Source organism: Sceloporus occidentalis, unplaced genomic scaffold (assembly GCF_023333645.1).
Source record: "Sceloporus occidentalis isolate IW3139 unplaced genomic scaffold, rSceOcc1.0.p SCAF_58, whole genome shotgun sequence".
Taxonomy (NCBI): domain Eukaryota; kingdom Metazoa; phylum Chordata; class Lepidosauria; order Squamata; family Phrynosomatidae; genus Sceloporus; species Sceloporus occidentalis.
Window position 1 is genome coordinate 1,673,424 of NW_028317038.1, and position 144,179 is coordinate 1,817,602.

Genomic DNA, 144,179 nt, shown 5'->3' on the forward strand with positions numbered 1-144,179 from the left:
TTGCTGAAAAGATATTTTGGTGTGACATATACCAGGACCTGTAAATTCATACCTGAAGTAAAATGTGTGTGAAAAAATGACAACCACAAAGTTTGACAAAGACTGTTGGTAGAATTAGTGCATGGAAAGAGTTAAAATACTAGCATTTGAAATACCATGGGGTATCTAGTTTTCAAAAATATATGGTATGATGGGGTAAATTGCATTGGCCAGCTCCAAAGATACTCAAAATGGCACATGGGGGAAGAATTACCAGAACGGTAACAGCAAAACGGTGCTTGTACCTATTGCCCCATAAAATGCAGAAAAAAGCAAAGAAACATAAAAACATTGGGTATTTCTAAACTCAGGACAATTAGTAAAATCTAGTTAGCAGGTTTTTTCATTAGCTTTTATAGATGAGTAAAAGATTTTTCAAGTAAAAGTCAGAAAAAGTCATTTTATCCTCAATCTTTAACCATATTTTATACTTTTTTTTATAGTAAATGATACAATCAAAATAATGACATCTAAAGAAAGTCCTTTTTGCCCTGAAAAAAAAAAATAAATTCTGTGGGTTCGGTAAACGGGAAAGAAGGTTACAGCTAAAAACGAGCACCGCAGAAATGTTAAAACGGCCATTGTCACGAAGGGTACAAGAAATAAAATCAGCCATTGTCAAGAAGGGGTTAATGTCATCAGCAAAACATTTTTTTGATTGAACACATAGCCACTGATGATGAAGGATGCTTCCACTGCATACTCTACTGCTTGCTCTCGGGCTCATAATGGTGAACCCACGTTTCATCATCAGTATCTTCTGCAGAAAAGAATCACCTTCTTCACAATAACGGGTCATGTGTCGGGAACAAACATCTATGCTTAGCTGCTTAGACACCCACCTGGCACACACTTTACTAAACTTAAGGCTCTCATGAATCAGGGCCTAGGCAAATTCAACACTCACATTCAGCTTTCCTGCAACCTCTTCAACGGAGCACACATGCGAAGATGAATTTGTGCTCCCGGCACACCTTCTGCCCACAAAAAGTGTATGACAGAATGCGGTTTCTTTGGTGCAATTCGCAGCCATCTTCACCCCAGTGTGAAAACTCTAATACTAAACTGCAAGGGCAGCTGGTTTACCAGACAGACCTAGTCACATGACACGCTAAGACACAACCAATTACTAATCCTCCCGCCTTCACAGTTTCCAACGAAATGGTTGATCAATGGGGATAATATTGTTGTTACACAATACAAACTTGATATCTTTGATTACGAATTATACAAATAGTATTCTGATATTAGGAAATTCTTAAATATTGGGATATCCTACAGGATTCAAACACATTTGGACTACTTTGCAAGATATGAAAGCACATTTCTTAATTCATATTTTGTATAACTATGAATGTTTTCCTGTATATGTAGCAAATCTGTAATACTTGACACCAGAGAGCGTGGAGCACGGGGGAGCAGTCTAGGGATGCATCGGTAAGTCAGGTGGGGCATATGGGGGGCAAAGTGGCACATCAGGGGGGCAAAGTGACATATCAGGGAGGCAGAGTGGCATATAGGGGGGTATGAGGCAGACCTGGGGGGCAGAATAGCAAGCTGTGGGGCAGGTTGGCAAATTAAAGGAATTAAAAACAACATGCATTTTTCTCAATCATAGTTTTTATTAAATATGAAAAAACAGCTCACATGTGAATTAATATTTGTTAGTAAAACTATTTCCTATAGGGTAGTCTTATATTCAGGCTTTTTTTTTCTAAATAAATAAATATTCAAATTTTGGGGGGGTCGTCTTATAATCAGGGTCATCCTTTAATCGAGCAAATACTGTAATTGTTTTATAAGGATGGATTTCAGACTCAAATACAATTAGGCTTGACTTCAGAAAATCTGAGCATTACATGCATACCAAGAAAGTTCCAGATTTCAACTAGAAGTTTTGGGAAAAAATTGTAGTAGTGTTTGGCCCTGTTAATTCATGTTGTGTTTTGCAGAATTTTTTAAATTGTACATGTAATTAACTATGGTGCAACAGAATTAAAGTCCAACGGAAATGTCACTTACTGTTTTTAGTGACTTTATTAACCAAGGAACCAAAGACAATATAATTGAATGTACAATGTTAAAAATCTATTGAATATTTCTTAGATATGGGAAGAGAGAAAAAAAGGAGGGTGTATGCAGCTTTATGGCAATGCACACATGCTAAATTACTTTTTAAAAAGTGTATAAAATGTGGACTCACTAGTTCTAAGTAGTGTTACTGCAGCATCTGTTAATGGGCTCATGTGGAGGCTGGTCTACCAAGAATATTGTGGTTATTGGAGTACTAATTGAGTAAACACCAAGTGCTCTCTAGAGAGTATAGCTGGGCTTATTTAATGGGTTAGGGAGGTGCTAGTGGTGTGTGTGTGTGTGTGTGTGTGTGTTGACATAAGCTGTTGCTTTGGATGCCTGGAAAGAGAAAACAGGTGTATACGCACATGTATACATACAAATTCATATACATGTACACACATGCATACATGTAAGAATATGGTATCTTAGTATGTTATTATATGGGTAAATAATATAAATAGTGATTTTTGAATAACTCACTTTAAAAAAGTATTTTCCTCCTTACTTTGTTAATGCTCTGTCCCCCTCCTTTCTCTCTTTTCCTTTTCTACTTGGGTGTAAAAGACTGAGGTGTTTGTTTTGTGTGTGTGTATATTGGTGCTTACTTAAATCGTGCCCTAAGTTTTACAAATGCCAACATGTATACCACATATATATATATAAAAAATATACAGAAATGGTTATGTTTCAATATTAGCACATCCATCTTTACATTTCTTAGATAGAAATACGAAGGGGGAGGGGGCTCTGTGGGTATGTTATATAACAGTTAAAGGGTTACTTAGACTAAAAAGTTATAGTGTTTGAAATCTAAGTTGAGGCTTTTTGGGGTTTGAAATTTCAGAACATCTCTGTTTTGCCCAAATTTTGGCAAGATTAGCACCTCTCCAGTTATTGGAGACTTTAAATGAAAGTCGCTTGGGGTCTTGATGTTTTAAGAAGTGTTGTGATATACTGTGCCTCTGTATTCCCTGTTCCCCAATTCTGATCTTTATTAGGTGACATTTTGCCTATATACTGTGAACCACAAGGGCAACTGAGAAGATAAAAACATTCTTACTTGTACAGGTCAAAATGTCTTTGATTGGATATTGTTTCCGTGTTTGTTTTCTTGGAGTGATGTTTTGTAGTTTCTTTGCAAGAGACACAAGAGTTGCATCTGTAGAAAAATCCTTTACTAAGTCCAAAGTAGTTTTGGGGCTTTATTTTGGGTTGTATATTGTGGAGTAAGGTTAGTTTGCTACCTATATTTGGAGCCACTCTAAAGATTAATTTTTCTGGCAGGATATCTCTTAAGGTGGCGTCCCACAATAACACGTCAATGTGTTTCTACAATGTTTCTGGTGCCTCAGAGTTTAGTATTGTAATCAAATAAGACTGGAATATTTGTATTAAGTGTAGATTTAGCTTTTTCTTTGTACTTCAAGAGCGACAAGCTATGGACTTGATCAATGGGGATAATATTGCTGTTACACAATACAAACTTGATATCTTTGATTACGAATTATACAAATAGTATTCTGATATTCTGATATAAGCTATGGACTTAGTGTAACATGGCAATGTTTTGTTCGAAATTAGACGTGTGATAACCTATTTTAAATATTGTGTTTGGCCGTTGAATACCTCTATGTCTGAAGTTTCTACAGATTCCACGAAACTGTTCCTTCGGCATTTCTTTTTAACCAAGTTGAGAAATGACAACTGTTGAGTGATATATATCCATTTACATCAACAGGTTTGAAATGGGTTTTTGTATTGATGGTGTCATTTTGGATATACATTTCTAGATCTAAAAATGTATTAGGTTGGTACTGTATTCTAATTTAAATGTAATACATGATCATTTGAATTGATGTAGGTGAGAAAACAGTCGAGATCAATGTTTGAACCACTCCATATTATAAGTATGTCATCTTTGTACTGGAAATAACATTATTGAACTATTGATGTTGACGCCAAATGTATTTGTTTTCCCACCAGGCCATAAGCTGGGGGGTAAATGTAATACCCATTGCTGTGCCTTTTGTTTGTATGAAGAAAAAAAAAATCGCTATTGAACCAAAAATAGTTATTGTGCTAGACAAAATATATACTGTCAATTATAAATTGTAACTATGTGGATTTCCGTTCACAATTACAGCTACAAAGCAGTATACCAACTGTAAAAATAATGTAACATTATAATATTTGCCAGATGTATATGGTATTTCAAAACTTAAGACACTTACAGTATATATTTTGGTCAACCCAACTACTTTACTAACAATTATCTTAGGAAGATCATAAACATTTTATAATAGACTAATACTATGTTTGACTACACTAAACATGGAATTAAAAGAAAGCTCTAAAAAAGGGACACTATTTTTTGTTTTTACACAATACGATGTGTCTGCTAATGAGCCAAACAGGATGGGAATTTATATGAACTTACTTACAGGTGCAAGAATCAACATTACAAATGTGTAGATGTTTTCAATTAAATACACATTTGCTTATTTTAATAATCTTTTATACTATGTGGAAAGTCTTAATTGAGTAACAGGGAGTTAGTAATGAATCTCTTGTAGCAAATTGGTTAATAAAGTCTCCTGTGTTTCTCCTATATTCCCTGCTTATCACCAGTATTCTGATAACTTGAGGCAAATCCCCGGTCACAATGTTATAATGCCAGTGAAATGTAACATGCCAGAAAAATACAGGCTCACACAACACATCATCTGTCAAAATCTGTTACGATAACATATATAGATGTCAACTAACTCACAAACTAACCAAATTTGCTATTAGTAGATTAGACCAGGGTCTAGACTTAACATTAAATAATAAACAGAAAACAAATGTAATGGGGTCCCATTTAAAAGCTCAAATCATAAAACATTACATTTTTATACTATGCGATGTTTCGTTCTGAGGATAACTGAGCCAGGACAATAAATTCTACAGTTCTACAAATCTATATATAAAAGGGGCGACAATGCAAAAAACTTGTGTGCTCATGTAAAGATTGTGAGTCAGCATAATGATGAAAAACATCCATTTTTTCTACCTACCTGCATTCTAGTCATGTGACCAGTTTCTTCTTCCTCTGGAAATCGCAACGATTCCATTTCATGACCTCTGGTAATCTTAATATAAAATATTTATCATTTATGGATATTCTGCTGATTTAATTCATGCCTTCTGATGTGATAACCTCCTGAGTACAGTGATACCCTACATGCATGGGTTTCTTGGGTTGTGTGCGGGGGTAATAAGGGGGGGGCTTTCCTCCCAATATCCATGGCTAGCCTCACATGCGAGGCTTCCATGGCTGCTGCAAAGCCGGCGATTGCAGGTATTTAAAAGTAAGAATGAAGATGTCCAGCAGTGTCAAACAAAGCATTGGCAGAAAACAGTGGTACACCATTCTTCTGTCCAGAGAGAGGTGGTCTTCATGGAAGACTTGCAGACAAAAAGCAATACTTCTGATGTGGCAAGGCAAAGAAACTTAACTATTCACGGAAACACAGGAAATAGGGTGCAGAAACATGTTTGGATGTAAAAGAAGGCAGTTTCTTTGCCGTTGAGCTGGAGAGCAGTACATGAATGAGTGTTTGCAGGAAACAAACTCCTTGTGAGTTTAGGGCTGATTTTCTGCAAATGGAGTTGGGGATTTGGTCAGAATAAATGCACTCCTTAATGCTGGGAAGTAGAGGCAAATTATTATCCATCATGCAATTGGCCACAAATGTATTCTGCAGTTGTTCAAAGAAGAACAAGGAGTCATGGAAGTGATGGCATGGCCCCCACAGAGACCTGATCTCAACATCACCGAGTCTTGGATTACATAAAGTGAGAGAAGCAAATGAGGCAGCCTAAATCTACAGAACTGTGGTTTCTATTCCAAGATGTCTAGAACTTACCTGCAGAGTTTCTTAAAAAAAACTGTGCAAGTGTACCTAGAAGAATTGATGTTGTTTTGAAGGCAAAGGGTGGTCATGCCAAACATTGTTTCAGTTTAGATTTCCTACTGTTAACTCAATTTGCATTTTGTTAATAAAAAAAATAAACAATTACCGTGTATTTTTGAAAGCAATATTTTCATTCATAAACATGTTGGGGGGTGATAAAATCTACATGTAAGCAGATCCCTGTATTGCCAGACAGCAATTTATGGATGGTTATAATGTGTTCATTATCAAACCAGTCTGTCATGGTAAGGATCATGGTGGTTGTAATCCAAGACAGATGAATGGGTACTTGTCAGCTACCTTTGATATAGAATAATGTTTTCAACAGAACAAAAAGACATGACTTTAGTAGCTTGTATGGATGATGTCTTGTATTATTCACTTTATATTTTAACAGACATTCTTTTAACTAAGAACATAAAATGTATTTTAGTTATCCCATAATTAAAAATAGTATCACAACATTATCATGTAATTTTTGCTTTTAAAAAAAACATTTACTTCTCAAACATTTACTATTCCAGGGGCAGTTAATTTTACCATAGCAAAGGTACTAAAGGTGTGAATCTTAGTTATAATAGAGCCCCCTAGATACTACCATACAGTAATTTAACATGCCAGTCATTTGTAACTACCACAACAAATATACATAAATCACTCGACTATCCATTTAACGTTGTATTATACAGTAATTCAATGTGTCAATCTTTGTTGTAAAATATCAATTTAGTCTGACAGTCTTAAATACAGTATGTCTAGTGGTGTTCATTATAGCATGGTCAATTATACACACACACACACACATACATTATATATATATATATATATATATATATATAATGTACACACACAGCAGTCCTTCCAATGCTATTACAACCTTAAAGCGATCAGGTATGTCACATTTGTTTATTTTAATAACACTGTTAAAATGGTTTGTAACTAATATAGCCTATTAGATGGATTTAATGCCTCATGATTGAATTGAAGGTGTTACCATAATAACAATACACGTGTGCAAACTGCACATGCAGAACTTCAATGGGATTTCTGGGGTGGAGGATAATCATCATGTAACCCTGACCCTTAATGAATTAATGCTTTAGTTTTTTGTTAGAACTTATGATACAATCCATGCTAGCAATGTAAAATCTGCATGATTAATTTAGAACTGATTTTGTTTTTAATTTTAAAATAACCTGGTATCTTCTTTCTTTCAGATATCTTTTTTATAATTAGCTAATTTCCCCACCATACAATGCAAACCTCTTATTATAACTGAATCAAGAGATACTTAAAATACCACTCAAGGCACCTGGAAATGTGTTATAAAACATTGGGTATAATGTGAATGCTTAACTTAGAACTAAATTTTTCAGCAAAGCTTTTCAGAGAGGTCGTGTTATTTTGTACTGGTATAATGTGCAATAACATCCAAACCTATACACATTGTGCCCTTGCCTTATGGTCAAAATTCCTTTTAATTATTTGAGTGCTGGGACATATTTTTACCACCTACGGCACCAGTTTAATTTTGTTAGATATCACAATAGCTCAGCTGGTAATGTTTTTTGTTCCTTTTTACAGATATATCACTATACCACACCACTAACATTCAAATTAGAACCATTCTCTCTTTCCAAGACACAGCAGTAGCTTCCACATTTAAAGTTAAATACAAGGCAACAGTCTTTAATAGGTCTTAAGGATACAAGGTCTTAACCATCATAAACACAGGTCTTAAATCTCAAACACGGCAAGACTTACATTGAGGAGGTTAGAGAATGATGCCCGTCTTCTATGCACACAGTACCACTATAGTACAGAGATAATTTTTATTTCATCATTTATAGCAATCGTTATATGGACCTTTCCAACACCACTGTGTACAGAGTACATAGCTGACAAACTGGGCCTAGAATGCCAACTATGTTAAGATGCACATAGCTGGCATTCAATGGGTTAAACAGCCTTAGTGTATTCACCTGAAAAACACATATAGTACAGACCGGTAACAAGGAAAGTTATAGCTGAATTGATTCAAATTCAAATCAATTTTCGATTTTTTTTATAGCCTATATAAAAAAAATAACATATGTTATGGTCATGACCTATGGTCTGATTCCAAGTTTTATTATAGAAGAGACATGTTTAATCAGGTATATTAATAGCTTAAAAGAAATACAGTACACTGAACAGTACAGCATATAGTATGGTATGCATAAGAGTTTCCTGTCTGTTAGGATGAACTGGTTCACCAATACTGTAAGGAATGAAAATGCATTTTTGTTACCTATATAGATGTACCAAGATTACCTTGTATTATAGCTTTGTTCTTCTATGGAGCCACATGAGATAAAAGGAATCTCTGTAGTAATATATCCTTCAGACTCAAATTTAAGTAGCGATAATTTCATGTCATTACCAACTGGCAGAAAGTGTGCTTTTTCTAGACCTGTGTTACTGGAAACCTTTACTTTATAGGTGGGACATTTTCATATACCTTTATAATTAGGTTGTTTATGTACTTATTTAAATTTTTACTGTGTAAAAATCAAGAAGTGGCCATCATTACATAGATCTAGAAAGAAAGACAGATCTATAGATCAGTTTTCTTTTCACCAACAAAAGTTTCATTGTTACACATGATAAATGATACAAAACATTCCTGCTCATGTTAAATTCAATTTTGCGTAAATCAATGCTGTTATTGATGCACCCTTGTTTAAGCTATGCTTCATTCCTATATAAGAATAAGCAGTATGACTAGTATGCCAGAATAGTCAAGTCCCATATATTTTATGTTAGTCGCCGTGCAGAGCATGTTGTATTTAAAATCTCTGAATGTTTTAAAATTGGAATGTGTGTACAACACTATCTAGTAATAAACACGCAAGCTCCTCACACTGTAAAAAGCGTATTCAAACTTTGAAGAAAAGGAATGAAGAATCCAATTTTACATTAGTTACATTAACTATATTTTTGTTCATCAGGTATACACACTGCACCTACACCAGCACTATTTGAACACTCCTGAAATTAGGACAATAGGTTTTTGGTATTAAACAATGAAGACAGCAGTAGCAGTTGGGGGAAAGTCTTTAGCAATTCATGTTATCTTGTGGATATATTGTAGATCATACAGTAGCTAGCATTAGTACATAAACTCAGAAAGAAAATGTAAATATACAAAATAAACCAAACTTTTTTTTTATATATATATACAAACCAGTGCTTATTAGTGTAACCAGCTTACACCCTGAAGAACCTTATCAACAGACACAAGCAAAACACATACAAATAAATAAACATACAAGGTGCAAAACTGCCATTCTAAGTCTGACTTCTGCAATAGTTTTACCTGCAAAGGAATGACACATGACCTGTATTTAGCACCTAAGGTGCAGATATTCTACTGCTGTATGTATACTACCCCTAGGTTACAGAAACATGTAGCATCCTCCGTGGAAAGGCTGAGATCACCTTCTCAGAAGTGCTGGAGACAGAAGATAAGCCACATGCACAATATTTCTTCTTGTTGGTAAATTGATGACTTGGCTTCATAAGTATACTATAAAAAAAAAAAACCTACAATGTGTTGCAAACTGTTCTCTTGGAAAAATTATCAAACTCGCTTATAAAAAACAAAAAACAAATAGTAATAACAGCGGCGTGAAGGTTGGCATATCCAAACTGACATTATTAGGCAGATAGGTGCTACTTAACCTTAAACAAAATGAACAGAACAACAATAAAATAACCTAGCACATACCTCTGTATACTGCACCAAAGTGCATTTAATTTGTTAGCTACATTCGGCAAGTAGAACAGTTGGGGTTGCCTTAGGGATTCTAATAAATGGCAGCTATCTATTATAGTTCAGTAGTTTATGTTAGTACAGAATAATAGGATATCAGCCATCCCTCTCTAGACTGTAGAAAGTGATAGGTGTGCAGTCATTTACCAATGAGGTTGGTTATCAGGTAAATATACATGTATACAAATTTAAATCCCAAAATTTAATATATTTATCTTTAACATTAAAGTGAAGGTCACTGTTAGGTGATGTTAAGTCATATCAGCTTTAATCCTCTGTGATTTCTTTATGCTTCGTTATCAATGGAATGGGCTGTGTTGTAGGCATGTTACACTTCAGCTATACCTTGTACACAAAATGGGAGCTGCAACACACTTAACAAGAAAGTGTTGTAAGCAATGCTCCCTGTAAAGACCAATAATATGCAACTTCAATGTTTAAGAAGCATGAACAACAATATATTGTAATCTAATGTGAATTGATATGCAGACACTATGCACCATCAGGTTTCAGTTCATGGACATATTACTGACCTCCAACACCATGCAAGATGGACACCATGCAACGCACCCCTATCTGCTCCTGGGTGCCAAACAAGACATCACAATTTCAAGATATTGCAAGGGTTCCTTGAAACTTGAATAGGTGAGCACAATCACTTGATTTCAGATTTCTACAATATCTGCAAAGTTATTAAATTAGGAATGTGCCCTTAGCTTCATTATAAAAGTTGAAATGGGACCCTTTAACTTAATGCACAAATAATGGCAGGGTAAAAATAGTCTTTTAGTATCGGGGTTCACTATACTTCTCTCCCTTTCAGATAGGGATAATGGCTAAAGAGGTGAAAGAGCTGCCTAAGTCTCACAAGTAACTTACAGGCGCTGACCTACTACCATCCTGTCATGCTGCTTTCTAGGTCCTCTCACACATTTGCAAACCAAAATATCTGGCCAAGAAAGGCAACGGTGTTTTCAGAAAGACATGATTATTTTACAATATATGTAGGGTTAAGATGTCTCTTTTCCTTGTACACCAGTGGCAGTTTTAATGGTGTTGATGGTCCTGTTGAACCATGTCTTCTTTGCTGCTTGGACCTCATTAAGGGCAAGACCCAAATGGTGCTCCAAATCCTGCAGAGGAGATTGATGTCAAATAGATTAAAGGGGCTATTGAATTTAACTTTTTTGTAAATAATTTCAGGATTGGAAACATAATTACCCAGTAATGTTGAATGCACACAATTTTCCCAGAAATAACTGTTTAAAACATGACTTCATAATTTTTTTAGGGACTCAATGTCACATGACACAAAAGAACATACTAAGGTTGTTGTCATAGAAACAGAAAATACTGATAGCTCCACTAAGGTTTATTTGCTCTGCATTCTAGAAAGTGTATTCACATGAAATCTTTAGCAGAGCATCTTCGCTCTCTCAGAACCAAACTGACAGTTATGGCTAAAGATATGTTGCTGCAAAGTTTGTCTCATCATGAAAGAAATAATTAAAACATTTCTTCTGTGGTGAAGACACTACTATTTGAACTTTGCACTAGAATTATTATAAAAAAACATTTTAATGCATACGTATTATATTAAAAATCAGCTTACCTGTATTTTACACTCGGCTTCTACTAGCTGCAATTTGGTCTGAGCCAACTCCAGCTCCATTTCTCTTAGCTGGTTCTTCAGGGACTCCTTCTCTTCATCTGTGTCCTCTTCAGTGGTGTTATCCTTAACTGCATTAACCAACTTCACTCTTCCCTCCATGTTAAAAAACTCTCTGCAGCGCTCGCACCCATCAACCTTTTGCTGTGTTAAAAAGCGGATAACAATAATAAATGATGTAACATATTATAACATATTAGTAATAGATCTAGATTGCTCTTTAATCTGGTATATTTTTTACTTACAAAGAATTGTATGAAAAAGTATTGATTCAACAATATAATGTCCAGAACATATCTGCAACTGTATTAGTTTACTGCAGACAGCTATAGTTTCCAAAAATAAAAATGACATTCACTTTTTATTTTTTAATACCATGTCACACATTTAATGTTTTTTTTAATCCTGTAGTTTGCATAGATTATTTAACCATCTCACTTTTGGATTGCTTACAAAATACTGTTCATATGGAAAAAGCAGTTTTGGACTAGATCTGACACAATAAGCGTTCCCCTGTTATATATATTAACTTTAGCTATTTTTATATTTGTTTTTCGCTATAAAGAGTTGTGCATAAAATACTCAACTTTTTTATGTTAACAGAAATAAAACTAAAACCACATAAGCCACGTTTCAAGATTATTAGCCCCCTTGGCATTCTTTTGTTATCCATGGAAGCAGAGTAATTCTGTCTATTTCAAAATAAAAATGTTAGACAATAAAGCATTTTTGCTCATATTCACCAAGGGTGCCAATATTACTAGAGTGCACTATAGATGAAAACTGTCATCTTCAGTGTCAATTCTAAAGACACAAAACATCTGAGCAGAGGTGTAATAAAAGATGAGCTGCACAGTTATTAGCCAAGAACCTTAACCTCCTCTTTACCAATGCAACCTCTGCTGTCACAATTTGAAGGTCATGTCATCTCTTATGAACTTACCCGAATTTTCTCAATTTCTGCTTTATTTGAAGTCTGTTGCTTTTCAAGCCGATCACTTAGCTGGGAGCAAATCTATGAAGTAACAGAAATATAGAATACTATACAAAGCCTGTTCCATTGGGTTCACAGCAATACACAAACATGACATTAGCCACAATGTTCACTTTTAAATTCAGAGCAAGATCGTTTTGAGACATGTCCATATTTACATAAATGCATCTTACTAGCGGTGTACAGCCTTTGTTACATAAGATTTGGATACATGAGGTCTTTTGATGTCAGACGTTCCTATCATGTTCTAACAAGATCCAACAATATTGAAGGATCTTTAGGTTTATTTAGGTGAAGTCTTCAGCCTTTGCAATTCCAACCATACACTTTGCTCAATAAACAAAAGTGAAATACAAGCGTATGCAAACAAAAGTGTTTTGTGCAGTTATACATAGAGTACACCCTTGTGTAGAGTATACCTTGAGTACAGTTCTGGAGACGACATCTGCAGAAGGATATTGGCATTTCGGAGAGAGCTCAGAAGAGGGCTATCAAAATGGTAAATAGCCTTTCATGATAATTTTTACCCCACAAATTAAGGTAGCTCTATGTGTATAGCTTGAAGAAAGAAGAGAGGGGAGAGCTTATGCATGCATTCCCCATCTAGCACCATACTTCAGGACTGAACCCTTTCCGGCCAATAGCACTACAATAGCTACAATAGCACTTAAGAAAGATTCTGGAGGGTGGGTCATACTGTTTAAAGGTGCTGTTTCACACTGACAATTTTTCTAAACTTTGCTAGATTCTTTTATTAGTATGTACTACTATGGTACACATCTAAATAAACATATTCTTTTTTTTTTTTTTGCTCGATTATAAGACAAGGTTCTTTTCAGAGCAAATGCTCTGAAAAATACCCCTAGTCTTATATTCAAGGTCATCCTATCATTAGACCTTAAATAGAGGTCTTAATATAAGACTAAGATCCAGATCCCCTGCAGCGCTGTTTTACTGTATTTTCTTGTTGAAAAAGCTTTGGCTGGGCCTCTTAATCTTGTCTGCCTGCACTGCTTTGGCTACCAATCACTGACATCACAGATTGGGTGTCAGTTTTAAGGGATCTCACTCCCTCACATGTATCACTCCCTCACATGTATCACTCCTATTACCCCCCCAAATAACAATTAACACACTTTACTCGCATTACAACCTCTCACTCATCATGACTCACTGCCCATCATTGTGTAGGGTCTGTAGAGGTTTCCTGTTTCAGGTGCATGAGCATGAAATGGCATCTGGGAGTATTTGTAGGCTGTCAAGACTTCTGTAACACATAGGGGGGCTATGGAAGAATGTCAGGACTCTATTTCTAGGCAACTGTAGTATTTCAATAAACTTTCCAGGTGACGGGGAGCATTAAGTAGGAAAACCAAATTGCAAGTTTAATTAAATTGCTCTCTGCATAATGCAGCTCTTATCTGTGGTTATGTAGGTGGAAAAGCACCTTTAGGACACCACTCTTATACCAAACCCTCGTCGCTTAGTAACATTATTATTGTTTAAATACAATTACAATACAATACAATTATAGTACAGGAGGTAATTTTGGCAATTGTTGCAATCTTAGCAATAACTAAAGTTATTACAAATAATTACTACCACTTAGAAAGTAGACATAAAATAAACCAGTCTGTCTCACCACTGTAACACTGTCCATGGAAGCATAATGTACTATACAATCTGAACATAACTATATAAAAGTTTTCTCATAACAATATACAGAACAATCCACAGGGATGCGACTTATGCCTATAAGTATAGTATTTGACCACAAGCTAGTCACTGCTTATTTAAACTGGAGCCTTAGGGATTCATCTTTGGGAGCGACAAGGGTTAAATTCTATACTCCCGAGGCTTTGGTTTCATCATCCTCCCATGGATTATAATGCACATTATGAACCAGTCAATAACTTGACCTTTAACCTGCTTAAAAATATTTGTCTTTTCCTTGTTAAGATTTTCTGGTTGAGTATGTTGACGACACATTTTCATTGATTGAGCAGAAAAAAATTACACAACTTTGATTGACTACAATGCAACACAATAAATAGTTGATTTGAACTTCTTCCTATTTCAAAAGATACATTTTTTTTTTTTTTAAAGCGATAAACCAATCACTGCATACTATGGATTGCTTTAGTCAACAGCTTATGTTAATAAATATTGATTTCTTATAATGCCTTCCTGTCAAATGTCTACTAAAATGTTGCACAATCGAAAAGCTGTTACAAAGGAGGGCTCTAAAGGTTTTCTATATGCAAATATGGAATTTAAATTATCAGAAATCGGGGTTTGTTCACTAAAATAGGAGTCTGCCTTGGAGTTTATGATACATTATGACATATTTCTACAAAAACAGAGGAGCATGTACTGTAGAGTGCATTGTTCAACAAATCCTGATTTTAAAAGAATGTCACTGATATAAATATAACAAACTCCACTTTAAGTTCTTATTTATATACTACTTGGCATTGTAAAACATACTTGTCATCTTTAGAAAACCACACTTCTGTCTTGCGAGGACTTACCGCATTTGCTCGATTTTAAGACGACCATGATTATAAGACGACTGCCCCAAAATATGAATATTAATTTAGGAAAAATAGAAAATTCTGAATATAAGACTACCCTATAGGTAAAAAGTTTTACTAGTAAATTTTAACTAATGTAAATATTTTTTCATATTTAATAAAAACTATGATTGAGAAAAATTCTTTTTTTTGTTTTTATTTCCTTTTATTTGCCAATTTCAGGCCCTCTGTTATACCTTATACCCCCTATATGCCACTCTGCCCCCCAGAAATGCCTTATACCCCCCATATGCCACCCAGCCCCCCCCCCCCCTGACTTACCAATGCATCTCTAGGCTTGTCCCCCGTGCTTCAGACTCCCTGGTGTTTAGTGGGGGCAGCCGGTGGACGTCTGCGCGATGCGTGTAGACAACCCCTGCTGCCAGTTAGTTCTGCAGGGGCTTCTGTGACTGAGCACCGGAAGGTCATGTCATGCCGGTGCTCAGTCATAGAAGCCCCGGCAGGGCATCGTTCAGACTTTTACCGGCTGCCAGGGAGGGAGATCCAGGTCCCCTGCAGCTCTGTGGAGGATCCCCCTCTCTGGCAGCCGGTGAACGTCTGCGCAATGTGCGCAGAGAACCTTTGCTGCTGCCGGCACTTCTATGATGAAGCACTGGAAGGTCATGTCCCGCCAACGCTCTGTCATAGAAGGCCCAGAGGAAGTGCCGGCAGCAGCGGAGGTTAGCAGAGAGGAGGATCCAGGTCCCCTGCAGCGCTGCGGGGGATCTGGATCTTAGTCTTATATTAAGACCTCTATTTAAGGTCTAATTATAGGATGACCTTGAATATAAGACTAGGGGTATTTTTCAGAGCATTTGCTCTGAAAAGAACCTTGTCTTATAATCGAGCAAATACAGTAATTATAAAATTAGCATACAGCTTTGTATTTAAAATAGGTAGTATTTTTTATAAAGAAGACGTATGAGCTGCAGAAATGTATAGTTTATAATGCAAATTAAAATATGTAAGTATCTTATAAGCAGTTTCACATTAAGAGTGCAAACATATACAGCATTTAGCCGGATGTAATGATTGACCTTTGGCCAATTATTCTGCCTGTGGGATGCACATCCCCCTATATTACTTAATGCAAAGCTATTACAAAGAAAAGGGTAGTCGTGTACAAATATTGAAACATGTTTTAACTCACACTAGACAGAAATACAAGAATTAGTGACAGCACAGGTTTAAGCACTTCCATAAAATAAGATCTAAGTAAATGTGTGTGTGTGTGTTACATCCATGCACTTACACACACAGAGGTACATATAAAGTTGTTAAATACATCCAATGTAATATTGTTAGTGAGGACAGACACAAGCTTTCTGTAGTTTTTGTACCTGTTTGTAGTCTCCAATGATAGAGCTGTTTTTCTTTATTTCTGACTCTGCTTTATCAAGCTCCCTGCGACACATTTCCTTCAGCTGCAGAAAAATGCAAATAAGCTGGGTGTCAGAAATGACACTTATACGCTGGGGTATAAGTGCATTAATACAAAGTGCAAATTAATTAATTCTATGATTAAGATAAATACTGTATTGTGTGACGTTAGTGCACTTGAATAGCATAGTATACATTATACACTGCTTGGATTCAACACATCTCTTCAATCATACACTCTACTGTGTTACTACAACCAACCTGAGCAGATTCTTCTTCCAATCGTCTCTTCTCCTCTTCTGCATCAATCAGTTTTTGTTTAGTCATCAGTAACTCCTTGTTCAAGGCATCTGCCTTTTCTTCAGCCTGCAAAACAGATCAGCATTCATCAATAATTAAACAAATTACAATCCAAAATAAATGAGGCATTCTTGAAATCAGTACAAGTTATATACTTTGGACTCTTACTGTAGTTGCAAGTAAAATTGAAAATGTGTCTTTTTTTTTTCTTCGTTTATATTTTTCTTGTTGAGACTTAATATTTTGTTAATGCTAAATTAATACACATACACTGTCTCCTGTGAGTGACTGAAACATTGATTTTTGTGAATAAACCACATTGGATTTTTTCCATCAAACCCTGAGTGTGCTTACGTTTTGGCCCATTTGTATACTAGCTGATAACAGCTACAAACAAGGTACAAATTGGCTTCTTTGGTCTGTGGACTGCAGAGGACAATGTAAAAAAATATAAAAAAAAACCAATAAATAATGTGTGGGTACACAAAATGAAAAACAGGAAAAGTGTAGTTGAACTACCACCTAGCATAAATGTCAAACACACTCCAGTCATAAGGCCAAGTGCAAAACCCACTTTGTCGTCAAGGGGTTACATGTCAAGAAATACGGTTCTATTCAGCACAGACCAATAGCCCTGATTGCTTTATTATTCTTTCTTGCACAACAGTTGATATTTGTTTTAGTTGCTATAGAAACTTAGTATTGTCACTTGTGAATAACTGTTTGGTATCATATCAGTGACAGTAGATCTTTATTTATTTGTAAGCCAAGATGATTTTCAAAGCTCCCTGTGATGTCATATTGATTTTTTAGGACAATGCGTCTGATGTTCAAAGCACTTCTTAACATAGGACTCGACAAACCCTGAGTGCCAGATCGTTATGGCAACTACAAACAACTTCCTGGCACCTCACGGCACCCGGTTCAGAGTGCTAGAGAAGTGCGTGTGTGTGTAAATGTATAGTGCCAGTCAGTATGTCTACTGTATTGTAGTGCCAGATTCAGTCCATATGTGTGCATGGTGTTAGGAGTGTGTGTTTTATATATGTATAGTGTTAGCCAGTGTGTGTGTGTATGTTGTTGGGTAGTGTGTATGTGTATAAGATTGTAGTGTTAGCATGTATGGTGTTGTGTATGTTACAGAATGGCAATAGCACGAGTATGTATGTCAACGTATAGCGTGTGTATTTGTGCATGGTGTTAGCATGTGTGTCCATGAATGTAGAAGATGTTAGTATGTATGTGTCTGTTACTGTATGCCGTTGTGTAAGAACAAGTCTAACAAACAAGCTTGAGTCTTTATGGTGTTAAATACCCCTTATTATGAAGGTGTTAAAGTGGTACAGCACTACTGAAGAAAGGTGTGTTTTATGTTTCCAGGGGGTAATATATGAAAATAAAAACATGATTGGGGAAAAAACAGTTGGCTAAATATTTTGGCTCCAGATCCAAACCAAATTTGTCTACATCTGTCTTAATTGTTATGCGTGCATAATGAGCAGGTCAAATAACATTTGCACCATTATGATATGTGCAAAATATGATAACAGTGAAAAAATCACTAATAATGTCTACATATATAAAAATACACACACACACACACACACAGAGGCCAGAGAAAAACAAAACAAAAAGATATTGCCTTACATTATCCAAATCCTTGCGCAAGGCAATCTTACTGGTAACGAGCTCATGAGCCAAGTCATCATTTTCTTGCTCAAGTCTCATGTTTGCTTCCTGAAGACGTCTGTTCTCTCGCTGTAAAACATAGACACAAAATGTGTGATAACTCCAAAAGGATATATGGTACACAGAGAATGGTCTTTACCCAGCAGATTCCAATTAGCAAAAAAAAAAACTAAAAAAACCAAACCAGTAGAATACATAATCCAATGAACTCTGTCTAACCAATTCTTACATTGTTGTTGATCACTAACCTGAGGTGGACAATCAGTTTTTCTGTCCTGTTATAGTTTTACTACATGTGGTAAATTTTAACTGCTGTAAGGATAACACCACAAAGACAAGATTTAGTTACATTAGAATAGTGTGAAGGAGGTTACACTAGTGACTGAATAAAATGAGCAACACGATGTAAACAGAAGAAGATACACATATAAGGTGCTAGTAGCAGAATTCCCATCAAGCACATGTGTACAAAGAGCGTATCTCTTAAGAATGGCTGCCGGTAACATGTGTTCTCCTGGATTTCACCTCAAATCTTTCCACAGGGTCTTCCTGCTGTGCCTGTTGCTCTCTCATCATGTGATATTCACGCTCAAATTTTTTTAGTTTCTTCTGGCTGATCTAAAACAAAGAAAGAAAAGGGAAGATGAGTTTGTCTCCACTGCTCATTTTATCAAATTGGACAAGACAAGAATGCCTCCTCTTTCCTCCTTTTGTACACATCGCCATCGATAATCATCATGATATTGTGGGAATAGAGGTGCATCAGAATGTTTCTTTGCAGATCACATCCTTCTTGCTATTAAAAATCTGTTAATGTCCCTCCAAAACTTGCACAAAGTGCTGAGTATAGGAAGATTCTCTATCCGGCCCCAAAATGATATACACATATATATCTATATCTATTTCAGAACTATTCCACTCAAAGGTCACATAGGAAAGAGATGTGGACAGATTTATTCATGTGGGGATAAGGCTCAGAATTGCTAAAAATATAATTTATCAGGCTACCCATAAGGGAGGATCAGGTTTCCCAAATGTGCTGTTATATTACTAAGGATCTAACTCAATTGTGCAGTATTAACTCGCAATTATCAAATAATCCATTTCCCATATCTGGTGGATGTGCAGCTATCTCATGACCTGATTGAGTTAAGTTGTTTCTCTTGCTTCTAGGATACTAGGCATCGATATTACACCAGCGTCAGTGACAATTGTCAGAAAACCGTGAAGGGTTGATCCCACTTCTATGGGAGAGGTGTTGGCAACGTTTAAACATATATAGGAATTGTAAAGTTATCAGATTCTGGATTCTGAAATTGAAGGGTGCTTTACTGGCTGAATTGAGAGATCACTTGACTATAGCCATTATAATACCAAAATATTATTCCTCTTGGTTCTACAACTGCCCTCAAAGATTTTAAGTACAGCAACAGGTAATGTTCTCCAGGATATGCCAATGTATATTTAGGATGGTGGGAACAATCATTTGTTTGTACATCACAGATGAGAGAATTTACTCAATACAGCCCCTTTAGGGGTATATATATTGATGATCATCTTAGTGTGTACTGGTTTGGAAGAAATATTCACCGGCTTTGTTAATGCTCTAAATTCCAATATCATTAGTCTGGAACTCAGTTATTGACCCCTTTGCGTTAGTCTTTTTGGACCTTAGGATCAGCAAAACTGATAGTGGCACTTTACAAACATCTTTATTTTGAAAAGAAACCACCACAAATAGTCTCCTACACATGGATCACTGGCATCCTAACTCACTGAAGAAGGGAATCCCTATCGGAACACAATCAATAGGCACTGGATTCTAATAGACAAAGTCTTGTTAAAGATACACAAAAAGTTTTTATGGATCAATCAGATGTTTGGGGACATATGACGAAGCCTGGCCCAAGTCAAAAGGATCATTGAAAAACATTACTCTAGGGCTGCAACAACTAATCGATAATAATCGATAATGAAGATCGCTGCCAACGAGTGGAATATCTGGGGTATAAGGCATATCAGGGGGCAGAGTGGCAGATCAGGGGGTATAAGGCATTTCAGGGGCACAGTGGCATATAGGGGGTTTATAAGGCATATCTTGGGGGCACGGTGGCATATCTGGGGTATGTGGCATATCAGACGCCACTATGGCATATAGGGGGGTATAAGGCATATCTGGGGTGGGCAGAGTGGCAAGCCTGGGCTCAGATGTGCATAACTGGGGGGCAGGTTAGGAAATAAAATCAAGAAATGCATTTTTCCTCAAAGTTTTTTTATTCTGCTGTTGGTTTTTAACACAGTTTGTTCATTAATTTTAAATGAACAAAAAAATTTACATTCTTTTTTTATCTGATTAATCTAAAAAATAATCGGCCAACTAATCGATTATGAAAACAATAGTTAGTTGCAGCCCGACATTATTCACTACAAACATCTGATCCTGAGTTCAGGACAACACTAAAGGAGAAACCTTGTTACATTACGGAGGGGACGTAACATCGAGGACAGGCTGGCCAACAAAGGGGATGTACCGGTGTGGCCAGTGTAAAACTTGCGCAATTGTAATCCCAGTGAAGACATTTATTTGCAATTAATCAAAAAAGGAGTTTATGATTATCTCCTTTATCAATTGTTCAACGGTAGGGGTAGTTTATTTTATCAACGGTCAATGTGGTAAGCAATATATAGGCAAGCCTATCAGACAATTAAAAAACAGAATTCTTGAAAATATTGGCACACACAAAAGAGAATTGACACATCAGTAGCAAGAAATATATGGGAGAAACATAACAATGATACTATCTATCCTTTCTAGGCATTGAAACTATTTTGACAGGTCCCAGGGGAGGTCGTTGGCACTCCAGAGAATCCTTCTGGATTTACACTTTAAAAACTTTAGCCCCTGTGGGTCTTCATTAAGAGTTTAATTATACTTCCTTTTTATCATGTTAAAATAGATATATATTTTATGTTTGTCCATTAAGAAATAAAGAAATGTATGTCTTCATTCTATATGTATCCTTCTGCTTTGGAAATTAATATATGTGTGGAGTTTTATTCCAATTATAACAACTCACGGAGAATCAATTCTTCAATTATTGGACATACATCAAATCAGGTTCTTGTTTTATCTGTTCATACATACTGACCTCTCCTATGAAGAAGACATCTGATCAATAAATAGTGTAAATAAATACATAATGGAGATGACATAGGATAAAAAAAAGTTAATAGTATTAGACGGTTGATCTAATTCTTTATCCCTAAATGCATATAAGCTTCTGCTGATATGTCCATTGATCCACGTAGATCAATGTAACAGTCCTTTAAGGCTCAACCAATTAAAGAGCAGCAATATACGCAAGCAGCTCAAGTCTGCCTCTGCTGATCAGGCAAAAACATCTGTGGCGGCAGATGCTGTTTGTCTCAGAAAATGTGCGTTGCCTTTTTTGTTTTGTGTTTTCCAGGATATATTTTTCAATATGGTTAGGAGTAGGAATTAGAATCCCTTAGATAGAGTAGGCTTATTACATACGGCCAACTATATTCAGACTCTGGGGGTTAGTAAGTAGGACTTGAGCTCTACTCAGCCTATCGCTATACTTAATTCACCTTTACACTATATTGCCCCAGATATTAAGTATTTCTCCCACCATGTAGTATTTTAAACTTTGAATTGATAAAGATTTAATATTTTAAATGTCCAGTTATATATTGTTCACGGATTTAGTCACCATTTGGAGGAATAGTGTTGGTGGCATTTGCATTATAGAGTTGTAAAGTTTGACTCATTCAATAAACTTTATACGCTCAATTCAATGAAGAAATGGCAATGTTGGCATTTAGCTCATTGATATAGATGTGGGTTAATGCTTGGGGACCGCTGTTTTACTTTAATGGAATTATGATACAATAATCCTTTAATTTGGCAATTCATTATGAGCATAACACTTGTTTATCTTGATGCTTGGACCAAATTATATATGTTAACCTGTGTAAGATACCATTGGTATGTGGATGTGGTACTGTCGTTATCTGGATGTTATCTTGTGTTAATTTACACTGATGTAACAAGAATCTAGCATTGGAAATATCTTCTTTTATCTTTCTTTTATTTGTCAATATTCGTCAAACAACTATTTTGTTTTACAAAGTTGAAATCACCAAGGTTTCCATAAACCATGGTATGATATGTGTAATAGCCTTTACATCAACAAGGGAATGGTATGTACTTCATAAGTTCAGTAGTAAGCACAGATATCATAGAAACATTTGTCCCATCTAGTCTGCCCATTTTTCCTTAGACCTTAATCAATCAATAGATTTATGCCTACCCCATGTATATTTTAATTCCCTCACTGTATAAGCCTCTACCACTTCTAATGGGATGCTTCTCCATTTAACTACTAGGAAGTAAAACATCCTTACATTACATCTAAACCTCCAATACTCAGTTAGACTATGATTCTAATATTTCTTCTATGAAATAATCTCTTTTTTCCTCAACACCACCACTTGGCATACGTGCTTAGTAGAGTTTTATACAGATATGTATAGCATGAAAATTTAAAGTGCAAGGATCTTCGCATTTAAAGGTTTGGTTTAAACCATGGGGAATCTGAATTAATAGATAAATGCTGTTTATCACATTGATATAGAGCCACAAGAAGAAGATAAAAATACTCTTGTTTGTCATTAAGATGTTTACACTCTTCCGGTGCATATTCCATATTTATACTCATTTAATACACTTTCCACTACACCACCACCGCATGTAATATTTTATTTCTAACTCTTGTCTCTTTTTTGTTTCTCCATCACCACCCCATAACCTTTATCAAAATGAAGCAATGCATGTATCATGTCTTCTGCAAAGCCAATAACAAAAAATGTGATGCCTCTGCAGCTCATGAACACTTTCCTACTTCATTTTGTAGGAAAAAAGTCATATCCAGAATCCCAATGTTGCCCTCAGAAAGTGTTTTTTTTCTATTAGTAGCTTACAATCAAACTCAAACAAACACACTAATCATGATTTGCTTTGGATATTTATATCCAACTGTAAATAGTCATTATTTATATTGTTATATTTATTTAATCAAATAATATAGCCTACACCCCATGTACACACAGAAGGCTAACACAGAATACTAGAGGCCCAACGATAACATTAGGGACTCGGCAATTTGGTTTAGCATTGATCAGCTATACGCATAAGGTTGAATGCCGGAGGGAAAGTGATAAAAAAATATATAATTTGCTCCAGCACGCAACATTTCTTTTAACTTTCTCCATTCCTAGTTACGTGCAAAGACATCAGAGTGAAGCATCCAGACGTTAGTGCTCATTTAAAGAATAGAGGGGTTTTGGGGGGGGTGAAATATACTTTGCTGAATTGTGAGCAGGTACAGGAGTTGTATTGGGACATGTGATGAACAAAACTAGACACACTGTATTTGAGAAAACAGGGCTCCCTTAGCTGTTGTATGTGCCATTAACAGACTGCACCAGAAATTAAATTGTGCTTCAGAAAGCTTGTACAAAGAAGTACAGGAGAACAGCAGCAGGGAGCGCGAGGAGAAATTGTGACTGCTCCCATCCATAACAGAATAAGACTGTCTCGGTTTAAAGGATACAATCCGAACATACATAGCGACTAACTTTCTAAAATATTGACAAAAGCAACCTCTATAAATTGCATTAGCTCATCATGACATTAAAACACCACTGATAAAATAAAGGGAGTTGTAATCTGCAGAATACTTACAAACGTGAATCAGCAAAGAGGAAGAGCTGCTGGAGGCAGCTTTCCAAAGTCATACTGAGTGAACAGACAGGATATCCTCGACTGGAAACAAAACCTACTGCATTATTAAGCACTTTCCAGAAGACCAAGGCTCACTAACAGACGTTTATAGAACAGGCCTCTCCAAAAACAAGAACTACACTCTGCGTGGAACTATGCTTTGTATGCAAAACTAGATTAATGAGAATTACTCAGTATGTGCAATGAAGAATGAGCTGTAAATAAGAGGGGTGCTGCTGAGAATTAACAAATGAAAAATACCATACAAACAGGGATTTACATAACATTCTAAATTAATATTCGGGTTCTAGTATGCATTATGCATTTATATTAACAGATTTCATTTACTTGGATTGTCTGGAAATCTATTCATAAACAGGACTATGCGTAAGACACGTGGTCACGCCTTTAGACTGGAAGAAAGGAGATTTAGTCTAAGGCAAAGGAAAGGTTTTTTTTAACAGTAAGAACAATAAGGATGTGGAATTCTCTGCCTGCAGAGGTAGTTTTATCGGAGTCTGTACAGACGTCTAAACAGCAACTAGATGAATACTTGCAAAACATTCAGGGATATAATTTTTAAATTATGGGGAAATAGCTTCTTGATCCAAGGCAAAATTAGAAAGAGCTACAAACCGGATTTGTTTTTGCCTTCTTTTGGATCTACAGCAAGTAACAGATGTGGGAAAGGCTAAACTTGATGGAGACCTTTTTTTCAGCCTATGTAACTATGTAAAAGCATTTGGTATAGAGCTATTATTCTCCAAAATGTCATGGATCCTACATTACACCATCAACAAGAGTAGACTCCGATTTTCAAAATCAGGACAGGAGATCTATACATTTTAAACGACTAATGTTTTTAAAGTGTAAGATGCTAATAATGTTGAATCTATTGAACCCTATTTGATTTAAGATGTCAGTACTTCCTCCTTCAATTTACCTTCAGGTTGCAGGCGAGCTCCATCAGTTTCTTCGCATTGTCCTCAGAGCGGTAGCGCTTTGGAAGTTGAACACGGAAGAACTTTAAAGCTCCCTCAAAGTCTGTCAGAAGCAAGTCATCCTTGGAGGTCTAGGGAGAGATTTTTGTTATTGGTTAAATGTATGGCACATTGGGTTTTTAGGATAGAAGTATGAAAAATCAATGGCAACATAAAAAGGCGACAGAGATGGATTTTTGTACCCTCCATGACAATGGAGCTTCTGCAGGGTTTGTGTTTAGCTTTAATTTTCTTCTCTCTCATTTATTGTACCCATACAAATTATAATTTTTTTTCAGGACAAGAAGGGCTTTCTTTATATAGCTTTTTTGCTCACATGATCTAATTTACTATAAAAAAGATACAATATTGAGAAAAATGTAATAAAAAAAGCACATTAGGATATTTGAAAAATATGCCCTGAGTTTAGAAATACCCAAAGTTATCAGGCAATAAGTTCAAGTGGCATATTGCTATTTCAAAACCATTTTTTTAATCAGGTCATTCTGCTCCTATGTCTTATTTAAGTTATATTTGAAGTTGGTTGGTTCAGTTTACCCTAATTAAACTATATATGTATGTTTGAAAACTAGACACCCCAGTTTTTTTAAACTCTTTCCATGCACTAATTCTACTACCAGCATTGATCAAACTTTATGGTACACACTGTACCTTACTCGTGAAAATCGCTCCTGTATTTGTCACTGTCAAACAACAGCCTTGAGAGGTGCCCATTTTCATTTGGAATTTTGACATCTTGTAATCCTGTCCCTATGTCCTATCTGGGACATCTTTGAAGCCAGCCAATTCAATTTACCCCATCAAACCATATATTTTGAAAATTAGAGACCCCAGGGTATTTCAAATGCTATCATTTTAATTTATTTCCATGCACTAATTCTACCACCAGCTTTTGTCAATGTTTGTAGTAGTATTTTGTGCGTGTTTTGCCCCACACACATTGTACTTCAGGTATGAAGTTACCACTAGATATTTTATAAAACTAGACATCTCCAAGGTATTTTAAATGCTAGTATTTTAACTCTTTCAATCCACTAATTCTACCACCAGCCTTTGTCAAAGTTTGTGGTAGCCGTTTTTTGTGTGTGTTTTTCTTTAACACACACACAACTTCAGGTATGAAGTTATAGCTCTTGGTTGTCAAACAACACTTCAATATGTGTTCAGCAACATCTCCAGAGTACAGTGGTACCTGCCATGCTTTGTTGGGTTGTTTGGGAGGTAAAAAGCCCTTTTTTTTTTTTTTACTTTTTTACATTTTTACATGAGGTAAATTTGTTTAATGGTTTAATATTTAATTAATGTATTACATGATAATCATATAATTACTTACTTTCAACAATCCAAGTGCAACATTGAAAATGACACTTATCCCCTACAGGGAAAAAAAATAGGTAAACACAAGAATAAATATATAGGGTGTCACTAGTAATAGTATGTTTCCATTATATAAAAAACAAAGCTAATTTCAAAGTCTATAAATGCAATAATCTTGGGAAGAATGGTTGTATCCTTTATATTACAAATAATAAAAATAAGAAAAAGGCATTCAATTTGTTCTTGACAACCACATACTCAAGGATCAGAACACTTCTAAGTGCATATCTGTCAGCAACTAAAACCCTGGGGATTATAATGCTCATATGCTACATCTTTAGTTATTTTCCTTTTCACTGCTAGTTGTGCACAGCACCCGCACAGTGGATTCTGTGTACATGGTTGCCAGTGAATGTTTGGGAAACTAGAAAAGAGCAGCAGACAAGCTGATAAGCCACAGCTTGTGAGACTGTCCTAATCATATAAGGACTGAGCAGCTATTTAAAAGCAGTGGTCAAACTGGGAGTTCTCAAAATATGTTGGATTTTTAAAGACAAACTAGCCAGCAGAGAGATGGCTCTATTGGCTACAGAGATGATTGTCAGAACTACAGAAAATAGCATTACTCATATCTCATTAACCTCCAGTTCTAACACATGGGGAAAAGAACATTCAGTTCATAAATTCTAACACCATTAGATTTATAAATGTACATAGTTATTTACCTGATGAAATAGGAAATCTAAGCAACACAATCATACATAATATACCACCAGAGGGCGGTAGAGGACTACAGAACAGTAAGAAATACCTTTCCATATTGCGAAAATAAATCATATGGCGGTGGTTTCCAACAAGTTCTATTCCAATAGGGAGATTTAAAAAAAAATGTACCGGTGTCTCTTGAAGACAGGGTTTGGGAACCACTGTCCGGTTTCATTGACTAAGGGCAGGAAAACTAAAAGAAGCCTGCTTAACATAATTGCGAAATTTCCCACGTGGCCTTTGTAAAGTAGCAGGAGTTATTTAAGAATATAATACTTCCTACTGTATATTTCTACATAAAATAAATATTTTCCGTAATATAAAGCGAGTCAAGAAGCTACACTTCTACGTCTAGCAACCAAAGGGTTAGGCCTTCTCAGTATAAAACATTACAGCTGAGATATGAAATTATGGGAAGCATGGAAATGCAGTTATAAACTCTGCAAGAGTACTAAATCCTCTGCTCTTCTATGACACATGACATGATTGATAAACTACTGTACTTCATTTACAAAGAGGACTGCCACCTATAAAATATTTAAAAAATATATATTTATAGTTTTAACAGTTCCTTTACAATTGTTCAGCCATTTCAGGGTATTTATTAAAATATTTCAACACACTGTAGCTTCTGTGTGGATCATTATATTAAGGCACAAATCTAAGTTGAGGTTTTATTAATTAATCAAGAAGATAGGAAATAAATAAGCCACCTTGTAGGCTGAAAGTATTTATTTCTTGAGAATAAAAACTAATTAATTAAAATAACCCCAAAAATGGGGCAATGCACAAAACAATTAAAACAATTAATAGAGAATTGATCTATAGCATTCAAGAGGACCTGAAGACACACGATGGGAATCACTGACTTCAACAAATGAGGTAGGTAAGGTTGATGCAAATATTATATGCAAGACCAATTTAAAAATAATAATATAGCGTAAATGCCCATTTGAGCAATGCAAAATCATCAGGGATAGCTGTTGACACTTAAGATCCATCACAGGAATCTCTAGATTGATCATTGAAACATATGTATCTGTTGGGGAATTTATTTATTAATTACAACCTCAACATATACTACAAATATTAGTGAACAAACACCCCCAGGCTGATTTGTACCTGTCACAATGCTGTGTAATTTACATTATGTGGATGCGCGTACCTCACATAGGAGCAAGTCAATTATGTGGAAGACCATGTAGAGAGGAAACTTGGCTGTAAAGAGGGTAAGAAACCACTGGGAGGCGTACATGTGTGCTTCCAAGCTGATCTCCAGGAAATGCGTGTACAGGTCAGGAATGTACTCCTGCCAGGAGAAAAACAATTACTATTATTATTACTGTGCATTTTAAAAAAATGACAACTATAGAGAAAAGCAAATGTGAATAACGAACAAAGAATAAAGCATCAGCAATGTCACTAGGGTATGGTGTCAACCAGTGTGGTAACTCATGGTGTCACTCCCATTTAGAGGGGCAATGGCGACACTCCCCTCTGACAGACCCCCCCCACCCCGAGCTTAAACCTCATATTCAGGAGGACACTAGCTCCACGCATATGGGAGAAAACAAAAAAAAAAGGTCACCAGAGGACAGCAGTGTCAACTCCACTCATGGCGTCTCCTGATGTGGTACACACATGCTGCAACCCCACCAGTGACACCATTTCTCAGTGACTTTAATATGCAGCTGTATTCCTCTGTGTTTGGTGGCAGTTTTGGCTGCCTGAAGCATGGAAAGAAGGTGCTCCTATATAATCAACAGCAAAGGCTTTTCACGCATGCACATGGGAATATAGTTGGAGCCACTGGAACTCTGGCATTAGCTGCCTGGCGTTGGCCGGCAGAGAATATTCACGCACGTACACTCCTGCGCAGGAGATGCGCTGCTTTTTGCATGCAGGAAAAACCCAATGATTTGAACGTCATACTCTGTTTTCATAAGGACTTAAGTGGATACAATGGCTGCAGCACATCTCTCGCACTGCCTTATATACACCTCACTAAAAAATAAAAATCTATAAAGGCGTAGAAACAAACTTACTGTAGATTTAGCGATTATTTCACATTTAATTTTGTGTGTTCATGAATGCGAGGATACTTGTATTTTAAATGGAGAAAAGGCATAACATCCGGAAATATGCACACACTCGTTTTATTATGATAATCGTTATTTACATAAGCAGAAAGTAAAATATTATGTTGCTGCTAAAAATATCCCAACAAACAGAAATGTCTGTGGGTGAATTTAAAGAGCTGATAAGCAGACACGGAAACACCAGGGCCCACAATGTGCCAGCAATGTCTGAAATAGACACTATTGAAAATGGTTTCTGACAAGTTTTTAAGTACTTTAGAAAGTGGAAGTTACGAGGACAATAAGCAATTCATAGCCAGAACCCCCACTGCAAGTCATTTGCATATAATTTAAAGGGAACCTGCCATCCACTGAGGTGTTCAACCTAAAGTACCATATGTGTATAGAAACAACGTTGGCCAATTTTAACAGAACAAATTCATATTGCCGACCAATACTAGTAAACTGCCCCATAGCAATATGTAAAATGTATAACAAACAGATGGGGAGCAGTGATTTGGTTATTCATCCTATTTACTGCAAGATACAACTTCATCTGTGTTATTCTGCAACAAACGAGGTGGTTATTCTGCAGGTCATGAAAATGTGCAATGATGTGAGTTGCGGATCCAACGAACAATGCCTGTCTCCTAGTGAATGTAGTGTAGAATGAATCACTATGTCAACTCACCCACTTTATAGGTACAATTATCTATAGTAAGATAAATGGCTACAGATATTTCCAATGTTCTCTGGTTTGAAGGTAAAGCCCATCTTTAGCAGAGAAACAGCCACTGTTAGTCTTAACATAGCCCATCCCTCATGCTAAGAATTTTAAAATCTCTTTGAGGAACAAAGCTGTTTATGGCTTTTCACACAAATTGTTTGACAACCTGAATCTGAATTGCAAATGACTCAATACGAATATCTTAATCAACCATCTTGAGCAGATAGCCACACTTGATCCTTGAGGGTATCATTTCCAGAAAATACTAGACATGCAAGTTATCAGGAGTTATTATACCTTTAACAAACAAAACAAACAAAAAATTAGAGGTTGTAGGCTAAGAACAGTTACCACATTTTTACCGGCTTCCAGTAAAATACCTACTTGGTAGTGAAAAGTCAGGGTTATTTTTTAAGCCTTATGAGTCAAGAAGCTTCAAACAATGTGCCATTACAATGTACATACTTCTAGCACTCAAATGGTTAGGCCCTTGGTAATAGCTGGGAAATCAAATTATAGGAAGCATGGGAATTCAATTTATAAACTCTGCATGAGTACTAAATACTCCGCTCTTCTATGATGCATGACATGATTGATGAACTACTGTGAGACATAAAAGATATCATCTCTTGAAAAAGTGCGGACAATACATTTGCCAAATGTGCAAGGCCATTCTCCTGATACCATGGGGTTTTTTTTTGTTTTTTTTGTTTCAAAACCTTAGCCTTTCCATTTTTTAAAGGGACATTATACCGGCCCTGACAGTCCCACTAAAGAAGAAGGCAAATTAAAGTACTACGTGAGTACTTCAATAAGCATTCCTTAGAATAATCAAACGCATTTAGCTTAGGTAGAAGCTACAGCTCTGGCACTGCAGTTTCCAATCTCCTCTGTAGCGTGACAATTCTCACCACTTACTGGCTGCTTGGAGAAGCTAATCAGCGGCAGGAAAGTCCTCCGACTGCAATCTTTGATGTTTGTAGCGCCAAAGATGGAGCTGCCGTGTATTACTTGCACGAAGATGCATTCTGCCTAACACATCTCCTGCACTGTCAATAGCGGGGGCAGCAAAGGGGCAAAGGCATATGGGAGGCCTCTGCAGAATGCCCCATATATTTGCAAGGGGGACACCATGGAAATACAAAGGGACCTCTGATATCGTATACATTAAATGTCATTAGAGTGCCCCTTTACATACTTGGCATTTAACTAAGATAGGTATATCAACAAAATATACCCAGGACAGCAAAATTAAGTGTGTGAGCTTGGATTAGCCAACACAACATGCCATTGGAACACAGGGGAGATGGGAGTGATACTGCTCGCCACTGCACGCCTATGAAGATACTCCACTAAAAGTCAGCTGTTTTTAAGCTACAATAGTCACTTACAACATTAACAACATTTACAATGTGTTTCTGATATATCATGTTATTTTAAAGCATTTTTTTTTCTTTTGCTTGTATTTTTATCTTAAATATTGAATTTTGTCTTTGTTTCTGGACTTCAGAGGCTACTTGAGGTATGCTGTTAATCTGACCATGAATGTCAGGTGGAGTGTGCATAACAACAGAGATTTTAACTTTATATTGCATGGGTTTTGCACGTAAACAAATACGTCTGTATGCTATGCATAGATAAACAGGTAGACAGACATATAAAAGCATTAACAGATATAGATATTAAGCATATTTGTGTGTTTACTGAACGCAAAATCGCTGAGATGATCTACCTTAGATTACTTTCTCCCATTTGATAGCAAGCAACATATGGTACCTCTAGATTTTCTTTATAATAGAGATTATTTACTCATCTAAGAAAATCCAGTCTGCTTAATCCCTAATTGACCCGTTACTACCTACACTGATTTTTGAACATATACAAAAAAAAAGACATACGCATATATTTCAACCACTTAAATTTATAAACATTTGTTGCTTTTAACTACATGTAAACTAAATGTACCGTCTCATCTGTATTTGCCAATGTGTGTTTTTCTTTTTTTTTCCAAATTAACTGCAGCATTTGTTTTTAAGAGCTGTTATATTTACAATATACAATACAATGTAGATCAATAAACAGATATTACCAACTGTGTACACTGCCCCGCACAGAAATTAATGTTGAGACTTGATTTACATGAAATTGAGTGGGTGACAGATGACAGAACATCACCGTATGGGATACAATAAAGCACAGCTCCTCAGGGGCCAGTCTTAGAGTGTGTTCTATTTGATATATTTATTAGTGACATTACTTGTGGAAGGGCAAGAGTACCAGGTTCTAGGTTACAAAGTCAAATTATCTAAGGGCACTAGAAAAATGGACTAAGGTTTGGGACCAACAGTCTAACATGGCTTTATGTAAAACACTGTATTTAAGACATAAAAGGTATACTATAGACTAATAAGCTAATAAACTATTACCTTTTTCCAACAACTACATTGAAAGAAAGGGAACTGGGAGGTATTGGAAAAAAAATTACATATACACACACACACACACACAAATACTGTCTTTATATAATACTAGTAAAATCCCACTTAGAATTCTGTATCCAATTCTGCAGAAAGACAAATAATTTTGAGGGACCACTTAAATGGTATGTGGTCTTACGAATAAAAAATACTGCTTCTAGAGTTCCATTTTTATGTTAATTTACCTTATCATTTAGTTGTTTTTTAGCTTATACTGTAGCCTGGTGTTTCTCCAGAACTTTATCCCTTGTGTGTTATAAAATTTGTTTGGCTGTATGTATGTTTTGTTTTTATAACTTATACAGTACAAAGTACAGTAGTCATGCAGACATTTTAATCAGAGTACAACAGGTATGAATACATGAAGAAAAGAGGTCCCTGCCCAATTAACCCAACAGTGAGGTTATGTGACATTTAAATTACATATAGGTGGACATCAAATGATTATGTGCATTCTGAGAACATTAAGTTGCACTAATGGTAATTTAAGGCTCCAATAAAAAGGATGAATGTTCATGCAATCAAGAGTTTCTATGTATATAGACTACCTATAGAAACTTTACTAGAATGAACACAAAATCCTTATTACATTCGTATCCATGTTTTAAATGAAAATAATGCTAAGGAATTGACAAACATGCACAGCCACTTAGGCAGGTCAGTATAATGTTAACATGGTGCTTTAAAAACTGACTTACCTGCATCAGGCGCTCTAATTGGTAAAACTTGCAGTGCAGATCCTCAAAATTTTGTTTAAAAAGCTCCCTGAGTCCATAGTCAAACATGATTTTAACAAGGACACTAAAAGCCTGTTCTTCAGGCATCTACAAGAGAAGAAACAAGTCAAGTAGTCTGTATATAAATGTCCATAATCCACACTACAAGATTCTCAAATCCTGGACAATCTTCAGGTCACTTTAGAATTATTGGTGGGTGTAATTATCAAAATAACAGTCTGTATCTGTCCATACATGTGTGTGCAAATACATATTTGCCACTGAGATGGTGGCAGATAAATGTAATAGCCCTCCAGCTGATGCAGTGGTTATGGCATAGACAGAGACAAGCCTATCCTGTGACAATACCAAAGGAACAAGTAAGGTTGGAGGCCTGCCAGCATGATGAAGTCTCCATCCTCAACACAAAAAATGTGAATTTCTGTGAACACTTGATTCAGTAATAAGAACTTACATGAAGAAGGAGAACAGCAGCGAGGAAGGACTGTCCTTGGCAATACCCAATCTCCTCATCATATACAGAGTAAGCCTGGGAGAATTAGAACACAAAATAAAATAATTTTTTCATATGTATCTTAAGAAAAGCATCAATGTAGTGTGTAAAGTCTCAGTTGCAGGAACATCAGCTACAGATAGCAAGAAGAAGATCATTAGGTATCAATAGAATAAGTAACTCAAATATATCCCTTTACATGTACATTAACCAAGATATTAGTGAGATGGCACATAAGGGTGCTTACTATATATTTCAGTTTAACATGAAACATCCTCCTAATCAATCATAATTTGAGAACTAATATCAATCGGATAGCATTACAAGAGATTGTTCAACAATACTTTCACAGTGTGTATTTTATAGCCATGTGGATTGAGTGATAAAAACCTTGCAGATTTTGTACAAGGAGTCCTGTCCATCTCCCCCAGTGTCTTTGAAGTAGTCGTGGGCTGGGAATGTCCGATTGATATCACGTGTTATAGCACTGTCTTGTGGAGATTCCTGGAAGAGAGGACAATAATAGTAAGTGTTAGTCTAACATGACCAATATCGCTTTCTGTGAGGATTCAAGTGGCCATGATGTGTGCCTGCTAACTTCTTTATAGTGCAATATCTACACCTTACCGTTAATGCATGTATGGGAGTGATTACATTGAACCAACCTGAATCTAATAGCAAAATCTTGAATTGTGACATTTAGAGGACCCCTCACACACATACCCTGAAGTAAGCCAGACCGAAATAGGGACGTTAATATGTACCATAAGCGTGTTCTAGCCAATCACAGGATTAGTGTTTTAAAGAGTTTGCAATGGTTTTTTTTTCATTATCAAATCAAATGGAGCTACTATTTTGTGTGTATTTGATTGTTTTGATAGTTCTTGCTTTTACTTGTTATATGTTTGCTCACTCTGCATGCAAAAAGACCTTGCAGCCCCTGGGCACAATAGAAGTTATAGACCTGTGTCAGACTAATAAAGACAACTATCTCTCTAAGATTTAATTTAATGTTTATATACCATCACAACTAACAAAGTCTGGAAATTATGTTAAAAGACAGGATTGTTGGGTCATTTGGGTTTCAAGCTCAAAAGCATGGGTTTAATTCAGGGAGATGTTTTTTTTTTGATTGGTTAACTAAAATAATCAAGGTGGTGCAGTAGACATTGCATATCTAGATTTCAGTAAGGCTTTTGACTCTGTCCCACATAGAAGACCTATAATTAAATTGCAAACTCTTTATTTACATCCCAATATTGTTGAATGGATTAGGCAGTGGCTGAGTGACAGACAATGTAGTCAATGGGGTATATTCAGAGCAAGGTTTTGTTACCAGTGGAGTAGCACAGGGATCTCTACTTGGATAGAAAGATATATTTTATCTATAGTCTTTTTGCTGATGACACAAAGATTTGCAACAGGGTTGATGTTTCTGGAGGAATAAGCCAAATGGCAAATCATTTAGGTAAACTGGAGAAATGGTCAGAGCTGTGGCAACTGGCATTTAATGTGGATAAATGCAAAGTAATGCATCTACGGCATAAAAACCCAAGTGTTGGCCTAACCTCAACGTGTAAGGAAATGTATTTAGGGGTAATTATTTTAGAGGTTTTAAAAGGTAGGTAGACAATGCAGTAGAGCAGCAGGAAATGCTAGCAGAATGCTTGGTTGCATAGGGAGAGGTATTAGCCGTATTATTTTAATAGGAACAGCAGTGTCCATTTTCCAATTTGTTTATTAATTGGGGGAAAATGACATTTTAGTGCACGACAGAAAAACATTTTACAGGGCTATATACCAGTATGCCTCACTGTTAAAAAAAAATAAAATAAAATGAATAAATAATAAGAAAAGGTATAATTGTCGTTTTAATGTGCCAAAAAATAACCATAACCATAAACAGAATCAGGAATTATTTAGAAGCTAAAGAGAATAAAGGACAATGTCAGCATCTGACATCTATAAATCAGAATCTATAGGTTAATCCAGAACAGATGTTGCAAGAAGATATGCGGAGAGTTTTTTTTTTGTTTTTTTTTTATCAAATACTTTGGATACTATTAATAGAACATATTGAAGTAAGCAGACCTACTACTGATGCTAATGAGACAAAGAAAAGAAAATCAGAGCGCTTTAAAACTAAAAATTGTGGATGGATTTATTTAATGGAAGACCATTGTAGTATTACCTTTAAACATAGTATGTTTCCTAAACTAGGTATATTGTTTGTGCCATGAGGTGCCATGAAGTAAGGCTACGAGGAAGCATTACTCACATGTAGTTATTTCAATTGGATTCAATCTTGAGGAAGCGATAACAGCAGAGGAATTATTCAAACAAAGACCCTGTTTTTATAAGCTTAGTCCATAGTGAGGGCTGTGCCACGGGCATCAGCAAGCCTTCTCCTATTTATATATCTTACTGTGAGAACTGGCTGCCCGGGTAATTTCTCAAGCTTGAAGGCTAGTGGGAAATGTAGGAAACCCCCTCAGAGCACACACCCTGTAAACACCAACTGAGAATGACAGGAAGAAAGAGAGAGCAATAAACAGAACTTAGAGGAGCCATGAGAAATCAGACCCTACTTTCCCATCGCAAATACGAGTTCAAGTTGAAAGAAATATGACATCAAACAACAGTCTAGAAATAAATATCCAAGGGTCTTATTTTTCAGCGTCACACAGTTGCTCTCTTTCTGTGCTGTCCCATGCATTTCTAAACTGTTATGCTATATGCCAATGCAAACTGCTTGCTTATACAGAGTGAAACTCATACTGCATATCTTACAGACACCCCTTAGTCAGTAGCACATTTGATTATTCTCTGAAAAATAAAAGGAAAGGCAGTTTTTAACAATTGCTTTGCTATGGAGGTGGAAGGGGAAGCTATTTTTTGTGTACTTGGACTACTACTGCGTATACAATGTTTATTTAAATGTAATCCTAAATAACTAAAAACAACACTTGCCTTAAAATATTATATCCTAAAGAGACATATCTGTGTCGCATGCTGCCCTGCCATCAAAAAAATGCATATTAATGTACCTTGCAGGTACTTCAGAATGCATTCTGTAATCATGCAAAGAAATGAATAAAAATAAAATGCGTACCTGTAGGAGAGGCTGCAGTGCATGCCCCATGCGTGGTCCCATTTCTGCACCGCTGTTTGGCTGCTAACAACAGCCAATCAGTGGCAGGAAAGCACTCCCACTCCCTTCGGAACCATCACTGGAGGGCAAGTGTACCACGTGAGCGCAGACAGCAGGAACTGTGTTTGATTAAACACATCGTGCAAGCCAAGGATCTGAGGGAGCGGGTAAAGAGCCAAACGCGATGATACCCAGTGCATTTGCAATAGAGACTAGAATATATATATAAGTTGTATTCCATCTTGAACCCAAACACAAGAGGAGTACATGCATTGGAGGAGACCCGAGTAACAGAGAGCCAACTATGTTTCCTAACGGTGGTCAGAAGGCTGCCACAACAAAATTAAACAGAGTTTCCAACGGAAAAAGGAAACAGTTTTCCTTAATCATCAGTGAAAACATATTAGAATGACTGTCCCTTTAAGTTTATATATCTAGATGGGATATTGGTGATAAACTATGGACTAAATCATAGTTGAGACCAAAATTCCACCTCATAGCATACCTCCTTTCTAGTAGGCATACTAGCGCTGCAAAGAAAATAATGTAATAAAAAAGAAACTAGTAGTAAAGAAATGAGAAAACATTTTGATATTTCTTTAGAAAATTTTTTTTTTTTTACAGGAACCCTTGAGAAATCGATGATACCATTTAAAAAATTTCACCCAGCAATCCAATAATAAGCTATTTGGCCTAAAGACATATTTAAATGAATTCCATGTGCTATAACTACATTCAGTAACTTCACAGACTGCAATAAAAAGATCTAAAACTAGGCTTCTAGTGGTGGGTAAGATCCAGTCTGGTAGACCCCTGGTAGAAGTGAAGAAGATGAAGTAAATCCAAACTTTGAGGGATTCTGAACTATTTCGCTACCTACAATACGGGATCACAAGGATGCCTGAACACACCCTTTATGAAAAGCTATACTTACAAAAAGAAAAAGCGAAAAACATCTGATTTTGTCACTATACACTCACATCACAGGCAAGCAAAAGATACAAGAACCGCCTTATAAGAAGAAGTGGGAGACTGAACTTCGGGATGATCTGACTGAAGAAGATTGGACTGAACGTTTCAGCCAATAAGATCTTAAACTGGTATGTTACCTCGGTTGGACTAAAGCTTCCTTTCACCACTGCACTGTGCTTTCATAGACTTGGTTAAACTGTGGGAATGAGATGTGATACACCGACTATGGACACAGGTGTATTAACTTTTATCTTCAATTTTAAACATGCTCCAAGCATACGGGTAGGTCGGCTTTCCCCAAATGTAAAACAGTCTGATCTCTCAAGAGCGAATCATCAACTAATACACAGAATTTGTGCAGCATCTTAGGCCATGGCTAGGCGCTGGAGAGGCCTGCCCCCACATTCAGTGAGGTCCCGGCAAACACCTGGCACACCTTTAATATGAAAAAAATCATGGCTATGATACAGGACTGATTTGAAAAGTTCCAGGTAATTCTGGGACCCCTGGTCTAGTGGTGTTTGCCCCACGCAAAGTGCCCATGATCCCTATTTTTCATATGTTTGCAATTTTACTGTTTTTACTGTTGGGTTTAAAGCAATTTTTTTCCGAAAATTGTTATAGTTGCAAAATCAGAACATAGTACATTGTAATTGAAATTTTAGACTGAGGCAAATTAGCCTTGGATTCTAACCATGTGATGTATGCATTCGCAGCTGGAAAAAAAACTGCAATAAAAAATCTTTAAAGAACAATGTTGATAGCGGTATATCTCCACTGAATAGCATGAAGGTTTTTTCCAGGCCTCCACAATAAGTAGTTCTGTACTATCTCATCATTAACCTTGTCTTGCTGCAGTGACCTTTATTTTGGAAATATTTCATTACAGCACATGCCAACTTTAGAAAATATCTTAAAAAAAGCTTTACGGCTTTAATATTGGTTCTAGATGTTGGTGTTTTAAAAGTGGGGGGGAAGTGGCCCCTCCAAAATTTTTTATTTAATGCCATTTTACAAAGTTAGCTTCTGTTTATTCGATAACCAAGAAAATGCTTGTTTTAGCATGTGATTCACTACCAAATAAGTATATAATAATCATATAATGTATGTATGTATTTTAAGAAGGACTAATTTAAATAAATAGTTACTACTAATATAATATATATATATATATATATATATATATATATATTAGTTTTTTTATTTTTTTTCAAACGAATAGGACAAGAACCCAAACAAAAAAAAAAAGTGTATTTGCGCATTTAAAAGCAACACATTTGCGTATCTGATCAGCGTAGGAATCAGACGTGAGCCCGAAAGCAGTACATATTTTGATTTATCATTAAAAAGCTCGATTCTAAAAATAAAAGTCCCCTGTGAAACTGGCTTCCTCTGAACTTTCTTCCCTTTTATGGACGATGTTGCCCCACAAGCACATTTCATAAGTGTACTTTGGCAATATTAAATCATGTATGAATAACAGATGAAAACAAACTGTGTGGTCAACATTTTCACTAAACTAAGGAATGTTAATTAGGTAGAAGAAGAAAGAATAAATAAAACCAGACTACTGTGGAGCTATCTCCTTCCCTCATTTACAGTCCAATATATTTCAAACACTGTCATTGATCATAATGGTGGGGTTTTTTTTATGACAAAAAATTTCGAAATATGGAACGTTTATGAACAATAGAGCATTAATACAATATTGCCTTACCTGTGTCAAGTTATTTTGTGTACCCTTAATACAGAAAGCTTGACAAAGATCAGGGATAGCACTGGGGCATAAAGACCTAGACTAGATTAAACAAAACAAGCCAATGTACAACTTTTTACATCATTTAAGTGTATTAATACAAATAACAACTAACTTGGTAGTAAATTACTTCTCACTGTGTCAATAGAAGAATATGAGTGCTTTCCCCCAAGGAAACATTCTGGTGGGGAAAAAAGGTGACAGTTAACTTAACCCTTACGAGACCACCTGTTTAGTCCTTACAGGACCCATGGAGTACCTAGTATGTTATTGGTTGCTGACTGCTCCATGACACAAGTGATCAGTCTACAGCAGATTGTCTGCATTTCCATGGGTGTGATTAGCCAATCATATGCACGCATACTCATCAGACGTGAAAGGTAATGCTAGGAAGCACTGACTTTGTCTCTGTTCTCTGCCTCTTTCCTTTTGATTGTGATTGTGAGCTGGAAAGAGACAGAGAACAGTAACAAACAGCGTTGCCTTGTGTTTTTTTTTGTAACTTGACCATATTTTTTTTGTTCGTTTATATTGTATAGTTAATGTGGATGGGTGGTAAGTTTATGCGGCATTTGTTAGATAGGGTTTAGTTAAGGATTAAAAAATGAACCCCTATAAAAAAAAATTAGAACATTTTAAAAAACAAAGTCATATAGCTATATGGGGTGGTTTCCAAATCAGGGCACTTCAACCAATATATTTTTGGTACTTTTCCCCCATGCTAGCTGTGTATAAATTTTTTTTTATTGATAAAAAATAACGGGACACATATTTGAACATGGTTTAAGCACTACTTTTGCAAAAGAAAAATACACCATATACAACTTGTGTGGGTACACTAAATGAGAAAGAGGGAAATAACAGCTGAACAAAGACACAGCAAAAACATAAAAACTGCTCTAATCGTTAGTGTTAAGTCTTTCTATGTATGATTTTGTAACCAAGCATGTGGGAAAGACAGGTTTAGCATCATAATGGGCATGATAATGACACTAACAACAGGACTTTAATGATTTTTTTTTTCAAAACAAATACCATTTTCATTTTGATACAAACATCTCAAAGCGCATAACAGAATCTCTAACTTAACGCCATTGACTCCTCTGGTGAGTGTATATAATAGTAACAATAAAATAGTAAAGCCTGCAACAGTTCTAAGTGGCTGTAAATATGGGAATATTCTCATGCTCTGAATTTAGTTTAACCACCACTTCTGTGTGCAGTTCTTAAATATCTATAAATAAAATCAAATAAATTATAGAAAATGCTTTCTGAATGCTAAAGCATTCAGAAATTTGTGTTAATAATCGACAAAAGTTCAAAGCCTTTTACGAACACTTAAAAGTGAATCTGGATTCTAAAAGGATGACATAATTCCTCTTTCATTCTGTTGACCTGTTTGAGACTGAAAATATATGACAAAGTTTAGCTCATCTAAGATAATAGACAACAGTGCCTGATTTGGTTTGAAGAGTCTGCAACGATACATAAGTGTTAGAGCTTGTGTCAGGCAAGCGTCAAACTGAAAAGGATGCTTTAGGTAATAACAAAACCATACTTAAAGCTTAAAGGCTATAAAGCCCATAATATTAGGAAACCCACATTATTAATATAATCTTACTACAACTAAAATATACATTGATGGAAGGTTTATTTTGTTCATTTTTAAAACAGGTTTTATATAGAACATTTTAAACATAACACACAAGCAAACAGCAGCCACACTGACCATGGAAACGGAACATAATTCAATGTATAAATCATGGTCTTTAATGCCATTATAACTGCATCTGAATGGAGGTGTGACCAACCTTTCACAGACAAGCAAGCGCTTTCCCCTATAGGCTCAAGCATAAATAAATAATAATATAATAGAAAGTCATAGCCGTATTCATCCTACTCAAAAAAGTGAGGAGGAAAGCACCTTAGAAAAACATTTACATGACTGCCTACAATGGCACCCTCCACATCTGCAGATAAAAAGATTGGAACACCAAATCTGTTAAAATCTTGACCCATTACATACACTTTTGTTCAATGTTACAATACGGTTTACAGTAATAGTGTATTTAGTACTCACAAAAATATATATATTTCCACCCTACCTTCCTTTAACTACTAATTTCACTCTTCCCTCCACATTGATAAAAGACAAAACTATTAATTATCATTAACAACTGTTTACATACACATTTGGATTTCTTTCACTGGGCCATTATCTTTAAAAAAAAATAAAAAAAAATCACACTAACTCATTATGTGTGCATTAAAGTACATCAAAAGGTGTTTAATTTTAAATCTACATGCGGCCATTTTTACATAACATTTTTATGGTACAAAAATCAATATTTACATAGGAGTAACCGGTTTTACTAAATCAAAAACATTTTGTACAGGACAAGAAGCAGCTTCCTGGAAAGCAAAGATAATGTTCCCTAAGAATTGAGTAAGACAAAGGACAAAACAAGTCAACAAATGACAATAGCGTTTGGTTTACACAGTAGTGCAACAAATCTTTTTTGGGGTTGGATTAATAGACCTTTAATGAGTGAATAATGGGTATAGTAGCACAGTCAGACTATATTTTGTGTACTCACCTTGTCTTTAAGACCAAAAAGGAGGTAGGTGCCCAAGTATCAAGCATTCCACATGGGGCCAAAAGTGTCCATCGAAAGCATTTCTTACCCCTCCCAAATAATGAAGACGCATAGCGGTAAAGTGCATGTTGATGCTTGACATAGGGGGAGAGGGTGAGTACCGGTGCTGGGATGGAGGAGTATGGGATTTAGGGAATTTTTGGAAGCAGACTTATTCCAGGGAGAAAACACACCGGAGAATTTGCATACAGTCATATTATGCTTCACTGAAGTTAACATCACTAGTAGTGATTTCTCCATGGTGTGTTTTTCAGAAATTAGCTTTATCCGCCAATAAAAAAAAAAGGATTCAGTATACAGCTCAGAAGAACATTTAGCTCAATGGACAAATAATAAATATCATAAACAACAAACACACACATATCATGGCTAATTATGTCCAACAGTGAAAAACACCCATAACTACTGCTATAAATGCATAGTAATGTCACACTGTCCAGCATCATTGAGATTCAGAATAGGTTTTGTTTGATATTCCTTATGTGAAATCCTTATTGAGTGTTTATAAATAATAATCCTGCACCCTCATGAGGTACTACATAAAGAAGAAAGCAAATTTGCAATGCATTGTTTGTAGGAAGAATGTATGGCCTAAAAAAAAAACAAACCACACATTACTGAATGCACCCAGAAAACTGCTATCCAATTCAGAGGGAAGGGTTATGTATAAATGGAAGACTTGCAGCAGAGATTAAAGGGCAAGCTCTACAAACAGTATAGCAGGAGATTCCCCAAGTTCTTTATGTTAATAACTGTGTCTTTAATTATACATAAGTTATTCAAAATAATTTTGTACATTCTACATTGCACGGCACGGTTTAAGTATTAGACCCAGCGTGTTTTGTTGATCTATTTTTTATCATTAGAAAGACTACGTCCAAAACTCAAACCCAAAGAACTGTATTTAGGTGGGCAAACCAAATAACATGAGAAATACAAAGAAAGATTCAGAATAATGAAAACTTTTTTTTATAGATCCTTACGAACTTTGTAACCATTTTAAGAGTATATTGATTGGTTTATGCACATTTGAGAATTATTTTTCTGAAGACATTGTATGCGTTAGTCTTACCCGTCTATGTCACCTAACTTACCATGTCTATAATCTTATTTGATAATAGTCAGTAAAATATCCTGACATGGTTGAATAAGAAACGCAGAGATAAACTGAAAAATACTCTTGTCTTTACGTTCTGCAATTTTTAAAATCTACAGAGTTATGTATTTTTGCAGATTATTGCAGCCTGTAGTGCATGCATAACTCTTGTGGTAGCCAAAGGTGCTTGTACTCCAAACGGGTTAATGTCTATGTCTACCTGCTGCATGACTAATTGCATTTTGTATTCAGCTGGCAATCAAAAGGTTACAGATACATGCTTCTCTTTATTTCGCTAATGAACGACTATAACAAAGACTTGACGCAAAACATCCATATACGACAAAATACTTCAGTGGTCAACAGCATAGTAAATATTAACAATGATATATTATTTTCTTCTTTTAGAAAAATACTGCATTCATTTCAGTTGGCACCAGTTCAGCACAGCTTATAAGAAAATAAAGTTGCACATCTTTAAAAAGAGACATACAGATTCTTTTTCTGATGGTTTCTAATGGGAGATTGACTTGTTTTAAAAGCACCATCAGCTTGCATCAAGTTACGTTGTGTGTCATCTTATGCTGATTTAAGTACACCGACAGACACTTCCAGCTTGAGAGGAAATCCAAATATTTGGTTCCAAATATTACGGGGAAAAATTAGAGAGACAGTACACTGCCCCACATCAGTAAAAAAAGCAATGACTCTCAGTAGCATGTTCTAGAGCAAAAAAAAAAACAACAATACAGAGTGGTAGAGAGTTGCAGACTACAAGAGACACCTAGAACGTAGTCACAAGACTTATTGTAGCAACATACTGGAACCATTATATGACTGAAGTTAATAATACTTGATTGCTTCGTAGTGTTTCCAGCACAAGTCTTACCCCTACTGCATTTGTTTTATTGGTTGTATAAACAGAAGAAAATGTTGTAAAATCCTAAGCCGGAAGAGAAGGACCAGCGCATTACTTTATAGTTATGGATTGCAGTCATGGGTGGGCCTCTTGCTTACGGTACCTGGAACTTCTCGACTATCTCCATGCCCAGAACATGAAGAACACACAGCCCCTGACAGGCGCTTTAGTCCCTTTTGAAAAACACTGTTTGACATGCTGTAGATGACACAGTTACAGAAGCTGTTGCTAATTGCTAACCAGGTAGTTATGAAAGAGGCAGTCTGATTTGCATAGACTTTGGAACTCTCGAGGAGGAAGTATATAATATAGGGTAGCCAAAGTATATAGAAAACACTGGTGATGCGGAAAAGCACAGTAGCATAGCGCTTCTCTGGGCTCGGTTGTCCCTCCGCAGGTTCACTTTCAGTGGTGCTAAATCGTACACGCCTCTCATTGATCTCCTTGTTGTGTTGCTGGCAGATCCGAAATATGTTGAAGTAGGTGAAGCAAACTGTTATGGCTGCAGGGGCATATAGCATGACCACAATAAAGGAAGTGAAGTAGGGATTAGTGTGCCAAAAATCTGCACAGAATTGAAACACATCTCCATGGTAACCAGGCTTCCCCCAGCCTGGAAGCAAAGAAGGTAGGAACACTGCACATGAATAAATCCAGAGAACCAAAATACAGAAGCGTAGCCGGCACGCAGTAACCAATGTGTTGTATGTCAGGGGCTTGGTGATGGCAATGTAGCGATCTATGCTAATACAGGCTAAAGATGTCATGGATACACTCTTTAGGACAGACACTACATATCCAAATAGTTTGCACACAATGGACTCCGGAATCATGGCAGGGTAATGCAGCAGAGAGAAGGAAGGTACCAAACAGCTAACCCCAACAAGAAGGTCAGCATAGGCCATTGTTTGAATGAAGTAGCTGGTAGTATGGTGGTTGAGCAGAGGAGCACAATGGAAGACAAATATTACAATAAGGTTCCCTGAGATAATCAGAACAGTCAGGAAGATGATAATACCTGCTTCCAAAATACAGACAGGGATGGTTTCATGAGATCCAAAGCCCAATAAGCAGAAAGGAGGGCTGGTGGTGTTAAACCCGTCAAAGGAAGAGTTCATCTTGAGATCTCCAGAGTTATAGGGATCATGCCTGAATCTCTGTTCTTCACCTGAAATGCTCAGATAATTTCTCAGTAAACATTCAGCTGTACTTTGTTTAATCTGAAGTTTCTCTTTAAACTCTGAAAATAGTAATATTGAGCCAGGTTCCTGCCATGTTAAAACAAGAAAGGGAAAAGCTCTGAAAAGGAGCTTAGGACAAAACTCAGCAGTCATCAGGAAGGCTTGTCTTTGTCCTCTATCCGATGCAATGCCACTCCATCACTATGCATCTCTAGACATCTGAGCAGAGGAGAGAATGTGACAGTATTTGTATAGCAGCCTGTCCAGAAGAACATCCTTGTAAGCACATCCACAGGCTAAGTATGGAGAACTGCATTTAAAGTTAGTTAGAATCCCTATGCTACAGACAGCACACACACACACACAATTTCTAATCTTCTAAAAAGGCTGTAATCTCCCAAATAGAGCTAACAGTAGTAAATTGTGTTTTTGATTTCAACGTCATTTGCATTCTCACTACCATCTAGCAACCTTATATCCTCTCATTGACAGCTAGCAGCCTGTACTTAACCAGTCGCTGCTGCCCTTCTCGAACCTCAAGCTTCTGCAAGTCCTCTTCTCTCTCAGCTACCGCAGCCATGCGCTCTCACAGCTACTGCAGCACTGTTCTAGGACACAGAATTGAGGACAACTGGTCCTGTAATTCACATGCTATCTAATAATGCCTCTTCACAAAATAACTGCAGCACAGAGCCATCTGTGACCCCAACTAAAATCCCTGCTTATATACTGAATCCCTTTAAATTCACACTGTGCTAATAATTTACAACACCTGCAAGCTGGCCGTCCAGTTAACCCTTTCCACATCATCTGTATTCTATAATATAAATTAATCTCAATCATGCTTAAATGATTTGAAGTATTATTTACCGAAATGCCTGCTTGATTCGCTGGATGTTGAGGATTCCTGCAGTAGGACTGCAGCTTACTTTGCTGCAGAATGGAGAAAATGCCTTTGTGACTGAGGTCCTCCGCACACCCTCCTCTCCGCCTCCCTCATGTGTTCTGCCAAGATCAGCCAGGATCCCAGACTGCACTACAGCACCCAGACAGGACTGTAGGCTTAGGAAGAGCACATTTGCAGCTTCCTCCTCATTTGCAACTTGAATATCACAATAAGAGATGGAGCAAAACCATATGACGGGTTGTGTACCGAGCACCATATACATTAAACGCACTTAAAGGTCGTTTACAGAGTACACAAATAAAAAGGCTGTCTTAACCAAAACTAAAAATGATTTATGCGCAATTTGACCAGTCATGGTGCGTAGAAGCTCCCAAACTTCACACACTCTACCCAAGAACAAGCTTAACAAACTGACACAGTTGGTTGTATGCATGTGAGCTTCTGTTACCAACTAAATACTGCAGTACATAAAATTAATTACACCATAACCAAATAAAAACATGTATGGCCTTTTTTTATTTTAGATAATCGCCTATTAACACCCGTTTGTTTTTTTTCAATCCGTGTTCCCCGCATAAAATAAAATAATTATTTTTGGGAAGGATTTAGGCAGAAATTGTGCTTCTAGTGTTGCATTTCTCTACAAATTTTAAAAGCAACATTGCAGGTGGAACAACACCTTTAAAAGTATGCTTCTCTTGATATAACATATCAAGACATAACATGTAACACAACATTGATTTAACTTCCTACAGTCTAGTCATGACTGAACGTGGTTTGAGTGTGGCAGCTCTACACGTGCATGCTTTCCACCAAAGCTCCTTTTTTGGGCAATGTACATAAATGAAAGCTTTGAAAAACAGATAAAGTCTCTGGGGCTTTTTAAGTTGAAATACTCAAAGTTGATGATTTCCATATCCAATGTTGCAGTAGATATTATCTGTAAATGACTACGCCATTTTGCTCTGCCACCCATATTGACGCACTGTTAGCGGTTGTATGTTTCATTAGTTTCTAACTTGCTTCAATGTTTAACCTCCATCACTGATAAAAAACCTCACCCTGCCGTCACAAATCATTAAAAGTTGAGGTGCTGGCATATGACATCAAATCCAAGCAGTAAGCAATGAGTTGTGCAGAGGGGGCTGCTGGTGACGTTTGCCCTGGGTTAAGCCGAGGGCAGGGCTGAAGCTAGATAGGGCACCGGATAAACCTGTATACACTGTGCCGTATTGCCCTTCCCGACTAATTTATTCCCAGCTTTTTTTTGTCAAGTATTTCTGAAGATGCCAGGTGCTACTCAACCTAAAGCCATTAATAAAGCGACTCTCCAATAGCCCATAGAGACCTACCAATTAAGACTGCATTTGAAGCACTATATTTTTTGTTTGCACTCCCTGTTAAGTGCTAAATATGTGCGGCACATAAAGCTGCCCTCTTTCGTAGGGCAGAGTGGAGTATGGGAGGGGGGAGGAGGCAGAGTGGAGTATGGGAGGGGGAGGAGGCAGAGTGGAGTATGGGAGGGGGAGGAGGCAGAGTGGTGTATGGGAGGGGAGAGGAGGCAGAGTGGTGTATGGGAGGGGGAAAGAGGCAGAGTGGTGTATGGGAGGGGGGAAAGAGGCAGAGTGGTGTATAGGAGGGGGAGGAGGCAGAGTGGTGTATGGGAGGGGGAGGAGGCAGAGTGGTATATGGGAGGGGGAGGAGGCAGAGTTATAGTGGTGTATGGGGGTATAATGAATTTCAGGGTAGCAGAGTGGTGTATGGGGGGTATAATGAATTTCAGAGTGGCATATCTGGGGGAGGCAGAGTGGTGAATCAAGGAGTATAATTAATTTCAGAGTGGTGCAGGGCATTTATGGGGGGCGGAGTGGCATATCAGGGTGCACAGTGGCATATAGGGAGGTATAAGGCATAAATGGGGGCTAATGGCATATTGGAAGTTATGAGGCATATCAGGGGGCACAGTGGCATATAGGGCAGGGGCGTCCAACATGCGGACCTCGAAGTGCGGCCCGCGTAAGATCGGCAGCCAGGGCAACCGATCTTACGCTGCCGCATCTCGAGCCCTGCTACAACAAGAGCCCTGCTACTTGTGACATCACATGACTCTGCTCCAGTCCTGCTTCCTCTGTGCATTACCAGAGAACGCAGAGGGAGGCCGCGCCCCCTGCTGAAGTCTGAGCGGCATCGACGAGTTGCAGTGCAGGTAAGGGGGTGGGGGAGGGTGTTTGAATCAGTATGCGTGATTGAGGGAATGAATGACTATATGAATGAAGGAATGAATGAGTGTGTGATAGCATGGATGTGTAAGTGCTGGAACCTAGGCATGATGGGACTGTGATTGCTGTTAGCAATCACACTCCTACCATGCCAAGTCAGCCAGTACATGCTGAAAGCTAGCTAGCTGCCTGTGACAGGGCCAGGCTAGCTGGCTCATGTGTCATATGAAGTTTAGCCGGGTCACGGAGCACTTTTGTGTCCGGTTCCATATACTGTGACCCGGTAATATATTATATTGTGTATTATTGTGTAACCGGCCCAGAGACTGATGTGGATTCAACCCCAGCCTTCAAAGAGACGATCCTATAATCTGGCTGGGGCTCTTAATCAGCCAACACAGCCCTGTCTGCCCAGACGGCACCCGCACTACAGGGGGGATAACACAGGTGGGGGAACCCATTGTATTCTGTAATCCCCTCACCTGATACATCTCCCGTATACTGATGGGATTTGTGATGGGATGTGGCTGATGGGATTGGGGGTTGGGTTCGGTACACATTGCATTGAGATTGTATATAAGTTCTGTGTGTTTGTAATAAAGAGAGTTCTTCTTGGTTTACTACGAATGGTGGTCTGGATGATCCGTGGATAGCTGAGTGCTATCCGTATGAGGGACTGACTGGTGATTCCTCAGCCCTCAAACAGGGGACCCAGCCTTGGGTACGGTGACCCTGTAACATTGGTGGCAGCGGTGGGAAGAATCCCACGACTTGGGTGAAATCCAAACCACCAACTGGGATTGCAGACGAGAGACACCGAGAGAGCTCCTGGAGGTTTGTAGCAAAGGAAAGGCTACTCTGATTGCGGACTGCAGAGAGATGGACCGGCACCAGGATGCCCCAGAGGAGAGCCTCGGACTGAGTGCTCTACAAAAGAACATTCTATGGCACCTATCCCTGTACCCAGGAGGGGCTACATCGGAGCAAGTGACGGCGGTGATTGAAATGTGTCACCAGGAACTGAGCCAGAGTGGGTCTGTATCTCCCAGACTAGGGGAACAGAACACCAAAATATCATACCAGGATATCCAATCCTTCCGAGAACCAGAGGATGAGACAGACCGGGTTACAGCCGAGGTGTGTGAGCTGGAACACCAGCAATGGCAGTTAGAGTCTGCGCCTGCAGACTGGAGGGATGATTTCTCCCATCCCCACTTTGAAACGTACTGGGCACAATACTGGACAATGTGGGATCTACGAGTTCCACTCCTGGGGGAGAACCCATTGCCGGAGTGGGAAGATGAATTGAGGGGTCTCATATATGCAGAGCTCGACCTCCAGAGCCGCTACCAGGGATTTTCCCAGCAGTTAGCAGGTGAAGACCACAGCGACCCTCTGATGCTGTATAGCCCCGTCGACCCAGGACTGATATATGATGCCTTCCAATTTGACTCGTCCTTCGGAAGCCCGTGCCAGTACCGCAGGGATACAATCTGGGACAACCGTGCAGAAGTCCTGGTTTATGCTATTCCCCCCCGAGCTGGAGGCTGTTATGGATTGCCTGGTCCAAGAGGAATGGCAGCTCGAGAGGGACTATAAAGAATTGCTGCGGAGAGTAGAGCTTCAGGAGTTACAAGGAGACTGGGAGCATGGTACTACAACTTGCGGGAGTGGGACCGAGGTCCTCTTCACCTACTCTGCGGCCCCTGCCCTGGCGAGAAGAACCGAGGTCCTCGCCAGCAAGAAGAAGTGGAGGAGGAAGCCAAAAGCTCCGACCCAAGTCCTCACCAACAACCCTGGCTGCTCTACCCCGGCAGAAGAGATGACTGTCCCCACCGCCCGAGTAAGTGGCTCAATCCCCCTCACCAAACCCCTAGCTATGCCCGTAGAAGCCAGTGCCCCAGACTGTCCCCCTGATTTCCTGAGTGTCCTGGAAGAAGCCCGGGTCACTGCCCCAGAGGTTCCCTATGAAGTCCCCGGTGACCCAGTAGAGGCACCGTTCCCTAACCTAGCGAGGACACCAGAGGGGCTGCCGAGTTCCCTGGGTCCTCTCAGTAGCCTGGCGCAGGTCCTGGTTCCTATCCCTGTGTTCTCCGAAGTGATCCCTGGTTTCCCAAGTGTCCTCCTAGAAGCCCAGGTCACTGTCCCAGAGTGTTCCTCTGACTCTCCCCGTGCCCAGGCAGAGGCACCTGTCCCAGAGAGGAAGATCGAGGGTCTGCTTAACCCTCCCGGTGGTCCAGTATTGGCACCTGTCCCTGCCCCGGAGTATTCCCCTGGGTCCCCTGAGTACCCCGCAGTGCTGCTTAGCTCGCCCAATAACCCTGTAAGGGCACCTGTTCCTGTCCCAGAGTGTCCCCTAGGTCACTCCAGTGTCCCGGTAGAGGCCTCGCTTACTACCTCTACGTGTTTCCCTGGTTCCCCAAGTGCCCCCGGCCCGATCAGCAGGGTTTTCCTTCCATGCAACCACCCTGGCCTGGCAGCTGCCCCAGACTCAGTTCCCAAGACTAGGGAGCAAGAGTCTCCACGTGCCCCTGTTACCCCGGTGAGGGGGATAGCCATGTGCCCCCAGCTGAGCTGGGACCGTCCTCCAATTCACAGAGGACTACTGACTATCCTTTTGGGCAACCAGGGCCCTGGCCCACCTTCAATGGATGATTCTGACAAAGAGGGCCATGAACTAAGGCCTGCACCTGTGAACTTTGTCCACTCGGACAGCCTGCAGCAGACCCGGGTGGATCTGCCTGGTCTGCCGGACCGTTGGTCAAGGGGGAGATCTGTGACAGGGCCAGGCTAGCTGGCTCATGTGTCATATGAAGTTTAGCCAGGTCACGGAGCACTTTTGTGTCCGGCTCCGTATACTGTGACCCGGTAATATATTATATTGTGTATTATTGTGTAACCGGCCCAGAGACTGATGTGGATTCAGCCCCAGCCTTCAAAGAGACGATCCTATAATCTGGCTGGGGCTCTTAATCAGCCAACACAGCCCTGTCTGCCCAGACGGCACCCGCACTACAGGGGGGATAACACAGGTGGGGGAACCCATTGTATTCTGTAATCCCCTCACCTGATACATCTCCTGTATACTGATGGGATTTGTGATGGGATGTGGCTGATGGGATTGGGGGTTGGGTTCGGTACACATTGCATTGAGATTGTATATAAATTCTGTGTGTTTGTAATAAAGAGAGTTCTTCTTGGTTTACTACGAATGGTGGTCTGGATGATCCGTGGATAGCTGAGTGCTATCCGTATGAGGGACTGACTGGTGATTCCTCAGCCCTCAAACAGGGGACCCAGCCTTGGGTACGGTGACCCTGTAACACTGCCCCCTTGTGTATTGATGCTGCCAGCAGTATGGGGTCTGCACATCACTTACAGCCACTTACAGTACCAGCATGTACTGGCTGACTTGGCATGATAAGAGTGTGATTTCTAACAGCAATCACAGCAAGCACAGTCCCATCATGCCTAGGTACCAGCATTTGCTGGTTGCCTGGGTATGATAGGAGTGTGATTGCTGTTAGCAATCACACTCCTATCATGCCAAGTCATATTGCTATTTTTTTTTGTCCAATTGTGTGTTACCTACTTTTATTAAAAATTTGAGTTTTTATTATTATTTTTAAAGGTGGGGGTAATTTTGAACCGTGAATGTTTTGGTCCAGAATTTTCATTTTGGTTCATCCCTAGAATAAATAGAACTATTTCATTTTTAATTATCCTGAATTCGTAGTCACAAAACTTTCTAGGCCCAGAAATCAGTGAGAGGAAAAAGTAAAGGTTTTGTGAAATTTACTTTATTTTAATCTGCATATTTTATTAAAGGCCATATTTTCTCACAGTGAAAAATGAGTGCGGCCCGCGCACGTATACAATTCTGATGAAGTGGCCCACTGCAGAAAAAACTTGGACACCCCTGATATAGGGGGTATAAGGCATATCGATATTAGGCATATCAAGGGGGCATAAGATATATCTGGGGGTAAAAGGTATATCAGGGGGCTCAGTTGCATATCACTGGCATATAAGGAGTATAAGGCATATCGGGGGCACAGTGGCATATCAGGGGGCACAGTGGAATCTCTGGCATATAGGAGGTATAAGGCATATATGGGGGGAGAGTGGCAAGCTGGGGGTCAGATGTGCATAACTGGGGACAGTTTGGTAAATAAATGAAAATATAAAAAGGCTTTTTTTCTCATAGTTTTTATTAAATATGAAAAATAGCATATGAATTAATATTTACTAATAACTTTGTATTAAAACCTAATTTGAGAAACACGGTGTTTGGGTTCTTGTAGCTTTTATTATTATGTCAGTAAAATAAGAAGGTGAATAGAGAGAGAGAGCGGCCATTACAATAAAGAGATGAAAGTGTAAATTGTACATTTTTTATTACATTATTTTAAATAAAAAAAATTGAATTTTTTTATCCGATTAATGGAAAAAATAATCGGCCAACTAATCGCTTATTAAAATAATCGTTAGTTGCAGCCCTAATCCCTAATACCACAAGATATGTTAAATACACCATGTGCACAACGCGTGAACTAGAACACACACTACTGCATTGGCAATGCTCAGAAATCGCAGATTATAATGTAAGAAGACCCAGCCAAGGATTCTGAGGAGGTCCTCATCTGAGACTCCAGGTCTGGCTCCAGACATTTATCAATCGTTGACAACATGAGCACAGCATCAATACAGAAGGACCAAAGGGAGGTTGAAATGTAAAATTAGAAAATACAGTGACGGGAAACACTCAATTAAAAGGAAACAATAGTGAAAAGCAAACTGGAGCCAGAAAAAAAATAAATTCTCTCGGTAATATTTTAACGTAACATCCAATATAAAAAAAATGTAAAAAAAAAAACAATAATTGTTCGCTGCAAGTCAAGCAATACCAACAAAGATATTGCATATTTCCTAAAAGGGATCGCTGCAACATCACCAATAAAACAGGAATGCAAGAGACTGATTAATGTGATGATAAAAGAAAAACACCTACCAACAACAGAGCAGAAACATCCCTTAACAAGTTTTCAAGTACGTCAGACTCACCAGTCTGTAACAACCTAGCTGAGAATTTGATCATTTTCCTCCTGCCTTAGTTTTTTGTCTTATTGAAGTATAAAATAAGACAGTTATTTTAACTGCCATTTTGCAATATTTGTTACCACCTACGTATTTTAAAACCATGTTCCTTCTTGAAAACAATTCATCCCAGTCAATCCATCCCGATTATCACATTCACAGAGTGGGTTGTTATTTATGGGGGGGTTTTCACCTTATTAGCAGTGGTGAGGTCTGGTTTTTAGAGCACACACCGTCACATTTGTGTCTATTAATACTTATTTTTATATTAGCGTATCACTTTACCTTCATAAAATCCAGTGCTTTGGTGGAGCATCCACTAGTTTACTTTTGTTAATAAACCTCAATTGTTACCATGTAGTGGCCACTGTTCCCCCAAATGTTCCCTTCATTTGATAAAAGCTTGACATTGTTTGTTATGACCAAATCCAGACAAGTGTAGTTTCTAATCTGTATCTCCGCAAATTGCGACATCAAACAATAATTTAACAATTTATTAGGTTTGCTCCGCTTTCTGAACTGCTTGCTCCAGTATTTGTCTGGGTAATTCTTGGTAAACGTGACTCAAACGTGCAGCTCTTTCAATTTGTGAAGACTGATCTTGCCCTCAATACTGATACTGATGCGTTGATTGGCCTTAACTAAGTGTCTATGAATGGCTTGATATGTTTGCATTTGCTCTGAAAAAAAACCCTTGTCTTATAATCGAGCAAATACGGTCAGTAACACACCATAATTGGACAGAAAAATACAATAATAATTTATATATTTATGATTGATAACAGCACACGCCTATCATGCCCAGACAACCAGTACATGCTAGAACCTGGGCATCATAGTAGTGTGATTGTTAACAATATATATATATATTATGTCATTTTCGGTTCCGGTCCAGAATTATTATCCCTAGTGTTCGAGTTCCTATTGTAGCTCAATCTACTAGACAAACACACCCACTCTATCACAGTGCCTTGTGGCAGTGTAATTATCCGACTGGACACTGACAAATGAAAATCTATAGAAGAAATAAGTAGGACTTCATTAGCATTGCCAAAAAGAATTTGCTCAGTGTGGTGATTAAGCAGGGAGCCGCCCCAAAATATTACATGACTGCCTACAATGGCAGCTTCCAGGTCTGCGGATAAAGGGAGTTTACTGGAACAACATGAAACATGTTTGTGCTGAACCAAATCACTGTATACAGTACTATACTAAAGAAAATATTTTTTCCACGGAACTTCTAAATCCCAGTATTAATGATTTACCCATTAATTTATATTTAATATTGACACTTCAGGTGTATATTGTTCTTATCTTATGATATCTAAACAATGTAAATACCCAGCACTGGGGACAAAATCAAATCTGACTGTCAAGCACTTTATGATTATTGATACAACATACCAACCAATTTGTTCAAAGAGAATAAGTACAGAAAGTTAATCTACATATAGCAAGTGTATAGAAAATGACAAGCAGGATTTCATAGAAAAATTACTACCATCAAGAATACTGCAATAGACCGTACTTAAGTATTAGAAGCACAGTAATAACCAGAAACGGCTCACAGCACATCCAGCCCCTCTGGCAGTTGGTGATTATATCATGCTATGAGAAGTGTTTGCATGCATGGGAATTTGCTTGGCTTGCACAATGGGTTTATGAGCATGTCCAAAATCCAGCTAGCTAACCTTTTAAGAGTTTTGACACTCCAGCTTTTATTACACTGCAGCTCCCATTCCACAAAAAGCGGAAAAAAACTATTTTGTGCAAAAGCCGAAATGCCAGTGCTTGACAACCCATGAAGTGTAGATTGTTTAACTTGCGCAACCCAACATTTTGCTCTTACCTTAGTGATGAGGAGTCTGTACTTCTCCACCAAGTAATCATTGTTATGACAGCCAGCGAGCAATTGCCACACTTCTCCTCGTAGAGCCTCGGGTACACCACTTCTCACCAGAGTTGAAAGCTGCTTGGGCCGCACGCTTAGATTCAGATGCCTGAAATAAATAAAAAATTTCATCATAATAAAGAAAAAAAAATCTTGCTTGTGGTGATGATTTTTTAACATTTTCTAAAAATTGTATAGTCTATTCTTCCAAAAGACATTCTCATCTACATTATTACATCTGGTGGCAATAACATATTTCTGGGTAAAGGAACATATAGATGTAAAACCGATCCATATATACACATCTGTCTATAGAAAAAGAAATGTATATCAATTTAATCTGCGCTCTGCTTTAATGATTAGAATAATAAATGTACAGCATAAAATCATGCTGCTGTATAAGCAAACAACATATTAGGAACTGGCAGCAATAATGGGGAAGAAATTATAATTAGGGCTGCAACAACTAATCGATAAAACCAATAATGAAAATCATTGCCAACGAATTTCATTATCGATTTGATCAAATATAAGATGAGGGTTTTTTCAGAGCAAATGCTCTTAAAAATACCCTTTGTTTTGTAATCCGACCTCAAATAGATAATAACACTAAGATCCAGATCCCCAGCGGCACTGCAGGGGAACCGGATCCTACAGCCATCCTCCGCTTCTGCCCTCCGCCGGGGCTTCTATAATGGAGCACACTACCTTCCGGGTTCTCCACCATAGAAGCCCTGGCGGAAGTACCAGCCAGCAGCGGTGGACCCCCTAATATAATTAAACCATTTGTTTCACACCGTCTACACCTTCACTAACAATTCTATTAAAAAATAGTTTGTGCACTACACACTTAGCTCTAAAACTTTTACATTACTTTTCATATTATGAAAAGGAACAATATAGTCCTGCAAAAGGTTATTTTGGGCAAGGACTCCAATGCACTCACTACAAAGTTCCAAACTGCCTTTGTAAGCAAACCCGAGCAAGCACTGTGCATCAGAAGCCTCATGAAATGGGTTACGTGGCTGAGCAGCTGCACAAAAGCCGAAGCTCATTATTAACAACGCCAAACGTCAGGTGAAGCGGTGTTCACCGATTCTGGACTCTGGGGCAGTGGAAATGCACTCTCTAGACAAATCTGGCTTTGGCGGAGAGCGCTACCTACCGGAATGCATAGTGCCTACTACAAAGCATGGTGGAGGAATAACGGTCTAAGGCAGTTAGTTCTTCACGGTTTGGGCTAGGCCCCTTAGCTTCAGTGAAGGGTTATGTTAATGCTTACAGCACGCAACTATATTTTAGACAATTGTATGCTTCCAACTTTGCGGCACCAGTTTGGGGAAGGCCCTTTCCTGTTGCGGCATGGTTGGATGAGTGTGTAGTGTGGGGGACTTAGAGTGACCTGCACACAGCCCAGACCTTACTTCCATTGGACTACTTTGGGATGAACTGGAACACAGACTGGGAGCCAGGCCTGACCTCGCAAATGCTCTTTTGAAAGAATGGGCACAAATTACAACACACATGCAAACATCTGGTGAAGAACGTTCCCAGAGGAGTGGAGGTTGTTATAGCCTCAAATAGGGTCCAACGCCGTATTAATGCACATGTATTTGGAATGGGATGTCCAACAAGCTCATATACCTATGGTGGTCAAGTGTCCACATACTGTTTGTTCTATAACGTGTACCGTATTTGCTCGATTATAAGACGACCCTGATTATAAGACGACCCCCCAAATCTGAATATTAATTTAGGAAAAAAAGAAAAAGCCTGAATATAAGACGACCCTATAGGAAAAAGGTTTTACCAGTAAATGTTAATTCATCTAAACTATTATTTTTAATAAAAAAATATTTTGGTTTTCCAACCTGCCCCCCAGTTATGCACCAGTGCAGGGAACTCTGACAGCCGGGGAAGGTCTGCGCGATGGACGCCTCCTTCCTGCTGCAGCGGAAGTTGTCTACGCGAATCCCATAGACATCTACACGCTGCCCCAGCTACACACCGGGGACTCAGAAGTACCGGTAAGTGGGGAGGGGGAGACAGGAGGATCCAGGTCCCCTGCAGCTGCGGGGGATCTGGATCTTAGTCGTCTCATAGTCAGACCTATTTGAGGTCTGATTATAAGACGACCCCGATTATAAGACGAGGGGTATTTTTCAGAGCATTTGCTCTGAAAAAAACCTTGTCTTATAATCGAGCAAATACGGTATTTGTCATATATCAGGTAGACAGCTAGTGGCTTTCTGACTCCTAAAACATATCAAGCTCGTGCCCAGGTTAGTCTTTTGGCTGCTAATTTATATACATTTTATAATATAATAATTTATATACATGTGTTGAGCACCGTTAAATATGATGCACTTAGTTGTTTAAACTGCCGTTTATTTAGTGAATTCAAATAGAGGCCAGGGTTAAAGAAAATCCTTATTAATTATTTAACAGATATTTCCCTAACCAAGATATGAAAGTCCCAAGAAATGGCTGTATAAAGGCCTTTTAAATTAAACCAAAGAGGGCACGGCTTGCTGATATCAACGCTAATCGGACATTACTCTTTAAGACTCATATTGCTATATAATTACACAAGCACATTTTTTTTTTAACTTAAGTACCATTTCGATAAAAGGTCACCCCAAGTTTCCAAGATCTTCTCTGCACATTCCTTAGACACATCTCCAGAACCACTCAGGAGGGGCTCATCATTATCTGAAGATGGATATAAATAGCCATAGTGAGTATATTTTAAATTAAACACATTTCATGAAAGAGACAGCAGATAAGAACCATTTCTAGTTTGTCCATTTTTCCTGCTGTAAAAACCTCAAACTTTTTTGCTTCTTTTTTATTAAGATTATTCAATCAATAAAATTTTCTTCTTCTTTACACTCTCTCCTACACCACAAATCCTTAATGCCTCCCTCATTTGTCTTCTTTTGACCACCTACCTCTTCAGTTAATTTGTTCACTACAATTTCTGATATCCAACATTTCTCAAAAATGTTGCCCAAGGAGCTTTGCATATTCAGCCTTGATTCCCTTTTTTCATGTTTAGTGTAGCCATGCAATCCATACTGATTTACAAATACAGATGGGGCTTTCTTTTGATACTATTTTTATGTATTGTCTTCCATTTGGTATGAATATGTAAAAAAGTAGGAACGAATTAAAATAAAATATAAAAAAATAATACGGTACATACCAAGCCGAACACACCAATATAAGCCAAATAACGAAAGGGAGAAGTGTCTATGGGGTGTTGTGCGGATTACTTTCTTGCACTTGCAAGGGGTACAACCACAGCTTCTGCTGTCGCAGGTATTTTTCATGATCAGTTTGTTGTTATTGACCCGGGCAACTTAGGCTATTCTACTCTCTGGTATCCTGACCTTGGCTTGTCCTACAATTATCCTGCTTTCTCCACTCGTAACTACAGCTTGCCTCAGGGATCAGGATCATCGCAAGGATCAGGTACACTACAACTCAAGGGCTCAACCTGCGGAGGGAATATGTTGAAAGGGTGAGAACAAAAAAAAAAATCCTCTGGGGTCTTTTGGGGTTCCATTGGTCTGACAGACTACTACGGTCTCCGCTTCAGAGCTTCGCCTGACGCTTAGTGTAATACATATGCATTTGAGTGCCTTAATACTAAACAATTATTATTTCTTATCATGTGACTATGGGGTTTGTATATTAAGATATACAGGAATGCTGACAGGTATGTAAAAACCGCTTTTTGCTGACAATTATTTTTTTTTAACTAGCAGACTCAGTGTTTCCAGATATAAGATTGAAACAAGGAATTTTTTTTTTTTTTAAACAAAGAATAAAAAATACATCTTATTTTATATATGGATGCAGATATTATACTTAAAAATAGCATTTCTGACTTATCTATCCATTCCTTTTAATAATCACAATAAAGTTTGACGGAAGAAGATGCTCATCTGAAATGTTGATGTTTTTAAGTTTTATGCAACAAAAGGCTCAAGAGGAGGAAATGTTCCCTTAAACCCTAAAAAGGTCATTTAGGGATCTTTTTTTTTTTCTAGGGCTACAAAAAAAAATCAAAACATGTGACAGTCTGTGAATATCAGGATTTCCTGCGTTTTCCAAAAACCAGAATCATTGAAAAGATGTGGCATTACAGTTACAGTCATGCCCTTCTGCTCCTCAGATCAAATTTGTATGCCCATTTTGGCACAGGTCCCAGGTCATCTCATTGAGACATTCCATAAACCAGATTACTTTGCTGATAAACTAAAAATGCCTCTAAGCGCCAAATCTGTGGTTAATCAAATGCGTTCTCCATTCTTTGATGTTGCTTGTAACAGTAGTAAGCAACAGTTCTCAGGGATGGGTCAACCACAATGTCCCCTACTGACCTCTCCTTCAGACAGATTTGTTATAAATTAAGTAAAAAGTCAGAAAAGGTCAGTTTAATAATTTTTCAATGTGAAAGCATGCTCTAAATGTGGAGAAGAAAATCCCTTTCCTAAGCCTGGAAAACAATGTTTCAAAATAAATATTACCATGAAGACTTTGCAGCCGTTTCAGCATTTTGAAAGTTACAATCACTGCAACATTCTGTGTAGCGGGACTTATGTTTGAGGACCCATGAATACGAAATACTAGCTTTGTTGATCTAGAACTGCAGTACAGTTTTTTCTAAAAATAGTCTAATAATGGTTTTGCTGCCTAAAACGTTGTATTGACAAACTTAACACTTAACATAGCCCCCATTTAACTGACCAGAGCTTCATTCAGCTGCTACACAACTGCCCTTTGCATTCAAACACCTCACCTTCTTCCTCATCATCCTCAGGTGGAGAAGGGATGTTAGGCCCTTGAGGTCCACAGTGTGGGAGACGAATTGACGGGCTTGCTGTCGTTTTCCTTCGCTCTCTCTCCGATTCGCTTTCCAAGCAAATCACTTCATAAAATGTGTCACAGTTACTCTTTCTTTCTTTTCTTTCTATCTGTACCAAATCATACAGAGGAATTAAATCCCATATAGTAAATAGTCATTATTAATAATAAGAGCTGACTCTTGCTGGTATCCATCAAGCAAAATGGCACATTAACCCTTCTGGAAACCAAACGCGCCAACTAGCCAAGAAGAGGGGAATCAAAGAGCATTTATTGCTGATCAAAGGGAGTACTAGGGTTAACAGATTCCAGTTAAAGGGAATTTCCTAACAGAAATTACATTAATTTAAACACTTTTGCCCATGCACAAATACAAAGAAAGAGCAAGCCATGAATGACCGATCAGATCGTTCTGTATAGAGAACTTTATTATGTACTCTGAGACAAAACGGCACTCTACAAAATCTCTTAATCATATGACTGAATATCCAAGATAGCCTAAACCAAACTAAAAATGTGGCATTTTGGGAAGTTGGCATTTTTGGCACCACTTCATGAAACAGGTAGCATGGAAACCAGGAAAACAAAATACATTAATTTAGATCTCAGCAGTAAACAGCTATTTTACAGTGCCCTCTAGAAATATTGGCACCTTTGGTAAATATAAAATGTGTTTATTGTTTAACCTTTTGATCTTTTCTTCAAACAATACACAAAAAATGTATGACCTCATGGATATAAAACAATTGTAAACAGCTAAAAAAAAAAGTTAAATATATGCGCGACAATTATTGGCACCCCTATGAATTAATTTGAAATAAATATAGTTGAAGTATATTCCCAGTGATATTTCACATTTTTAGTTCACCTTGGTGACTAGGAAAAGGAAATTGCTCAACTGTGACTTCCTATTCACATGGGTATAAATATTATGTAACACATAGGCAGGGCCGGCCCAAGACAAAATGCCGCCTGGGGCGAAGTTTAATATGCCCCCCCCCCATTATCTACCCTTCCTCTTCCTGCCGCCCCCCCCATTATTATTATTATTGTCTTTTATTTATATAGCGCCAACAATTTACGCAGCGCTTAATACAATACATAAATTCAAGGGGTATGACAAGACGAGAATTGACAGACTAAGACAAACCGATACATTAGGTGGAGAGAGCCCTGCTCGCAAGCTTACAATCTTGAGGGAATGGGGTGAGAGGTAGTGCGGGGGGTATCAGTGACGGGTGAGAGGTAGTGTGGGGGTATAAGGCACAGAGAAAGGTTGAGAGGTAGTGTCGTGGTTGTCTCAATGACAAGGAAGTTCTAGCAGCTAAGGTGGCATGCTTCTCTGAAGAAGTGGGTTTTGGGATTTTTGTTGAGTGTTGGGAGGGAGGGTGAAAGCTGAAAGTTCAGTAGAAGTAGATTCCAGAGATATGGGGCAGCTCGAGTGAAATCTTGTAGACTGGAAAAGGAAGTGATGATAAGTGAGGAGGAGAGCCTTTGTTATGGAACAGTTAAGGACTGGAGGGAGTTTATGGTTGGAGATGATAGGAATAAAACTGGTTAGGTTGACCATGTTGGTTAAGTTTGGTGGTTGCGAGTGATAGGAATAGGGAGGAATATGTGGGGGACAGAAGTAGCAGAGCAGGCAGGTTTCACATATAAAGGTTAGTGTAGAGGTACTGGGATAGCTGTGATGGCAGAGAGATGGAGAGGGATGGTACTTGGAATGGTTTAATGGGGAGAAGTGGGTACTAAAGGGATCCAAAGGGTTGGTGCCCTCTACTGACATGCTTAACCCCTTCATGACAAAGGCTGATTTTACTTTTTGTACCCTACAATGGCCGTTTTAACATTTCTGCGCTGCTCGTGTTTAGTTGTAATTTTCTTCTTTCCCGTTTACTGAACCCACACACATTAGATATTGTTTTTTTCAGGACAAGAAGGGCTTTCTTTAGATGACATTGTTTTGATTGTATCATATTATTTACTACTAAAAAAAGTATAAAATATGGTGAAAAATTTAGAAAAAAATGACTTTTAGTTGAAAAATCTTTTACTCATCTATAAAAGGTAATGAAAAAACCTGCTAAATGGATTCTACTATTTGTCCTGAGTTTAGAAATACCCAATGTTTTTATGTTTTTTTGCTTTTTTCTACCCATTATGGGGCAATAAGTACAGGTAGCGTTTTGCTATTTCAAAGCCATTTTTTCCAAATCTGGTAATTCTTCCCCTCATGTGCCATTTCGGGTATCTTTGAACCCGGCCAATGCAATTTACCCCATCAAATCGTATATTTTTGAAAACTAGACAGCCCAGGGTATTCCAAATGCTAGTATTTTAACTCTTTCCATGCACCATATCTACCACCAGTTTTTGTCAAACTTTGTGGTAGTCATTTTTTTGCATTTGTTTTGTCACACACATTTTACTTCAGGTATGAATTAAAAGGTTCTCGTTTATGTCACTATCACAAAACACCCCAATATGTGTTCAGCAACATCTCCTGAGTACAGCGATACCTCACATGAAGAATTTTGCCTGGCCGTTTGGGGGCAAAAGGGCCACATTTGGGGCATGCGCATTTTTCAATGTTGAACTTTGGCATTTGGGGATCCACTGCCCATGCCCCATTTGGTACATCTTTGAGCCGGGCCATTTCAGTGTGCCCAATAAACCCATATATTTTTGAAAACTAGACACCCCAGGGTATTTCAAATGCTAGTATTTTAACTCTTTCCATGCACCATATCTACCACCAGTCTTTGTCAAACTTTGTGGTAGTCATTTTTTTGCATTTGGTTTTCCACACACATTTTACTTCAGGTATGAATTAAAAAGTTCTCGTATATGTCACTATCACAAAACACCCCAATATGTGTTCAGCAACATCTCCTGAGTACAGCGATACCTCACATGAAGGATTTTGCCTGGCCGTTTGGGGGCAAAAGGGCCACATTTGGGGCATGCGCATTTTTCAATGTTGAACTTTGGCATTTGGGGATCCACTGCCCATGCCCTATTTGGTACATCTTTGAGCCGGGCCATTTCAGTGTGCCCAACAAAACCATATATTTTTCAAAACTAGACACCACAGGGTATTTTAAATGCTGGTATTTTAACTCTTTGCATGCACACATTTTACCACCAGCATGTTTTCAAAGTTTGCAGTAGTATTTTTGTGTGTGCATTTTTCCCACACACACCTACTTTATGTATGAATTTACAGCTCCTGGTATATGCCGCTGTCACACGACACCCCATAATGTGTTCAGCAACATCTCCTGAGTGCAGTGATATCCCACATGCATGGGTGTGTCATTTTTGTGGGAACTAAAAGGCCACATTTGGTACGTGTGCATTTTTCTAATTGGAAATTAGGTGTGTGGCCATCCTTCCCCCGGTGTTAATTGGGACGTTGTTGAACCTGGCCAATTCAATTTACCCTATCAAATCATACCTTTTTTAAAAGTAGACACCCCACGGGCATTTAATATGCCAGTATTTTAACTCTTTCCATGCGAGAATTGTTTTAAGCTAATATGCTAATTTTAGGACTTGCTCACAAAAATATATTTTTTCTATATATATATTTTTTTTTTGTCTTTTTAAAAAAAAATTTTTAACATTTTTTTTCAACTTGGAGGTTCCCCTGATAGTGACATCAGTGGGAAATTATTTTTACATTTTACTAGTTTTTTTCTAATTATTATAAATTTTATTTTATTTTTTAATTTATTTTTACTAATCACACTGTGATTAGAAAGCTGGCTTCCATTGACTTGCATGGTGAATGCAGTACCTGTATTCAACCTGCAAGTGGAGCCAAAGTTCTCTAGATGGTCTGGACCGTCTAGCGAACTTTTAAAATTTGTTTGTTCCTGTTACAGGGCAGCGGCCATCTTGCTGGATGGCGAAGATCATCGGCAGCTGTGGCTGTGACCGCTCTCCGGAGCGGTCACAGCCCATCGAAAGGTAAGTGTTTGGTGTCGCTGGATGCCTCCTGATCGAGGCATTCCAGCGACACCATTTAAGTTTAGGAGGCGATCGTCGATCAAAGTATGGCGGATGTTGACGCCCCGTGGAGGGGCCAGAGATGGCCCCTTCGTTCCGATAGCGGCGTTGCTGAATGCCTCGAGGTCGAGGCATTCAGCAACGTTTTTTGGGTGCAGAAAGCGAAAACAGATCGCTTTCTGCACCCGTTTAAAGACGTGCCGGTCCTGGCACGTCAATTGTCGTAAAGCACATGCTTTTCCGTGTCGTGCCAGGACCGGCAATTGTCGTTAAGGGGTTAAATAGATCTGGTAATTAACTGTCTATATATTAGGACAACACTGGGGTGGGTGGGAGAGCAAAAAGTCAGTTGTTGTGGGGAAGATGGAGGAGTGTATTGCAGGCTTTGAGGGCTGTAATAGAGAGTGTTAAATAGTGTTAAAGTGGACGGGGCAGTAAGAGGGCAGATATAGGAGATAAGGGGTTAGTGGAGCAGAAAGATAGAAGGTAAAATATAACACACTTAAGTAGTGACAGGCATTACATAGGGGCGAAGTTTAAAATGCCCCCCCCATCATCTACCCTTCCTCTCCCCGCCGCCCCCCCCCATTATCTACCCCCCCCCCCCCCGTACTTACCTTTCAGTAGTCCTGCGGTGAGTCACCCTGCTCGGTCTCGGTGCCGGCTTGTAATGCTGAGCGCCGGTGCTCAACGTTACAAGCCGGCACCGAGACCGAGCTAGAGGGCTCGCAGAGGAGAGAGTGAGGGGCGCCAAGCGGGTACTGACAACTTGGTAAGCGAAAACCACTCGACGCCCTCTCTCTCTTGCTCTCTTCTCGGCTTTAAAAAAAAAAAAAGTGCCGCCTGGAGCGGTTGCTCCACTCGGCTCCATTGTCGGGCCGGCCCTGCACATAGGCCAAATTACAATGGGTAATACCAAGGAATATAGCTGTGATGTACAGGAAAAGTATGTTGAGCTTCACAAAATGGGAAGTGATTATAAGACAATAACAAAAACACTGAAAATGCTCATTTCCATCATCAGAGTAATAACTAAGAAGTTCCAGTCAAAATCCCCAAGGATCACAGCTAGAGAATTGCAGAGGTGAGTTGCATCTTGGGGTCAGAAAATCTCCAAAACTACAATCCAACGTCACTTTCATCGCAAGTTGTTTCGGAGGGTTTTGAGAAAAAAAGGTCATCCTAAAACAAACTGAACCATCTCCAGACACTATTGGAACTTCAAATGGGATCGGGTTCTATGGTCAGATGAAACAAAACTATAGCTTTCTGGCAATAAACACCAGTAGCCATTTGGAAAAGTATATCCTGTCCATGGTTAAATATCAACAGATATTTACATGAACACCTGACTGCCTCTGTCAGAAGGCTTAAAATAGGCCATGATTGGATCTTCAAGCAGGTCAATGATACAAAACTCACATAAAAATCACACAAAAATGGTTTACTGAGCATAAAATCAATGTCCTACCATGGCCATCGCAGTCCCCTGACTTGAACCCTATTGAAAACCTGTGGGGTGAACCGAAGAGGAGAGTTCACCTTTTAAATCTGGATACATTCTCTATGGAAGAATGGTCTCCGATCCCTTGACATACCTCATCAGGCATTATAAGAGAAGACTAAGAGCTGTTATCTTGGCAAAAAGGGGGTAGCACAAAGTATTGACAAAAAGTAGGGATGCACCAATATATCTGTGGACGGAATATTTCGGCCGAAAAGGGCATTATCGGCAAAATACCGAAATAAAAAAAAATAACGGGGCCGAACATAATCGTCCACAGGAGCCAGGCTGCTTACCTGTGCGTTGGTCGCCAAAATTGGAATTTGAACAATTCAAATTCAATAATATATATATATATATAATTGCTAACAGCAATCACACTCCTATAATGCCCAAGCAGCCAGTACATGCTGGAACCTGGGCATGATAAGAGTGTGATGGCTGTTAGCAATATATATATATATATATATATATATATATATATATATATATATATATAATTGATTTTTTGTCCAATTTTGGTGGGTTTGGAGCATCTGTATATTAGAAAAAAAAAAAGTTCATACATTATATTTGTTGTGTATGTTGATTCAGTTCTGTATATTTCCATTTCCGCATTAACCCAAGCATGCAAAGTACAATTAATTATTACAACGAAAAACATTGATTCAGGTCTGGATTACCTGTTTCAGCTTCAGGAAGAAGTTTTCTGTAGAACTCCTTTTGCTAAATGGCCAAAATAGACGCTCACTGGCAGAACAGACCCGGACCTTGGTCTCCAAGAGGAATCGAACAGGCTCCTGCACCTCAGTGATCACAAGGTCAACTGCTGTGGTCATATAAAGAACCTTGTCTGTGAGAACAGATGTGCATTACTATACTTATCACTTCACATAATAAAAGATACAAGAAATGAAGAGTTACACCAAGGAAATTATATAATAAACGGTTAATGGATTCTTAATAAATCTGTGTTAAAGGGACACGTCTATTAAACAATAATGCATGTTAAAGTACACTTTATGACGAAAAGCATGTGCACACCCCTCCTAATTATTCAGTTTAGGTGTTTAGCCCTACCCATTGCTATCAGGTGTATAAAATCAGGCAAACACATTTCCTACATGCAAACCAGGGGGAGGAAGGAACATATGCAGGAGCCCTCCATGCATTTGCAAAAGGAACACCATGAAGATGTAACGGTATCTTGCAGCTATCATATACATTAGAGTACAACTGGATGGGTGGACTGTCCAATTAAGAAATGTAATCTATGCTGTTCTGCTGTGTGTTTATAACTCTAAATGATTATCACTCTTACACCGTTGCAGATATTAGCCAAAGGAAAAGCAAACCTGTGCCGTCTAACGCTCATTAAATGTATTGGAGGTAGAAAGTAACCATTGTAGTAGCTTTCATTTCTAATTGAACAAGATCAAGCTCTAATTTCCATTATTGATCAACCAGAGACAGTCTGAATACCTTTTGGTGTCTCCTCATTCACAGCCTGGAAATGTGGAGATTTTGTATTCCAGATTCCTGTGATGATGTAAGATTTCCCATCAGAGCTTTTACCCATGGACTCCTAAGGAATGCAAAAAACTATACAGTTATCTTATTCTGTTTGCCCGATACATTTTGCGGTTTTCTGTCAGGTTACCCATGTACAACTTAACGAATCATAAAATTTAGATAAATTCCCAAGAAATAATCTTCTACTCACCAGTTCTAACAGATGCATGTCACTGTTTCGGACATCTCTACCGGGACTGAGGAGGAGTCCAAAACACCTGCAATTACAGGAATAAAGGTCAAATAGCACAAATGTATCAGAGATATCTATTTAGTGGGTGAGATATGGAAATTGCAAACCACCAGACATGAGATTGTTGTTCAAGCAAGAATTACCGTATTTGCTAGATTATAAAACGACACCCCAAAATCTGAATATTAAGAAAAAAAAGAAAAAGCCTGAATATAAGACGACCCTATACGAAAAAAGTTTTACCAGTAAATGTTAATTCATGTACACTATGTAAACTATTTTTTTTTTTTAAATAAAAGCTATGATTGAGAAAAATATTTTGTTTTTATTTCCTTTTATTTTCCAACCTGCCCCCCAGTTATGCATATCTGCCCCATGGCTTGCCACTATGCCCCAGAAATGCCTTATACCCCCTATATACCACTGTGCCCCGTAATATGCCTTTTAACCCTCTATATGCGGTCAGGTGTACATCTTGCTCAATGTATGTAATCCTTGAGCAGCGCTTCGAGGGTGCATATTGCTGTGCGAGATGTGCGAGTTGCTCATTTGGAAGCACAAATCCTGAGTCTAGAGGAGCAACTGGCAACACTGAGATCTATTGACAACTTGGAGAGGAGTCTGCTGCTCACTGAACAAGCTCTCTCGCGGGTAGAGGTGGGGGAGGATAGTGGGATGGAGGTACAGGACAGTCAGGCAGCTAGCTGGGTTACAGTTAGAAGGCGGGGTAGGGGGAAAAGTGCCAGGGAGGCTAGTCTTGATCTAGCACACCCCAACAAGTTTGCCCGGTTGGCAGATGAGGGGGATGTTAGTTCAGAGTTAGCAGTACTGCAGCAAGTCACTGCCTCTGACCACCAGAGGGGTGTCTGCTCCAGTAAGGAGGAGTGCAGGGCAGGCCAGACAGGTGCTGGTAGTGGGGGACTCAATTATTAGGGGGACAGACAGGGCGATATGTCACAAAGACCGGGATCGCCGAACAGTGTGTTGTCTGCCTGGCGCTCAAGTTCGGCACATCGCGGATCGGGTTGACAGATTACCGGGAGGGGCTGGAGAAGACCCAGCAGTCATTGTGCACATTGGCACCAATGACAAAGTGAGATGTAGGCGGAGTGTCCTTAAAAATGATTTCAGGGACTTGGGTAGCAAGCTTAAGGCAAGGACCTCCAAGGTAGTATTTTCTGAAATATTACCTGTACCACGTGCCACACCAGAGAGGCAGCGGGAGATTAGGGAGCTAAACAAGTGGCTCAGAAGCTGGTGTAGGAAGGAGGGGTTTGGGTTCATGGAGAACTGGGCCGACTTCTCTGTCGGATACAGGCTCTACGGTAGGGACGGGCTGCACCTCAATGGGGAGGGTGCAGCTGTGCTCGGGGAGAAGATGGCCAGAAGGGTGGAGGAGTGTTTAAACTAGGGAAAGGGGGGGAGGGAAACTACAATATAGAAGGGGAAGATAGTGTAGATAGAGAGCTGGGGCTTATAAATGTACCTGGGGGTGGAGCGGAGGGAGGGGTTAGATTAGTTAACAGGGATAGGCTTCATAGGGAAAAAAAAAACATACACCTCTAAATTGTATGCTTACTAATGCCAGAAGTCTGACCAATAAAACTGTCGAACTGGAGTTAATAATGTCTGAAGAAAACTATGACATAGTGGGTATAACAGAGACATGGTTGGATTATAGCTATGACTGGGCGGTTAACATACAGGGGTATAGTCTATTCAGGAAGGATCGAAAAAAAAACAAAGGGGGAGGAGTTTGCCTTTATGTAAAGTCCAGCCTAAAGGCCACACTGCGGGAGAATATATGTGAGGGAAATGATAATGTGGAGTCATTATGGGTAGAAATATATGGAAAGAAAAATAATAAAATACTGATCGGGGTTTGCTATAAGCCATCAAATATAATGGAAGCAGCAGAAGATCAATTATTAAGGCAAATAAACAAGGCAGCAAATCACAATGAGGTGGTTATTATGGGGTACTTTAACTATCCCGACATAAACTGGGAAACCGAGACCTGTGAATCTCATAAAGGAAACCGGTTCCTGACTATAAGTAAGGATAATTATCTGTCCCAAATGGTACAGGACCCGACCAGAGGGGGCGCCCTACTGGACTTAATATTAACCAACAGACCTGACAGAGTAACTAATGTGACCTTAAATGTAAAGGGGGCAATAAAATGGCAAAAAAAAAAAAAAAAAAAAGGCATTTAAGCTACTAAAACAGGAAGGCAGTGAGGAAGCACTAAAAAAAAATATGTAAAAATCAGATAAAAGCAGCAAAATTGGAGACAAAGACTCATTGCCAAAGAGAGTAAAACAAACCCCAAAATGTTCTTTAACTACATAAATAGTAAAAAGGTTAAAAATGAAAGCGTTGGCCCCTTAAAAAGTAACGAGGGAGAAGTTATAGACGGGGATCATGAAAAAGCTAATCTATTAAATATATTCTTCTCTGCTGTAGTCACAGAGGAAAATGAAATGCCAGGTAATATACAGCAGGATGAGATAAATGCCCTGACATGTCGCCTGTCTAACCCAGGAAGAAGTGCAGTGCCGCCTAAAAAAAAATCAAAATAGACAAATCACCAGGTCCAGATGGCATTCACCCCCGCGTTCTAAGGGAGTTAAGTAATGTAATAGATAGACCCCTATTTCTAATATTCAAGGACTCTATAGTGACAGGGTCTGTTCCCCAGGACTGGCGCATAGCAAATGTTGTGCCAATATTCAAAAAGGGGACAAAAAGTGACCCGGGGAATGATAGGCCTGTTAGTTTAACTTCTGTTGTGTGTAAACTGTTTGAGGGTTTCCTAAGAGATGCTATTTTGGAGTATCTCAATGAAAATAAATGTATGGGTTTACAAGGGATCGGTCCTGTCAAACTAACCTGATCAGCTTTTATGAGGAGGTGAGCTCAAGACTGGATCGGGGTGAATCGCTGGATGTCGTATATCTTGATTTTTCCAAAGCATTTGATACGGTGCCACATAAAAGGCTGGTACATAAAATGAGAATGCTTGGGCGGGAAACAGAGGGTGGTTATTAATGGTACATACTCTGAGTGGGTGACTGTTGCTAGTGGGGTACCACAGGGGTCAGTTTTGGGTCCTATTCTTTTTAATATATTTATTAATGACCTTGTAGAGGGATTGTATAGTAAAGTATCAATCTTTGCAGACGATACTAAGCTCTGTAACTGTAGAGGACAGTGCACGATTACAAATGGATCTGCATAGGTTGGAGGCTTGGCCTGGGATGTGGCAGATGAGGTTCAACACAGATAAATGTAAGGTTATGCACATGGGGAAGAAAAATCCAGGCTGGGAATATGTATTAAATGGGAAAACAGTGGGGATGACTGACATGGAAAAGGACTTAGGAGTTTTAGTTAACAGTAAATTTACCTGTAGCGACCAGTGTCAGGCAGCTGCTGCTAAGGCAAATAAAATCATGGGGTGCATCAAAAGGGGCATAGATGCCCACGACAAGGAAATAATTCTACCACTGCACAAGTCACTAGTCAGACCACACATGGAATACTGTGTACAGTACTGGGCACCAGTGTACAAGAAAGTTATAGTGGAGCTGGAGAGGGTTCAAAGACGGGCAACCAGAGTAATAAGGGGAATGGGAGGACTACAGTACCCAGAAAGATTATCAGAATTAGGGTTATTAAGTTTGGAAAAAAACGGTTTAGGGGGGACTTAATAACTATGTATAAATATATAAGGGGGCAGTACAGAGATCACTCCCAGGACCTATTTATACCTAGGACTGTATCTATAACATGTAGAGGGACATCCTCTACGGCTGGAGGAAAGAAGTTTTCTACACCAGCACAGACAGGGGTTCTTTACAGTAAGAGCGGTGAGATTATGGAACTCTCTGCCAGAGGAAGTGGTTATGGTAAACTCAATAAAAGAGTTCAAAAGGAGCCTGGACGTGTTTCTTGAAAGCAATAATATTACAAGTTATGGATATTAGATTAATAGGGACAGAACGTTGATCCAGGGATTTATTCTGATTGCCATATTTGGAGTCGGGAAGGAATTTTCCCCCTGGTATGGGGCAATTGGCATCATAAGGGTTTTTTGCCTTCCTCTGGATCAACACAGTAGGGACACAATATGTATATAGGTTGAACTTGATGGACTTTCGTCTTTTTTTAACCTTATGAACTATGTTACTATATGCCACTGTGCCCCATGATATGCCTTTTGACCCCCTATATGCCACTCTGCCTCCAGAAATGCCTTATATCCCTATATGCCACTCTGGCATTTAGGGGGTTAAAAGGCATATTATGGGGCAGAGTGGTATTAAGGGGGTTAAAAGGCATTTCATAGAGCACTCCGCCTACAGAAATGCCTTATGCCCCCATTTATCCCCGGTGTGTACTAGTCGGGGAAGCAGGTAGACGTCTATGCGATTCGCGTAAATAACTTCCGCTGCAGCCGGAAGGAGGTGCGGTTAGCAGTGGGGGTTGTCTGCGTCCATCGCACAGACCTTCCCTGATGGACGCAGACAACCCCTGCTGCTAACCGCACCTCCTTAGGGCTGCAGAGTCTACACGCTGCACCGGCTACACACCGGGGACTCAGAAGCACCGGTAAGTTGGGGGGGGTCATAAGACAGGAGGATCCAGGTCCCCTGCAGCGCTGCAGGGGATCTGGATCTTAGTCTCATAGTCAGACCTATTTGAGGTCTGGTTATAAGACGACCCCGATTATAAGACGATGGGTCTTTTTCAGAGCATTTGCTCTGAAAAAACCTTGTCTTATAATCGAGCAAATACGGTAGTTTTTTTATATGCATCAACCCCAAAAACTAAAGAAAACAAAGATAGGGATAAAAAAAAAAGTGTGCCCTCAATATACAAAGCAAGATTTCACTATACAACATTGTAAAATTTTGGTAGTAAAGTGCCATCTCTCGCTTTTGTTTTGTAAACAGGGAGTTAAATTTTATTGCAGAATAATTAGGATATATCTAAACATTTACACATCAATTATCCCAACAGATTTCTCAGTAACAATCACCAAACATATTTGTAAGATCTTATGCAATTCTTAATGTTACCAAAGGTTATCCACATTAGGGACTGCAGTATCGTATCTTAGTTTACTAAATGGTAACATGGGGTGCACAAGCAAAACAAAAAAATCTAAGAAAATACCTCTCAATGGCTAGTTCTTTGTTGGATGTCTGCTGGACATAAATTACAATCTTCTTTTCTGCACCCTGGCGCAGCCTGAAACACTGTTTGTCCTTGTCTTTAGGAACAGCACTGGAAATAAGAAAAAGATTGAAATTAGAAATACCAGAAGTGGCACAGAAGTAAAAGAACAGGCAGAACGAAGTGAGGCTGCCCCTAGTATACATCAGTATTTGCTGTATTTCACTCCTGCCACTGTGTGTGCCCTTTCGGTCCTGGGTTCTGCTGGCTATCATTTGGAAGGTGTTCATCCTGACAGCCTTTTACAGGCAGATTTTGCTAAACCTATAGTACAGGACTGTATTCACCCAACCAGCAATGTCAGCAGACTATAGATCTTTTTTTCTTCTCTCTACTCTTTCGGGGGGGGGGGGGGGGGGGTTGGATATGCTGTTGTCCCTGTGTGTCTGAACCCATGTGTCTTTATTTTAAGTGTTGGACTGGTATATGGATATCGATACCGACTATAAATATATGGTCATATAGTAACTGGACAACCAATAGGTCCTGGCATACACCTATGCCAGGGGCGTCCAACATGCGGCCCGCGGGCCAAATGCGGCCCGCGGAACCTCGAGGTGCGGCCCGCGTGAGATCGGCAGCCAGGATCACAAGAGCCCTGCTGCTTACTTGAGGGAGGGCCCATTCTCTGCTCCAGTCCTGCCTTCTCTGTGGGGAGAACGAGGGAGGCCGCGCCCCCTGCTGAAGTCTGTGAGCGGCATCGAGAGCTGTAGAGCAGGTAAGGGGGTGGGGTAGGTTGTGTGAATGAGTATGTCTGATTGAGGGAATGAATGAATTCGTGTGTGTGTGATAGCATGGATGTGTAAGTGCTGGAACCTAGGCATGATGGGACTGTGATTGCTGTTGGAAATCACACTCCTATCATGCCAAGTCAGCCAGTACATGCTGAAACCTGGCTAGCTGCCCCCCTTGCTGCCAGCGGTATGGGGTCTGCACTTACAGCCACCCTGTACCAGCATGTATTGGCTGACTTGGGATGATAGGAATGTGATTGCTAACAGCAATCACAGTCCCCCCATCATGCCTAGGTTCCAGCATTCACTGGTTGCCTGGGTATAAAAAGAGTGTTTTGCTGTTAGCAATCACACTCCTATCATGCCAAGTCATATTATTGATTTTTTTTGTCCAATTGTGGTGTGTTACTTTTAATAAAAGCGTGGTTACACACTAAAATTGGACAAAAAATACAATGCCCAGCCAACCAGTACATACTGGAATCTGGGTATGCCTGAGACTGCTGTTAACAATCATAATATATCATTTTTTTGTACAATTTTGGTGTGTAACTTACTTTTATTAAAAGTGTGGGGGGGGGCACTTTCAGTTTCGGCTAAGTGAACCCTGAATTTTTGGTTTTGGTCCAGAATTTTCATTTTAGTGCATCCCTAAAATAAATAGAACTATTTTATTTTTACTTATCCAGAATCCTGAATTTGTAGGCCCAGAAATCAGTGAGAGGAAAAGTAAAGGTTTTGTGTCATTTACTTTATTTTAATCGGCATATTTTATTAAAGGCCATATTTTCTCTCAGTGAAAAATTAGTGCGGCCCTCGCACGTATACAATTCTGATGAAGTGTCCCACTGCAGAAAAAACTTGGACACCCCTGACCTATGCAAAGCCAGGGACCAAATACTTGGGATTGGCCCTGGTAATCATTCATGTTAAGAGTTCACCTGGGACCTTGACAGCAAAGGAGTTGCATACATTAAGGACAAAAATAGAGAGGTAAAAAGGAATATGACAGACATCTTATGTGAAGATAAATATGTGTATATCCTAGTGGGGGAAATACGGGGTGATTACATTTCTGTAAATCAAAGAAAAGCAATTATCAGGAAGACAAATTATAAATAGATACTAGTTAAAACGCTAAAAGGAGAGTTGACCGGAGAGTTAAGATTTCAAATTTTGTTATACAAGGTCCAAATACATCCATTGAATTCTGCAATTCAGCCTTCCTTGCTGGAGAAACCTGCCAAAGCTAGCCCTTCATAATGAAAAGAGAAGCGAGGGAGCTGAAACCACAACTCTCCTTTCGGTGAATAAAACCCAAAAAGATGATTAAGTTGCCGAATAAGGAATTTTCCTAATAGGATCCACTACAGAAATGTCAGTATCTGCAGCTTTTAAGTGCTGGAATGACATCTCAAGTCTGTAAAGCCCTTACTTGAAATAGCCCTTGCCATCATCCTCCTTGATCTCAAGCGACACAGAGAAAGAAAAGATGTCGCTGTCAGGGGTCTGCGGTGGGATAGGTGCAGACAGAAGGGTCTGTTTGGCTGAGCGTCGAAATGCAGTAGCAAAACTGTACAAAATGCGGCTCACCTAAATTAAGAGATAGCAAACCAGTATATTTAAAATTACATTTCAAATCAAATATTTTTTTTTTAAAGAGAACATTTCGATATGAGGTGGCACTGCAATATCATACACAACTATTCCTTACCACGACCGACCTCTTAGTTTACAGTTTTACCTAATCAGTAGGTCAAAATTATTACAAATCCAGGAATCCATGTGTGTCTTGTAACAATATCCACTAGATTCTGCATTTGTTTCTCATGCTCGTACAAATGATGAAAATGAATCAGCATTTACAAGGAGAAGGTACAAGCATTAGATATGTGTGTGCGGACCCTATTTTAACTTGTTCAGTAGCAGCAGTTACAGAGTGATGGGAGTTTGAGAAAGCGACAGATAGCTTAGCAGAGGCTGAGATGAACGATCATTGCTCACCTATTATTTTAGTGAAGAAAATGTACTCCCGTTGGGTGGATTGGAAAAACTGTAGATTACTAGTTCCTGAGTAGAGTTTACCAAGACAGTTGCCCACTTTTACTACCAGCCAAATCTCGTTATTTTTTTTATTACCTTTCTATATCTATTATTTTGCATTGATAAATAAATATTGGTGGTGCTACTGTACAATACGTATAATATATGAAAGTTTCTATAATATTGTGGTGGAAATTCAGTCCTGCTCCACGGGGGCTGCATGTGCCTATCATCTGCCACAGGCATACTCTGGGGGACAGTCCAAAAATGAAAGGTAAGTCCAGAAGGTTTCAGGGACCTCCTCCTTTGGGAACACCCACCGAATGTCATTCTGAATTAAGAAAAAGGCCCCCCAATTTTGTTGCTCGAGAACAAACATGGCAAAAACAAAACAAAAATCCATCAACACAACACAACATTTTTTCTTAAGGGCAAAAATTAGTGATTAGGCCCCCGGTTAAAATGACCATTAATCTATTTGGTCACTAACTTACCGCTTCCTGGATCTCACAGCGGAAGACATGTATTCTGAACAACTCTGCATTGTAATGACTCTCTGTAAATGCAAAACAGTCACTTTCTGTAGTTCCATCATGCCCTCGGACACAGAAGAGAATCTTGTAAATTGGATATTTTGCGATCTCTGTATTTGATTGTGGGTCCAGAAGGCTAAGTGAATAAAAGCAAAGTGAATATACAAATGCTTCACCTTCAAATTATGTAAATTTGAGTCACATGTAATAAGGGACAAAAATATCTTACCGAACTGTCCCTTCAGACACATTGGGAACAGAGAGGGTGACATCCAAAGAGTTCTGACACTGTCCTCGTAGAATGGACATCATACGGAGCGCCTCTACCTCACTACGTGGTGCATTAACCGATGCACAACCCAAATAGGTGAGCTTACTGAATACAACACTGTCTTCATCAGGCACTGGAGAGAACAAATCAGGCTCGTCCCCGCTATCTGAAAAACAAACACTAATTCTAGTCTTGAGAGTGTACAGTCATGTGAATTTTCATTTCAGTGAAAGCCAAAGTTTTGCAGTTTGCTAGTCTGGAGCATTCAGATGCGTGTTAACACAATGCCAAGGAGGAAAGACATCAGCGATGATTTTCGAGAAGCAATTGTTGTTGCCCAGCAATTTGCACAATGACAAGACTTTTATATATGAAGAGATAACTGTTGCGGTATATAGAAGTAACAATCCACAAATAGCTTAAGGTAAAGCATGATAAACTCAACTTGACAAAGGGATTGTCAGTAGAAATAATGCCAGATTACAAGAACGTTTTATTTAAAGAATACAAAATGAATACAGATGGGCATCTATGTTCTGTAGCTAACATTCCAAAAGAACACTTCTCTAACTTTTAACTATATACAGTTCCCATTTCTGAAATTTAAAGGAAAGCAATCAGGCTAACCTGTAAATAAAAATAGCGAGTGGATGTTAGTTTTATGTGGCTAATAACCTACAGCATGTGGAAATTTACAGCACGACAGATCATTAATATTTTATTTTTTTTAGCCACGCACTAGTATGTTAAGTAATACCTTGTTGTGCTGGTTTCACTGGGAGACTCATGTCTTGTTTTTGTAGGCCAACAGAGGACGGATTTATAGAAGACGATGTAGTGGAGGCTTCATTTGATGGCTCATCCTGGTCATGTCCATCAGGGCGAGTTCTTTCCAAGTCGTCTACATGTTGATTATGGTCATCGCCTGGTGTGTCCATCAGAACATCTTCCAGTTCCTTCTGGAGTTCTTGCTCACTCCCATTGCCCACAATCTACAGACACGATTAATATACAAAATACATTTGTTTTAATTACGACTACCAGAAGTCAAACATTCATATGCCACAAAGTAAGCATCCCTGGGATATACCGTATTTGCTTGATTATAAGACAACCCTGATTATAAGATGACCCCCAAAACCTGAATATTACCGTATTTGCTCTATTATAAGACTAGTTTTTTTCAGAGCAAATGCTCTGAAAAATACCCCTCATCTTATAATCAGACATCAAATAGAGGTCTGACTATGAGACTAAGATCCAGATCCCCCACAGCGCTGCAGGGGACCTGGATCCTCCTGTCTGGTAACCCCAGCTGCTGCCGGCACTTCTACCAGGGCCTCCATCACCGAGCTCTTGCAGCAGCGGAGGTTGTCTATGCGTATCGCGCAGACCTTCCCCGGCTGCGAACGTCTACTCGATGGATGCAGACAACCCCCACTACTGCTGGTACTTCTGCCGGGGCTTCTATGACGGAGCACCGGCGTCATATGACCTTCGGGTCCTCCGTCATAGAAGCCCCGGCGGAACTAACTCCGGCCTCCACCCGCTGCCCCCACGGAGTCAGAAGCACTGGTAACTCGGGGGGGTTATATGGGGGGGGCATAAGGCATTTTTGGAGGCAGAGTGCCCCATGATATGCCTTTTAACCCCCTATATGACACTTTGCCTCCAGAAATGCCTTTTAACCCCCTATATGCCACTCTGCCTCCAGAAATGCCTTTTAACCCCCTGTATGCCACTCTGCCTCCAGAAACGCCTTATACCCCCATTTGCCACTCTGGCAGCCGGGGAAGGTCTGCGTGACGCACGTAGACAACCTCCGCTCCTGCTCGCGATCAGTGATAGAAGCCCCGGTGGAAGTTCCGGCAACAGCTGAGGTTACCAGACATGAGGATCTGTCTGTCTGTCTGCAGCGCTGCGGGGGATCTGGAGCTTAGTCTCATATTATATGATCATATGATTATAAGACGACATTGATTATAAGACAAGGGGTACTTTTTAGAGCATTATATATTATAGACACACATACATACATACACACACACACGTTCTACACACAGACATATACTAAAAGGGTCCAAACATGAGTGCCAACTGAAGAATAAAAATGGATAAAGTTCGAACCATGCTACTGGTTACATCTATTGTATTGTATGTCAATGCCACCAAGCTTCATACCTCTTCATGGCATCTGATTTATTCTCGGATTCGTTTTCCCCCCTTTAACACCGTCATAGGTGTCAAAATGGTCAAACAGCCCAATACCCATGTTGGTTATAACCATGTAATAAGAGCAAATGTGTAAGCAATATTTATACTCAAGTTCTGACTTGAAACAGAATCATCTGAGAACAGGATCTGCAAGTGTTTTGTACTTGTGTTCTGTATATGGCAGGTGCAGTCTGTTTACTAGAGACAATCTGTCCTGATTTTGAAACACACCTAAAGAAGAAAAGGACAATCTCTGGGAAAATGCACACCACCAGCACAAGTTAAATAAGCATTACACTGCATCCAAGCATGATGCATGCTCCAAAACGCACATAACATATACTTTAAGAAAGCATGAGGACTCTTTCATATTCTGTTCATGACATTACCCAGTAGGAATCACATATACCGTGTCACTTTGCATGCTGATGCACAAAGACTCCACTCATACCCACCTTTAATCCAGTCTTCTCATCATCGCTGCCATTATTTGCAGAATGCATTTCATCCCCTTGCTTGTAAACCAACACAAAGTCCTCACTATTCAGGGTGGACACCGAGTCAGAGGACACGCTGATCTTCCCCACAGATGCCTTGTCATCCATATTTCATAAACGACGCTCCACTCATGAACAGCCCTCTGGAACAATAATTACATCAAATAACGTTCTGTTTTTGCTTGATACCCAAATAAAATCTATAATTCAGATAGAATATATTTAAAAAATCGAATGACTGCAAGACCAGTGGACTGTCACATTCACAAAATCTGTGACCGTCATTAAACTTCGAGAGTCAGCGAACATTTAAAGGGTGTGCCAGTATGTGGTATATACGGAGTATAATAAATAAATAATAATTAAAAAAAAAAAAACACGTGACAATCAGTACTTCATGTTCAAACAAAGCCAGATTATGAAATAGTATTTTCCCAACATACAGTGGCAGTACGATGGGTAATGTTCTTTTCTTGGGACAAGCTGATCTAAAGATAAAAACAATTAAGTGCCCCGGAAGCCCTCCTCCTTACCCATAAAAACCGGGGCCGAACCGGAGGTAGACAGTTCTTTTCTTGTCCCTTACAGGGACGGACAGGTGTTTCGTCGGTCCGGACAGGAGTTCGGCATCTGGTGAGGCGCACAGGTTGCTGCCTGGGGGTCTTCGTTGCCTCCGATTGCTCCCCGGGTGGCGAGCAGAGAGAGGCTTCCCTCCGTAGCGGTCCGCGTTACGGAGGATGTACTGAGTTCTTCCTTTTCTGAGCAAGGAAGTGGGAGCATGCGCAGTGTAGGTGGAACGCACGCCCGGGTGGCGTTGCGTTCCACTGAAGATCCGATCGCGCTACTGAGCATGCGCGAATCTGATCTTCCGGAGGGCGGCAATTTTAAAATTGCATTTAAGCGCTTTTGCCTGTCTGACTGCTGGAGCTTTCGTCAGTACAGTGCAGCCGTGTCACCAGCCCCCCCACACGGTTCAGAGGAGGTTAGGGTAAGATATTTTCTTTATCTTGACTCTTTCCTATCCTCTTCCCTCCTAAAAATATATATAAAAAAAATAAATAAATAAATAAATTTTTAATATACATTTTTTATTTTTCTTCAGATGTCTAGTCCGTTACCATCAGAGAATCCGGATAAGGATAAAAGACCTGCTTCCGCTCCCAAAAAGGCCACTTCCAAAGCTAAGCATTTGTCATGTGCTGAATGTGCTACTCCACTGCCGGATGGCTGCAGGAAAAAGGTGTGCAACGCCTGCTCTGCTGACCAGCTTGCTGCTGAGAAGCGCAAAGACCTTCAATCCTTCCTCGGGTGGTTCCAGGAAAATTTGGCGCAAACTTTTGAAGCTTTTCAATTTTCGGCAGCTCAATCTCAGGAGAGAGTTAAGTTGGTTTCCACGCACAAGCGCAAGAGATCCAGGTCTTCCTCTCATTCAGACCTTTCCTCGGGTGAGGTCTCCCGGTCCTCTAGTTCTTCTAGTGATAGTTCGGAGGAAGAGATTATTTTCCCCTCCCAGGATCTCCGTAGGTTCACCAAGGAGGTGACTCGTATGCTCCTAGTAGGTGACGTGGGGAAGGTTAAAGGTTTTCCTGTACTCCCTAAAGTGGATGACCTTATCGCCAGGGAATGGAAGCACCCTGAAAAAAGAGCCTTCATTTCTAAACGCTTTAAGCAGTTGTTCAGGCTTCAGGGGGAATATTCTTGGGAAGATCCCCCCAAAGTGGACATACAGGTGGCCCAGCTCTCCAAAAAGACTACTCTCCCCATCGGTGAAGTGTCCGGGCTCAAAGACCCTATGGACAGGAGAGCAGAGACTTCTTGCAGGCGGGTGTTCCAGGCGGCAGGAGCTCAATGTAAGGTGGCAGTGTCGAGTGCTGCAGTGGCTAGGGCCCAGCACATGTGGCTTCAACTTTTGCAAGATTGTCTTGCGGATGATGTTGATTCTGAGATCAATCAACTGTTGAAAAATTTAAAACTTTCCAACGATTTTCTTGTGGATGCAGCTCAGGAGTCCCTTAAACTCTCAGCCACGAACATGGCCTTGTCATCCGTGTCACGCAGAGCCCTTTGGTTACGGTCCTGGACGGCGGATTCAGCTTCTAAATCTGCGCTTTGTGAATTACCTTTAGAGAGTAAGAAGTTGTTTGGTGCTCCGTTGGAGGATCTTATTAAGCAGATCTCGGATACTAAGAGAGCTTTGCCTCAGGATCGAAGGCCAAGGTGAAACCGCAGATATCCTTATAGGAACCCGAGACCCGTCTTCCAATCCTCCAGATCTCAGAATTTTCGTGGGCCTTTTGGAGATAAAAAATTCCAAGAGCGGCCGAAAAAGCAGGATAAAAGAAAATTCTGACTGCAAAGTGGGAGGACGCCTACGACTCTTCGGCCTATCCTGGGAACAGACCACACAAAATCCGTGGGTTCGTCAGATTATTTCGGAGGGTTACAGGATAGAGTTCTTTCGGCCTCCGGTCCGCCAGTTCCTGATTTCGTCCTACCCTTTGGAAAGGAAAAATTGGACTCTCTTTTCCGAAAGCATGAAACTCCTGGGAAAAGCGGTGATAGAGAAAGTTCCTGTTCACCAAAGATTTCAAGGGGTCTATTCCCGGTTGTTTCTGGTACCAAAGCCGGATGGCTCCTTGCGTCCGGTTCTGGACCTGAAGTCAGTAAACAGCTGTATCCCCTACCAGCATTTCCGGATGGAGAGTATCACCTCGGTCACTCAGGTACTAAAGGAGGGAGATTTTATGGTCACCTTAGACCTGAAAGACGCTTATCTTCATGTACCGATTGCCGAAGCATCCAGGAAGTTTCTGAGGTTTGCCTTGCGCGTCAATCACAGGGTGCATCATTTCCAGTTCAAAGCCCTTCCATTCGGTCTGGCATCAGCCCCAAGAGTTTTTACGAAAATCCTTTGTCCTTTGACAGCTCATCTCAGAGAACAGGGTATCTCGATAATTCCTTACCTGGACGATTGGCTGATCATGGCGGCCTCCCGGGAGAAACTTTTGTCAGACCTTTCCACTACTATGAGGTTCCTGGAACTCCACGGATGGTTAATCAACAAGAAAAAAATCTTGCCTCATTCCCGCTTCCAGGACTCTTTTTCTGGGGTTTTTGGTGGACTCAATGTCCCTTTGCGTTTATCTTCCGCGTTCCAAGCGCCTCAAGATAAAACAAGTGATCTCGTCACTGCAAAGAGATCCAATTTGCTCTGTCAGGAAGGCTATGAGCGTTCTGGGTCTTCTCACCGCTGCCATCCCAGCGGTTCCTTGGGCAAGGTGTCAACTTCGTCCCTTGCAATGGCAGATCCTCTCGAACTGGTCCAGGCAAGAAGAAGATCTGGAAACGTCCTTCACTATAAGTGGCCAGGTTCTCTCCCAGTTGAATTGGTGGAAGCAGTCGTCCCATCTCGCCAGAGGACTCTCTTTCCGTCCCCGAGGTTGGATTATTATTACCACGGATGCCTCCGGCCGAGGATGGGGAGCCCATTTGGGCTCCCTTTTTCGAAGAGGAGATTGGGCTCCAGTAGATGCTGTCCGCTCTTCAAATTTCCTAGAGCTAAAAGCAATTCTTCAGGCTCTCCTGGCCTTCAGATCGTTTATAGAGGGTCAAGCTGTCAAGATCCAATCAGACAACGCAGCGGCCGTCGCATATATCAACAAGCAGGGCGGCACGCGGATCTGAAGTCTTCAGATCCTGTGCTCAGTTATTATGGAGTGGGCCCAACTTCATTTGACGGACATTTCGGCGACACACATCAGAGGCCGCTACAATGTAATCGCGGACGATTTAAGCAGAGCAAGATGGTCGCAGACAGAATGGTCTTTGACCCCTCAAACCTTCTCCACTCTGATGTCACTCTTCGGTCTTCCGGAAATAGATTTGATGGCGACTCGCAAGAACCGCAAGGTCCCGGTGTTCGCATCCCTCAACCGATGGGATCGTCCACAATTTTTGGACGGTCTTTCCAGGGTGTGGAATTTCCGGTTGGCCTACATCTTCCCGCCAGTGGCATTGATTCCTCGAGTTCTGCTGAAAATCCGAAACGACAAGGCCAGGGTCTTGGCCATCCTTCCATACTGGCCCAACAGGGGTTGGTTTGTCCTCCTCCGGCAGTTGACTATCACCTTTTGGGAGCTTCCAATTTCTCCACATCTTCTCGAGAACATCGACCTTCGCCTGGAACTTCTTCAGATGTTCCGTTTGACAGCCTGGCTGTTGCAAGGCTGATTTTGAGTGACCAGGGTTTGGACAAGGACGTCGCAGACTTTCTGTTGACTTCAGTCAGGAGTTCAACTTCCAAAATTTATTTTCGGGTATGGACCAAGTTCCTCCGATGGTGCACCGCTAGGCACCTTCCCATTTTCCCTCCTGCCATCAATTCCGTCATTTGTTTCTTACGGGAAGGTCTGACTTTGGGCCTGAGTGTCTCGACCCTAAAAGGGCAGATCTCGGCCCTTAGTCATTTTTTTCTTTCGGATCTGGCCTCTCACGTGTTTATTAGACGTTTTTTTAAGGCCGCTACTATTCGCCGTCCTCCTAGGAGGTCCTTGTTTCCATCATGGGATCTTGCCGTTGTACTTCGAGCCTTATGTTCAGCTCCCTTTGAACCTCTGGAGGAGGTATCCATGAAGTTTCTGTCGCTGAAAACGTTTTTTTTAGTGGCTATTACATCGGCTAGGAGAGTTGGAGAAATCCAGGCGCTTTCGTCCTCTCCGGAGTTCACGATTTTTCATGACGACAAAGTGGTTCTCCATGTTAAACCTTCTTTTCTCCCCAAGGTCATTTCCCGTTCCACTATTAGTCAGCCCTTGGTTCTTCCTACTTTTTTTCCGTGTCCTTCTTCTCCGGAGGAATTGTTTTGGCACACGTTAGATGTCAAGAGGGCTTTGGAGATTTATATTGCTCGTACCTCCTCCATCCGTTCTTCGGACCAGCTATTTATCAAATTTTTTGGACGGTCGGCCGGGTCAGCAGTTTCTAAGGCTTCTATTTCTCGTTGGCTAGTGGACGCCATCCGCATGGCTTACCACTCTAGTGGTCTCACTCTACAATGGCCCATCAGGGCACATTCTACTCGGGCTATGGCGGCCTCCTGGGCTGAAAGAGCTGCAGCTTCTCCTGAGGACATTTGTACGGCTGCTACCTGGTCCTCATTTTCCACTTTCGTGCACCATTATCGGCTAGACATCTTTTCCTCCTCTGCGGCGGATTTTGGGTGTAAGGTGCTCCAGGCAGTGGTCTCTTAAGATGGCCCCCCCATTTCTGGGATCTTGCTATATCCCATCGTACTGCCACTGTATGTTGGGAAAAACGGAAATTTTTACTCACCGTAAATTCCTTTTTCCTTAATACAGTGGCAGTACCGGTTTCCCTCCCTTGTTTAATAAATTATGTTTGCAAGCTATTTGGTGTCTGTCTTGTTACTTACTGTCTACCTCCGGTTCGGCCCCGGTTTTTATGGGTAAGGAGGAGGGCTTCCGGGGCACTTAATTGTTTTTATCTTTAGATCAGCTTGTCCCAAGAAAAGAACATTACCCATCGTACTGCCACTGTATTAAGGAAAAAGGAATTTACGGTGAGTAAAAATTTCCGTTTCTCCTAGCTAGACACAGGTGAGCAACCAATGGTAAGGTGGATTGTAGATACACTATATGTTTACGTACCCTAAATTTCCCATTTATACTAGGAAGAGAGAGAGCGCGAGGTGATCAGTTTGTTATAATATGTATGTGTATGTATGTGTGTGTATTACACGTACACTACTATTCAGAAGTTTGGGGTTGCTTAGAAACGGCCTTGTTTTTGACAGAAAAGCAAATTTTGACCATTAAAATAACATGAAATCATAAAATATTACTCCTGTATTCTAATGGCTATATCAAGCGACAACTTCACAAAAATTAAACTCTGGTTTGTCTGCTTTTCATAAACAGTTTTATGTGGGTAATTTAAATTGGAAGGATGTTAAACTGCCCCAGGTGGGACATGGATCCACTAAAGTAATCTCTGAAACGTACATGTTCAGCTTGTGGCTTCACAGGCTCCACAAAACATGGCAAATTAATATATTAATGTATTGCTGATCTCAGATGATGTTGCTGAATACAAACCAAGGCATTATTAGCAACTGCATATATATATATATTACTGTGTATATATATATAATACTTAAAATAAATGGAAATTATACAGCAATATATATATATATATATATATATATATATATATATATATATATATATATATACATATATATATATACACACACACACACTCACTGGCCACTTTATTAGGTAAAACTGTTCAACTGCTTGTTAACACAAATAGCTAATTCCATCAGGATAATGCAGCATATGACAAAGCTCACATCATCTCACACTGGTTTCTTGAGCATGACAATGAGTTCACTGTAAGTCATGGATGTGCAGCCAACAAATCTGCAGCAACAGTGTGATGCCATCATGTCCACACGGACCAAAATCTCGGAGGAATGTTTCCAGCCCAATCTAATGCCTTTGGGATGAACTGGAAAGGAGTTGCGAGACAGCCCTTCTTATCCAACATCAGTGCATGAACTCACAAGTTCTCTGCTGGATGAATAGGCAAAATTCCTACAGAAACCATCCTTCCAAAATCTCGTGGAAAGCACTAAATTAGAAAGAGGAAATGTACTGATGAAGAAATATACAACAGAACTGCCAAACAAGTTCTGTAGTAGAAGTTTTAATGCCTTCCATACAAGAATACATATTACAAAGCCCAACTGTATGCATTTTCTGATGAAAGCACAAAATTTGACTTTTGGTAAAAATAAAATAAAAAAAAATAAAAAAATATATATATATATATATAAAAAAATTTTAACATGTCAATTCCCTTGATCAAAGCCAGAAAAAAAATGACTGTCAAGAAGTTCTACTATTTAGTTATATGTAGCAAAATGTTTCTATTTCCACATTTGTTTGCCTGGGTTATACAACACATTGCCTACAGGGATGTAACATTTCTACCGATCTGCTTTGTACTGTTCAATTCTCAAATACGGTAATTACAAAAAAAATTTAAAAAATGGCTTCAACATATTAACGCCCTGCATTTTAATAAGAGTCATTACAGAACTCAATAAAAACAACGTATGCTGCCTTACTTGTTTTAATATGTTCTAAATGATTACTTATAAAAGCTTCCTTTGTTGCATGCATGAATATGTGAGGGATATGTGACATATTATACATCCACAAAGACTATCATTTTTTTTCCAGCACTTTATTGGTTGCTAAATTGGGAATGCCAGTCTTTTAACATGATTTGCACCAAAAGCCACACACTTTGTTCACTTAATATGCAACAAATTCATTCTTACAAGAATTCTTACAAAAGGCAGTTGCATCGCTTGGGGTGGAATCTCAACTCCATAGCCCAGAATCTGGAGACTTTTGGGAGCAGTGGTCTCCAAACTACAGCCTGCAGTAACCTGGAGCATCCCAAATTTGTGTGGCTGTAGCTGCAGCCATAAAAGAGATTGAGGCACAGATCTCCCAACCACTGCACATCTGCCGGTTAGCATTGCACCTGATGCGAGATACAAACATGTATTTTGTGTGCACGTATATACATGTGTGAGCGTCTTTACTCCACTGCCATTGAATCTGCTACAGGCTCTAGCCCTGGACCTAGCAAAGCTGGTAAAAGGTAATTTAATGTGTTAATTTGGACTCAAAAGCCATAACCAATGCATACATTCAACTGCCACATCATCTACAGATATATTTTAAAAATGATTTGCACAAACATAAGGAACAAGTCATAGATTAATATGATGCGATTACAAATCTTTCCCAAAAGTAATTATTTTTGCCTTATTTTGATCTTCCAAGGGTCTAACCAATACAAGCCTGTGCTCATGTAACACCCAGGGAGGAGGCAAAGGGTTTGTTGCCAGAGGTGGATGTTTGAGTGCTTCTGTTTCTTCTGCGTTATAACTATTGGCAGAAGAAAAACAAATATCTTATTGCACTTCAAATCAGTGATAATTTAAAATATCCATCTAATATTTTCTAAAATTGCCAGGGAACAGCATATTTTGGATGTCAAACTTTTTATTGAGTAAACTAATTATTTGTTATGCGTGGCAAAATGCAAATAGTTTGTTATTTTTTTTGTTTTGTTTTGCCACACCATTTGGTCACCTTTGGTATCCCCCCTTATTGTAATTCAAAATATATTTGGGTTGCTTTGCTAAAGGGATAAGGTATCTCCATACAGAGTTTGTAACTACTATCATAACTTGGATAATCGCACAATTATGGCACCAATCCCACCCATAAAATAAAATGCACTATGTAGGTCCAACGACATTTCCAGACACAGGTTTTAATTGTCTCAGATAACTCCCCCATCATAGTTCAGGAAGTAGGTGCCGTAGAGATCACTTAAGAGCGTGTCATTTGGAGGAGAATAACATGTGCGTTCCTGTGGCTGAGAGTGGTATTTGTGTTTGAGTCTGTCAGTGTGGCTCAGAGGAGTCACTATAAACATGCATATAGAGGTAAAGAGAGGTCAGTATGAGTAAGGCGTACATCAGTTTGCATGAGTGTGTTTAAAACATGATCAGTGTGTTTGTGTCATTGTGGCAATGAATTGTAAGATATCGTGGAACTTACTACTCAGTGGTACACCAAAAGCTTGTATATACAGTAGTTATTTGCACAACTTTAAAAGGGACACTCAAGCCATCATATGCACCTTAGTGCATACGATACCCATTTGGTCTATTTAAATGGTTGAGGTGCCCCCGTGACAAATGCATTTGCCCCTTTAAGCGATTTTCTGCGCAGGAGATGTGCATGGCTGGACACATCTCCTTGCATGTGATATACTCCAGCATCTGTTCACATGCATGGGAAGTGCTCCTATAGCTTTCAATGGGAGCCCTTTCCTGTCACTGATTAGCTGCTTCAAACAGCCAATCGGTGGAAAGAATCATTGGACCACAGAGAAGGGCTGCTACAGCTACCTCATATTATGAAGGATGCATATTAAAGTACCTCTGCGTTCTTCTTTAGCGGGGTTGTCAGTGACAGTAAACATGCATGCAGCCAATTTACACTGTTAAGTAAACTGTGCTCACAACCAATTTAGTCTCCAATTTTGAGTCCTTATATAACTATACAGAGCTTGAGTATACTGGCAAACAAAAGTAGTACTGTGCATCTTTCATATAAAGCACACTGTATCTCCAGCAGAGCTTGAAAACATGACACATGAAACAAGTTCTCCATACAGAGCTCTTCTGTCACATGCATCACTGGAGTCACAAGCAGATGAATGGAGACTTGTGGGTCAGTATTCACAGTGAATAATCATGAACATGGTCTGCACACGCTAAGTATAGGTGCAGGATAAAAAGACACACATGAGGCCTACTTTATAACAATGCTTGCATTCTTCTGCCGCACACTGAATCATAAGCTGGGATTTGACACAAGTAACACTGCACGATCGGATCTACATGTGAAGTCAGTAATTCCACAACCCATAGCATCTATGCGTGCACCGGTAGCCGGGCCAATACAACATGTGTCATATTTAAGAATTCGGATTTTAACCTCTATATCAAGCAGTTGAATAAAATGGGCGGAAGCAAATGTCAATAACAAAGCTGACATTTTGCATATCCGTCAACAACGTTGATTCCAGATGCGGAAGGGTATACAGATCTCTCCCGCAAAACATATGTGTTCTAGAAAGCTTTATATGCAGAAACGCCGAGCGCCCGTACCAATGTTCACTCACCATAACTTGATCTGGCAAGTCACATAGCACAACTCACTACAACACTGAACAACACAGCTGTGATCTGTCATCGCCATCAAAGGAGCTGTCCCGAATCACCATGCAGAAAACAACCAATCCCGGTAGTCTCATCAATACCTCCGTCTCCCCCGCCCTCCCATTTGATACCCCAGGTTTCTCACCTCCGGGATCCAGGCCATGAACGGAACCCTTCCGGAAGTGACGACATGCGTTTCAGTGTCATGTAAAGGGTCGGCCCCACACTGTAAACATCCGGCTAACGATTCAATAGGCTTTATTGACAGCTGACAACGCTGTGGTAATCGGATCAGTCGCGCCAGATCCGAAATGTATCGTTAAGTTGTATACCAACCGTGTGCGGTGTGCGAGAAGGGAGCCAAGAGCTGTCAATATGGGGAGGTAAATACTCCCTAAAACTAATGTTCGTTGAATGTTAAACAAAACTCCGCCTACAGTCAATACTAAAAACTTGTCAAGGTATCGTTATGTACTGTCCGTGTGTAAGACTATTCTGACTAGATATACTTAGACACAAATAAAAATAGGTTCATGCGATATAAAAAACTAAAGAACAGGAAATGAGATGTGGATGTGTTCACGCAACACAGATTTCAAATGGCAAACACACAGTAGTCCATATCTCCCAAGTGTCCCTTGTCCCTATCTATGAGGGACAGTCCCATCTAGGACGGCAAGATCGTTTTGTTTTTTTTAAATCCGTCACCTATACATTTTTTTTTCTTTCAACTTTCTACATTATATAAACTGAATAAAGATACTCTTCCACCTAGGGTGCTTTGAAGGAAGGAAAGTAAGAATAATACATGTAATTTGCATATGTCCCATAAAAACAGCCTTTATAGGTTAATGTACTTACCACTGTTGCTTAGCAACCGTGCTGTATGTTACACTGCTTTGCAGAGCATTGCTGAAACAAGCACACTTCGTAAGCAGAGCAGAGCTTAGCTTGGTTTCAATGCAGATTTAAGAGTCCCCATAAGAAATGATTTGCATAGCAAATTACAGAAAAACAGCAGTGTCTTTTAAGACTAAGATAAGCTCATTTAGCATTCATACAAGAGAGGAATATACAGTAATTATTTAATAGATATCCAAAAAAAAATAAGCAAGTGGAAGAGCACTTTTAAAGTGACAATCATATCATCATATGCATATGAAAATGTTTTCATACTGAATTTGCCCCTTTCTCCACCCACAGCTATTTATTGTACAGACAATGTGTTCAGGCAAAAACATCTCCTGGCACATGATGCACTTAATGTCGGCGCCGGTGCTAAATTGGCAAGAGTTCTGCAATGGGGGCTAATGACCCCCAGCACTAATGCTAAGAATTACTCAAATTGATTTTGAAAATTGGAATATAGCTGCTTGTGTAGAGCCCTCACCAGCTGATGAGGGAATAAAGGTTATTTTAATAAGGGACAAACAACTGCTGCTGCTTTGCCACAGAAATATATGCTTAAGATATATATATATATAAAAGAAAAACCTTGATAACGAAACATTTTAAATACAATCTTCATTAATAACATTAGCATTCACCATTTTACGAGATCCCATTACATCTCCCCTTTCCATTGGGGTGTTTTACTCCCTTAATGACCAGGCTGTTTTTTTTACCTTTGGGACCGAGGCACTTTTGCGGTGCTCGTGTTTAGATGTAATTTTCTCCTCACCCATGTAGTGTACCCACATAAGTTATATGTTGGGATTTTGTAGGACAAGAAGGGCTTTCTTCATATACCATTTTTGATCATATCTAATACACTATAAAAAAAAATATGATGAAAAATTGAAAAAAAACACTTTTTCTCACTTTTACTCATCCAAAAAAGCTAATGAAAAAACATGCTAAATAGATCCTATTATTTGTCTTGAGTTTAGAAATACCCAATGTTTTTATGGTTTTTTTTCTTTTTTCTACAAGTTATTGGGCAATAAAGATTGAAGAAAAGAATAAAAAACTACACTACTTGAAGATTAACTGGTATTATAAAAGTAATCCAGTTGATACACTTCTGTCTAATAAACTAAAGGGAAAGAAACAGTCTATGAGAATTAGAACTCATAGGGATTAGCCTTTAATGAATATTATAAGACTTTATATAAGTCGATAAATAAAGATTCAGAACATCCCCCAACATCCCCAGTATACTTCTCCAAAAGAAAGATTCCTAAAATATCAGAACAATTAGAGGAAATTAACAAACCCATTGATCTAGAGGAAGTAAAAAAGGCTATAAACAAATTACAAATTAACAAGGCACCAGGCCCGGATGGATATAGTAATACATTTTATAAAATATTTAAGGATCTGCTAGCGGCAAGGATGGTCATGACCTTTAACGAGGTGATCAGGAGCGGCTCTTTCCCGGCTGACATGCTAAGGGCTAACATTGTCCCTATACTTAAGACTAAAAAGGTCCAGAGATCCTATCACATTACCGCCCAATCTCACTTCTTAATGGAGATGTAAAAATGTACGCAGCTATTTTGGCTACAAGAATTAAACGGATTATAGTCTGACAAAACCAGACGGGTTTCATGCCCGGTAGAATGGCCAGACATAATATTAGAAGGGTAATTGATATCTTTGATGTCTCCCATCGTTCAGCTCTCCCTACTTTGGTCCGGTCATTAGATCCGGAGAAGGCATTTGACAGGGTCAGATGGGACTTCTTGGGACAAACGTTGGAAGCCTGTGGCCTGAAGGGAAATATCTACAATGCTATTATGGCTCTATATACTTTTTCCCTCAGCTAGGGCAGTGAGCCCTGGGATAGATGCAGGTATATACTTGAAAGGTTGATACTTCCCATCAGCACTACTACTCCTAGCTACTAATAGGATTAACCCTACTCAACCCTTCTTTGGTATTAGTGTAAAGAAATGTGACCTGCATTTCAAACTTTATGAATACACATCTCTCCCCTGTGCAGAGTGCTTGGTTTTAGCCAATGCCTTCTTAGGAATGTCTTCCAAGAGCAGATTCTTTCCTACCTGTTAAGGGAAGGAAAAAAAACATTGGGGGGTAGTGGAGAGGGGTAATTTGCAGGTTTTTGTTCCTGCCCTGAGTCAGAAGGAGGACTCTATCCTGCCCCTTACCCTCAGTGAATACAAATAATCAAACATTTAGAACAAAATAATCTTTTTAGGAAGAACAAAAAAGTTGCTACCGGGAAGTGACAAGGAAAATAAATTATCAGGTATGACTCCAAATTATCATGTCTGATAAATTTATAGACACTTCCTTGAAAATATGATCAATGGGGAATCCCAGCAGCCTCAGCCCACGATGTTGCGACAGCCCGGGCGGAATGAGCTTTAAGGCCTGAGGGAGGTTCTTCTCCAGCCATTTGGCTATGGAAGTTCTAGAGGCCACAAGACCCTTCCTGGCTCTGGAAAAGGAAATGAATAAACTGGATGACCTTCTCCAGGAAGCAGTTCTTTGCAGGTATATATCCAAACATCTTCGGACGTCTAGGCAGTGGAGCAGGCGTTCTTTGTCATTCTTAGAAACTGCACAAATAAAATAGTGGTACAATCTCTTGCTGCAGATGGAATGGAGAAAATTCTTGGGGTAGAAATTCCGGAGGGGTGCACAAAACTACCTTTACCAGCAGAAAAGGCAGTAAAATGGGGAGAGACTGAATTTTAGCTACTTGTCTAGTAGATGTTAAGCTCACCAATAGGACAGTCTTCCAGGTCAGAATCCTGATGAGAACATCTTGAAGGGGCTCGAAGGAAGGAAAAGTCAGATGAGAGAGAACTAGATTTCCATAGTCTGGAAATGGCCTTCATAAAATGACTAACCCAAGGGTGCATAGCCAACTGCTTGTTCAGGAGAGAAATATGGGCTGCAAACATGAACCTTCAGGGTGGCTAGAGACAGACATTTATGAAAACGTGACTGCAGAAAGTCCAAGATTCTGCTAATACAGACTTCATCCGTTTGTAGATGGTTGCTCGAACACCAGGAACAGAAGTTCTTCCACATTTTATCATACCGGAGATTAGTAATGTGCTTCCTACTCTTTAAGTATCAGCAAACTCTTCGGAGAGACCAGCCTCCCTTTCAGAATCCACTCGGTTAACTTGAGGTACGTGGCGTTTGGATGGAGAAAAGGCCCTTGAAAAACCAGGTCCGGCTTGGTTTCTTATCTCTTTAGTACTCTCTATAGACAGATTAGCTCTGGATATCAAATCCTTTTGGACACCAAATCCACAGTCCTGTGTATTTGCTGTGTCAGGAGATCTGGGGAGTTTGCTGCTAGAAGCCAATTATCCATATAGGGGACCACCTTGATACCTTCTTTCCTCAGAAAAACTTCTGATAGCACCTTGGTAAGAACCCTTGGGGCAAAAGCAAGACTGAAGGGGAGGGCCTGGAACTGAAAGTGAAGAATACCACCAGAGGAATAAATAGCTACACGTAGGTACTTCTTAGACTTTTCCGGATGGGGATGTGAAGACGCATCTTGTGGAGTTGCCAAGAGTAGCCCAGAAATCTCCCTGGGACAGAAGTTCTATGGTTGATTTTATTAACTCCATCCTGAACTTTTTGTAAGACACAAAACATTTCAAGAACTTAAGATCTGTTATTAGCCTGAAATCTCTGGATGACTTTGGAACAGCAAAGACATGGGAATGCCTCTTTGTTCCGGGGGCACAGGGATCAAAGCTTCTTTCCTCACAAAGTCGTGGATAAGATCTTGAAGCGCCTTCCTTCGGAAAAGGATCTGAAGGGGCAGCTGACACTGGAAGAGTGCTGATAAGCTCCAGACTGTATCCTCTGAAGATGATTCCCAGAGTCCAACCATCTAAAGATACCTGAGCCCATTGATGGAAAAATCCCTTCAGCCTGCCCCTAACACATTGCTTCTGGCATCACGCTGTTCTGGTGTCTGAGTCCTCCTACTTAGTGGAAGTAGGTCAGCCTCTTCCCCTGAAGAAATAAAATCTGAAACAGCTTCTTCCCAGGCAACTCTTTACCTGAGAAGGGAATGCTACACAGATGATGTTTGGAGGCTTTATTTGTAGAACAAGATTTTATCCATAAAGCTCTTCTAAAGACCACAGATAGGGTAGAATCTTCAGGAGATTCAGGCTCCTCTAGGTTCCAACCCTTCTCCGAGTCTGACGAACCAGAATCACGACCTGTAGCTCTGAACATCGGCTGAGGGCCCTGACAAGGAGCTTTAGGCTGAGGCTGAAGGAATGGGGGAGGTCTTGATACTCTGGAATACTTTTATAAATGTGAAATTATTTTGTTACACTGGGAACATCAAATGCAGTGTATATAAAAGTTTAATGCTTGAAATAAAAGTACAGCTTATTCAGTAAATAGTAAATTGATTTGCTTTTTAAAACTTTAATTTTTGTTACAAATGGAACAACAAGGTCTGTATATGTTAAGAACATTTCAACTATACATGAGAACAGGTACCCACCCTTTCCCTAAAATCCAACAAAATATATGAAGAAACCATCAACACAAAAAACAAAAGATCTCCTCTAATCCTCCTACATGAATTGGACTGGGAGAGCGATCACAATCGCCCAATCAGATTTGCATTTTAGCATCAATTGCAAATGATGCTATTATTTGTGCCAATTGGATGTTACATTTTTCATAAAGGTCTTCATGTAATATAATTTGAATGCCATGACATATTGGCACAATTATAGGCTGCACTTTTTCCCCTTAATTTAAGTCTTTAAAGAGGGGGTGTGGCCTATAATCAGGGTCTGACGCAGAACATGCAGTTCTGGGTGTCAGGCAGGTGTTTTTTTTCCTCTCATTTAGCTCTGCTGCGGGCAAGCAGCAGGGTTAGGATCCAGGTCCCCCGCAGCCCTGGATCCTTCTCTCTGGCAGCCAGTGGACATCTGCGCCATACAGACAACTTCCGCCGCTATCCGGCTCTTCTGTCGTGGCTTCTATGACGGAACGAAGTACCAGCCAGCATCGCGCTGCAGGGGACCTGGATCCTCCTCTCTGGCAGCTGGTGAACGTCTGCACGATGCGCCCAGATAACCTCCGCTACTACTTTCGCCGGGTCTTCTATGACCGGGTGCTGGCGTGACATGATATTCTGGCGCTCCATCATGGAAGCCCCATAAGAGGTGCCAGGCAGCAGTGGAGTTTGTATACACGCATCGCGCAGACGTCCACCAGCTGCCCCCACTAGACACCAGGGAGTCTGGTGCATGGTGGTCAAGTCTTGAAATGCATTGGTAAGTCTGGGGGGGGTGGCATATCTGGGGGACATAAAGCATATCTGGGAAGCAGATTGACATATCTGGGGGTCAGATTAGCATATCAGGGGGGGGCATAAAGCATATCTAGAGGTCAGAGTGGAATATCTAGGGGGGCATAAAGCATATCTATAAGGTGCATTATGAATTAAATGGGGGACCTTAAAATGGCTATTGGTTTTCCAAATTACTGTTTGTATATAACATATCCTGTAAAAAGCAGGACTTACTGCATAATAGATACCAAAAATGTTAAGATACATGCACTCCTGTTCATTAGGTAAAATATTGTTTTATCATTCCACTAATGTATTTTTTTCTTAAAAAAAAATTTTTTTCTTTAAAATAGCACCAAAGTTTAAGGTTGTGGCCTATAATCAGGCCATTTATCATTATAAAAGAAGATATTCCACAATCCATTTTGTTTCAATTTAAAAAAAAACAACAAAAAAGGCTTTGGAAAAAACCTGCCCCCCCCCCAGTTTTTCCACCCCCCCCCCAGACCTTTCCATCTCTAGTCCCAGCACACTGATTCTAAGCAGGGATATGATGTCATTCCCTGGTGCGCAGATGCAGGCAGTATATGTGGAGTGAGGTGCTCAGAAGTAGGCAACTTTTGAGGAGTCCGAGGGAGCAGAAAAACAAGGGATGAGCCTGCAAAGGTAGTTAAGCTGGTAGGGGGGGGTCTTAAATGTAGATGTGTGTGTTGAGTTATGGGCATATATTATATAGAATTACTTAATTTTAAAATTTAAACCTATGTTAATGACCATCACGAGATATAGACTTCAAGCTACATAAACACAAGACAGAAATTCAAAAGAAAACCAAAGGAAATCTGAACTTTGAAGAGACAGATGTGCTTTGTTTTATTTCATGTTAAAGAGCCAGTAAAATGCTTTTAATACAGAAGCAACATTTAAAAAAATTATTTCTTTAAAAAACACATTTCAAGTTCTCTATCCTGCTTCCTACCCCTAAGCTTTCAGGCAGCCTACCAAACTGACAATGATTATCCTTTCTGCTGTCCTCTTGCAGGAAAAGAAGTGTGACCTTGCTTTAAGATCTCATTGTAATCCTGAGAGTAATTGGGCCCTCTTGGTCAGAGAAAATCTGTTAAAACCCCAAAAAGTACAGTGTTTGTGTTATGAATTCCACTATATTCTTTTGTGTTTGGTGCCAAACCATCCAAAGAAGAGGTATTGATTCATGTGATCACTACAGATATACATTAGTGCTTATGCAAGTATTTGAACCTAGCACAAATATTAGAATGACCAATAGCGTCAGAGGGATTTATGCCTACAACTACTTGATTGGATGGAACACCAGTTGCCTTTACTGCATTTAAAAAAATATCTGCATTGCACAATCCATATTATTCTAAATCTCCAACTGTCCTTTACATGAAGGAACAGCATAGAAGGGTCTTGTGTTTATATGGTGAAAAGACGAACTTACCAAGGACAAACATAGTGCTTCTAGAGGGAGAAACTTAGAATTCATTTTTAATTAATACTTACTGTTTTTTTGTTAGATGATACATAAAGATGCAACTATCCTACAATTCACATACGGGAGAATAGTGGCGCACACTACTTTGTATCAAAGTATAACAAGCCATTTACAATGTATCCAGACAATACAATTTTCATATAAACAAATCAATATAAAAAGCACAAAATATCAGTTGCCAGTAGACTTGTGGCTGTCAAACTACTGGGATTTGTCTAGCACTAAAATTCATTTGATAACTAATACCTAGAGAAATGCATTTCTTTTTATTTCACCACTACAAATGTTAACAATTGTATACCTGATATAGCTGTAATTTTGATGGTATGGTAATGTCAACTATTCACAAATCCTAGGTTCTGTTTTATTTATATTTTTACAGACTTCTATATAAAACTCTGAAAAAATACTGGACTCAGCAATGATATTTGTAGGAGCTACAACGTTACAGGGGTATATAAAGCCCTGCTATAGGCTAATCATAGTCAATTGTGATTTTGGTTATAGAGTCCAGGTTTGGCTTATCACTTCCAACTCTTCCATGTACTGAATTAAGATGTTTTTTTAGAGCAGACTTGTGCTTAAAATCCATGTCACAACAATGACATTTGTATGGTCTGTCTCCGCTGTGAATGTTAAGATGATCTTGCAGAGTGCTCTTTGCAGTGAAAGTTTTCATACATACTGAGCACTGAAAGGGCCTGATACCCATGTGCCCACGTATGTGCCTATTAAGGTTCTTTTTCTGCGTAAATGTTTTCCCACACTGCAAGCATAAGAACAGCTTATGCATCTTGAGATGCCGCAGATAGTTCTCCAGATGTAGAAACCCACGAGGGCATTTCGGACACTGGTGTCGCCATGAGCAGATTGCGTCACCCCCAGTCTGAAGTCCGTGCATCATTCCAGACTGATTCTCTCCTTCACCTAGACCATGATATGGATTCCTTGTTAAGTCACTGATGCGGTTTTCCACTGTTGAATTAATTATAGAATGCTGTGTTTCTGAAAAATACATATTTGATTTCGAAGAGGTACATGGCTGTGGAAACTGATCACTGTCCGCATTGTTTGCACTGTCAGATACAGAGCCCATCCTGAAAACACATATATCATTATCTTTGTAATCAATTTCCAAAGCAGAGAGGTCATTTTTTGGAGATTCGGGGCTATGCAGCTCTTCCTGACTGTCACCCTCTTTCTTAACATTAAAGTCTAAGTTTCCAGAACTATCCTCGGACAGTTCAATAATTTCACAGTCTTTATCCTGATTTTCGGAAGCCTCAATCTCTGCATCAAATGACACCTCTTTTACTGTATCCTGCTGCTCTGAATCAAGGCACTGTTCATTTTGTAAATATCGAGAGAGAGCTTCTGTACATTTCTCAACAATATGAACCATTTGCAGATAGCTTGCTGCAGTCAGATATTTCAACAGTTCGTTCTTTCTTACTTCTAAAACCCCTGTGTAACAGGACATCAGCAACTTTTGTCCTACCTCTGCATTCTGTAGTATGGTGATATGAACATGTCTAGACTGATTTAACAAGAACTGATCCCTCATGAATGTGGAACAAGCTGCAAACACCACTTTATGTCCATGAAACTCAGCATCATTTATAGAAATGGAGACATCACAGAAGAGATTCTGTTCTCTCAGAATATTCATCTTGTGCAGTACGCCATCTCCTTGCTGCTCAAATTGGAAATGAAGTATGTCAGAGTCAGACATTGCGAGAGTCCTAGGGAAACAATGTAAATATATATATAAGCCATCACATATATAATATATGGGTATATTAGGCACATATATATTACACATACTTAAAACAACTATTTTGTGATAGTAATAAATAAAAAATGTATTATGTGTAAGATTTGGTGTTTGTGCATTATATATATATACACATATATATATATATATATTGTGAGCTGGGATCATGTAACCACACAGTCTTAAGGTTTGAAATACCACATAAGGCTGAATTATTTTTAGAATTGTAGTCCTTTTTATTAAAAGGTCTGTAAACAAACATAAATAAAACAAACAAAAAGAAAAGCCTTGCTCTCTGAGCACTTACTGACAAACAAACTAACTATCGTTGGACGGCTTACCCGCTACCAACAAAAAAAACATTTAACACAGACCTTTTTCGTTTAGGAACCGTTCAGCAGATTTGTTTAGGAGAAAATGCAGTCTCACTCACTGCTTGTATGTTTCTCACCTGACTAACTTACAGGGCTCCTTTTTGTAGCAGCCCCCTGCTGCTCATTGGTAACAGGTGAGTAAATCTCTGAACCAGAACTCCTGGACTGGCTGCATCACCTGCTGCAAGTAAACTGTGGAGTGGAGCACTGGCCCTCCCTTCTCTCCAAATGCTCCACCCCAGGGACCCAAACATAACTACAACATTACCATTACTTTGCTGGTAACAAAACATTCTCCCTGGGGTTATCGAATACATTGCACTGCAGTATTTTGTGGGAAATGTACATGTTATCCACCACAATGCCCTGTTCCCTGTCACACATCCTCCCCCCCAGCTCAAACCTTGTGGGGTGAGCGACCACGGTCATAAGTGAATGTTTACGTGAAAGACCATCAGCATTACCCTGTTTAGAGCCTGCCCTGTGCTCTAACGAGAAATGATAGGGTTGTAAACTAAGGAACCAACGTGTAACTCTGCTATTTTTCTCCTTGTTTTGACTCATCCAAGTTAGTGGTGCGTGATCGGTCACTAGCTTAAACCTTCTGCCCAACAAATAGTATTTCAGAGTTTCAACGGCCCATTTAATAGCTAAACATTCCTTCTCCACTATGGAATACCCTAGATACTTAGCCTCCTCTAGGCCAATAGTACACTTACTAGGGTTTGCCGTCAGGCCAGCATTTCGTATGGAATTAAGGACGGCCTGCACTTTTGGTAAGTGAGACTCCCAATCTTCACTGTGTATAACCACATCATCCAAGTAAGCCGCTGCGTAAAGGGTATGTGGTTTTAGGATTCGGTCCATCATTCTTTGAAATGTTGCTGGAGCCCCATGTAAACCAAAAGGTAACACTTTATATTGAAAAAGTCCATCTGGAGTAGAAAAAGCAGTAATTTCCTTTGCCCGCTCTGTGAGGGGCACTTGCCAATAGCCTTTGGTTAGATCCAGAGTGGTGAGATACCGGGCTTTCCCAAGTCTTTCCACAAGTTCGTCAACCCTCGGCATGGGATATGCATCAAACTTGGATATTGTGTTAAGTTTCCGGTAATCATTGCAAAATCTGATTGTACCATCAGGCTTTGGTACAAGCACAATTGGGCTACACCAGTCACTTTGGGATTCTTCGATTACCCCAAGGTCCAACATTTTCTTCACCTCTGCTTTGATTGCTTCTCTACGAGCTTCTGGTATTCTATACGGCTTACCTTTTCCCCGGTTCAGTGACAATATCATGCTTTATTACAGCAGTTCTCCCTGGAACTGTGGAGAAAACATCTTTATTTAATCTAATAAAGTCTTTTACCTCCCTCTTCTGATGTATAGTCAGGGTTTCAGATATAATGACGGCAGGATCATTATCCTTTGGAGGGAGGTTTGATGCTTCTATGGTCACAAGCACTTCTCTTTCTTTCCATGGCTTAAGTAGATTCACGTGGTAAATTTGTACCTCCTTTCGTCTTCCAGGCTGTCTTACTTTATAATTCACTACTCCCACTTTCTCAATGACTTCATAAGGTCCATGCCACGTTGCTAGGAATTTGTTCTCTACAGTAGGAACCAAAACTAGCACTCTATCTCCTGGTTTAAACGTGCGGACTCTGGCATTTTTATTGTAGCTAGTCTGCTGACGTTGTTGAGCATTCTTCATGTGTTCTCTAACAATGGGCATAATGGCTGTCATCCGTTCCTGCATCTGATTTACATGCTCTATGATGCTCTTGTGTGGTGTAGACTCATGTTCCCAAGTCTCTTTGGCCATATCTAGCAATCCCCTAGGGTGTCTACCATACAAGAGTTCAAAAGGAGAAAACCCAGTAGAGGCTTGAGGGACTTCTCTAATAGCAAACATTAAATAAGGCAAAAGGCAGTCCCAGTTTTTCCCATCTTTATCAATGGCTTTTTTAAGCATAGACTTTAGGGTTTTATTGAATCTTTCCACCAAACCATCCGTTTGTGGGTGATATACCGAGGTTTTCAATTGCTTTATACGAAGGAGATTACATAATTCTTTTGTAACTCGGGACATGAATGGAGTTCCCTGGTCTGTCAGTATTTCCTTGGGAATCCCAACCCGGCTGAACATGGACATTAGTTCCTTAGCAATAGCTTTTGCTGAAGTTGTACGCATAGGTATTGCTTCAGGGTAACGCGTAGCATAGTCTACTATTACCAATATGTACTGGTGTCCTCTGGCAGATTTTACAAGAGGGCCCACAAAGTCCATAGCAATGCGTTCAAATGGAACCTCTATAATAGGTAAGGGCACTAATGGACTACGGTACGCTGTAAAAGGGGCAGTTAACTGGCAATCAGGACAGGAGGAACAATAATTTGTAATTGACGCCATTACACCTGGCCAATAAAACCTCCTGAGGATTCTCTCTTTTGTTTTTTCAACCCCTAGGTGCCCTCCGAGAATATGGCTGTGTGCAAGATTTAATACTGTGTGTCGGTATGCCTGGGGTACCAATAGTTGTTTAACCGCCTCTAATTTCTCAACTCTATACAGTAAATCATTGTCTACCTCAAAATATGGATAAGTCAGGGTTTTTCCAGGATTAACAGGGGTCCCATTCCTCATAGTGATCTGGTTTCTTACCCCAGATAAAGTGGGGTCCTCCCACTGTGCAGCTCTGAAGTTACCCAGGTTACCTTCTAGGTCAGTCAATTCTACATCAGGCTCCGTGATATTAGAAGGACCTGCCTCACTCTGCTCAGTGTTACTCCCCACTAGGGTTTCAATAGGGGTTGAAGGCTTGTTCCTAGCAGCAGCTTCTCTGTCCAAGTCATCCCCCAATAAATCTGAAAAGGGAAAGTCACTAACAGCGCCCTCTACTGGTACTGAGTTAACCGTTTCAGCAGTTGTCCATAAAGTCAAAAAATAAGGAAAATCCCTGCCAACTATCATTTCATGGACTAATCCGTTGACTAGACCAACTCTATGATTTACAGTACCACTTTGCATTTCAATAATCACCTCAGCAGTGGGGTACTGGTGTATGTCCCCATGTATACAGGCAACCTCTAGATTCTGGGAGTCATCTATTGGAGTGTTTTTTAACAGACTCTGGTCTAGAAGTGTAACCATACTCCCCGAATCTAGTAAAGCATTTACTTCTTTTCCCTCTACCTTTAAAGTACACCAGGGATGGCCCTTCAGACACTCATTTTGTGTGACAGTATATACGGAGCGAGAGAAAAGTGAATAAGCACCCCACTGATCGCCAACATTACATTCCATTGCAACAACATTCTCAGGACAGTCTTTTGCAATATGTCCATATTCTTTGCACTGAAAACACTTAATTGTATAATTAGGCATTATTCTTGAGGATGGTGTGGTCTCTTCCAGCCTCACAAAATTCCTGCCTTTTGCTGTAGTGTCCCTAGGGTTGTAAAACCCCATCTGCTCCTCCCGAGACCCCCTTTTCCCTGGATCAGTCTTACCCAATTTACTGGGACTCTGGATCTTCGGGGTCTTAAGTCTCTCCTGGTTAGGGAGTTGCAAAAATTCTCCAGCTGTCACATACCGTTCCACCAAGGCAACTAGTTCATCAGCAGTTTTAGGATCACTCTGGCTGACCCACCGCCTTAGGGAAACAGGCAATCCTCTCAGGAACCGGTCCATCACAAGCTGTTCCACGATGTGGCTAGATGAGTTAACCTCTGGCTGTAACCATTTCCTGGCCAGATGTATTAAATCAAACATTTGTGACCGTACCGCTTTGTCTTGATTATAAGTCCAGGAGTGAAATCTCTGGGCCCGAACCGCTATCGTGACTCCCAGGCGGGCCAAAATTTCTGCTTTCAGCTTACCGTAGTCACAGGCTTCTGCAGGCTCCAAATCATAATATGCCTTTTGAGGCTCTCCACTCAGGAACGGTGCTAAAAGGCTTGCCCATTCAGATTCAGGCCAATGTTCTCTTTCAGCTGTCCTTTCAAAAGCCATCAGGTAAGCCTCTACATCATCTGTAGCCACCATCTTTTGCAAATAGTTACTCACTCCCAGAGTCTTAGAATTATGTGGCACTTCTGCAGTATACCTGGCCAGCCTCTCAGATAAGCCCTGGATCTCCTGCTGCATGGCACGAGTAAAATTTTGTTGCTCCTCTTTCTGTGCAAGCACCAGTTGCTGCAAGACTGTAATATTTTCTTGCTGGACAGTTGTAGCTTGTTGCTGGGCAGTTGTAGCTTGTTGCTGGGCAGTTGTAGCTTGTTGCTGGGCAGTTGTAGCTTGTTGCTGTGTGGCTGCTGCCTGTAGTAAAGCCTTAATAACATCCTCCATGCTTATGTTTTGTGGTATTGTTTCCTTTTCCAGACTATCAATGTGGTGCCCGCATTCTCCACCATATGTGAGCTGGGATCATGTAACCACACAGTCTTAAGGTTTGAAATACCACATAAGGCTGAATTATTTTTAGAATTGTAGTCCTTTTTATTAAAAGGTCTGTAAACAAACATAAATAAAACAAACAAAAAGAAAAGCCTTGCTCTCTGAGCACTTACTGACAAACAAACTAACTATCGTTGGACGGCTTACCCGCTACCAACAAAAAAAACATTTAACACAGACCTTTTTCGTTTAGGAACCGTTCAGCAGATTTGTTTAGGAGAAAATGCAGTCTCACTCACTGCTTGTATGTTTCTCACCTGACTAACTTACAGGGCTCCTTTTTGTAGCAGCCCCCTGCTGCTCATTGGTAACAGGTGAGTAAATCTCTGAACCAGAACTCCTGGACTGGCTGCATCACCTGCTGCAAGTAAACTGTGGAGTGGAGCACTGGCCCTCCCTTCTCTCCAAATGCTCCACCCCAGGGACCCAAACATAACTACAACATTACCATTACTTTGCTGGTAACAAAACATTCTCCCTGGGGTTATCGAATACATTGCACTGCAGTATTTTGTGGGAAATGTACATGTTATCCACCACAATGCCCTGTTCCCTGTCACAATATATATAATATGGAAAAAGTTATCTTTATGTAGGACAATATGTCATAATCGTTTGTGCGTCTTATAGTGTGTATATATATATATATATATATATATATATATATATATACACACTATAAGACGCACAAACGATTATGACATATTGTCCTACATAAAGATAACTTTTTCCAAACAAACTACAAGGTTTTGGTTTTGCCTTATTTCATTTAGCCTAATTTTCAATTGTTTTAATATCTTTCTTTCTACGGTATGCAGCCTCTCAATCTAACTTTCATACTTGGAAATTCTCTGAGTTCCACTCAGTCTCCGGGTGAAGTTCTGCTTCTCTGTGTCATTCTGCTCTTTCTCAGGGGCAGAGGAGCGGTGTTTTGCACAATTCCCTTTTCACTCCCAGATGCTATCAGGGGCTAGCACTGTCCATTGCATGGTTAATCACATTCCTTGCGCGGCTAAATCCCATCTACATGTGGCTTGGCTCACCCAGTCACAAAGCCGCTTTCCCAGAAAAAGGAGAGCTTGGGTAGCCTGACCTGAGAAGTTACCAAGTACTCTAACTTTACTAAAAACCAAAAACAATTTTGCTTTACATTGGAGCTGTAAAACTGTTTAATAACAGGAAGGTGTTACTATATATATATACTATATATATATTTAACTCATTGATGACAATTGGCGTGTCAGGCACTGATGACCTCAGCCTCCCAAACGGTGTTGCTGTAATGTCTCAACTGTGAGTTTTATTGCTGTGGGGTTCTGTAATACACACACACACACGAAAGCATACAAAAGGTGAGAAAATGTGATGCACACAAATCTAATTAAAAAGTGTGTGTGTATATATATATATATATATATATATATATATATATAATGATTTAAACAAAGTTGTGCAGATAGTATATTGTAAGCCAGATAGATTGATATGTTGTACAGCATAGGCAGGCATAGATTGTAGTGCATAGAAATATTCAGCCAGCATCATTAGGAGGCTTTTGGCTGGCTATGCATGATAGGAACGGTAGTTTACAGGTAATATATCTCAATTCACCTGCTGTGAAATACAGTTACCATAAAGCTCAGTAGACAAATCTCTCACGTTAGGTTGGGGGCTGATGGGTGCATCTGTGTTGGGAGCTTGACCACATATACATAAAGCAATAATCTTATAGACTGCATATACTGCCAGGAGCTCCCACACTAGTACGGTGCAATTTCAATCAATATGTCACCACACTATTAACCCTTTATATTTCCTATCATTCTTCTCTGAGAGCTGCACGGTGCCTAGCTTGTAAATCACCGGATTGTGCTTGGTAAAATGCTATGTGATGACAGTTGTTTGTACATGGCTTTGTATTCTTTTCCTTTTGAACATATAGATCTCCATTTTTGAACAGCTATTAATGTAAAAGTATCTAGCTTCACTTGAGTGCAAAGCTGTCTCCAATTGCACCTTATTGATGGGGCCTCCACTCAGAAATCGTATTATCCCCCACTAAATGTTACAACAAATCTACTGATCCGTCTTCTTTATCGTCTAGGGTACTCCTGCACATTGATAGTGTTTCTCTATTCTCTCTTTGGATCGGATACACAACTGATCATCTCACCTCCAGCGCTTGATCCCATGAATGTCAGCCCTCTCCGCCTCAGTTCTGCTTGGATCACTCGGTTAACGCAGCTAAAAATTAACACCAGTACGAGCTAAAAGAGCTCTAAACACTTGATACAAAAATCTCAAAGATAGCTTCCAGCAGACACACAGCTCACTGTTGTCACGAGTGACATCAGCAGATCATGTGACTTCACTCTCATATGATGAAGGAACAGCCGTGATAGAAAACGAGCTTGAGCTTAGAAAATGGGAGAGCCAGGAGCAGAGTAGAGAATTGACCACACACACACACACACACACACACACACACACACACACACACACACACACACACACACACACACACACACACACACACACACACACACACACACACACACACACACACACACACACACACACACACACACACACACACACACACACACACACACACACACACACACACACACACACACACACACACACACACACACACACACACACACACACTAAGACCAGATGTTTTAAATGACAAATGGTATAAAAAACAAACTTATTTTCTTCAAACTATATATGCAGTGCATTCGGTATGTGTTTATGAAGTGATTGTATGATATATATATGCTATTTTGTCCATGAGATTAAAAGATACTAGGGCTGCAACTAACGATTATTTTCATAATCGATTAGTTGGCCGATTATTTTTTCGATTAATCGATTAATCGGATAAAAAAATGAATGTACATTTTTCATTTATTTAAAATAATTTAATAAACAAATGATGTTAAATACAAACGCAGAATAAAAAAAAAACTGATAAAATGCATTTCTTGTCTTTATTTCCCAACCAGCCCCCCCAATTTATGCACATTTGAGCACAGGCTTGCCCTGCTGCCTCCCAGACATGCCACTCCACGCTGCCTCCCACATATACCACTCCACGCTGCCTCCCACATATACCACTCCACGCTGCCTCCCACATATACCACTCCACGCTGCCTCCCACATATGCCACTCCACGCTGCCTCCCACATATGCCACTCCACGCTGCCTCCCACATGCACATTTGAGCCCAGGCTTGCCACGCTGCCTCCCAGACATGCCACTCCACGCTGCCTCCCACATATGCCACGCTGCCTCCCACATATACCACTCCACGCTGCCTCCCACATATGCCACGCTGCCTCCCACATGTGCCACTCCACGCTGCCTCCCACATGTGCCACTCCACTCTGCCTCCCACATATGCCACGCTGCCTCCCACATATTCCACTCCACGCTGCCTCTCACATATTCCACTCCACTCTACCCCCACATATGCCACTGTGCCTGATCCGCCTTATACCCCCTGATACACCACTCCATCCTCCCCAGACATGCCACACTGCCTCCCAGACATGCCACGCTGCCCTCCCCACGTATGCCTTATATATCGTATATGCCTTATACCCCCAGATTTGTCACTCCATCCTCCCCAGATATGCCTTATACCCCCCAGATATCTCATAGTCCCCTCAGAGTCACAGACCTGTTCGCATCACACTGACACCATACTTTTATAAATAAGTACTGGGTTAATCTTCACTGCCCCCAGGATTTAGATTCCCCTTAGTCTGCCCCCCTTTACCTCTAACTGTGCCTTAAGTTAACTTTATTAAATTAACCCTCAGTCCTCATCCTTATATTAACACTAAACACCCCATTAACCATAACTACCCCTAAATTAACTCTAAATAGTTTGCCTTTATGTAAAGTCCAGCCTAAAGGCCACACTGCGGGAGAATATATGTGAGGGAAATGATAATGTGGAGTCATTATGGGTAGAAATATATGGAAAGAAAAATAATAAAATACTGATCAGGGTTTGCTATAAGCCACCAAATATAATGGAAGCAGCAGAAGATCAATTATTAAAGCAAATAAACAAGGCAGCAAATAACAATGAGGTGGTTATTATGGGGGACTTTAACTATCCCGACATAAACTGGGAAACAGAGACCTGTGAATCTCATAAAGGAAACCGGTTTCTGACTATAAGTAAGGATAATTATCTGTCCCAAATGGTACAGGACCCGACCAGAGGGGGCGCCCTACTGGACTTAATATTAACCAACAGACCTGACAGAGTAACTAATGTGCAGGTCAGGGGGCATCTAGGAAATAGTGATCACAATATGATACATTATAACTTGTCCTTCAATAAGGGAACTCTTAGAGGAGCCACAAGAACCATGAACTTTAGGAAGGCAAAGTTTGATCAACTAAGAGAAGCCCTTAACACTGTAAATTGGGAAAATGTCCTCAAAAACAAGAGTACAGACACTCAATGGGAGATTTTTAAGGATATCTTAAATTCTCACTGTGAAAGGTACATACCGTATGGGAATAAAAGAGTCAGGAACAAGAGAAAACCAATGTGGATAAATAAAAATGTAAAGGGGGTAATAAATGGCAAAAAAAAGGCATTTAAGCTACTAAAACAGGAAGGCAGTGAGGAAGCACTAAAAAGCTATCGGGAAAAAAATAAAATATGTAAAAATCAGATAAAAGCAGCAAAAGTGGAGACAGAAAGACTCATTGCCAAAGAGAGTAAGACAAACCCCAAAATGTTCTTTAACTATATAAATAGTAAAAAGGTTAAAAATGAAAGCGTTGGCCCCTTAAAAAGTAATGAGGGAGAAGTTATAGACGGGGATCAGGAAAAAGCTAATCTATTAAATATATTCTTCTCTGCTGTATTCACAGAGGAAAATGAAATGCCAGGTAATATACAGCAGGATGAGATAAATGCCCCAGTACATGTCGCCTGTCTAACCCAGGAAGAAGTGCAGTGCCGCCTAAAAAAAATCAAAATAGACAAATCACCAGGTCCAGATGGCATTCACCCCCGTGTTCTAAGGGAGTTAAGTAATGTAATAGACAGACCCCTATTTCTAATATTCAAGGACTCTATAGTGACAGGGTCTGTTCCCCAGGACTGGCGCATAGCAAATGTTGTGCCAATATTCAAAAAGGGGACAAAAAGTGACCCGGGGAATTATAGGCCTGTTAGTTTAACTTCTGTTGTGTGTAAACTGTTTGAGGGTTTCCTAAGAGATGCTATTTTGGAGTATCTCAATGAAAATAAGTGTATGACTCCATATCAGCATGGGTTTACAAGGGATCGGTCCTGTCAAACTAACCTGATCAGCTTTTATGAGGAGGTGAGCTCAAGACTGGATCGGGGTGAATCGCTGGATGTCGTATATCTTGATTTTTCCAAAGCATTTGATACGGTGCCACATAAAAGGCTGGTACATAAAATGAGAATGCTTGGGCTGGGGGAGAATGTGTGTATGTGGGTAAGTAACTGGCTCAGTGATAGGAAACAGAGGGTGGTTATTAATGGTACATACTCTGAGTGGGTTACTGTTGCTAGTGGGGTACCACAGGGGTCAGTTTTGGGTCCTATTCTTTTTAATATATTTATTAATGACCTTGTAGAGGGATTGTATAGTAAAGTATCAATCTTTGCAGACGATACTAAGCTCTGTAACGTGGTTAACACAATAGAGGACAGTGCACGATTACAAATGGATCTGCATAGGTTGGAGGCTTGGGCTGGGATGTGGCAGATGAGGTTCAACACAGATAAATGTAAGGTTATGCACATGGGGAAGAAAAATCCAGGCTGGGAATATGTATTAAATGGGAAAACACTGGGGACGACTGACATGGAAAAGGACTTAGGAGTTTTAGTTAACAGTAAATTTACCTGTAGCGACCAGTGTCAGGCAGCTGCTGCTAAGGCAAATAAAATCATGGGGTGCATCAAAAGGGGCATAGATGCCCACGACAAGGAAATAATTCTACCACTGTACAAGTCACTAGTCAGACCACACATGGAATACTGTGTACAGTACTGGGCACCAGTGTACAAGAAAGATATAGTGGAGCTGGAGAGGGTTCAAAGACGGGCAACCAGAGTAATAAGGGGAATGGGAGGACTACAGTACCCAGAAAGATTATCAGAATTAGGGTTATTTAGTTTGGAAAAAAGACGGCTTAGGGGGGATTTAATAACTATGTATAAATATATAAGGGGACAGTACAGAGATCACTCCCAGGACCTATTTATACCCAGGACTGTATCTATAACAAGGGGACATCCTCTACGGTTGGAGGAAAGAAGGTTTCTACACCAGCACAGACGGGGGTTCTTTACAGTAAGAGCGGTGAGATTATGGAACTCTCTGCCAGAGGAAGTGGTTATGGTAAACTCAATAAAGGAGTTCAAAAGGAGCCTGGACGTGTTTCTTGAAAGCAATAATATTACAAGTTATGGATATTAGATTAATAGGGACAGAACGTTGATCCAGGGATTTATTCTGATTGCCATATTTGGAGTCGGGAAGGAATTTTCCCCCTGGTATGGGGCAATTGGCATCTGCTTCATAAGGGTTTTTTTGCCTTCCTCTGGATCAACACAGTAGAGACACAATATGTATATAGGTTGAACTTGATGGACTTTGGTCTTTTTTCAACCTTATGAACTATGTTACTATGTTACTATGTTACCCCATCAAACACAACTACCCTAAATTAACCCTAAACACCCCATTAACCACAGCATCCCTTAAATTAACCCTAAAGACCCCCATCAACCACAACAGCCCCTAAATTAACCCTAAACACCCCATTAACCACAACTGCCTCAAATTAACCCCAAACACCCCATTAACCACAGCTGCTCCTATATTAACCCTAAACACCCCATTAACCATAACTGCCCCTAAATTAACCCTAAACACCCCATTAACCATAGCTGCCCCTAAATTAACCCTAAACACCCCATTAACCATAGCTGCCCCTAAACACCCCATTAACCATAACTTCCCCTAAATTAACCCTAAACACCCCATTAACCATAACTGCCCCTAAATTAACTCCCACCTCCCCTAACTTTCAGTAGCCCAAATATTAATTTTATACTTACAGTTAGATGAGTGTCACAGCCATGTGGTTCTGGCCTTCTGGAAGAAGGAAGGGGGCGGGGCCAGTTGTCACAGTGATTACAGGGAGGGGCTGGTAAGTAGGAGCTGCTGCTGTGAGTCAGACTAAACGGATTATATAATGAGGGGTATTTTTCAGAGCGTTTGCTCTGAAAAAAACCCTCATTTTATAATCGATAAAAATCGATTCAACTAATCGATAATGAAATTCGTTGGCAACGATTTTCATTATCGATTATTATCGATTTTATCGATTAGTTGTTGCAGCCCTAAAAGATACTTAGAATCTTTTGGGCAGATTGAGAGCATTATGGGTCTGGTGCAGAGGATTTGGGGCCTTTTTATGGAAATAAATACAATAGAATCTTAACTCCACGGTATCAATGTGTACTGGATAAAGATGACATCAGTGCTATGCAGATAATATAGGAAAGGATCTTATGTGATGGGATTGGGAGTACATCAGTACACTAAAAACACAGGATGCCTGAAGCCACAATTTAGTGCCACTAATACTTTTTAATAAGAAATGCAAATTAAAATAGAGTAAATAACCCAAAACCTTTACTTTTCCTCTCACTGATTTCTGGGCCTAGAAAGTTTTGTCCTCTGAAGTGACTACAAGTTCAGGAGGGAGTTTTATCTCTGGATAGGTAAAAATAACATAGTTCAATGTATTCATACATTAAGTAAAATGCCAGGAAACAGATGACCAAACACGTACACACACACACACACACACACCAGGACAGGCTCTGCCACACCAACACCCAAACACACACACCAGGACAGGCTCTGCCACACCAACACCCAAACACAATCACTCCCATCATGCCTAGTCAGCCAGTACATGCTGGAATCTGGGTATGCCTGGGCATGATAGGAGTGTGATATATATTATATTAATATTGTTGCTATTAAAAGGGTGGTTAACACACCAAAATTCAAGAACGATATTTATATATATATATTGCCCCCCCCAGGCCGCCCTGAATCCGGGCCGGCGGGCTGGCTGGATGGCCGGCAGACGAACATTCATGGCAGCCGCAAAGTTAAAAACTAAGCGGCTGCTACCGGGACTGTCTGCCGTGCCGGTAGCGTACCTGGCGGGGGGCGGTCCGCCTGGAGTGCCGCTCACTGAGGGGTGCCAGCACGCCTCCAAAAACGATGCGCACGGCAACTGTGGCTGTGCGTCGGGACTTGATGTCAAATCCCGGCGCACAACACTGAAGCCACGCCCACCGTCTTCTGCGCTCTCTGCACCGGAAGGACGGGACACAGAAGAGGAAGAATGAAGAGGAGGAAGAAAAGTGACAGTGCCAGAGGAAAGGTAGGAAAATATTAGTAAGTATGTGAGAGTGATGGGTGTTATGCTATAGTTTATGATGAATGTTTGTGAATGAGGGTTTGAGATTGCATGGAAGTGGGGGATAGCATGGCATAGGGAGGCTGTCTAGGCATGATAGGAGTGTGATTGCTGTTATCAATTTTTTTTTGTCCAACTGTGGTGTGTTAACAACACTTTTATTAAAAGTAAATTACATTCCAAAATTGGACAGAAAAATTCAATAACAGTATTAATAGATATATATGATTGCAAACAGCAATCACACGCCTATCATGCTAAGTCAGCCAGTACATGCTAGAACCTGGGCATGATAGGATTGTGATTGCTGTTAATTATATATATGTATATATATGTATATATATATATTAATATTGTTATTGATTTATTTTTTGTCTAATTTTGGTGTGTTACTTTTAATAAAGTATTAAAAGTTTGTTTTTTTCGATTTTGGCCAAACGAATGCAGAATTTTCAGTTTCGGTCCAGAATTTTCATTTTCGGGCATCCCTACTATGTACTAAGCCAGTCACTGAAGTGTTAGGCCTACACCACATCAATGTTTGGCTTAGTATATAGGGGTTGTACTGCAGTATTGTCAGTGTCTGGCTCAAAGTATAGGCACACATTGACGGTTTTAAAGTGTGTGTGTGTGTGTGGGGGTGCCACATACAGGATCTGCCACAGGTGCCAAATACTCTAGGCACGCCCTTGCGTCGTGCGGCAGTCAGGCCCAATGGCCATTCCTCAGCTCTTCGTCCCACGTCTTAAAAGGGGTGGGATAAAGAGCTGAGGCTATTGCGCGGCACGTGCACGCCGGCCGCTTTAATTTCATAAGGCGCCGGTGGAGTGACTGCCGCACGACGGCCGCTTTCAATGTCGCTCGCAGCCGCTTTGGTGGTGCAATGGGCCACTTGACTAGACTTGCCCCCCAGGCCTTAGGCTGCCAGCCCTCCCCTGTATATATATATATAATTGTTAACAGCAGTCACACTCCTATCATGCCCATGCAACCAGTATATGCTGGGACCTGTTCCTGATAGGAGTGAAATTGCTGTTCCAGTACATGGTGGAATCTGGGCATGATAGGCATACTTGGGAACTCTGCAGTTTTGTCCGGGTCAAGACCAGAATCCTCTGGGTCGCGTGAGCAAGGTCTTGGCACACCCCGCTCCCCGCCCATTTTTCCTTTAAATAGGAGTGTTTCCCACTGCCGTCAACATGAACGCCCCTAACGTCAGGGGAACCCCCTCCAACGTCACAGGACCGCCCGCTGGCGTCAGTGGGCAGTGCTGGCTGGGTCCCGCCAGTGAAGACTCCAGAGCCCAGAAGTTCCCAGGTATGATGATAGGAGTGTGATTGCTGTTAGCAATCATATATATTTAATACAGCAATCACACTATCATGCACAAGCAGCCAATACATGCTGAAACCTGGCTAGCTGTCCCCCTTATGTATTGATGCTGCCAGCAGTATGGGGTCTGCACCTCACTTACAGTCTCCCTGTGCCAAGTCCCCCACCCATTTACACATGACTGCTATCACACTGTCAGGGTTTCACCTTGTTATCCCGGACGTGTCATATCTGTGGCAGCCTCTAGAGGCTGCCTGTCTGGTCACAGCACTGTGTGGACTAATGACCTGACCAGCTGTATCCCCCTTAAATACCTGCTTACTCCCCCATTCAGGGCCTTTGCATTGCAGTTTTTCTGGCCCTGTTCGTCTGCAAGCAGCATTCTGTTTTTGATTGATTGTTGTGACCTGGCTTGCTTCTGACTTCATCCCTTGGTTCCTGATTTGGCTCTTCCACTGCTCGTGTTGATCCATCTTATTCTGACTCTCCTCCTGGATTCCGATTTAGCTTTGATACTGTCCTTCTGGTTCTGACCTGGCCTGCCTGACTATATGTGCTCTGCCTTAGTGTATGCCCTGTCGTGTGCCCTGCCTGAGGGCTCCCTGCCGTGTGTCTAGTGCCCAGCCGTGTGTCCGGTTCCCTGTCTGAGGACCTTCCAGCCATGTGTCCGGTTCCCTGTCTGAGGACCTTCCAGCGTGTGTCAGAGTCGCCTGTCCCCTACCTGAGTCCGAGGCACCTGTTCCTTCTGTGTTAACATTCCAGCCACAGCACCCTGTCAAGAGACTTACAGCCTGTACATACCTGTCTTGCCATGTTCTCCAATACAGACTGCATCTTATTACTTTTCAGCCCGTGGTGTGTTTCATTTTGCCTGTCTGTACCTTCCTTCTGATAATAATGCATCATGTGGTACAAACTGAGCCTCTGGTATCCCCTGAAACTGGGCTCCTACCTGACTTGCTTACCCGAGCCCTGACACACACACACTCATTTACTCATTCACAAACATTCATTCACAGATACTAATCATTCACAAACATTCATTCCCTCAATCACACATACCCTTTCATACACCCTCACTCACCCCCTTACCTGAACTGCAGATCTTGGTGCCAGTCGCAGACTTCCGCAGGGGCCCTGCTGCTTCCCTCTGCGTTGCTCGCACTCCGTGAGCAACTTCTCCTGGTCCGCCCAATGGAAGCAGGAACGGAGTCATTTGACGTGAGATAAATTCATGTGACTCCGCTGAGTTCCTGCTTCCCCTGGACAGAACAAGAGATGCTGCTCGCACAGTGTGTGCGAGCAATGCACAGGTAAGTTGCAGGGCCCCTGCAGAAGTGAACATTAATCCGGCCCTGCGTCCGGGGACATACTCCAGGAACTGGGGAACCCTTATATGCACACATATATATAGAGAGATGTTAACAGAGAAAATACAAATGTTGGTGTGCTAAGCTAGTCCCAGGCTCAAATAATACAAATGTGTAAAATGAGGCCTACTGGGCAAAGTGTCACGACCACGAACACCAAGGCACTCACCGCAGAAGTTCTTCTGCTCCGAAACCCCTCACCAAGGGAGACCCTTAGAGACAGGGAGTGGAGGCTGGGATGATTCCAACAGTGAGGAGGCCTGATGCAGATGGATAAATTAAGGGCCGAGTTGGTGTGCAAGGTGCAGAAGCCCCGACAGCCGGAGCCGGTAGGCAATAGGAGCTGAGCCGGGGTTAATTCCGGTAATGTGCACAGGATGGCCGGGTCAGAAACAGAGCAGGTAATCAGACGAGCCAGGTCAGTAACAGAGCGGATAATCAGACGAGCCAGGTCGGTAACAGAGCGGGTAATCAGGCGAGCCAGGTCGGTAACAAAGCGGGAAATCAGACGAGCCAAAAAACTGGAAAGCAGGATAAGGTACAGAATCGTCAGGCAAAAGAATCGTCAGGCAGGCAAGGGTCAAAAACTAAAGCAATAATAACAGCAGCAGCAGCTCTGGATACTCAGACCACAACAGGGTACAGAATGAAGCAGTTCCTGGGTTTTTAAACTTGGCGCCCTTACAAGCTCCGCCCCCTGGACCGCATCATCACAGTTCTGGGCAATCTCCCAGAACTCCGCCTCCGGACCCGTCCAGCCGCGCCCCCATCAATACAGACAGGAGGAACGCCACTGGCCCGGGAGCGGGTAAGTACCGTATACTGGGGATCAGTGCTCGGCAGCACTGTCCCCAGATCCCACCTTCAAACCTTGATGCCGACGATCGGAAACCCAGCATCGTGGGAGACAACAGTAACCCCCGGAGCCGGGCGCTCGCGAGCGGTCCTCCGCCCGCGAGCACTCGCCACCGGGGGAGAGACCAAGACTCCTCGACGCCGGCGATCGAGGACTCGACCCCCCGCGTCGAGAGGGATACCCGTCACCCCCGGTAGCGGCTGCTCGCGAGCGGTCCTACGTACGCGAGCACCCGACACCGAGGGAGAGATCGTGACAGTACCCCCCTCTCGAGGGCCGGCCGTAGGCCGACAATTCCCGGGTTTATGAGGAAATTTCTTATAAAAACGTTTGAGCAACGTGGGAATCCGAAGAGAAGGGGGAAGACGTAACTGGTAAGTAACTGGATTAATCTTACGGTCAATACGGAACGGACCAATGTACCTGGGGGCTAGCTTCATGGAGGGGACCTTAAGTTTAATGTTTCTAGTGGATAGCCATACTCTATCACCAATAGCATAGGAAGGTGCCAACCGACGATGCCGATTAGCTTGGCGCCTATACATCTGAGCTGCCTTTGACAGAGCTAAACGTACAGAATTCCACACAGGGGGCAACTTAGAAACATAATAATCAACTGCAGGGACAGGGGACGATTTAAAAGAGCCGGGTAACACCGTAGGGTGAAAACCATAATTACAGAAAAACAGCGAAACGCGGGAGGCTTCGTGCATCGAATTATTCTTGGCAAATTCAGCCCAGGGTAGTAACTGAAACCAATCATCTTGATGATCCCCCACAAATAATCTTAGGAATTGTTCTAAGGATTGGTTGACCCTCTCCGTAATGCCATCAGTCTGAGGCTATTCTCCTCCTCGTTCTTTGCCCTTGCCTCTATGTGTCTGGTGCTTTATATGTGCCAGGTCTCCACTTGAGCCTGCGTCCTAGGGTGCGTTTCCATTGCCGCGCTTTCTCTATTACCTTCGCCCCTCTGCGTCCTCTCTGGCCGCTTCCTCAGTGTGCTGGGCCATTATTGTTGGTTTGGAATGCGCGCCATGTCGTGAGCTTAAGACATCGATTGCTCGCCATTCCTACTGTTGCTATTTATTTCATGCATTGTATGGGGATACCTCATGGATGTTGTGTATTTTTGACTTGTACCTTCCCTCTTCCCTTTTTCCTTCTGTTCTCCCCCACCCCTCTTTGAACTACCAAAACTGAATAAAAATTGTGATTTACCCCAAAATAACAGTGTAACCCTGAGATGGTGGTAGCTCCACAATAAAATCCATAGCCAGGTGTGTCCATGGGCATGAAGGGATTGGCAAAGGATGAAGTAACCCCATAGGTTTTGAATGGGTACTTTTAGCAGTAGTGCAAGAAATACAGGCAGCTACAAATTCCTTACAGTCTTTATTCATGGTAGGCCACCAAAACTGACGTTCAATAATTTCTTTAGTACATCGTGCACAAGGGTGTCCAGAAGGTAAGGACGAGTGGGCCCAAAGCAACACCTCCTCTCTATCAGCAATAGGAACAAATAAGGTATTCACTGGCCATTTACTGTGAACTGGAGCTTTGCACTGCTGCAGAAGAATCCGAGAAACTAATGACGATGTCACCCGAGTAGTGATGGAAGCAACAATCTGTGAAGGAGCAAGGATGGGTTCCGGAGTTGGTTTGGTATTAGAAACAACGTCAAATTGCCTAGAAAGAGCATCCGCTTTAATGTTCTTAGAACCTGGCCGAAAAGAAATTATAAATTGGAATCTGGAGAGAAAAAGCGACCATCTAGCTTGCCGAGGGTTGAGCTGTCTAGCTCTACTCAAATATTCCAAATTCTTATGATCCGTTAGAATTGTGATAGGGTTTCTGGCCCCCTCAAGTAGGTGTCTCCATTCATGAAGGGACATGATAATGCCCAAAAGTTCTCTATTCCCAACATCATAATGAGATTCCGCCGTGGAGAATTTTTTAGAAAAGTAAGCACAGGGATGAAGTTTATCCGTAAATTCCTTCCTTTGAGATAACACTGCCCCGACCCCCACTTCAGAAGCATCAACTTCAATCACGAATGGTTTAGTAACATCAGGATGTCTCAAAACTGGCGCAGAAGCAAATGCTTGTTTCAAAAAAGAAAATGCTTGGATCTCCTCTTCGGACCAAATACGACAGTCGGCCCCTTTCTTAGTCATAGACGTGAGTGGTGCGACAATCTTAGAGAAATTATGAATGAACTTCCTGTAGTAATTGGCAAATCCTAGAAATCTTTGAAGAGGTTTCAAGGCCTGCGGCTGAGGCCACTCAGAAATGGCCGAGAGTTTTAGTGGGTCCATTTCAAAACCAGAGTTCGAAATAATGTAGCCCAAAAATGACACCTTAGGGACCTCAAAAACGCATTTTTCGATTTTAGCGTACAAATGATTTTGACGTAACCGCTGGAGCACAATGCAAACATGATTGCAATGGGAGGGCAAATCAGGAGAGTGAATCAGTATATCATCCAAATAAACAATTACGAATTGTAACGAAATGTCTCTGAAAATGTCATTAATAAATTCTTGAAACACCGCCGGAGCATTGCAGAGCCCAAAGGGCATCACAGTGTATTCGTAGTGTCACATGCGTGTGTTAAAAGCGGTCACTCATGCCCTTCCTGTATACGAATCAAATTATAAGCCCCTCTGAGATCGAGTTTCGTGAAAACAACGGAGCCCCTGAGTCTATCGAATAGTTCTGGAATGAGAGGCAAGGGATATTTATTCTTAATCGTAATTAGATTCAATCCGCGATAGTCTATACAAGGTCTCAACCCCCCGTCTTTTTTGGATATGAAAAAAAATCCGGCCCCCGCAGGGGAAGTAGATTTCCTAATAAAACCTTTCTCCAAGTTCTCTTTAATATAATCTTCCAAGGCACGAGATTCCGGCAACGACAATGGGTATGTACGTCCTCTCGGGGGAATAGTGCCCGGAAGAAGATCTATAGGACAGTCATATGGACGGTGGGGAGGTAGAACTTCCGCTTGTTTTTTATCAAAAACATCCATATATGCATGGTAAATCCAAGGCACAGAGGAGGGAAAAATAGAGGAAACGATGGTATTCTTGATTGTTACAGAGGAGAGGCAGAAATGAGCACAGTTAGGACTCCAAGCTAGAATATCTCCCGACTGCCAGCCGATAGAAGGATCATGAATACGAAGCCACGGGAGACCCAGCACGACCGGACATCTAGGAGAGGAGATAACATGAAGCCGAATAGATTCTTGATGCAACAATCCAACTGAAAGCAGAAGTGGAGAAGTTTGCAGCGTAATAAAGGAGGGATGCAGAGGCCTGCCATCAATAGCCGTAATAGCAATAGGAGGAGTCACTTGGAGGAGCGGAATCTTGTGAAGACGGGCAAACGCTTGGTCAATAAAGGAGCCAGCGGCCCCAGAGTCAATCATGGCCAGCGTGGAAATCTTTATTTTATTCCATTCTAAAGATACCGGGATAAGTAAACAGTCTTTAGAAGGAGCAGGAGAAGCTTCACCCAGACAATGCTCCTTCACTTGAACTGGGTGCGGTAGTTTTCCTCTTTTTACAGGAACGAATGAAGTGGCCCCTCAATCCACAGTATAAACAGAGCCCCTCAGGAGTAGTATTTGCAGAAGGAGGAACATATGAAGGAGAACGGTAGAACACTTGTTCAAAATTTCTGGCCTTTTGGGATCGTCTTTCTCTGATCCTATTATCTAAACGTAGGGCCAAAGCTATAAAGTCCTCCAAATCATTAGGTTGATCTCTAGTAGAAAGTTCATCTTTTAATCTCTCCGAAAGACCGTCATAAAAGACTGCTATAAGAGCTTCGTTAGTCCAATTAACTTCAGCTGCTATAGTCTTGAATTCAATGGCAAACTCTGCTACCGAACGAGATCCTTGAAAAACATGAAGCAGAGAAAGCGAGGCAGTACTACAATTATAAATCAAAGGAGAATCCCTCTCCCATACTGGAGAAGCCCACGCCAAGGCCTTCCCGGTCAGTAGAGATATCACATAGCCCACTTGAGCCTTTTCAGACGAAAACATATGAGGAGAAAGTTCAAACTGGATGAGACATTGGTTCAAAAACCCCCGACAGGAATCTGGATCTGCTGTGTATCTGTTAGGAGCAGGTAATTTAACAGGAACAGCAGATGACCCAAAGGCGGCAGACGATGCCGAAGATTCAGCCATAGCGGAGGCAGGTGTGGGAACTGGTCCTCCAGTACCTGGATCAGAGCGAAGCACTAGGACCTGCATAGCCCGTGCCATTTGATCAAGGGTGTCTTGCATATCCTTGAATCTTGATTCATGGGACTCCAACAGTTGACTTTGCGCAGATAACACCTTGCCCAACTCAGTGGGATCCATGACCCTGTTGTTATGTCACGATCACGAACACCAAGGCACTCACCGCAGAAGTTCTTCTGCTCCGAAACCCCTCACCAAGGGAGACCCTTAGAGACAGGGAGTGGAGGCTGGGATGATTCCAACAGTGAGGAGGCCTGATGCAAGTGGATAAATTAAGGGCCGAGTTGGTGTGCAAGGTGCAGAAGCCCCGACAGCCGGAGCCTGTAGGCAATAAGAGCTGAGCAGGGGTTAATTCCGGTAATGTGCACAGGATGGCCGGGTCGGTAACAGAGCAGGTAATCAGACGAGCCAGGTCAGTAACAGAGCGGATAATCAGACGAGCCAGGTCGGTAACAGAGCGGGTAATCAGGCGAGCCAGGTCGGTAACAAAGCGGGAAATCAGACGAGCCAAAAAACTGGAAACCAGGATAAGCAGGATAAGGTACGGAATCGTCAGGCAAAAGAATCGTCAGGCAGGCAAGGGTCAAAAACTAAAGCAATAATAACAGCAGCAGCAGCTCTGGATACTCAGACCACAACAGGGTACAGAATGAAGCAGTTCCTGGGTTTTTAAACTTGGCGCCCTTACAAGCTCCGCCCCCTGGACTGCGTAATCACAGTTCTGGGCAATCTCCCAGAACTCCGCCTCCGGACCCGTCCAGCCGCGCCCCCATCAATACAGACAGGAGGAACGTCACTGGACCGGGAGCGGGTAAGTACCGTATACTGGGGATCAGTGCTCCGTCGGGCATCATGAAACCCGATCGTCAGCATCGTGGGAGACAACAGTAACCCCCGGAGCCGGGCGCTCGCAAGCGGTCCTCCGCCCGCGAGCACTCGCCACCGGGGGAGAGACCAAGACTCCTCGACGCCGGCGATCGAGGACTCGACCGCCCGCGTCAAGGACTCGACCGCCCGCGTCGAGAGGGATACCCGTCACCCCTGGTAGCGGCTGCTCGCGAGCGGTCCTACGTACGCGAGCACCCGACACCGAGGGAGAGATCGTGACACAAAGATTTTAGTCCAGTAGTGTAGATGTAAAAAATATTAATATTGAGCTTTCAAGACTATCAACACCCTACATCAAGTTGGTTTTGACTTGATAAAGTACTATATGGACAACAATACTGGGACACCTTACCATTACACCAACAGGGACTTTTATGAAATTTCATTCTAAACAAATAGACATACCTGAAGGTAAAGACGGAAGGTGACATACCAAGACATTCTTGACAATGCTATGCTTCCAACTTTGTGGGAAGAGTATGGGGAAGACACTTTTGTATTTAAGCATGACTGCACCAGTGCACATATCAAGGTCGATAAAGATATGGTTGGATGAGTTTGGTGTGAAAGAACTTGACTGACCTCAACCCCATCGAACACCTTTGGGTGAACTGGAACAGAGATTGCGAGCCAGGACTTCTTGTGCAACATCAGTTCCTGACCTCACAAATGATCTCTCGGGTGAATGGGCAAAAAATCCTACAGAAACACTCCAAGATCTTGTGGAAGAACAGTGGAAAGTGTTATAGTTGCAAAGGGGGGACCAACTACATGTTAATGTCTATGTATTTAGAATGCAATGTCATTAAAGTCCATGTGTGTGTAATGTTCAGATGTCCCAATACTTTTGTCTAATTCACATATATATATATATATATATGTATTATGGACATGCTTAAAGCGTTTCACACACAAGTGCTTACTCAAAAGTCAGATTTTTGCTCCCTGTTCTGGCATCAATTGACCTATTTTGAGAAAGGGAAGTGCCACTTATCTTTTTGATTTGTGTAGACAGAAGGGTATGAATCCAACCCTTAGATTTAACAGAGCACTTACTGCCTTCTGTCTGATTTTATATTAAGATTTTATCATGTACATTTTCATGAATGAGCCAGTTCCGGTATACTGTACATGACCATGGCCAATTATGGTTACATAAGAATATGGTTAAAAAAGCCTTAACTTTTTTGCATTGATGATATGAGTTGACCTTGCTGACTTGTATATGGCTGCTATTCAACTTGCTCGCGGCTGCTATTCAATTTGCATCTATGCAAGTTAAATTCACACTGATTTGCAAGCTGAGCTGAGAAGTACCGCAGCGCATACACAGGTAGCATACTTAAGAATGTAGGATTCAACATAATCAGGGAGGGAGGAGGAGGAAAATGAACCGGGAGTCTCATTTTCCAACTGTTGTACCACCATCGCTTCTATTACTTGTACAGTACCAAAGTAAAACAGTATAAGTACACCTTACCTGAATATAGTGCTCATTGCCCTTAAAACCCCAGTAAAAACCCTGTTGTTGTTGTTTTAATGCTCTATTTCTGGATTATTTAAATATTTATTTGTTTAGGGTATTGACTAAAAAGAGGAAAGACATTTGTGAAATGATTTACCAGTAGATGGTGCCAGAGAAAAAGAAAACAGTACCTATTCTGTATTTGTCAGTGTTACATTGTAATCATTGTGCTAGGGCAACATTTTTGGCTGTCTTTAAAGCTGTGAATTCGGAGCAATTCTGAGGCAAAGGGGGTGATGTATGTTAGTGTCTTTCTTGATGGTATTGTAACTCAGACCCAAATGTATGATGTTTGTGTTTTATGCCCTCCTTCCTCCCAAATAACTTAATATGGAGAAGTTTCCATGGAATCAAATCGCCTGCAGTTTGCTCCAAACTTTGCCCCAAATTTATTCCAGCTTTGCATTGAAAAATATTTCACCATATCTGCAATATCTAAGTAAGAAATCATGTAGCAAACTGCATGTAGCAAACAGTTTTTTGATGCTCAGTTTGTGTCGCCCGACGCCTGGGACATGCAGTTCTGACGCCGGGCGGGTGTTTTTATTCTGTCTTCATTTATCCTTGCTGCGGGTAAGCACTAAGCAGTTAGGATCCAGATCCCCTGCAGCGCTGCAGGGGACCAGGATCCTTCTCTCCGGCTGGAACTACCGCCTATGGAGGAGCATCGGAAGGTTATGTCATGCCGGTGCACCACCATAGGCGAAAGTTCCGGCAGTGGTGGTCATCGCGCACACGTTCACGGCTGCCGGAGAGAAGAAGGTTGCCTACGCGTGTCGCGCAGACGTTCACCGGCCGGCCCCGCTAGACACCAGGGAGTCTGGGGGTGCATTGTTCTATGCAGCGATGTGCATAGACAACCTCCTCTGCCGGCACTTCAGCCGATGCATCTCTGTCGCTGAAGTGCCGGCAGCAGAGGTTGTTTGACCGCATTGCAAAGACGTCCACCGGCTGGCCCCACTAGACACCTGGGGGTGCATTGGGAAGTCGGGCGTTGGCACTTCTAGGAAGCACAGTGGGATATCAGGGGGGGGCAGAGTGGCATTTCTAGGGGGCATAAAGCATATCTTAGGTGTCACAGTGGCATATCGCATATCTGGGGGTAAGTAAGTAAGTAAGTAAGGTGCATTATGAATTAAGAAGTGGAGGCCTTACAAAAAAAATAGTTTTCTGTCTGTATATAACATATGCTGATAAACTGATAAATACCAAAAATGTTAAAAATACATGTATTCCTGTAAATTCATTAGACAAAATACTGTTTTACCATTCCACTAATGTGTATTTTTTCTTTAAATATATATTTTTTTATTTAAAATAGCACCAAACTTTTGTTTGAAGAAGTAGTTTTTATTGGTACAGGAGATGATTTCCAAAGACGCAGTAAAGGACAGGCATATCACAAGAAATGTAGGATATACATACAAACTGAGCAGCCCATATTGACATAATACTGAAGCTCAATAACAGCGAATTCAAGAGATCAGACGACAGGAGCGATAATGCCATCCGCAGCCCATAACGTATAACAGAAGGTCGACTGTAGGTAAAAGTTGGCGGATAAAATAGCACCAAACCTTAAGGGTGGGGCCTATATTCGGGTGCGGCCTATATTCGAGCCAATACGGTAATAAGCTTGCTGTTATATATAGTATATAAATTTATCAGAAAAGCCAGCTCATATACTGTTGGAGGAAGGGTTTAAGAATGGCACCGTGAAAATACAACAAACAAGTCCAGGTGATATCTTTATTGGCTGGGTAGAGTTGGAGTGCAAGCTTTCAAGACAACTAAAGTTTCTTCTTCAGAACATGCCAACCCTCAGACATGTTATGAGGACTAGCAGGGCAGTACAGTTTCACAGTACAATCACAAATGTAAGAGCAGGATGCATTTTAACCCCAAGGGGGACCACAAGAAAAGTGCCTGTTTATCTCCCTAACATACATATGGACATATAGGTACATCCAAAAAAGTTGTGCCAAGATGCTCCTTAGGATCTAACTGTATGTCCTGACTTTTTTGAAGGTCACGATGATGCCCTTGCCACTGTATAGGAGTTTAGATTTTCTAATGACAACCAGCATCACTGGCTTCCTGCTGAACAATTGCTTGGAATGGCTGTCGGTGCAAGCACTGGTACATCATTTTAATAGGAATACTCGACTGCACGATTGAGTATTCCCTTCCACCAGGTGTCAATGCAGACACCTGCCAGAAGGACTTCAGAGGCGATCAGCAGTGCAAGGCTATGACAATGTGATCAGGACAAGGAAGATCAGAGGAAAGAGAGTCATAAACAAAGTTTCTCCCTCTTCTATTAAATGTAAATAAAATACAAAAACATTAATTAGAAATAAAAAATAAATAAAATCTATGAATAAACAATATAGCCAACTTGGTGGTGTCACTGTGGCATCACTGGCATCCATAATATATAGTCTCTATCTATATTATACTGAGAACAGCGCAAAAAAATGAAATAAAAAATATTTTTCAAAAATTACATTAAAAAAATGTGCCTTGCCATCCTATTGCTCAAGCATTCCAAATTTAAAAATTATAAACCACCCCTTTAATAACACAAACCCCCTAAGCCAGTCATATTAAAAATAGTATCTATTATAAATATGTAAGGAATTTATGTGGCTCTCTAGAAGAAAACAAAATATGTATATGGAATATTACTGATGTTGCCAAACATAAATTTGGTTATTGTTCAGCAGCGGCACCTACTGTGTAGAGGTAATCCTAAGTAAAATTGCAAAACATGTTTTTAAGTATAGGTTTTTACATATTCACACTGATTATTATTATTATTTATTGTTTTATATAGCGCCATCAAATTCTGTAGCGCTGTACAATGGGTAGATAGGACATAACAAGTAGTATGTAACATAACAAATTAACAGAGACAACAGGTGAGGAGGGCCCTGCTCAAACGAGCTTACAGTTTATTATTATTAATAATTATTATGTCTTGTGTGTTTCTAGGACGTTATTGACCTGAAAAAGGGTTTCTGATTTGCGTGGGTACATCAAACACAGAAAAAGAGAACCTTGAGTAAACCATCCTATGGAAAAAAAAACTGTTTTGGGTTGTTGTTGACATACAGCTTGGTGAATCTGCAATTGTCTTCCTTACTAGGACTCTGTCAGCAGCGGTATCCTGTAGAACCTATGAAAAGTAGCTCATTATTATCTTGCTTGCTTACATTGGGGGTACTGTGCTGTGTGGGTCCTCAAAGTATAGGGAGCATCAGAATATGGCTTCATGTGCCATTGTTATCTACCTAGATGACCCACACTGCACAAGGAACATTACAACCTGGAATTAAAATGGGTTTTTATTTGAATTTCATGTAATGTACATACACAACCGTGTCCAAATCGGTGAGGTGAGGAAAATAACTTTAAAAAAAAATTCTAAAAGATTAAAAACAGAAAAGTGGTGCATGCATATGTATTCAACTCCTTTGCTATGAAGCCCCTAAGTAAGATCTGGTGCAACCAATTACCTTCAAAAGTCACATAATTAGTTAAATAAAGTCAACCTGTGTGCAAAGTGTCACGTGATCTGTCACATGATTTTATACCCCTGCTCTGAAAGGCCCCATAATCTGCAACACCACTAAGCAAGGGGCACCACCAGCAGCAGAGGTCTGGATCGCACAGACCTCCACTAGCTGTCCCACTAGACACCAGGGAGTCTGAACGCGGGCACAAGTACTGGTAAGTCGGGGGCAGAGTGGCATATATTGGCATATATGGGTGTATAAAGCATATCTGGGAGGCAGAGTGGCAAATAGGGGATTAAAAGGCATATCTGGGGGCAGAGTGGCTTATTAGGGAGGCAGAGTGGCAAATGGGGGGTATAAGGCATTTCTGGGGGTAGAGTGGCATATAAGGGGTATAAGGCATATCTGGGGGCCAGATGTGCATACTTAGGGCAGATTGGCAAATTAAAGGAAATAAAAACAAAAAATATTTTTTTTCAATCATAGTTTTTATTAAAATAGTTTACATGTAAAATAGTATTTACTAGTAAAACGTTTTTTCTTATAGGGTAGTCTTATATTCAGGCTTTTTCCCCCATAAATTAATATTCAAATTTGGGGGGGGTCGTCTTATAATCGGTATATATTGACTTACTTTTAGATACCATTATTTTGATTATATCATCTAATTTAGTATTAAAAAAACTAAAAATAAAATATGGCGAAAAAATGAGAAAACGTTTATTCTTTTATTTGAAAACTCTTTTACTCATCTACAACAGCTAATGGAAAAACCTTCAAAAGATTAAAAATGTTGTCATGAGTTTAGAAGTAGCCAATGTTTTTAGTTATAGGGCAATAACTAAATTGAAATTGCTATTTCAAAACTTTTTTTAATCTAGTCATATTGCCCCCATGTCTTATGTAGGACATCTTTAAACCCTATATTTCTGAAAACTAGATACCCCTGGGTATTTGGAACGCTAGAATGTTAACTCTTTCCACGCACTAATTCTACCACCAGTCATTGTCAAAGCTTGTGGTAGTATTTTTTTTGTGTGTTTTCGGTTGGGATTTATAGCTCTTGGCACAATGTGGCGCCCTTGATAAATATGAGCAAAGAATGCTTTGAAAATCGTCTCTATTGTTTAACCTTTTTTTCTTAAAAAATACACAGAGATACTCTGTTCTCATTGATACCAAACAATTGCAAACACAACACAGGTTCATCCAGAAAAAAACAAGTTAAATATGGCACATTAATTGGCACCCTTTCAGTCAATACTTGCTACCGCCCTTTGCCAAAATAACAGCTCTGAGTCTTCTCCTATAATTCCTAATGAGGTTGAACAATACATGGCAAGGGATCTACGACCATTACTCCATACAAAATCTCTCCAGATCCTTCAAATGTCCAGGCTTGTGGACTCTCCTCTGCACGTCACCCCACAGGGTTTTCATGGCATTCAAGTCAGGGGACTCAGGTGGCCATTGTAGGACATTGAACTTATGGTCAGTAAACCATTTCTGTATTGATTTTGATGCATGTTTTTGATCAATGTCCTGCTGGGTGATCCAACCACGGCCCATTTTAAGCTTTCTGGCAGGTGTTCATTTGATATCTGTTGATACTGATAGGATACATGACTTTATGGACAAAATGTCCAGCTCCTCTTGCAGAAAACCAGCCCAAAACATTAAAGAGGCACCACCATATTTCACTGTGGGCATGAGGTGCTTTTCCATATACCTACCTCTCTGTGTGCGCTATATCCACCTCTGATGGTTATTGACAAATCTGACCATAAAACATGATCCCATTTGAAGTTCCAGTAGTGTCTGGCAACTGAAGATTGCTGAGTTTGTTTTTGGATGACAGTAGAGGCTTTTTCTTGAAACCATTCAAAACTATTTACGGTGATGTAGGTGACGTTGGATTATAGTTTTGGAGGCTCTCTGCCCCCAAGACACAACTGACCTGCAATTCTCCAGCTGTGAACCTTGGAGATTTTTTGGCCATACAAACCATTCCTGATTCCATTTCCAGTTGACTGAAACTTCTTAATTATTGCCCTGATGGTGGAAATGGGCATTTTCAATGCTATTGCTATTTTCCTATAGCCACTTTTTGTGACGCTTAACCACCACATTATGATGAATGTATAATATCAATGGAAATGGCAAAATGGTAAAAAAAAAAACAAATATATTTGTCTGATATGCATCCATAGGAGCGCCGATAATTGTGTCACACATATACAGTATTTAACAATTTTGTTTGGACAAACCTGTGTTGTGTTTGCAATTATTTCATATCAATGAAAGCATATTATTTTTTGTGTATTATTTGAAGAAATGCTCAAAAGGGTAAACAATAAAGACTATTTTTTACAGCCTTCTTTGCTTCTATTTACCAAAGGTGCAAATATTAGTGAAGGGCACTGCATATGCCACTGTCTAACAAAACCCCAATATGTGTTTAGCAACACCTCCAGAGTGCAGTGATACCACCTATGCACAGGTTTGTCAGGTTGTTTGGGGGCTGTAACAGGTTCACCAAGAGAGCTGTAGTAACTCCCAGAGATCCCCCACATGTATCCTCCTGTTGTCCCCAGAATCACTTCCAGCACCAGCCAGCATGCACACCTTGGAACCCTGCTATGTGTACCCAATAAGTAGACACAACTACCTTGAATTGAGTACAGCAGGAATGAACAGTTTATTCTTGTAAAACATAGACTCATATATCCACAAAACTTCATTAACATAAATTAACATTGATAAACAGGTACATGTAGACAACCCAACCTTTAATCCCCTTTAGCTACTGAATCTCCCCCTGGCAGCAATCCTGTTAATGGGATTAGTTTACACAATGGAGTTCCTGCCTGTGTGGCAACCAGGCTGGAGCCATCTTTGAGTACCTTGGGGCCCTATATGACAGGTCATTCTGCCACAGGGGCTAAATAGCCACATTTGGAAGGTGCACTTTCCTCGAATGTGGAAATTTGACACCTGCATCTACATCCAATTTGAAGCGGGCTAATTTAATTTACCCTCTCAACAATGGCGACTCTAGGAATAATATATAGGAATAATAAAACTTTCAAAAGTTTTCCTCTTCCTCAGGTATTGCTTCAGACGAAAGAAAGAGAAGAAAACTATTGAAAGCTTTTTCTTTAAAGTTTACAAATAAATGCAGACAGAGCAAATGCAGACAGAGCAACAGACTTTTGGTATGCCTTTATACACACACACACATATAAATACACTGGCCTTACACACAGTGCCTTTACACACACCTGTCCATGAACACATATACACAGACACTGACCTTACACATGCCTGTCCATATACACACATATATACAGACACACTGCCTTTACAAACACACTTATTTGCTGGAGCATCATTTTCTGGCACTGATTGTTGGTGGTACAACTACTGTATATGATCTAGCAATAATTTAAGGCAGCATGCTACTCTAGCTTTAATATTATTTAAGGACATATGAGACATAATTTAATCCAAAATAGGAGGAAAAATGATTTAATTAATTAAGACTTAAATATGTTGTAGAGGTGCTAATGAAGACATTTGGTCTGGGTCATACTGACTACTGCATCCAAGTAGGAGGTCTATACACAGTGACACTTAAGAACATTGGAGTGTGTCATACCATCTATAAGAATCTTTAAGAGAAGAAAGAAAAGCCTTGCCTGGGTAGACTTCTTTCACACTCCTTCACGTGGGAATCCCTTTTTATCATTCCCCCTATATGTCTGAAGATGTCAGGGTCCGCAACCCCGGGTCCGACGAAGTGACTCACCTGAGTACCCGATGCCCGCGGGTACCGGATCCCGCGGCGCGTCTCCAGCTCCCTCCACCTCCGTCAGCATGTCCGCCGCTAGGCGCGCACGCGCGCCCTCAACTAACTTTATGCGCCCCCGAGTGGAGACGCCGGGGTACGCGCACTGATGACGTCACGGCTGGGGGCGAGGCTTCCCCCTGGCGGCAAGTTTAAAAGCTGAGCACTGAGATTAGCTCAGTGCTCAGTGATTGTTTTTCTATTCGAGCTCTAGTGCCCTTTGGTGATTTTTTCCTATTGATTTCCTGTGTACCAAACCCGGCTTGTCCTCTACTCTGCTGCTCTCTATATCCCGACCCTTGGCTACTAAACGGCGTTCCTGATTTTTTGGTTCCTGACCCTGGCTTCGGATTTTGACCTCGCAGCTTGCTAGTTTTCCTGACCACGGCTTCGTTTCCTGACTTCGGCTTATTCTCACTTGCCTTATCTGCTGATTCCTGGGGTACGTTCCTGCATACCGGTCTCTACCCTTTAATCCTGCCTTGCAGCCTCACAGAAGAAGCCATTGTTGATTGTTTAGACAAGTACCGCACCAGAGTAACTAACCCACAGAAGGTACGTAATGACATGGGGATTTGGAACAGTAAGATGAGGTTCTTTGTAGAATTGAATGAGCATGAGGAAGAAGTTGGAGCAATAGTGCATCAGCTACCACAGAAGCTATGGGCACACGCAAACCACCTGCACAGTTTACCCCACGCCCCTTTGTTGGAACTGAGGAGAAAGGGGACACCTCACCAAAATTAAGTAAGAAGGCCAAGCTATCCAATAGATGTGGCAAGCCAGCTGATATCTATAGGGACTACCGCAGTAGACCAGGCACTTTTGTGTACATATGAAGATTTTATAGACACCCCAATTATCGTACAGTATGTCGCACAGCAACTATGAATCATCCAAGAAGATTTTTTGTTTTCCCCAAAAACAACATTAACCAATAAGCTTCCATGTCTACCTTTTTAATGTCAGGTACATTTTGTAATGGAAGCTCTGTATAAGGCAACCCAAAACAGAAAAAAACACTGCAAACAAAATTTATTACTTCTCCTGATCATGTAGCTACCACATATGTGTGTGGTATGTCAGCGTTACACAGTCATAAGATGCAACCTGGGTGCTGCCCCAAGTCCTGCGGATGCAATCTAGGTACTTGGCATGTCCTCTGGATGCAACCTGGGTGCTGCGTCAAGTCCTGCGGATGGAACCTGGGAGCCAGGTGTAGCCTTAGAGGTGTGCGACCTGTGATCTATGCCTGCTATGTGGATCAATGAATACTAATGTGCATTTTTCACTTGATCACACTTTGGTAGCTTTCTGTTTGTCTGTTTTTTAAACATTGACTTTGTTGATCTGTGATGAATCAATGTTTATATTCTTGTGCATTCTGATTGACCAACAATTCATAGTTTCTTCTTACTGGTCCTTATATATTTAAGCTAGCCTTTTCTAATGTACAGTATATTTATGAGACACATTTTACGGTTACTTGGTGTAAAAAATAGACAAGCTTGGATCAATGGATATCCTGCTAGCATCCTGGAGCAGGCATGAGGCATAGCACTGGAATCATGTGCAGGATGCTGCAGGCTGGGAGCAGGGAAGCTAAGCAGAGTATATAGCAGAAACATAATAAGCAAGGCACAGGGAGACCAAGCAAGAAACATAACCAGACAAGATATACATAATACAGGGCACAACAGGGAACAAGACTCAAGATCCGACATGAACAGGTTACCCCTCTACCGGGGATTCAGGACAGGACACCCCTCTACCGGGGATTCAAGACAGGACACCAGGGATACAAGACAGGAACAAGCTACACAAATAAATACGGGACTAGCCTAGAACTATAAGATAACTATTGGAGATTCCGTCACATCATATGGCCATAGTATGCTTAGCCCACCACAACGCCAAAGTACTCCAATATACGGTGGGTCCTAATGCTAAACCCTGCCTACAGAGGTACTAAACAAACCAAACATTAAATCTCTTGGGCTCAGACTGATCAGATGTCAAAATGAGAAGAAAAACAAATACACACCTCCTAAATGTGGCATTTTAGCACCAAACAACCAGACAAACCTATTCATGGCTGGTATCATAGTACTTAGGAGATGTTGCTGTTTTGTTGTTGCTATGTCGTTTGTTAGTGACATATACCAGGAGCTGTAAATTCATGCCTAAAATATGTGTGTAGGAAAAATACACAGAAAATGACTACCACAAAAAAAACATTGTTTGAGGGTAAATTGAATTGGCCTGGTTCAAAGATGTCCTAAATACAGAGGGGCAGGATGACCAGATGGTAAAATTGTACTGTACTCAGATGTTGCCGAATACATATTGGGGTATTGTTTGACAGTGCCGCATATATGCCCTCCAACTGTCCGCTGCCCCACCAGAAACCAGGGAGTCAGAAGCAGTGGTAAGTCTGGGGGGGGTTATTTGGGGGGCATAAGGCTTTTCTGGAGGCAGAGTGCCCCATGATATGCCTTTTGACCCGTTTTATGCCACCCTGCCTTCAGAAATAAGGCAGAGTGGCATAAAGTGGGTATAAGGCATTTCTGGAGGCAGAGTGGCATATAGGGGTCAGTGATCAGTGATTACTGTTAGAGCCATGTTACAGCACGGGGCTCAGGGCTGATCCCCATACTTGTGCGGGATCCAAAAATACCCTGGTGACATTATACAATCCTTTTAAGCATACATTTCACTAATCCTTCAGCATACTTAGGTAAGTTCCAGACCTTATAGAAAATAAAATAAAATATTTTACAGCAAGGGGTATGTTTAGCCCCCTAGAATGTAAATCCAGCCTTGATCATTAATAGCATTAAGCGAAAGTAGCACTGATGTTTATCAGATGACAGCACTTTACCAAAAGTATATTTAGTGCTAGAATCCTGGCACCTCAACCCCATGGAGGTTACACGCAGAGAGATGACCTACAGTACACGACAGGCCTGCTCCTATAGAAAATCTCTGCAGTGAAACTGTCACACATTTGTGATACATCACTGTTTAGCTGTTACTTTTGTACTGTGCGTTTAAGCAAATCAGTTGTGTTAGAGAGGTATGCAGTTTGGTGTTTATTTTCATAAATTACGACTGCCAACACATATCTAGGCTCACTGCATTACAAAGTGCATATAAAATGAAGCATTACAAACATCATTCATACTTAAATACATTTAATAAGGTATAGGCTGATTAAGGTCTAAGTCTTTACATTAAGAAAAATGGGCAGCCTAAATGGGCCGGATGGTTCATATCTGCGTCAAAGTCTACGTTCAATGGTATTACGGAATCCCTAAACTTTTCTCACAAATAATAATTTAATCATGTAATGTTTTGTCCTATATGTAGTGCTTTGCTGGGATAACTTTGTGACACAAAATCAGGCACCAACAGATGCTGCCCTGTAAACTAAAAAAGTTTCTTAAAGGTTTGTTTTACTTTTATGTGACTAAACCTTCTATTGAAGAATAAAATGACAGATCTGCTAAAGTTTATTTAACATACTGTAGGGTGCAATTAACGTTTTGTCTTAGTGGAACAGCACCTTTAATAAAATATAAAAATGACCGTTAAGGCTCATGACAAAAAGCTAAGCTTTGTAGTTCAGTCTCTGTTGTGAAGGGGTTTACTTGGTATAGAATCTTCTTCTATATCGCTGTAAAAAGCACAAACCAGATGAAAACAGCAGCTTCTTCTGATATATACCAGAATCACATATGTGCAGATCTGCACAACTTACATGTGAATTATATTAATGTGCCAAAAGAAGATTAATTTAACATCCAAAACATCAACACAGTTTTATTGTTTAACATAAACAGTACCATTGCAACACTCCTATTTAAGGATACACACTGCAGGAAACAAGTATCATAAACAATACTGAAAAACGGCTATATTTATATTGTGGAATGAGGTGTACATGAGAATTTACAGAACAGATGTAAAAATACAAATGTTTATGGGGTGGTGTTATAGTGCAGGCAGATTGAGAAAGACTATAGGTAGGAAACTGTCTAGTCAAATAATCATGGGATGTTTAGTCATAATTTACGGGCTAGCCCTTGTTTGGTCCATTAACTTATAACAGAGGTTCTGAAAGTTTGCTCTTATGTATCCCAGTGCAACGCATGTATTCATGAATGCTCAAAAACAACAAATGGGAATCAGTCCATGCTGACCTAAGGTCAGTGTTAGTGAAAAGGCTGCCTGTGGAACAGATAACATGCACTGTTTAGTATAGCTGAGGACAAACATGAACAAACTCTGGGGTTTATTCACTACCTTGGAAGAGAGCTAGAGAACTGAAACTTTCAACCTTTCAATATCACTACACATTATACAGAAACAATCCCAGTTAAACAATATATGCAATCTACCAACTGATATTTGCGAGCTGAAAGCAAAAGTTAGTGGGTTCCTGTGAAACACATCTGTTCATTCATCTGTATTAAATTGCCTTAGCTTCTCTCCAACTCACCTACTCTCTCCTGACACACTGACCTCGTAGAAATGTAAATATAAATATACTGGACACCACATCTTGACTTGTCTGTCACAAGTCCCACAGTTTAACATTAGTGCATGATTGCAATTTTAAAGGCTTAAAAACAGATCTTATTTTACAAGCATTTCATTTGTGTAGATTCTGTGTTATAATATCATTTCCTTCATGGGTGCCTGTAAATGCATCAAAGTCCAGACTAATATCTTGACTGTTCCTTTCATGGGCATTGTCAAAGCTGTTTTTACCGTGCAGTTGTTTCAGATGTTTCCGCAGAACAGGTTTATGTGCAAAGACCATGTCACAGTAGTTGCATTTGTGAGGCTTATCCCCGCTGTGTAAGTTAAGATGGTCCTGCAGGGAACACTTTTGTGAAAATGTTTTCCCACATATCTTGCACTGGAAGGGTTTGATACCTGCATGAACACGCATGTGCCTATGGAGGTTACCCTTCTGTGTAAATGTTTTGCCACACAGCAGGCACATAAATAGTTTGTGCATTTTTAAATGGTTGGCATAGTTTTCCAAATGCCTAAAAACACGGGTGCACTTGGGGCACTGGTGATGCCACTGTAGGGTTTTGTCCAAGATCCTGTTATGAGACCCAAACAGTTCCCTTGCTGATGGTCCCATGTTATCACTACTGTTATCAGACATAGTGTAGCTGTGCAGAGGGTTGCCATCTGTCTCCCCAGCTCTGTTTTCCACGGTGGAGTTAATTAGAGAGTGTTGTGGCTCCAGCGAGTGTAATGCTGTTTGTTCAGGAGATGTAAACGGGCTCTGGCAGATTTTGGTTTTATCACTGGATACATCACCAATAGACTCAATTTTAACAATCTGGATATCATCATTATCCATGCTGTCTTCAGATTGGTGGCCAGGTGGTGAATCTGGATGCAAGTTTCCCTCAGCATCTTCGTCTTGTTCTATGGTGTGCTGTACTTCATTTCTCTCCTCTTCATTTCTCTCTGCAGCCTGTCTGGGTTTGATGAATTTCCACAGAGCCTGTGTGCACCTCTCCACCACATGACTCATCTGCAAGAAGCTAGCAGCAGTCAGGTAATTGACAAGTTCCATCTCTGGGAACTCAAGGACTCCAGTGTAACATGAAAGGAGCAACTGTTTGCCAGCTTGCGAATTCTGCAAAATGGAAATGTGTACCTCCTGGGAATCACTGAGCAAGAACTGATCTCTCAGGTAAGGTGAGCCGGCAGCAAACACCACCCTGTGTCCTGGCACATCCACATCATCTATGTGCACCGTTACATCACAAAATTTATTTTGCTGGCGCAGGACATTCATTCTATCTAGCATACGGTCACCATGATTGTCCAATCTGAAGTGGAGGATACCAGATCTGTCACACATCTTTTATTGTAATAAATAAGGGTTTTCTTCTACCATGCCTGTAAAGCCTGATGGCACCTGAAGAGAAAAAAAATATTTTGTAAAGCCAAAAGAACCACTTATATTCACTTCTTATAGAATAACCCAGTTCTGCCACCTGTGTCACTCTGGCATTTGCAGTAGTACATTCATACTGCCAATTTACTTATGTCCTGCATGTTATATGGTATCACCTATCCAATATAGTCAACTAAATTGATGCAACTGTGTTAAATATGTTTTGTTGTGCTAATGTCTATGTGTAAATAGCTGCATTACAAAACAACTGTATTTTTAACAACTCTTTGTACTATCGACTTGTACTTCTCGTTATATTAATTTTCCCTTCACCCCTCAGAGCCAGACCTTATCCCTCATCACTCCAATAAAAACCATAACATGTTCTCGGTTGTTCCGCTGTTCCCTTCACTCTGTACTGGTCTCTGTTATAATTCCCATCTTCTCATTTCCCTTTGACACGGTTCTGTGCTTTCCTCTCCCATGTCGCCGTCGCGCCGGAAGTGACACATCCAGAAGCCGTTCCAGACAGAGCGTTAGACGCGAGAGGTGAAGGACGGCTTATGCATCTGTTTTAGTTGCCAATATTAGTTTACCGAGACTGTACTTTATATAGAAAACGCATTTAGGTGACTGTGGTGAAAATACAGGATTCCTGATTGTTATTCAAAAGCTATCTGTACAGCGGATGCCGTGTCTCCGCAATCAGATACCGAATAATCGCAAAGACCTCGGATTTTACCAAACTAATTGTAGCGATAATATTGTTTTTTTTGTGTAGTATTTATGGTTTGTAGAAGTGTCACTAGAACACTCAATGGCGGAGTACAAAATGTGAGAAAAAGGGACAGTCCTTATTGTCTTTTCAGGTATTAACAGAAACTGCTATATTACTCATTTACTCATATCTACCAGACAGGGAGGTTGAGGGAACTAGTTAAATGTCTGTGTCTTTAACAATAATGGCATCTTAGCATTCAGTTGTGCCAAATGGATTCTGCCAGCTATGGTTCCTTTAGCTGAACAAGGAGAATCAGCAAGGGAAATACTGATGCCTGAACACATTATTATTATTATTATTATTATTATCCTTTATTTATATAGCGCCAACAGTTTACGCAGCGCTTAATACAATACATAAATTCAAGGGATATGACAAGACAAGAATTGACAGACTAAGACAAACCGATACATTTGGTGGAGAGAGCCCTGCTCGCAAGCTTACAACACATCCTCCCTTTATTTAACCCCTGTAATGGACTTAATATGTAGAATTGCTATAAGAACCTCTGACCGACCAGGTCACATGTATCCACAGTGCAACATTTGGTAATTTTGTCCAAGTACTGGTAATTAACAACACACAAGGATTCATTAATCATGTAAAATAACCTCAAACGCCATTGCGCAACCCCCCCCCCCCCCCATAAGTACTTCTATTTTACTTGTATTAGCCCTCCTGGGAATCATACCTTGACAGAATTAGGTGTTTGGCGGGAAAAAAATAGTTAATTTCATATTGGCTAGAGGGGCATCATAGGAGTTTGTACTTAAGCAGCGGTTGGGGACACAACACAATAAAAGCTCCCACATCCCTAAAAATGCAGTTCTTCACACATGCAGATTGCATGCACAGCCCATGTAGTGACTCTACACAATAGACACACAACTTTATGTAGAGGATAAACCTGCCCAATAGTGTACCAACCTTTTTGCACTTCTGCTGCACCATCTTAAAGAGCTATGGGCCCTGGAACAATTTTACAGGAAGGGCCCCTTCTCTGGTTTTCCTGTCCTTACCGAGCTCTTTTTTTCCCTTCTGTTCTATTCTTTCCTCCCTCTTTGGCAATTTCTTTTGTCCTACCTCTTATTTTTTCCACCTCACTTCTGACAAGGGTCCTGTGATGTCTGCCAATCATCCTCCCTCACTGAAACTACCTGCCAAGAGGTGATGTTCTTTCCTTGTGTGAAGTGTCAGTGAGGGATGATCGTTACTGTATGTCGTGGGACACAAACAGATTGTGCTTCATGGGACAGGTGAAAAGTAGCCAGGGTAAAGACCAGGTCCCTGTTTTCTTCTAGGACTGCACTCCCAACATAGGGATACGTAGTCCCTGGCTGAAGCCTGAGGAGGGTGTATCTTGTAGGACCTCACTGAAGGAGGGGTTCAGTGAAGTCTTCCAGCTGCACTGAAGTATAGTCAGTGAGATACCAAATAAAAATAACAAAAAATGTGCCTGAAAATATGTGAAATTGTAGTGGAAATTGTAACATTATATGATTATTATCACATTTCCAGGTCTAATGCACCTTTTGCTAATCTAATGAAAAAGTGTCTGATGGCATGACCACTGATTTGAAAGTGTCTGATAGCTTGACTCCGGTACCAATAGATGGTCTGGGGTAGGTATGGCACTAAGCTATCATATTTTCAGGCACATTTTTTGTTATTTTTATATGGTATCTCACTGACTATACTTCAGTGCAGCTGGAAGACTTCACTGAACCCCTCCTTCAGTGAGGTCCTACAGAGTTCTCACACAAATATATCTCCCTGCAAAATTAGATACGTTTATTAAACAAATTAAAGGTAAATATCCGCTCGTATCTAGCAAATTACCTTTTATAACATTTCTGCATATATTACAAAATTCCACCATTGGACCAACACATTTACACTGCACATATCTCACACACACACACCCCTATATAATATCTTACAATATGGTGCATTTTTACTGTGGAAATTTAAAGATATAGCACCCCAAATAGCAGCGCAGTACTTGATAAATGTCATATTTCAACATTCTACATGGGGTTAACAAAAATTCCCCCATTGGACCAATACAGTTACACTGCACATATCTCAAACACAACCCCCTCTATTATTTCTGAGAATATGGTGCATTTTTACTGTGGAAATTTAAAGCTATAGCGCCCCAAATATCGACCAGTAGACAGCAACTGGCATTTTTCAGCATTCTACAGAGGGTTAAAAAAAATTTCCCCATTGGACCAATACAGTTACACTGCAGATATCTCAAACACAACCCCCTCTATTATTTCTGAGAATATGGTGCATTTTTACTGTGGAAATTTAAAGCTATAGCGCCCCAAATATCAGCCCAGTAGACAGCAACTGTCATTTTTCAACATTCTACAGGGGTTGAAAAAAATTCCCCATTGGACCAATACAGTTACACTGCAGATATCTCAAACACATGCCCCTCTATTATTTCCGAGAATATGGTGCATTTTTACTGTGGAAATTTAAAGCTATAGTGCCCCAAATATTAGCCCAATTCATAGCAAATGGGATTTTTCAAAAATCTACAGAGGGTTAAAAAAAATCCTCCATTGGACCAATTCAGTTACAGTGCAAATATCTCAAACACACCATCCTCTATTATTTCTGAGAATATGGTGCATTTTTACTGTGGAAATTTAAAGCTATAGCGCCCCAAATATCAGCCCAGTAGACAGCAACTGGCATTTTTCAGCATTCTACAGAGGGTTAAAAAAAATTTCCCCATTGGACCAATACAGTTACACTGCAGATATCTCAAACACATAACCCTCTATTATTTCTGAGAATATGATGCATTTTTACTGTGGAAATTTAAAGCTATAGGGCCCCAAATATCAGCCCAGTAGACAGCAACTGACATTTTTCAACATTCGTAAGAAGCGCAGACAGTTTTTATTTTTGTATACATTGTACAGCCAATACACTGTTTCTTGCAGCATGCGTACACCTGTTTGGTAGGCCTCGTATTTCACATTTGTATTATTTGAGCCTGAGACTAGCTTAGCGCACCGACATTTTTTCTTTTCCCTCTTTGCACATATTTGAGGTTGTTGGCTCCTCATCAGTCTGGTTGCAGCTTGCTGTCCAGGGGTTAATGGGGAGGAGGTTTAATTGCATCTCCCCCAACACATTAATAAGGTTTTGGTAGCAGTATAAACTGCTTTGTGTGCCCAATACATAGCAAATGGGACTTTTCTAAAATCTACAGAGGGTTAAAAAAATTTCCTCCATTGGACCAATTCATTTACAGTGCAAATATCTCAAACACACCATCCTCTATGATTTCTGAGAATATGGTGCATTTTTACTGTGGAAATTTAAAGCTATAGCACATGGGGTTAAAAAAAATTCCCCCATTGGACCAATACAGTTACACTGCAGATATCTCAAACACATACATACACACATTAGACATGCATTTTTAACTACATAATATACACTTATCTCTTTGAAGTAAAGACCGTGATTGAAATATGATTTCAAAATTACAGCTAAGCTGGCAGTTATTTTTCATTCTTTAATATTAGCCCCTGCTGACAATATATATAAATATTAGACCCTGCTGCCGATATATAGAAATATTACACCCTGCTTCCGATATATATTAATATTAACCCCTGCTGCGGATATATATTGATATTAGCCCATGCTGCGGATATATACTTATATTATACCCTGCTGCCGATATATATTAATATTAACCCCTGCTGCGGATATATATTGATATTAGCCCCTGCTGCGGATATATACTTATATTATAACCTGCTGCCGATATATATTAATATTTGACCCTGCTGCCAATATATATTATTAGCCCCTGCAGCCAATATATATAATTAGCCCCTGCAGCCAATATATATTAATATTATATAAATAATAGACCCTGCTGCCAATATGAATATAAATACTAGACCCTGCTGCCAATAAATATTAATATTAGCCCCTGCTGCCAATATATGTTAATATTAGCTCCTGCTGCCAATATATATTAGTCCCTGCTTCCTATATATTAATATTAGTCCCTGCAGCCAATATATATTAATATTAGACGTTGCTGCCAATATATGTAAATATTAAACACTGCTGTCAATATATAAATAAATATTAGACCCTGCTGCCAATATATAAGTAAATATTAGCCCCTGCTGCCAAAACATATATAAATATTTGCCCCTGCTGCCAATATATGTAAATATTAGAACCTGCTGCCAATATATTTTATAGTGAAAAATTGGACCCTACCCAAGCATTTCCTTGGGCCCCGCTCAACACTCCCTTGCATGCAATCACTCCCTCCGCTACCATACCAAAAAACAAATATTTGCCACACTGACTGCAGATCAGAGGAAGACCGTGAGAGTCAGTCCTGCCCCGTGACATTGAGAGGTCCTCTCCCCTGTAATCATCCCCTTTGTGCCCTCATTCAATAAACCATACCGCTCTTTTACTTACACCCTGTAGTTCAGGTATAGATCAAATAAACAACACATGGAAACAGCACATGCAACTGAATGAGATTAAAAAAAACTTGTATTTGCAGGTATACATAAATAATGTATGGAAACATAACATTGCAGGTATAAACCAACACAACACACAAACCCAGCATTGCAGGTATATATCAACTGGAAATCACATGTACACTCAGCACTGAAGGTCTAGATCAAATAAACAACACATGGAAACAGCACTCCAGGTATTGATCAACTGAATAAGACATACAAATCCTATATTTACAGGTAAACATAAATAATGTATGGCAATATAGCCGATACAGATCAACAAAATAACACAAAACCCAGCTTTGCAGGTATAGATCAATTGGAAATTACATATAAACTCTGCATTAAAGGCATAGATAAACCCCCTAAATTACAGGCATAGATCACTGGTCGCACACCCCAAAGCCAACCCTGGCGTCCACACTGCCCACATAAAACCTCACCAGCACCCAAATTACACATACATAGGATGTGCCATCTTTGTCGCCAAACAGCCCCAGCATGAGTCAACTTTGTCCCCAAACAGCTGAACATACGCCATGTTTGTCCCATAAACACACTATCTGTGCCATCTTTGTCCCCATTGCCTAAACACCCTGCTTATACCATCTTTGCTTTTTTGACAAATCAATAATACACCTATGATTCACAAACACTTTTACAGTCACTCACTAATTCACACAATCATTTATTCTTTCACACATTATTATTATTATTATTTACACATATTCATTAATGCATCCACACATTAATCCATTCATTCTCTCTCTCATTCTGACTCTTTATTTCAATATTCTTGCCACCCTCCTTTCTCCCTAGCTACCCCCTCACCCTCCCTATCTACCCTATCTAACCCCTCTCTCTCCCTCCCTATTCCCTCTCCCTCCCTCCCTAATCCCTCTCCCCCCTCCCTACCCCCTCTCCCTCCCTATCTACCCCCTCTCCCTCCCAATCTATCCTATCTAACCCCTCTCCGTCCCTACCCTATCTAACCCCTCTCCGTCCCTACCCTAACCCCTCTCCCTCCCTACCTCCTCTCCCTCCTTATCTATCTTATCTACCACCTCTCCCTCCCTATCTAACCCCTCTCCCTCCCTCCCTACCACCTCTCCCTCCTTATCTATCTTATCTACCCCCTCTTCCTATCCTATCTACCCCCTCTCCCTCCCAATCTATCCTATCTACCCCCTCTCCCTCCCCATATATCCTATCTACCCCCTCTCCCTCCCAATCTATCCTATCTATCCCCTCTCCCTCCCAATCTACCTCTTCTCACTCTCTAACCCCCTCCTAACTTTCTACCCTCTCCCCCCTTCGAAGTTCACTTACCTTGGTCTTGTTGAAGTCCAGCGGTGGGATCGCGAAGTCCCTGTCTCCCTGGTTCTGCCGCAGTGTGCGCGGCTTCACTGTTGAGCACCGGATATGACATCATATACCGGCGCTCAACTTGAAATGCCGGCACTGCGACCAAGGCAGAGGCCTCGCGGAGAAGAGTGAGAGGCGCCGAACGGTTTCTGAAAACTTATTCCTCAGCAACCGTTCGGCGCCTCTCTCTCTCCTCCGCGTCTATTAAAAAAAAAAAAAAAGACGCCGTTTCAATTGGGGGGGCACAGCATGATGTAGGGGGGGCCATGGCCCCCTCTGGCCCCTCCTGCCGACGCCACTGACAGGGGTTAAAAAAAATTCCCCCATTGGACCAATACAGTTACACTGCACATATCTCAAACACACCACCCTCTATTATTTCTGAGAATATGGTGCATTTTTACTGTGGAAATTTAAAGCTATAGCACCCCAAATATCAGCCCAGTAGACAGCAACTGGCATTTTTCAACATTCTACAGAGGGTTAAAAAAAATTCCCCCATTGGACCAATATATTTACACTGCACATATCTCAAGCACACCCCCTTCTATTATTTTTAAGGGAGAATATACTAGGATGGGAGAATTTTTTTCAACCCCTGTAGAATGTTGAAAAATGTCAGTTGCTGTCTACTGGGCTGATATTTGGGGCCTTATAGCTTTAAATTTCCACAGTAAAAATGCACCATATTCTCAGAAATAATAGAGGGTTATGTGTTTGAGATATATACAGTGTAACTGTATTGGTCCAATGGGGGAATTTTTTTTAACCCCATGTAGAATGTTGAAAAATGACGGTTGCTGTGTACTGGGCTGATTTTTGGGGCACTATAGCTTTAAATTTCCACAGTAAAAATGCACCATATTCTCAGAAATAATAGAGGGGCATGTGTTTGAGATATCTGCAGTGTAACTGTATTGGTCCAATGGGGAATTTTTTTTTAACCCTCTGTAGAATGCTGAAAAATGCCAGTTGCTGTCTACTGGGCTGATATTTGGGGCGCTATAGCTTTAAATTTCCACAGCAAAAATGCACCATATTCTCAGAAATAATAGAGGGGGTTGTGTTTGAGATATGTGCAGTGTAACTGTATTGGTCCAATGGGGGAATTTTTGTTAACCCCATGTAGAATGTTGAAATATGACATTTATCAAGTACTGCGCTGCTATTTGGGGTGCTATATCTTTAAATTTCCACAGTAAAAATGCACCATATTGTAAGATATTATATAGGGGTGTGTGTGTGAGATATGTGCAGTGTAAATGTGTTGGTCCAATGGTGGAATTTTGTAATATATGCAGAAATGTTATAAAAGGTAATTTGCTAGATATGAGCGGATATTTACCTTTAATTTGTTTAATAAACGTATCTAATTTTGCAGGGAGATATATTTGTATGAGAACTCTGCAAAATCCACTAAAAATTGGAACATTATATGATTATTATCACATTTCCAGGTCTAAAGAAAAAGCGTCTGATGGCATGACCACTGATTTGAAAGTGTCTGATAGCTTGACTCCAGTTCTATTGGTGGGGCTGTATAGGTCGTTGGACTGTGCCGTTATGGCATGCTTAAATAATCTGCCTGTTCAAGCATAGCTGTCAAGTTGTGTGTCAGACTGTCAGCCACTATCAAGTCTGTAAATTATTAACTTCTGCAAGAAGTCAGCCTTTTCACTGTTGAGCTATTTCATGTTAATGGGAAATAAAGTGAAAAATCACAGTATGGTATTGCACATCTCTCAGACAACTAGTAGTCTAAAATTCAGAGCTAGCCATACATACATAATAAAAATATCACAAAAACATGGGTAAGTCTGTGTGCACATA

General features: G+C 40.4%; 4 protein-coding genes across 4 annotated transcripts; all 4 read right to left on the reverse strand.

Moving 5' to 3' along the window:
• Window positions 1-10,895: 10,895 nt before the first annotated feature.
• LOC149287610 (rab GTPase-activating protein 1-like) lies at window positions 10,896-79,530 on the reverse strand. The gene is made up of 25 exons (XM_089492648.1): window positions 79,381-79,530; window positions 77,469-77,703; window positions 76,670-76,877; window positions 76,402-76,576; window positions 75,300-75,457; window positions 73,071-73,181; window positions 67,848-67,914; window positions 67,607-67,709; window positions 66,808-66,977; window positions 60,545-60,719; window positions 58,356-58,449; window positions 55,696-55,846; window positions 34,282-34,395; window positions 33,853-33,927; window positions 33,360-33,485; window positions 28,545-28,688; window positions 26,631-26,672; window positions 25,240-25,368; window positions 19,016-19,108; window positions 18,449-18,559; window positions 16,763-16,867; window positions 16,462-16,545; window positions 12,498-12,569; window positions 11,498-11,698; window positions 10,896-11,018 (listed from the first exon to the last, which is right to left on the reverse strand). The coding sequence occupies exons 1-25, from the start codon at window positions 79,528-79,530 to the stop codon at window positions 10,896-10,898; spliced, it is 3,216 nt and encodes a 1,071-aa protein (XP_089348774.1).
• Window positions 44,505-45,560, reverse strand: LOC149287611 (putative G protein-coupled receptor 21). Its single transcript, XM_089492624.1, has one exon. It carries the CDS (start codon window positions 45,558-45,560, stop codon window positions 44,505-44,507), a length of 1,056 nt encoding a protein of 351 aa, XP_089348750.1.
• A 17,977-nt stretch (window positions 79,531-97,507) lies between the features above and the next one.
• Window positions 97,508-98,764, reverse strand: LOC149287612 (zinc finger and BTB domain-containing protein 6-like). The gene has a single exon (XM_089492635.1). It carries the CDS (start codon window positions 98,762-98,764, stop codon window positions 97,508-97,510), a length of 1,257 nt encoding a protein of 418 aa, XP_089348761.1.
• A 35,635-nt stretch (window positions 98,765-134,399) lies between these two features.
• LOC149287613 (zinc finger and BTB domain-containing protein 26-like) lies at window positions 134,400-135,638 on the reverse strand. Its single transcript, XM_089492662.1, has one exon. The coding sequence runs from the start codon at window positions 135,636-135,638 to the stop codon at window positions 134,400-134,402; it is 1,239 nt and encodes a 412-aa protein (XP_089348788.1).
• Between the last annotated feature and the right edge of the window lie 8,541 nt (window positions 135,639-144,179).

Excerpts from the sequence above, each read along its gene's own strand:
- LOC149287613 (XM_089492662.1), bottom strand. The coding sequence starts at position 135,638 with ATGTGTGACAGATCTGGTATCCTCCACTTCAGATTGGACAATCATGGT.
- LOC149287611 (XM_089492624.1), bottom strand. The coding sequence starts at position 45,560 with ATGAACTCTTCCTTTGACGGGTTTAACACCACCAGCCCTCCTTTCTGC.
- LOC149287612 (XM_089492635.1), bottom strand. The coding sequence starts at position 98,764 with ATGTCTGACTCTGACATACTTCATTTCCAATTTGAGCAGCAAGGAGAT.
- LOC149287610 (XM_089492648.1), bottom strand. The coding sequence starts at position 79,530 with ATGGATGACAAGGCATCTGTGGGGAAGATCAGCGTGTCCTCTGACTCG. Across the intron at positions 67,915-73,070 it reads AAAGAACTAGCCATTGAGAG|GTGTTTTGGACTCCTCCTCA; the intron begins GTATTTTCTTAG and ends CTGTAATTGCAG. Across the intron at positions 60,720-66,807 it reads TCTTCCTGAAGCTGAAACAG|ATAGAAAGAAAAGAAAGAAA; the intron begins GTAATCCAGACC and ends GATTTGGTACAG.